The sequence below is a fragment of the Oncorhynchus masou genome, chromosome 2 (genome assembly GCF_036934945.1).
Source record: "Oncorhynchus masou masou isolate Uvic2021 chromosome 2, UVic_Omas_1.1, whole genome shotgun sequence".
NCBI classification, from domain to species: Eukaryota; Metazoa; Chordata; class Actinopteri; order Salmoniformes; family Salmonidae; genus Oncorhynchus; species Oncorhynchus masou.
The window spans coordinates 12,500,407-12,644,585 of NC_088213.1; the positions used below are offsets into that span (position 1 = coordinate 12,500,407).

Here is a 144,179-nt window from a genome sequence, read left to right on the forward strand (position 1 = left end):
CAGTTAACCCACTGTTCATAGGCCGTCATTGAAAATAAGAATTTGTTCTTAACTGACTTGCCTAGTTTAAAAAAAAAAAAATATATATATATATATATATATATATATATGAAAACTGAAATGGTCTACTAATTCCTTTTCAGTGCTTACATTTTCATACTGGTCCTCCATCTGCGGGAATGAAACCCACACCCTAGCATCTCAAGCCCCATGCTCTACCAGCTGAGCCACATCATCACATCTCATCATCACAAACCACTTGATGTCTCAATGTACTCAATTACTGTATTGGTCATTGTTTTCCTTCATGGTAAAGGAAAGTCTACAGGTACAAACCTAGATGACCAGCCTATGTACAATGCAGTACTGTACATTAAGTGGTTTGTAAGGATGGTAAATTAATACTGCACAAAAAGTGGTTTGTTTTACATGTTATTTGATATAGAAAAATATTTAATTTGATGGGGAGGTTTTGTGTCTTTGTCCATAACTTTGCACCTTTAAAATTGTACATCTGCATCAATGTTGTTGTTTTTTTACCCCTTTTTTTGTGATATCCAAATTGGTAGTTACAGTCTTGTCCCATTGCTGCAACTCCCGTACGGACTCGGGATTAACAAAGGTCAAGAGCCATGCGTCCTCCGAAACATGACCCTGCCTAGCCGCACTGCTTCTTGACACACAGTGTGTCAGAGGAAGCACAGTACAGTCGTGGCCAAAAGTTTTGAGAATGACACAAATATTCATTTTCACAAAGTCTGCTGCCTCAGTTTGTATGACGGCAATTTGCATATACTCCAGAATGTTATGAAGAGTGACCAGATTAATTGCAAAGTACCTCTTTGCCATGCAAATGAACTGAATCCCCCAAAAACATTTCCACTGCATTTCAGCCCTGCCACAAAAGGACCAGCTGACATCATGTCAGTGATTCTCTCGTTAACACAGGTGTGAGTGTTGACGAGGACAAGGCTGGAGATCACTCTGTCATGCTGATTGAGTTCGAATAACAGACTGGAAGCTTCAAAAAGAGGGTGGTGCTTGGAATCATTGTTCTTCCTCTGTCAATCATGGTTACCTGCAAGGAAACACGTGCCGTCATCATTGCTTTGCACAAAAAGGGCTTCACAGTTAAGGATATTGCTGTCACTAAGATTGCACCTAAATCAACCATTTATCGGATCATTAAGAACTTTAAGGAGAGCAGTTCAATTGTTGTGAAGAAGGCTTCAGGGCTCCCAAGAAAGTCCAGCAAGCGCCAGGAACATCTCCCAAAGTTGATTCAGCTGTGGGATCAGGGCACCACCAGTACAGAGCTTTCTCAGGAATGGCAGCAGGCAGGTGTGAGTGCATCTACATGCACAGTGAGGCGAAGAAGGGCAGCAAAGAAGACACTTCTCTCCAGGAAAAACATCAGGGACAGACTGATATTCTGCAAAAGGTACAGGGATTGGACTGCTGAGGACTGGGGTAAAGTAATTTTCTCTGATGAATCCCCTTTCCGATTGTTTGGGGCATCCGGGAAAAAAGCTTGTTCGGAGAAGACAAGGTGAGAGCTACCCTCAGTCCTGTGTCATGCCAACAGTAAAGCATCCTGAGACCATTCATGTGTGGGGTTGCTTCTCAGCCAAGGGAGTGGGCTCACTTACAATTTTGCCTAAGAACACAACCATGAATAAAGAATGGTACCAACACATCCTCCGAGAGCAACTTCTCCCAACCATGCATGAACAGTTGGTGACGAACAATGCCTTTTCCAGCATGATGGAGTGGCTTGGGGAACAAAACATCGATATTTTGGGTCCATGGCCAGGAAATTCCCCAGACCTTAATCCCATTGAGAGCTTGTGGTCAATCCTCAAGAGGCGGGTGGACAAATAAAACCCCCACAAATTCAAACAAACTCCAAGCATTGATTATGCAGGAATGGGCTGCCATCAGTCAGGATGTGGCCCAGAAGTTAATTGACAGCATGCCAGGGCGGATTGCATAGGTCTTCAAAAAGAAGGGTCAACACTGCAAGTATTGACACTGCATCAACTTCATGTAATTGTCAATAAAAGCCTTTGACATTTATGAAATGCTTGTAATTATACTTCAGTATAGTAACATCTGACAAAAATATCTAAAGACACTGAAGCAGCAAACTTTGTGAAAATTAATATTTGTGTCATTCTCAAAACTTTTGGCCACGACTGTACAACTGGTGACGAAGTCAGCATGCATGTGCCCGGCCCGCCACAAGGAGTCGCTACAGAGCGATGGGACAAGGACATCCCAGCCGGACAAACGCTGGTCCAATTGTGCGCCGCCTCATGGATCTCCCGGGTCGTCCCCAGCTGCGACACAGTCTGGGATCAAACCCGGGTCTGTAGTGACACCTCAAGCCTTAGACCGCTGGGCCACACGCCTTTATTTTGCTGGACACCAGGAAGAGTACAGAGATCCATAATAAATAAAAAATACATTTTGATGTAAATGTTTGAGGACAAGGTTATGTTCTTTCTGGATTCCATTAGAATGACAATTGCAGAGAAAGAGGCAAGTCTACAACTCTTACAATTCCAACTAATAAATCATGCAAGATAATGTTCTTAATTTTACCTCTAAAGTGGAGATGCTTAAAAATGTTGTTTTTTTTGCCCACTCTACAGACGTCTATATAGGTCTGTTAATACTAGTAATGGCCCAGTGCACAAATATCATATTTTTTCATTCATATTTTCTTTACATTCTGATATTTCAGCACCCTTATCTCCCGCGGCTATGTCCCTCGACTGATTTATATGCATTTATGTGCCAGACCACACCCATGTGAATGTTTATTGGTCAATAACGGCCATATTTTTGTAGGTACTTGTCTGAAAAATATTGGGTTAAGAGACTTTTATCCATAGATGCCACATATCCAGTTTTGTGCAGATTGGTCATTCGTTGCCAGGAGAGTAGCGTTTTAAGTGTTTTTCACAAAATTCTAAATGGCGGAAATCTATAATGGCGGACCTTATGGGTCCCTGAGACAAATGTGTTCCTTGTGAAGAGAGGGAACTAAGTACCGAATTTCATGACTTTAGGTTTAAAGGGGTGAGACATTTCAAAGTTTTAATTTTCAATCTCTTGTTATAGCGCCACCATCTGGCCAATCAGTGTAATTGTGTAAATAATTTTGTAAAACCTTTCACTAACATATGAACGAATAAATGGAGACAGATTCACAGTCCCCTCCCCGATTTCATCATGTGGGACAATAATTATCTGAACGATTGTAGTCTACAGCGCCATAGAAATGTATGGCTCCAACTACAACCATAGAGTCAAAGACTGTGATAGAGTATTCCAGCCAGAGTAAAGACTGGCTCCTAAATCTATATCCGGTTGGAAATACGAAAACTTCCGGTGAACTTCCTGGTTTTGTTTGCATAGTGGCTAACTTTGCTAGCTATGTCATTTCCAACTATTTAAAACGCTCTTTGTATGTCCGTGAGTCAAACTGTGTTGGAAACGTTAAAACGCACTCTCTCGTCGACAAGACCTGCAATGGCCTGCTCTTAGTCATGCAAGTAACGTTAGTTGAAATGTAGTATCTGTTAGCTGACGGCTAACTTGACAGCTAATGTAGCTTGGATAGGAATAGGATGTGCTGTTAGGAAGTTAGCCAGCCAACACTGATTATGTTTCTGCTTATTCGTCTGTTATGCTTCTACTTGTTTTAAATAACTTTTGCGCTATGGACACCGAGGGAATAGAGATCCGTATAAAGACTCCCGTCGGGGATATGGACTCATCCGTGGACTGCCCATCACTTTTGAGCTTCAATGACTTGATGGTGAGCACTAGCTACAGTTGCAAAGTTTACAGTTATCTAGGCTAAGGACCTAGCTAGTTAGCAACTGTTTTGCTTTACCGTTCATATCTTTCTAAATCTATTTTGCAGGTCGCTATAAGGGATGTCATGCCCGAAACCACAATCACTGCGTTTGAATGTAAGTTACCTCATGAAAAGATTGACATTCTGAGATTTCATCAGCCTGGTTTCCTGTTGTGGAGACAGTTTTTCATTACGCCAACCAAATATTTAAGTCCGTTTGGCAGACTTCTACCCAACTATGTTTAGTTACAAATTAAAGGCTCAGTCTACTACTAGTACTCAGTTGCTACTTAACTTGCCTGTTTGGCTGTATTGTCCTTAATACCCAATAAGATTGATTGTCTTCAGTTTTTGCACACCAAAAGGATCATGTAGGCTATGTTCCTGGGTGCAAGTTGCCTCGAGACACTGATCTTGGGTCAGTAGCATTTTCCCCAGCTGTTGATAACACAGCCCAGTAACTACAGCTGTTAATGACACAGCCCAGTAACTATAGCTGTTAATGATAACACAGCCCACTAACTATAGCTGTTAAAGATGACATAGCCCAGTAACTACAGCTGTTAATGATGACACAGCCCAGTAACTACAGCTGTTAATGATGACACAGCCCAGTAACTACAGCTGTTAATGACACAGCCCAGTAACTATAGCTGTTAATGATAACACAGCCCCGTAACTATAGCTGTTAAAGATGACATAGCCCAGTAACTACAGCTGTTAATGATGACACAGCCCAGTAACTACAGCTGTTAATGATGACACAGCCCAGTAACTACAGCTGTTAATGATAACACAGCCCCGTAACTACAGCTGTTAATGATAACACAGCCCCGTAACTACAGCTGTTAATGATAACACAGCCCCGTAACTACAGCTGTTAATTACACAGCCCAGTAACTACAGCTGTTAATGATGACACAGCCCACTAACTATAGCTGTTAATGATAACACAGCCCCGTAACTATAGCTGTTAAAGATGACATAGCCCAGTAACTACAGCTGTTAATGATGACACAGCCCAGTAACTACAGCTGTTAATGATGACACAGCCCAGTAACTACAGCTGTTAATGATGACACAGCCCAGTAACTACAGCTGTTAATGACACAGCCCAGTAACTACAGCTGTTAATGACGCAGCCCCGTAACTACAGCTGTTAATGACACAGCCCAGTAACTACAGCTGTTAATGACACAGCCCAGTAACTATAGCTGTTAATGACACAGCCCAGTAACTACAGCTGTTAATGACACAGCCCAGTAACTACAGCTGTTAATGACACAGCCCAGTAACTATAGCTGTTAATGATGACACAGCCCAGTAACTACAGCTGTTAATGATGACACATCCCAGTAACTACAGCTGTTAATGATAACACAGCCCCAGTAACTACAGCTGTTAATGATGACACATCCCAGTAACTACAGCTGTTAATGATGACACATCCCAGTAACTACAGCTGTTAATGACACATCCCAGTAACTACAGCTGTTAATGACATAGCCCAGTAACTACAGCTGTTAATGATGACATAGCCCAGTAACTATAGCTGTTAATGATGACACATCCCAGTAACTACAGCTGTTAATGATGACACATCCCAGTAACTACAGCTGTTAATGACACAGCCCAGTAACTACAGCTGTTAATGATGACATAGCCCAGTAACTATAGCTGTTAATGACACAGCCCAGTAACTACAGCTGTTAATGATGACACAGCCCAGTAACTATAGCTGTTAATGATAACACAGCCCCGTAACTACAGCTGTTAATGATGACACAGCCCAGTAACTACAGCTGTTAATGATAACACAGCCCAGTAACTACAGCTGTTAATGATGACATAGCCCAGTAACTATAGCTGTTAATGATAACACAGCCCAGTAACTACAGCTGTTAATGACACAGCCCAGTAACTACAGCTGTTAATTATAACACAGCCCCGTAACTACAGCTGTTAATGACACAGCCCAGTAACTACAGCTGTTAATGACACAGCCCAGTAACTACAGCTGTTAATGATGACACAGCCCAGTAACTACAGCTGTTAATGATAACACAGCCCCGTAACTACAGCTGTTAATGATAACACAGCCCCGTAACTACAGCTGTTAATGATAACACAGCCCCGTAACTACAGCTGTTAATTACACAGCCCAGTAACTACAGCTGTTAATGATGACACAGCCCAGTAACTACAGCTGTTAATGATAACACAGCCCCGTAACTACAGCTGTTAATGACACAGCCCAGTAACTACAGCTGTTAATGATGACATAGCCCAGTAACTACAGCTGTTAATGATGACATAGCCCAGTAACTATAGCTGTTAATGATGACACATCCCAGTAACTACAGCTGTTAATGACACATCCCAGTAACTACAGCTGTTAATGACACAGCCCAGTAACTACAGCTGTTAATGATGACACAGCCCAGTAACTACAGCTGTTAATGATGACACAGCCCAGTAACTATAGCTGTTAATGATACCACAGCCCCGTAACTACAGCTGTTAATGATGACATAGCCCAGTAACTATAGCTGTTAATGACACAGCCCAGTAACTACAGCTGTTAATGATGACATAGCCCAGTAACTATAGCTGTTAATGATAACACAGCCCCGTAACTACAGCTGTTAATGATGACACAGCTCAGTAACTACAGCTGTTAATGATAACACAGCCCCGTAACTACAGCTGTTAATGACACAGCCCAGTAACTACAGCTGTTAATGATGACATAGCCCAGTAACTATAGCTGTTAATGATAACACAGCCCAGTAACTACAGCTGTTAATGACACAGCCCAGTAGCTACAGCTGTTAATTATAACACAGCCCCGTAACTACAGCTGTTAATGACACAGCCCAGTAACTACAGCTGTTAATGATAACACAGCCCCGTAACTACAGCTGTTAATGATAACACAGCCCCGTAACTACAGCTGTTAATGATGACACAGCCCAGTAACTACAGCTGTTAATGACACAGCCCCGTAACTACAGCTGTTAATGACACAGCCCAGTAACTACAGCTGTTAATGATGACACAGCCCAGTAACTACAGCTGTTAATGACACAGCCCCGTAACTACAGCTGTTAATGACACAGCCCAGTAACTATAGCTGTTAATGATGACACATCCCAGTAACTACAGCTGTTAATGATAACACAGCCCCGTAACTACAGCTGTTAATGACAGCCCAGTAACTACAGCTGTTAATGATAACACAGCCCAGTAACTATAGCTGTTAATGACACAGCCCCGTAACTATAGCTGTTAATGATAACACAGTCCAGTAACTATAGCTGTTAATCTGTGTTTCAGATGAGGATGAGGTGGGCGATAGAATCACTGTGAGGAGTGATGAAGAACTCAAAGCCATGTTGTCATATGTGAGTATTGTTCTCTTCAACATGACACTTTGTTGGACTCCCATATCCCCAGTTTACCTGACTAGACTCCCATGACAACAGTTTACCTGACTAGACTCCCATGACAACAGTTTACCTGACTAGACTCCCATGACAACAGTTTACATGACTAGACTTCCATGACAACAGTTTACATGACTCGACTTCCATGACAACAGTTTACCTGACTGCACTCCTATACCCCCAGTTTACCTGACTAGATTCCCATACCCCCAGTTTACCTGACTAGACTCCCATACCCCCAGTTTACCTGACTAGACTCCCATACCCCCAGTTTACCTGACTAGACTCCCATACCCCCAGTTTACCTGACTAGACTCCCATACCCCCAGTTTACCTGACTAGACTCCCATACCCCCAGTTTACCTGACTAGACTCCCATACTCCCAGTTTACCTGACTAGACTCCCATACCCCCAGTTTACCTGACTAGACTCCCATACCCCCAGTTTATCTGACTAGACTCCCATACCCCCAGTTTACCTGACTAGACTCCCATACCCCCAGTTTACCTGACTAGACTCCCATACTCCCAGTTTATCTGACTAGACTCCCATACCCCCAGTTTACCTGACTAGACTCCCATACCCCCAGTTTACCTGACTAGACTCCCATACCCCCAGTTTACCTGACTAGACTCCCATACCCCCAGTTTACCTGACTAGACTCCCATACCCCCAGTTTACCTGACTACTCTGCCATAGCAACAGTTTACCTGACTACTCTGCCATAGCAACAGTTTACCTGACTACTCTGCCATAGCAACAGTTTACCTGACTACTCTGCCATAGCAACAGTTTACCTGACTACTCTGCCATAGCAACAGTTTACCTGACTACTCTGCCATAGCAACAGTTTACCTGACTACTCTGCCATAGCAACAGTTTACCTGACTACTCTGCCATAACAACAGTTTACCTGACTACTCGACTACTCTGCCATAACAACAGTTTACCTGACTACTCTGCCATAGCAACAGTTTACCTGACTAAGGGGATGTTTAGTCTCGGTGTGGGTTTTCCTTGTGCCAAGTGTTATAATCAAGAAGGACAAATCATTGAAGTGTTTTCTCCTGCATTTTCGTTTTTGGTCCAGTACACAAGTCACGTTCACAAGTCACGTACGCAAGTCAGGTTCGCAAGTCAGGTTCGCAAGTCAGGTTCGCAAGTAGCGTTCATGAGTAACACAGTAATTGTTTATTGCACATCAACATTTATAACAACAGTTGGTGGAACCGTTTACATTTTAGGGATGAACCTTGTGGACGTTGCAGAGGTGAGCTGAGTTCTTCTGGTATTTACAGAGGTCCCAACTTGTAAATACGTTTCCTTTCACATCCTTTAAAAAAAAATACAAATTAACAGTGACAGGATATAGGCTAATTAAAGTTACATTGACAAATAAAAATGCAAATGAAACCCCCCCCCAAAAAAAAATGTATTTTCTGATGTGGGTCTTTTTGATTGAGACGACAGCCTTTGTGTTGAATGAGTGTTGCTATGGCCAAAGATTGAAAATAACACTGCATTTGGAAAATAAATTATCTCCTGTTGAAGAATTTTTAAAAATGGAATAAAGTAAATATAATTACTGACCCCGGTATACCGTTGAGGCAGCAATTATAACCTTCTTTTTCACTCCGCTATTGAGTGTTTTTTTTTTTGTTGAAGGGGGGGGGAAGCTATTAAAAATCTATTACAACAGATCTTTTCACCCAGGGCCACAGTGTGCTCATTGCTAAACAGACTGGTAAAGATGACAAGTAACTCTACATATTTCTGTCTCCTACAACAAAGCACTGTATGTGGGTGATTCCACGCCAGCGGGAGCAGAACATATTTTTGCTATCTCGGATTGTTGTAGCAATTCTCACATAGAAACTTCATTTGGGAGGAAGGATGTCTGACGTGTTTTTTAAATATATTTTTTTACATTTGTGCCACGTTTGAGAGAATCCTGATGAATGTGTCCGTTGTAGACCCTTTTTAAACCTTTACAATCCTCCTGTAAGACTTTATGCTCCGTGAACCAGACATGCTATACTCCTTATAGTCTGCTTTATCATATGGATTACATCTAGATTCTTATGTACATTTTCACATTCATTTATTCAACAGAAAATAATATAAATGTTTCTGCAAAATCAAAAAGGACACTTTTGAGATTATAAAAAAAAAAAATTTGAATAAATTAATGTGGACATTTTTATTTTAGAACCGGGACATATGTTAGAGCACACTATATGAAGTATAATGCCACCAACCCGTGCGGTTCATAGATCGTAAGGTCTTACAGGAAGCATGTATAGGTCTATACAATGGCCACTTTCATCATGCTTTTCTTTTTAAATAAAACATGTAAAAGCACATGTCAAACATCCTTCCTCCCAGTGAAGTTCCTATGTGAGAATTGCCAGAACACAACAAAAATATTTTCCACTCCTGCTAACGTGGAATCGCCCCTGTGTCTGATGTGCCAATCGGCGTCGTCATGGTAACACGTGATCTTTTCTGCAAGTGCCGCCAACCTTCAGTCCTCTGCATTGGACCGGGTTCAGGCAAAAGAGTGACAGCAATAAAATAAGGATGTGTTATTGACTTCACCAAGGCTGCGAAGGGAATTAGACACATCCACACGTTTCATTTCAGCCTCTGAGCTCAAATGGAGAGAGAAGTGAGGCTTTGTATACCCATTTAAAATGCCTCATGGACGTATGTACCCTATAGGTCTATGCCTTCATGTTGAGGAAGTAACAGGGCACTCAAATGGGTTATGTTTCTATAGAAACCTATCTGTTGTATAGAGGCTGTACTTGTGTTTGGAACACATCTCTCCTGTTTTTTTTTTTTGTCTTGTTGATTTACTTTTCAAGTCCCCCCCCCCCCCCCGCGTGATGTTACCATCTTCCTTCATAGTTACTGTTCACATCACGGACATTAAGAGTAATGACTTGTAATGGGCTTCTTCACGAGGTACACTGAAAAGCTAAATGAACTATCCATTTTTATTATTTATTATTCAGTACTTAAAGTTTCGCCTCATTAAAAAGCAGGCCCCCCTGGGCGGAGAATATTTGTCAAAATCTACTCTTCATCTGGGGATGTCTTTTACCCCCCATCAGTTTACAATGATGGCGCTGTAGCCACAGGCTGAATCTCCTCTGTTTCAGGGACTTTATTACTCCTTCGTCTTGGATGCTTTGTTGTCATTGGGTAACATCGGGTATCCCAGGGTTTGCTGGTGCTCGTGTGAAGCTGATTGAACGGGCAGAGTGGCCTAGACAGCTGTAGTGGTGTCGAGCTGTAGTGAGAGGGAGGACGGGAAACATATTGACCTTGCCTTGATTGATTTACAAGTCCCTCACCCTCAGGGGATACTTTTTGACTATTTTCCCCCACAATCAAATCAAATTAAGTTGTATTGGTCAAATGCGCCGAATACAACAGGTGTAGACTTTTTACAGTGAAATGCTTCCTTATGAGACCATTCTCAACCGTGCAGAGTTAAAAAGGACGACAAATAAAGGAAGCAGAATCAAAACAATAACGAGGCTATATTCAATGAGTACCAGTACTGAGTCAATGTGGAGGAGTACCAGTACTGAGTCAATGTGGAGGAGTACCAGTACTGAGTCAATGTGGAGGGGTACCAGTACTGAGTCAATGTGGAGGGGTACCAGTACTGAGTCAATGTGGAGGAGTACCAGTACTGAGTCAATGTGGAGGGGTATGAGGTAATAATGAGACTATATTCAATGAGTACCAGTACTGAGTCAATGTGGAGGAGTACCAGTACTGAGTCAATGTGGAGGAGTACCAGTACTGAGTCAATGTGGAGGGGTACCAGTACTGAGTCAATGTGGAGGGGTACCAGTACTGAGTCAATGTGGAGGGGTACCAGTACTGAGTCAGTGGAGGAGTACCAGTACTGAGTCAATGTGGAGGAGTACCAGTACTGAGTCAATGTGGAGGAGTACCAGTACTGAGTCAATGTGGAGGAGTACCAGTACTGAGTCAATGTGGAGGGGTACCAGTACTGAGTCAATGTGGAGGAGTACCAGTACTGAGTCAATGTGGAGGAGTACCAGTACTGAGTCAATGTGGAGGGGTATGAGGTAATAATGAGACTATATTCAATGAGTACCAGTACTGAGTCAATGTGGAGGAGTACCAGTACTGAGTCAATGTGGAGGAGTACCAGTACTGAGTCAATGTGGAGGGGTACCAGTACTGAGTCAATGTGGAGGGGTACCAGTACTGAGTCAATGTGGAGGGGTACCAGTACTGAGTCAATGTGGAGGAGTACCAGTACTGAGTCAATGTGGAGGAGTACCAGTACTGAGTCAATGTGGAGGAGTACCAGTACTGAGTCAATGTGGAGGAGTACCAGTACTGAGTCAATGTGGAGGGGTACCAGTACTGAGTCAATGTGGAGGAGTACCAGTACTGAGTCAATGTGGAGGAGTACCAGTACTGAGTCAATGTGGAGGAGTACCAGTACTGAGTCAATGTGGAGGAGTACCAGTACTGAGTCAATGTGGAGGGGTACCAGTACTGAGTCAATGTGGAGGAGTACCAGTACTGAGTCAATGTGGAGGGGTATGAGGTAATAATGAGACTATATTCAATGAGTACCAGTACTGAGTCAATGTGGAGGAGTACCAGTACTGAGTCAATGTGGAGGAGTACCAGTACTGAGTCAATGTGGAGGAGTACCAGTACTGAGTCAATGTGGAGGGGTACCAGTACTGAGTCAATGTGGAGGGGTACCAGTACTGAGTCAATGTGGAGGGGTACCAGTACTGAGTCAATGTGGAGGGGTACCAGTACTGAGTCAATGTGGAGGGGTACCAGTACTGAGTCAATGTGGAGGAGTACCAGTACTGAGTCAATGTGGAGGAGTACCAGTACTGAGTCAATGTGGAGGAGTACCAGTACTGAGTCAATGTGGAGGGGTACCAGTACTGAGTCAATGTGGAGGGGTACCAGTACTGAGTCAATGTGGAGGGGTACCAGTACTGAGTCAATGTGGAGGGGTACCAGTACTGAGTCAATGTGGAGGGGTACCAGTACTGAGTCAATGTGGAGGGGTACCAGTACTGAGTCAATGTGGAGGGGTACCAGTACTGAGTCAATGTGGAGGGGTACCAGTACTGAGTCAATGTGGAGGAGTACCAGTACTGAGTCAATGTGGAGGGGTACCAGTACTGAGTCAATGTGGAGGGGTACCAGTACTGAGTCAATGTGGAGGGGTACCAGTACTGAGTCAATGTGGAGGAGTACCAGTACTGAGTCAATGTGGAGGGGTACCAGTACTGAGTCAATGTGGAGGGGTACCAGTACTGAGTCAATGTGGAGGGGTACCAGTACTGAGTCAATGTGGAGTGGTACCAGTACTGAGTCAATGTGGAGGGGTATGAGGTAGTTGAGGTAATAATGAGACTATATACAATGAGCCAGTACCAGTACTGAGTTAATGTGCAGGGGTACCAGTACTGAGTTAATGTGCAGGGGTACGAGTTAGCTGAGGTAATAACGAGGCTATATACAAGGAGTACCAGTACTGAGTCAATGTGGAGGGGTATGAGGTAGTTGAGGTCATAACGAGACTATATACAATGAGTACCAGTACTGAGTCAATGTGGAGGGGTACGAGGTAGTTGAGGTAATAACGAGGCTATATACAAGGAGTACCAGTACTGAGTCAATGTGGAGGGGTACGAGGTAGCTGAGGTAATAACGAGGCTATATACAAGGAGTACCAGTACTGAGTCAATGTGGAGGGGTACGAGGTAGTTGAGGTAATAACGAGGCTATATACAAGGAGTACCAGTACTGAGTCAATGTGGAGGGGTACGAGGTAGCTGAGGTAATAACGAGGCTATATACAAGGAGTACCAGTACTGAGTCAATGTGCAGGGCAGTAGTCAGTAGTCTCCAAGGCTCGTGTGTGTGTGTGTGTGTGTGTGTATGTGTGTATGTATGTATATAGAGTCTGGCGAGTGTGCATAGAGCCGGTGCAAGGTACTTTGTGTTTTAGGAAGAAGTTGAGCAGAAATATTGATGTGGCAGGATGAGCTATTTGGACCGTTTGGGCACTTAAACCTCTCCAAGTGAACACTTGGTTTAAGATGGACGCTGGGAGAGGCGGGAAGTTAATGGAGTTTTATTGGAGATGTTTGACCGTGTCTGATTCAGCCATTATGGATGGCATTATGAATTCACCTTCAGTCTGGCCCTTGACTTTGAGCTCTACGATGACACGAGCACACAGACTGCGAAGATGGGGCTCACCACTGAGGGAAGTGAATGAGATATATCATGACCAAATCAAGTGGTTTTGCTTATTTTGTCACGTTATGTGATACATTTACTCTTGAGATGCAGTGAATCTTTGTGAAATGCGATGAATTGGTGTTTTCGCCCTTAAAACAAGTGGCTTTCAATAGTTCTCTATCATAGTGGCTCTTCATCAATGAAAGAGCTCATTTCATCTCAGCAGGAACATAATCACACAGAGTAGCTCTATCGCCTGGTTGGTGTGTGTTATTGGCTGAATCCCACGTTACCTGCTCCAGATCTATGTTTCACATCTCCAAACTGACTGAAATATTTGCTTTCCATACGACACAACATTCCCCACCGACACAAAAACACATTGCTTCGTCCACATATTTTCGGATGCTGCACAACAAATCTCCAATCTCTCGGTAAAGGAATTCGGGGCCCCCTGTAATGGCTTTCTGCTCCTCTCGGGACGAGCGTGTCTGGCGAAAAGCTGCTGATTGCCAGGGAAAATTGTAATACAGGTATATAATATACGCGAGGCAGGCTTCCCGGGCGTCTTATGCAAAGGGTTATGCATTTCAGCAATCCATTTGTATTCATATTCAAACATATGGGCTTCTTTGGTTCGCTGCTGTGGCCGTTTGGCCTCCGTAGAGACTCAGGTGCATTCTGCTTGGCTGTCGTTAATTCCAGATGACTGGATGGCCATTGTGCAAAATGAATATGAATTAAGAGAGGCCAATGTATTAGGTGCGAAAGAGGGGGAAATTCATTAGGTACCACTCCTCAACACTGTTTCAGAGTAGGAGTGATGAACTACCATTTCATCCATTTCATCTCATATAATTGCCATTTAAAAGGCCAAACAAATCATGTAAAACACTTTAACAGGGCTGTGACGGTCATGGAACCCTAGATGACTGTAATTAGTCTCATAGCAAAAAACACACATTTTCTCCTTTCCTCAGCTCTTTACTGTGTGCTGTCATAGATATATCATTAATAGAACAGGCATCAAGTCAATGATGGCATAATGGGTGGCCAGGTGGTCATTGCGAGGAGCAAAGCAGGAAGGTTGCCCATCAATATGTGCTGTGATTTGTTGATTCAACTTTACTGAAATAATACCTTCTATTGTATGAGCCACATGAGTTAACATCATATGAATTAACATTCTACATTACCATAGCAATTAATGCATCATAATACCAGCCATCGCCAGTGTACTGAGTTTACCAGTCAAATTGCCAGAGTTAGAGGTTCCAAGCCTGTTCTATTCATTGCATTTCTATGTGTGCTGCTGCTGCAGGGAGGGGAGTGTTGTCTAGGCAACCCAAGACTTGTTCGCTACAAAACCAAGGAGCAACAAAGTTCCATCCCATTGTTAAAAGTCCATGTTACCGTAAGAACGGACTGAACCGGCACCAAAGCCCGGCCATCCCGTCTTCAGTCAACTGTTCTTTAAATGGTTTTGACGGTCTTCACCCGTAACCGTCGGTTACACAATTTATACGGTAATTGTGCCAGCCCTACCCTTGAATTTAATATGCACCTATCGATTAATTATCATCATGTCAATCTTTAACCATCTTCTGTGTATGACTCTCTAAGGACTTTTATTTTGAAAGCCAGACAAAAAATAAATAAAAGGACCATCCTTCGGCATGCGAGTCCTGTGAGACATGCCAGTCTTCCAGGCAACTCTAATCATTGCTCGGCACCTTGAATGGCTTGGAGCCGCCGTTGTGAAAGTTAAAGACTGACCCGTGTCAGCTCGTCTACCACGTGACCCCATTCCCCTCCTCCTCCTATCATATGCCCCCGGAGGTAGCAGCCCTAATTGCATCCCGTGCTCTCCTGTTCCCCCTCCTTGTCTGCTAATGATGATGAGCTTCCTGCAGGCTGGGCCTGCGCTCTCTCCCCTCTCTCTCTCTCTCTCTCTCTTCTCTCTCTCTCTCTCTCCCCTCTCTCTCTCTCTCTCTCCCCTCTCGCTTCTCTCTCTCTCCTCTCTCTCTCCTCTCTCTCTTCTCTCTCTCCCCTCTCTCTTCTCTCTCCTGTCCCCCTAGGCTGAGCGATGGTATTTGTGATCCGACACTGTTTAGTTATTGGCCAACAAAGGGGAATGTCTTTTAATACACCTTTTAAAAGATTAGGTGGTAATTGTTGCGGTCTTAATCAATAGGGTAGCCGAGTGGAAAATGAAAGGTGTGTGAGAGAGAGAGAGAGCATGTTGCTGTGTTAGGCCCATTGTTCCTGTTCAGCCTAGTGACGACACCGGAGGGCAAGTGGAGGGATGGGACCTGAGGAGAGGCTGACAGTGATAAATAGGCCTTTTAATAACAGCTGTGCCTCTTGGGGAGCCGTTCAGATCCATTCTGATTCCAAGATGGCCCTGCCCATCTACATTTCAATATCTAGAGTCATATGCACATCTATATTAATAACAGCTGTGCCTCTTGGGGAGCCGTTCAGATCCATTCTGATTCCAAGATGGCCCTGCCCATCTACATTTCAATATCTAGAGTCATATGCACATCTATATTAATAACAGCTGTGCCTCTTGGGGAGCCGTTCAGATCCATTCTGATTCCAAGATGGCCCTGCCCATCTACATTTCAATATCTAGAGTCATATGCACATCTATATTAATAACAGCTGTGCCTCTTGGGGAGCCGTTCAGATCCATTCTGATTCCAAGATGGCCCTGCCCATCTACATTTCAATATCTAGAGTCATATGCACATCTATATTAATAACAGCTGTGCCTCTTGGGGAGCCGTTCAGATCCATTCTGATTCCAAGATGGCCCTGCCCATCTACATTTCAATATCTAGAGTCATATGCACATCTATATTAATAACAGCTGTGCCTCTTGGGGAGCCGATCCATTCTGATTCCAAGATCAGATCCATTCTGATTCCAAGATGGCCCTGCCCATCTACATTTCAATATCTAGAGTCATATGCACATCTATATTAATAACAGCTGTGCCTCTTGGGGAGCCGTTCAGATCCATTCTGATTCCAAGATGGCCCTGCCCATCTACATTTCAATATCTAGAGTCATATGCACATCTATATTAATAACAGCTGTGCCTCTTGGGGAGCCGTTCAGATCCATTCTGATTCCAAGATGGCCCTGCCCATCTACATTTCAATATCTAGAGTCATATGCACATCTATATTAATAACAGCTGTGCCTCTTGGGGAGCCGTTCAGATCCATTCTGATTCCAAGATGGCCCTGCCCATCTACATTTCAATATCTAGAGTCATATGCACATCTATATTAATAACAGCTGTGCCTCTTGGGGAGCCGTTCAGATCCATTCTGATTCCAAGATGGCCCTGCCCATCTACATTTCAATATCTAGAGTCATATGCACATCTATACTAGATTGGAAATGTATAAACATCAGTGTTTTGTTAGGTTTTTATACACTGACTGACGCATGGTAAACACTGAGCCACAATCTGCCACACACATTTCCAGCCACCCCCTGCCAGTATCCATCTGCGTCTGTGCTTGTGGGTCTGATCGTCAGGGACAAGGTCTCTACGTTCATTTCCAAAGGTCTCAACCCTCCAACGAAGGAGGTGGGGTTAAACACACACTCACATGCACATTTTTTAACAGATGGTTTAGTTAACTGAAACATGAATTGCAATGTTGCTTTGGCAGTTGTCTAGTGTGTGTGTGTGTGTGTGAGATCCCAACAGGGTCTAACCGACTGTTCGGTGAGCTGATGACCTGGAGAGGAGGTGGTTGATGCTACAGCCGTTCCTGAACTAGCCCACAGGGCACTAGACTCTACCTGCAGCAGCTTTCACCACAGCATGTTGTAGACTAGGCTATACTCACCACCCTGGTGTTGAGAAAACATTTGGTTAAAAGGGATTTACGTTCGCTATCCTCCTCTTCCTCACTGATGATTATTGGGTATCTCTTCCTCTCTCTCCTCAGTACTGCAATAATGTGAAGGAGCAGCGGATGAATGGCCTACTGCCTGAGCCTCTCCAGATATTTCCTCGAGGTATGTTGTGTGTGTGTGTGTGTTCTGAGCACTACAAACTTGGTTTTCTAAGCTCTGTGATGAGATCACAGTTCATTGATGGGGAGGGATGTTGGCTGTGTAGAGGGACTGGGTGCTGGGGTGAGAGTAGAGACTGGGTGCTGGGGTGAGAGAGGGAAGCTGGGTGCTGGGGCGAGAGAGAGAGGCTGGGTGCTGGGGCGAGAGAGAGAGAGGCTGGGGCGAGAGGGAGACTGGGTGCTGGGGCGAGAGAGGGAAGCTGGGTGCTGGGGCGAGAGAGAGAGGCTGGGTGCTGGGGCGAGAGAGAGACTGGAGAGATGGAGGCTGGGTGCTGGGGTGAGAGAGAGAGACTGGGTGCTGGGGCGAGAGAGAGACTGGAGAGATGGAGGCTGGGTGCTGGGGTGAGAGAGGGAGGGGTGCTGGGGTGAGACTGGGTGCTGGGGCGAGAGAGAGAGGCTGGGTGCTGGGGCGAGAGAGAGACTGGGTGCTGGGGCTGAGAGATGGAGGCTGGGTGCTGGGGCTGAGAGAGGAGGGAGACTGGGTGCTGGGGCGAGAGAGAGAGACTGGGTGCTGGGGCGAGAGAGAGACTGGAGAGATGGAGGCTGGGTGCTGGGGTGAGAGAGAGAGGGAGACTGGGTGCTGGGGCGAGAGAGAGAGGCTGGGTGCTGGGGCGAGAGAGAGACTGGAGAGATGGAGGCTGGGTGCTGGGGTGAGAGAGGGAGGGAGACTGGGTGCTGGGGCGAGAGATGGAGACTGGGTGCTGGGGCGAGAGAGAGAGACTGGGTGCTGGGGCGAGAGAGAGACTGGAGAGATGGAGGCTGGGTGCTGGGGTGAGAGAGGGAGGGAGACTGGGTGCTGGGGCGAGAGAGAGAGACTGGGTGCTGGGGCGAGAGAGAGAGACTGGGTGCTGGGGCGAGAGAGAGACTGGAGAGATGGGTGCTGGGGTGAGAGAGGGAGGGAGACTGGGTGCTGGGGCGAGAGAGAGAGACTGGGTGCTGGGGCGAGAGAGAGAGACTGGGTGCTGGGGCGAGAGAGAGACTGGGTGCTGGGGCGAGAGAGAGACTGGAGAGATGGAGGCTGGGTGCTGGGGCGAGAGAGGGAGAGCTGGGTGCTGGGGCGAGAGAAGAAAGCTGGGTGCTGGGGCGAGAGAGAGAGGCTGGGTGCTGGGGCGAGAGAGGGAAGCTGGGTGCTGGGGCGAGAGAGAGAGGCTGGGTGCTGGGGCGAGAGAGGGAGAGAGACTGGGTGCTGGGGCGAGAGAGGGAGAGAGACTGGGTGCTGGGGCGAGAGAGGGAGAGAGACTGGGTGCTGGGGCGAGAGAGGGAGGGAGACTGGGTGCTGGGGCGAGAGATGGAAGCTGGGTGCTGGGGCGAGAGAGAGAGGCTGGGTGCTGGGGCGAGAGAGAGAGGCTGGGTGCTGGGGCGAGAGAGGGAAGCTGGGTGCTGGGGCGAGAGAGAGAGGCTGGGTGCTGGGGCGAGAGAGGGAAGCTGGGGCGAGAGAGAGAGGCTGGGTGCTGGGGGCGAGAGAGGGAGACTGGGTGCTGGGGCGAGAGAGGGAGGCTGGGTGCTGGGGCGAGAGAGAGAGACTGGGTGCTGGGGCGAGAGAGGGAGAGAGACTGGGTGCTGGGGCGAGAGAGGGAGAGAGACTGGGTGCTGGGGCGAGAGAGGGAGAAAGACTGGGTGCTGGGGCGAGAGAGGGAGGGAGACTGGGTGCTGGGGCGAGAGAGGGAGGGAGACTGGGTGCTGGGGCGAGAGAGGAGGGAGACTGGGTGCTGGGGCGAGAGAGGGAGGGAGGGTGCTGGGGTGAGAGAGTGGGTGCTGGGGCGAGAGAGGGAGGGAGACTGGGTGCTGGGGCGAGAGAGGGAGGGAGACTGGGTGCTGGGGCGAGAGAGGGAGGGAGACTGGGTGCTGGGGCGAGAGAGGGAGGGAGACTGGGTGCTGGGGCGACTGGGTGCTGGGGCGAGAGAGACTGGAGGGAGACTGGGTGCTGGGGCGAGAGAGAGAGACTGGGTGCTGGGGTGAGAGAGGGAGAGAGACTGGGTGCTGGGTCGAGAGAGGGAGGGAGACTGGGTGCTGGGGCGAGAGAGAGAGACTGGGTGCTGGGGTGAGAGAGGGAGAGAGACTGGGTGCTGGGTCGAGAGAGGGAGAGAGACTGGGTGCTGGGGCGAGAGAGGGAGGGACTGGGTGCTGGGTGCTGGGTGCTGGGGCGAGAGAGAGAGACTGGGTGCTGGGGTGAGAGAGGGAGGGAGACTGGGTGCTGGGGCGAGAGAGGGAGGGAGACTGGGTGCTGGGGCGAGAGAGGGAGGGAGACTGGGTGCTGGGGTGAGAGAGGGAGGGAGACTGGGTGCTGGGGTGAGAGAGAGTCTGGAGAGAGAGAGGCTGGGTGCTGGGGAGAGAGTGGTGGGTTCTGGGTAGAGGACGAGAGAACTGTGGGTGCCCATGAGTGGAAAGAATCAACACAGCCACTGCAAAGTAATCAATCAAAATTGACAGAGCCTTTAACATAGACTTTAATGGTATTGTGTTGAGCAAAATGTGCAGTGTGGCTTTGTTTCCCTCTAAAACTCACTAAAGCTCTAATTCTTTTGATGTTCCATTTGTGTTTTAATACCTTTTCTAAATGTTTCCACGACTAAGAAAGAAAGTGTTGTTGACGTGTGTTCCGTTTCACCAATGAAACAATGAGTTGTCCCTTGCCTGTCACTGGGGTCTTGTTCACAGTTGATAAGAGTTAGGATATTACACAATGCGCTATTGTCCTCAAACTCCACTCTGGACCTCAACGCCAGTTCCACTGTATGTTTTCATTGTTCCCCTCCAATCAGGGACTGATGTTGACTTGGGACACCAGGTGGGTGTAATTAATTATCAGGTAGGACAGAAACCCAGCAGGATCCGGACCTCATAGGGTCAGAGTTGAATACTGCTCTATTGAATACTTTGAGTATGTTAATGTACAGTGTATAAATAGAAGCTGTTTGTCTTGGAAAAGAGTGTTTGGACATAGTTCCCCACAGCCCATGTCTTCATCCAGTACAGGTGTCACTTCGCCACCATCTAGCTGCGTATGTGTCACTGAAATGGAGCATAACTACAACTGTCTGCCACAAGTCCTCCACACCTCCAGCCAAGCAGCAACCCATTTATAAACAGAGCCTGAAAAAAACCCATATTTTCCTAATTCCCCTCTCTCTCTCCCGGTCTCCAGAGCCACATCTCAATCATTTTTCTGCACAGCTAATTTCAGATTCACCCTCATTTCGCCTTTTTAAACGATTCCTTTTCAGCACCATTTGTAAATGGCCCTGTGATGTGTTCTAAAATTTAGTCAATTACTGTTTCAGCCGGCAAGACTCCAGGGATCCGGAACATACACGGCCTGAAGGTACCATCTCAATAATTGTTTCAGGAGAAAAGTTGGGGCGAAATGGATTGGTAACGCTGTGTTCCACTTATTGAAATGTCAATTGAAGTCAAGGTTCTCTTTCACACACACACACACACACACACACACACACACACACACACACACACACACACACACACCCCCTCTCTCCGCTTTGTATTTATATATGTAGATGTGTGACTGTATTCCTTTCTTTTTTTTCTCTCTCTCTTCTCTCTCTCTTCTCTCTCTCTCTCTCTCTCTCTTCTCTCTCTCTCTCTCTCTCTCTCTCTCTCTCTCTCTCTCATTCTCTCTCTCTTCTCTCTCTCATTCTCTCTCTCTCTCTCATTCTCTCTCTCTCTCTCATTCTCTCTCTCTCTCTCTCATTCTCTCTCTCTCTCTCTCTCTCATTCTCTCTCTCTCTTCTCTCTCATTCTCTCTCTCTCTCTCTCTCTCTCTCTTCTCTCTCTCTCTCCTCTCTCATTTATCCTCTCTCTCATCCTCTCTCTTTCTCTCTGCTCTCTCTCTTTCTCTCATTCTCTCTCATTCTCCTCTCATTCTCTCTCTCTCTCTCTCTCTCTCTCTCTCTCTCTCTCTCTCTCTCATCCTCTCTCTCTCCTCTCTCATTTATCCTCTCTCTCATCCTCTCTTCTTTCTCTCATTCTCTCTCATTCTCCTCTCATTCTCTCTCTCCTCTCATCCTTTCTCTCTTCTCTCTCTCTCTCTCTCTCTCTCTCTCTCTCTCTCTCTCTCTCTCTCTCTCTCTCTCTCTCTCCTTATTCAGCTCCCAGTACTCATTTGGTTACTCTGTGATGGGCGGCTAAGAGCAGGGTATTATATTCTAAGCTGCCCCCCAATGCATCATGGTCCCCTCAATTTTCACACATCTGATTGGATGTTGAAGATGAGCAGGGTTAGACCTAGTAAGTCAAGCAGCACCACAGAGGAAAGACTTTTTCACCCACCATGAAATGGTCATTACCCAGAAGCCCCATTCAGAAACACCCCGGACTCTCCATCTTCATGTTCTGCTTATATGTTAGCTATTGAAACCCTTCTGCTAATTACAATGTCTTAAATGGGTTAACCAAGCTGACAACCGTGTCTCTAGGTCATTCTTAAATCTGTGTTCCATTCTATTAAGACTACATTGCGTTGTGTTTTAATCGTGGGGCCGGGCTTCCCTTGAAATGCTGACATCGCTGTAGCTGTATTTTATTTAACGTGTACGTCAAGGCTTCCTGTTGACAATGTTTTGATGGGGAATCTCTTTAAAGGTGGAATCTTTGTTTCGCCATAGATGATGTTGAAACCCTTCGATAATGTTTCATCTCAAATTAATTGGCTCTAGAAAATGAGGAACAAGATACTGTACATTTAAATGAGGTCTTCTCTGGGCACTAATTAAAGGGAGAATCCCTGCCTTAGTGGACCAAACAAGGTGACCTGTGGACCCCAATTAAACAAGTTATTTTTAGGACGACCACCCCGTTTCCCTCTGGTTTGTGTTTTGTTGAACCTTGGTTGAATCCGGGTGTGCTGGGTCTTCGGTGTGAAAACCCCAACATACCCATGCAGAGCTGGACAGAAGTACATTTCTTAGAGAGATGGTACTTTTCCTCCTAATGTGAGTCTTTCAGTCTGTTTTTTCATCGATGCTCCTCCCTTACGCCCATAGTCTATCTCTCTCTCCCTGTCTCCCTCGCTCTCTCTCCTCTCTCTCTCTCCCTGTCTCCCTTGTTCTCTCTCCTCTATCTCTCTCCCTGTCTCCCTCGTTCTCTCTCCCTGTCTCCCTCGTTCTCTCTCCTGTCTCCCTCGTTCTCTCTCCTCTATCTCTCTCCCTGTCTCCCTCGTTCTCTCTCCTGTCTCCCTCTTTCTCTCTCCTGTCTCCCTCGTTCTCTCTCCTGTCTCCCTCGTTCTCTCTCCTGTCTCCCTCGTTCTCTCTCCTGTCTCCCTCGTTCTCTCTCCTGTCTCCCTCGTTCTCTCTCCTGTCCCCCTCGTTCTCTCTCCTGTCCCCCTCGTTCTCTCTCCTGCCTCCCTCGTTCTCTCTCCTGCCTCCCTCGTTCTCTCTCCCTGCCTCCCTCGTTCTCTCTCCTGTCCCCCTCGTTCTCTCTCCTGTCCCCCTCGTTCTCTCTCCTCTATCTCTCTCTCTCCGCCTCCCTTGTTCTCTCTCCTCTCTCTGTCTCTCTCTGTCTCCCTCATTCTCTATTTTTCTGTCTTCCTCGTTCTCTATCTTTCTCTCTTATACTCTCTCTCTCCTGCTCTCTCCCTCTCTCTCAAGCTACTCCTCCCCTCTCTCTCTTTCTCTCTAACAAAAGTCAATTAACCCTCAGTTTGAACTGAGAGAAAAAGAGAGCAAGAGAGAGAGAGATTGTGTTGTGTTGAGTCAGTCAATGGGTTCATTAGAAGGCCTGTGTGCTTGCTGCCTGCCTGGCTGGCTGTTGGCCTTGCCAACTTATTGTCTCTGTCTCTTTTTGGCTGCAGGTGAACACAAGGCCCAATGACTGCTCCCCCGCCGCCATCGGCTCTATACCCAACAATAGGTGAGGATTCTGGAGGGTTAAGGCCCAACTGACTGGGGGTGGATGGAGGAGGGATGGATGGGGGAATGTATTGGAATGCCGGTGGATGGATAGATGGGTGAATGAGTGCTTTGGTAGATGGATAGATGGGTGAATGAGTAGTGCGTTGGTGGATGGATAGATGGGTGAATGAGTGCTTTGGTAGATGGATAGATGGGTGAATGAGTGCGTTGGTAGATGGATAGATGGGTGAATGAGTGCTTTGGTAGATGGATCGATGGGTGAATGAGTAGTGCGTTGGTGGATGGATAGATGGGTGAATGAGTGCTTTGGTAGATGGATAGATGGGTGAATGAGTAGTGCGTTGGTGGATGGATAGATGGGTGAATGAGTGCTTTGGTAGATGGATAGATGGGTGAATGAGTGCCTTGGTAGATGGGTGAATGAGTGCTTTGGTAGATGGATAGATGGGTGAATGAGTACGTTGGTGGATGGATAGATGGGTGAATGAGTGCGTTGGTAGATGGATAGATGGGTGAATGAGTGCTTTGGCAGATGGATGGATGGGTGAATGAGTGCTTTGGTGGATGGATAGATGGGTGAATGAGTGCCTTGGTAGATGGATAGATGGGTGAATGAGTGCTTTGGTAGATGGATAGATGGGTGAATGAGTAGTGCGTTGGTGGATGGATAGATGGGTGAATGAGTGCTTTGGTAGATGGATAGATGGGTGAATGAGTAGTGCGTTGGTGGATGGATAGATGGGTGAATGAGTGCTTTGGTAGATGGATAGATGGGTGAATGAGTGCGTTGGTAGATGGGTGAATGAGTGCTTTGGTAGATGGATAGATGGGTGATTGAGTGCCTTGGATAGATGGGTGAATGAGTGCGTTGGTAGATGGATCGATGGGTGAATGAGTGCGTTGGTGGATGGATAGATGGGTGAATGAGTGCTTTGGTAGATGGATAGATGGGTGAATGAGTGCGTTGGTAGATGGATCGATGGGTGAATGAGTGCGTTGGTGGATGGATAGATGGGTGAATGAGTGCTTTGGTAGATGGATAGATGGGTGAATGAGTGCGTTGGTGGATGGATAGATGGGTGAATGAGTGCTTTGGTAGATGGATCGATGGGTGAATGAGTGCGTTGGTGGATGGATAGATGGGTGAATGAGTGCTTTGGTAGATGGATAGATGGGTGAATGAGTGCGTTGGTAGATGGGTGAATGAGTGTGTTGGTAGATGGATAGATGGGTGAATGAGTGCTTTGGTAGATGGATAGATGGGTAAATGAGTACGTTGGTGGATGGATAGATGGGTGAATGAGTGCATTGGTAGATGGATAGATGGGTGAATGAGTGCGTTGATGGATGGGTGAATGAGTGCGTTGGTAGATGGATAGATGGGTGAATGAGTGCGTTGGTGGATGGGTGAATGAGTGCGTTGGTGGATGGATAGATGGGTGAATGAGTATGTTGGTAGATGGATAGATGGGTGAATGAGTACGTTGGTGGATGGATAGATGGGTGAATGAGTGCGTTGGTGGATGGGTGAATGAGTGCGTTGGTGGATGGATAGATGGGTGAATGAGTGCGTTGGTAGATGGGTGAATGAGTACGTTGGTGGATGGATAGATGGGTGAATGAGTGCATTGGTGGATGGGTAAATGAGTGCGTTGGTGGATGGATAGATGGGTGATTGAGTGCGTTGGTAGATGGATAGATGTGTGAATGAGTGCATTGGTAGATGGATAGATGGGGGAATGAGTGCATTGGTAGATGGATAGTTGGGTGAATGAGTGCGTTGGTGGATGGATAGATGGGTGAATGAGTAGTGCGTTGGTGGATGGATAGATGGGTGAATGAGTAGTGCGTTGGTGGATGGGTAGATGGGTGAATGAGTTCGTTGGTGGATGGATAGATGGGTGATTGAGTGCGTTGGTAGATGGATAGATGGGTGATTGAGTGCGTTGGTAGATGGATAGATGGGTGAATGAGTAGTGCGTTGGTGGATGGATAGATGGGTGAATGAGTGCGTTGGTGGATGGATAGATGGGTGAATGAGTAGTGCGTTGGTGGATGGATAGATGGGTGAATGAGGGCGTTGGTAGATGGATAGATGGGTGAATGAGTAGTGCGTTGGTGGATGGATAGATGGGGGAATGAGTGCGTTGGTAGATGGATAGATGTGTGAATGAGTGCATTGGTAGATGGATAGATGGGGGAATGAGTGCATTGGTAGATGGATAGTTGGGTGAATGAGTGCGTTGGTGGATGGATAGATGGGTGAATGAGTAGTGCGTTGGTGGATGGATAGATGGGTGAATGAGTGCGTTGGTAGATGGATAGATGGGTGAATGAGTGCGTTGGTGGATGGATAGATGGGTGAATGAGTGCATTGGTAGATGGATAGATGGGTGAATGAGTACGTTGGTGGATGGATAGATGGGTGAATGAGTAGTGCGTTGGTGGATGGATAGATGGGTGAATGAGTAGTGCGTTGGTGGATGGATAGATGGGTGAATGAGTGCGTTGGTAGATGGATAGATGGGTGATTGAGTGCGTTGGTAGATGGATAGATGGGTGAATGAGTAGTGCGTTGGTGGATGGATAGATGGGTGAATGAGTAGTGCGTTGGTGGATGGATAGATGGGTGAATGAGTGCGTTGGTGGATGGATAGATGGGTGAATGAGTAGTGCGTTGGTGGATGGATAGATGGGTGAATGAGTGCGTTGGTAGATGGATAGATGGGTGAATGAGTACGTTGGTGGATGGATAGATGGGTGAATGAGTGCGTTGGTAGATGGATAGATGGGTGAATGAGTGCGTTGGTGGATGGATAGATGGGTGATTGAGTGCGTTGGTGGATGGATAGATGGGTGAATGAGTGCGTTGGTGGATGGATAGATGGGTGAATGAGTGCGTTGGTGGATGGATAGATGGGGGAATGAGTGCGTTGGTGGATGGATAGATGGGTGAATGAGTAGTGCGTTGGTGGATGGATAGATGGGTGAATGAGTACGTTGGTGGATGGATAGATGGGTGAATGAGTGCGTTGGTAGATGGATAGATGGGTGAATGAGTGTGTTGGTGGATGGATAGATGGGTGATTGAGTGCGTTGGTGGATGGATAGATGGGTGAATGAGTGCGTTGGTGGATGGATAGATGGGTGAATGAGTGCGTTGGTGGATGGATAGATGGGGGAATGAGTGCGTTGGTAGATGGATAGATGGGTGATTGAGTGTGTTGGTAGATGGGTGAATGAGTGCGTTGGTAGATGGATAGTTGGGTGAATGAGTAGTGCGTTGGTGGATGGATAGATGGGTGAATGAGTAGTGCGTTGGTGGATAGATGGGTGAATGAGTAGTGCGTTGGTGGATGGATAGATGGGTGAATGAGTGCGTTGGTAGATGGATAGATGGGTGAATGAGTACGTTGGTGGATGGATAGATGGGTGAATGAGTGCGTTGGTAGATGGATAGATGGGTGAATGAGTGTGTTGGTGGATGGATAGATGGGTGATTGAGTGCGTTGGTGGATGGATAGATGGGTGAATGAGTGCGTTGGTGGATGGATAGATGGGGGAATGAGTGCGTTGGTAGATGGATAGATGGGTGATTGAGTGCGTTGGTAGATGGGTGAATGAGTGCGTTGGTAGATGGATAGTTGGGTGAATGAGTAGTGCGTTGGTGGATGGATAGATGGGTGAATGAGTGCGTTGGTAGATGGATAGATGGGTGAATGAGTATGTTGGTGGATGGATAGATGGGTGAATGGGTACGTTGGTAGATGGGTGAATGAGTGCGTTGGTAGATGGATAGATGGGTGAATGAGTGCGTTGGTGGATGGATAGATGGGGGAATGAGTGCGTTGGTGGATAGATGGGTGAATGAGTGCGTTGGTAGATGGATAGATGGGTGAATGAGTGCATTGGTAGATGGATAGATGGGTGATTGAGTGCATTGGTAGATGGATAGATGGGTGATTGAGTGGATAGATGGGTGATTGAGTGCGTTGGTGGATGGATAGATGGGTGAATGAGTAGTGCGTTGGTGGATGGATAGATGGGTGAATGAGTAGTGCGTTGGTGGATGGATAGATGGGTGAATGAGTGCGTTGGTAGATGGATAGATGGGTGAATGAGTAGTGCGTTGGTGGATAGATGGGTGAATGAGTAGTGCGTTGGTGGATGGATAGATGGGTGAATGAGTGCGTTGGTAGATGGATAGATGGGTGAATGAGTACGTTGGTGGATGGATAGATGGGTGAATGAGTGCGTTGGTAGATGGATAGATGGGTGAATGAGTGTGTTGGTGGATGGATAGATGGGTGATTGAGTGCGTTGGTGGATGGATAGATGGGTGAATGAGTGCGTTGGTGGATGGATAGATGGGTGAATGAGTGCGTTGGTGGATGAATAGATGGGGGAATGAGTGCGTTGGTAGATGGATAGATGGGTGATTGAGTGCGTTGGTAGATGGGTGAATGAGTGCGTTGGTAGATGGATAGTTGGGTGAATGAGTAGTGCGTTGGTGGATGGATAGATGGGTGAATGAGTAGTGCGTTGGTGGATGGATAGATGGGTGAATGAGTGCGTTGGTAGATGGATAGATGGGTGAATGAGTGCGTTGGTAGATGGATAGATGGGTGATTGAGTGCATTGGTAGATGGATAGATGGGTGATTGAGTGCATTGGTAGATGGATAGATGGGTGATTGAGTGCATTGGTAGATGGATAGATGGGTGATTGAGTGCATTGGTAGATGGATAGATGGGTGAATGAGTGCATTGGTAGATGGATAGATGGGTGAATGAGTGCGTTGGTAGATGGATAGATGGGTGATTGAGTGCGTTGGTGGATGGATAGATGGGTGAATGAGTGCATTGGTAGATGGATAGATGGGTGATTGAGTGCATTGGTAGATGGATAGATGGGTGATTGAGTGCATTGGTGGATGGATAGATGGGTGATTGAGTGCGTTGGTGGATGGATAGATGGGTGAATGAGTGCGTTGGTGGATGGATAGATGGGTGATTGAGTGCGTTGGTAGATGGGTGAATGAGTGCGTTGGTAGATGGATAGATGGGTGAATGAGTACGTTGGTGGATGGATAGATGGGTGAATGGGTGCATTGGTAGATGGATAGATGGGTGAATGAGTGCGTTGGTAGATGGATAGTTGGGTGAATGAGTAGTGCGTTGGTGGATGGATAGATGGGTGAATGAGTAGTGCGTTGGTGGATGGATAGATGGGTGAATGAGTGCGTTGGTAGATGGATAGATGGGTGAATGAGTGCGTTGGTAGATGGATAGATGTGTGATTGAGTGCATTGGTAGATGGATAGATGGGTGATTGAGTGCATTGGTAGATGGATAGATGGGTGATTGAGTGCATTGGTAGATGGATAGATGGGTGAATGAGTGCATTGGTAGATGGATAGATGGGTGAATGAGTGCGTTGGTAGATGGATAGATGGGTGATTGAGTGCGTTGGTGGATGGATAGATGGGTGAATGAGTGCATTGGTAGATGGATAGATGGGTGATTGAGTGCATTGGTAGATGGATAGATGGGTGATTGAGTGCATTGGTGGATGGATAGATGGGTGATTGAGTGCGTTGGTGAATGGATAGATGGGTGAATGAGTGCGTTGGTGGATGGATAGATAGGGGAATGAGTGCGTTGGTAGATGGATAGATGGGTGATTGAGTGCGTTGGTAGATGGGTGAATGAGTGCGTTGGTAGATGGATAGATGGGTGAATGAGTACGTTGGTGGATGGATAGATGGGTGAATGGGTGCATTGGTAGATGGATAGATGGGTGAATGAGTGCGTTGGTAGATGGATAGATGGGTGATTGAGTGCATTGGTAGATGGATAGATGGGTGATTGAGTGCGTTGGTGGATGGATAGATGGGTGATTGAGTGCGTTGGTGGATGGATAGATGGGTGATTGAGTGCGTTGGTAGATGGATAGATGGGTGAATGAGTGCGTTGGTAGATGGATATATGATTGTGCTTCTCAAATATACAGTGTTTTTGAATATCTTGGTATCTATGTACAATACCAGTCAAGTTTGGACAAAACTATTCATTCAAAGGTTTTTCTTTATTTTTTACTATTTTCTACATTGTATAATAATAGTGAAGACATCAACACTATGAAATAACACATATGGAATCATATGTTAAACATTCTTCAAAGTAGCCTCCCTTTGCCTTTCTCTTTGCTTATTTGAGCTGTTCTTGCCATACTATGGACTTGGTCTTTTACCAAATAGGGCGATCTTCTGTACAACACCGCTAACTTGTCACAACACAACTGATTGGCTCAAATGCATTAAGAAGGAAAGAAATTCCACAAATGAACTTAACAAGGCACACCTGTTAATTGAAATGCATTCCAGGTGACTACCTCATGAAGATGGTTGAGAGAATGCCAAAAATGTGCAAAGCTGTAATTCTTGCACATTTTTGGCATTCTCTCAACCAGCTTCATGAGGTAGTCACCTGGAATGCATTTCAATTAACAGGTGTGCCTTGTTAAAAGTTAATTTGTGGAATTTCTTTCCTCCTTAATGCATTTGAGCCAATCAGTTATGTTGTGACAAGGTAAGGGTGGTGTACAGAAGGTAGTCAAGTCCATATTAGCAAGAACAGCTCAAATAGGGAAAGAGAAACGAGAGTCCGTCATTACTTTAAGACATGAAGGTCAGTCAATCTGGAACATTTCAAGAACTTTGAAAGTTTCTTCAAGTGCAGTCACAAAAAACTATCAAGCGCTATGATGAAACTGACTCTGATGAGGACCGCCACAGGAAAGGAAGACCCAATGTTACCTCTGCTGTAGAGTATAAGTTCATTAGAGTTACCAGCCTCAGAAATTGCAGCCCAAATAAATGCTTCACAGAGTTTAAGTAACAGACACATCTCAACATCAACTGTTCAGAGACTTCAAATTACTCCAAAGAAACCACTACTAAAGGACGCCAATAAGAAGAGACTTGCTTGGGCCAAGAAAAACATCTTTGTGAGATGCAGAGTAGGTTAACGGATGATCTCCGCATGTGTGGTTCCCACCGTGAAGCATGGAGGAGGAGGTGTGATGGTGTGGATGTTCTTTTGCTGGTGGCACTGTCAGTGATTCATTTAGATTTCAAGTCGCACTTAACCAGCATGGCGACCACAGCATTCTGCAGCGATATGCCATCCCATCTGGTTTGCGCTTAGTGGGACTATCATTTGTTTTTTAACAGGACAATGACCCAACACACCTCCATGCTGTGTAAGGGCTATTCTATCAAGAAGAAGAGTGATGGAGTGCTCAATCAGATGACCAGTTCTCCACAATCACTCGACCTCAACCCAATTGAGATGGTTTGGGATGAGTTGGACTGCAGAGTGAAGGAAAAGGAAAAGCAGCCAACAAGTGCTCAGCATATGTGGGAACTCCTTCAAGACTGTTGGAAAAGCATTCCTCATGAAGCTGGTTGAGAGAATGCCAAGAGTGTGCAAAGCTGTCGTCAAGGCAAAGGGTGGCTACTTTGACGAACACTTTTTTTTTTGTTTACTACATGATTCCATATGTGATATTTAATAGTTTGGACGTCTTCACTGTTATTCTACAATGTAGAAAAAATAAAGCCAAAGCTGAAAAGGAGCAGGTGTCCAGACTTTTGACTGGTACTGTAGACTATAGTGTAGACATCACACCTTTGCTCTGAAGCCTGTGTCTTTTGACTGAACCCAGATGTTGTCATTTTCAGTCCCAGTCTAAAGAAGTCCTCCGCAGAGCTGAAGAAGATTTTGACTAATGGACAGGTATTGTATTTCTCCCCCTTCTGAACTAACACACACGTGTCCCCAATGGCTGTCCTCAGGGCCTTGGCCGGCACCCTGTTACATCCTGTTATAGAAGACACATCATGTCCCTGTCCTCAGGGCCTTGGCCGGCACCCTGTTAGTCCCTGTCCTCAGGGCCTTGGCCGGCACCCTGTTACATCCTGTTATAGAAGACACATCATGTCCCTGTCCTCAGGGCCTTGGCCGGCACCCTGTTACATCCTGTTATAGAAGACACATCATGTCCCTGTCCTCAGGGCCTTGGCCGGCACCCTGTTAGTCCCTGTCCTCAGGGCCTTGGCCGGCACCCTGTTACATCCTGTTATAGAAGACACATCATGTCCCTGTCCTCAGGGCCTTGGCCGGCACCCTGTTACATCCTGTTATAGAAGACACATCATGTCCCTGTCCTCAGGGCCTTGGCCGGCACCCTGTTAGTCCCTGTCCTCGGGGCCTTGGCCGGCACCCTGTTACATCCTGTTATAGAAGACACATCATGTCCCTGTCCTCAGGGCCTTGGCCGGCACCCTGTTACATCCTGTTATAGAAGACACATCATGTCCCTGTCCTCAGGGCCTTGGCCTGCACCCTGTTAGTCCCTGTTATAGAAGACACATCATGTCCCTGTCCTCAGGGCCTTGGCCTGCACCCTGTTAGTCCCTGTTATAGAAGACACATCATGTCCCTGTCCTCAGGGCCTTGGCCTGCACCCTGTTAGTCCCTGTTATAGAAGACACATCATGTCCCTGTCCTCATGGCCTTGGCCTGCACCCTGTTAGTCCCTGTCCTCAGGGCCTTGGCCGGCACCCTGTTACATCCTGTTATAGAAGACACATCATGTCCCTGTCCTCAGGGCCTTGGCCTGCACCCTGTTAGTCCCTGTTATAGAAGACAAATCATGTCCCTGTCCTCAGGGCCTTGGTCTGCACCCTGTTAGTCCCTGTTATAGAAGACACATCATGTCCCTGTCCTCAGGGCCTTGGCCTGCACCCTGTTAGTCCCTGTTATAGAAGACACATCATGTCCCTGTCCTCAGGGCCTTGGCCTGCACCCTGTTAGTCCCTGTCCTCAGGGCCTTGGCCGGCACCCTGTTAGTCCCTGTCCTTAGGGCCTTGGCCTGCACCCTGTTAGTCCCTGTCCTCAGGGCCTTGGCCTGCACCCTGTTAGTCCCTGTCCTCAGGGCCTTGGCCGGCACCCTGTTAGTCCCTGTCCTCAGGGCCTTGGCCTGCACCCTGTTAGTCCCTGTCCTCAGGGCCTTGGCCGGCACCCTGTTAGTCCCTGTCCTCAGGGCCTTGGCCGGCACCCTGTTAGTCCCTGTCCTCAGGGCCTTGGCCTGCACCCTTTTAGTCCCTGTTATAGAAGACACATCATGTCCCTGTCCTCATGGCCTTGGCCTGCACCCTGTTAGTCCCTGTCCTCAGGGCCTTGGCCTGCACCCTGTTAGTCCCTGTTATAGAAGACACATCATGTCCCTGTCCTCATGGCCTTGGCCTGCACCCTGTTAGTCCCTGTTATAGAAGACACATCATGTCCCTGTCCTCATGCCCTTGGCCTGCACCCTGTTAGTCCCTGTTATAGAAGACACATCATGTCCCTGTCCTCAGGGCCTTGGTCTGCACCCTGTTAGTCCCTGTTATAGAAGACACATCATGTCCCTGTCCTCAGGGCCTTGGCCTGCACCCTGTTAGTCCCTGTTATAGAAGACACATCATGTCCCTGTCCTCAGGGCCTTGGCCTGCACCCTGTTAGTCCCTGTTATAGAAGACACATCATGTCCCTGTTAGTGAGTGTTGTCCTGTTATAGAAGACACATCATGTCCCTGTCCTCAGGGCCTTGGTCTGCACCCTGTTAGTCCCTGTTATAGAAGACACATCATGTCCCTGTCCTCAGGGCCTTGGCCTGCACCCTGTTAGTCCCTGTTATAGAAGACACATCATGTCCCTGTTATAGAAGACACATCATGTCCCTGTTAGTGAGTGTTGTCCTGTTATAGAAGACACATCATGTCCCTGTTATAGAAGACACATCATGTCCCTGTTAGTGAGTGTTGTCCTGTTATAGAAGACACTTCATGTCCCTGTTATAGAAGACACATCATGTCCCTGTTAGTGAGTGTTGTCCTGTTATAGAAGACACATCATGTCCCTGTTATAGAAGACACATCATGTCCCTGTTAGTGAGTGTTGTCCTGTTATAGAAGACACTTCATGTCCCTGTTATAGAAGACACATCATGTCCCTGTTATAGAAGACACATCATGTCCCTGTTAGTGAGTGTTGTCCTGTTATAGAAGACACATCATGTCCCTGTTATAGAAGACACTTCATGTCCCTGTTATAGAAGACACTTCATGTCCCTGTTAGTGAGTGTTGTCCTGTTATAGAAGACACATCATGTCCCTGTTATAGAAGACACATCATGTCCCTGTTATAGAAGACACTTCATGTCCCTGTTAGTGACTGTTGTCCTGTTATAGAAGACACATCATGTCCCTGTTAGTGAGTGTTGTCCTGTTATAGAAGACACATCATGTCCTGTTATAGAAGACACATCATGTCCCTGTTAGTGAGTGTTGTCCTGTTATAGAAGACACATCATGTCCCTGTTATAGAAGACACATCATGTCCCTGTTATAGAAGACACTTCATGTCCCTGTTAGTGACTGTTGTCCTGTTATAGAAGACACATCATGTCCCTGTTAGTGACTGTTGTCCTGTTATAGAAGACACATCATGTCCCTGTTAGTGAGTGTTGTCCTGTTATAGAAGACACATCATGTCCCTGTTAGTGAGTGTTGTCCTGTTATAGAAGACACATCATGTCCCTGTTAGTGAGTGTTGTCCTGTTATAGAAGACACATCATGTCCCTGTTAGTGAGTGTTGTCCTGTTATAGAAGACACATCATGTCCCTGTTATAGAAGACACATCATGTCCCTGTTATAGAAGACACTTCATGTCCCTGTTAGTGAGTGTTGTCCTGTTATAGAAGACACATCATGTCCCTGTTATAGAAGACACATCATGTCCCTGTTAGTGACTGTTGTCCTGTTATAGAAGACACATCATGTCCCTGTTAGTGAGTGTTGTCCTGTTATAGAAGACACATCATGTCCTGTTATAGAAGACACATCATGTCCCTGTTATAGAAGACACATCATGTCCCTGTTAGTGAGTGTTGTCCTGTTATAGAAGACACATCATGTCCCTGTTATAGAAGACACATCATGTCCCTGTTATAGAAGACACTTCATGTCCCTGTTAGTGACTGTTGTCCTGTTATAGAAGACACATCATGTCCCTGTTATAGAAGACACATCATGTCCCTGTTATAGAAGACACATCATGTCCCTGTTAGTGAGTGTTGTCCTGTTATAGAAGACACATCATGTCCCTGTTAGTGAGTGTTGTCCTGTTATAGAAGACACATCATGTCCCTGTTAGTGAGTGTTGTCCTGTTATAGAAGACACTTCATGTCCCTGCTACTGAGTGGCCGGTCATTGATTTCCTCTGAAAGCTGCTGCCCACTTCCTGTTTCACCGCCTGCCCCGGTCGACATCTTTATCCTGACCTACTGGATAGATATTCATTGTCTTAGCTGAGCGCTGTTGCCTAGGACACACTCACACACGTAAGGCCAGGCAAAGTGTGTCAAGCAGACAATTAAGCCCAGCCACTTCCCCGATGTCGCCTGTAACACATTGGTCTAATGGAGCCATACCCCCTCTCTCCTTCTCTCCCTCTCTCCCTCTCTCTGTCACCTGACAAGTATCCCCCCCTCCTGCTCTCTCTCTCTCTGTCTCTCTCTCTGACACCTGACAAGTATCCCCGCTCCTGCTCTCCCTCTCTCTGTCTCTGTCACCTGACAAGTATCCCCCCTCCTGCTCTCTCCCTCTCTCTCTCTCTCTGACACCTGACAAGTATCCCCGCTCCTGCTCTCCCTCTCTCTGTCTCTGTCACCTGACAAGTATCCCCCCTCCTGCTCTCTCCCTCTCTCTCTCTGTCTGTCACCTGACAAGTATGCCCCCTCCTGCTTTCTCCCTCTCTCTCTCTGTCTGTCACCTGACAAGTATCCCCCCTCCTGCTCTCTCTCTCTGACACCTGACAAGTATCCCCCTCCTGCTCTCTCTCTCCCTCTGTCTCTGACACCTGACAAGTATCCCCCCTCCTGCTCTCTCTCTCTTGACACCTGACAAGTATCTCCCCCTCCTGCTCTCCCTCTCTCTGTCTCTGACACCTGACAAGTATCCCCCCTCCTGCTCTCTCTCTCTTGACACCTGACAAGTATCTCCCCCTCCTGCTCTCCCTCTCTCTGTCTCTGTCACCTGACAAGTATCCCCCTCCTGCTCTCTCTCTCTCTGTCTCTGACACCTGACAAGTATCCCCCCTCCTGCTCTCTCTCTCTTGACACCTGACAAGTATCTCCCCCTCCTGCTCTCCCTCTCTCTGTCTCTGACACCTGACAAGTATCCCCACCTGACAAGTATCCCCCCTCCTGCTCTCTCTCTCTTGACACCTGACAAGTATCTCCCCCTCCTGCTCTCCCTCTCTCTCTCTCTGACACCTGACAAGTATGCCCCCTCCTGCTCTCTCCATCTCTCTCTCTGTCTGTCACCTGACAAGTATCCCCCCTCCTTCTCTCTCTCTCTCTCTCTCTCTCTGTCTCTGTCTCTGACACCTGACAAGTATCCCCCCTCCTGCTCTCTCTATCTCTGACACCTGACAAGTATCCCCCCTCCTGCTCTCTCTATCTCTGACACCTGACAAGTATCCCCCTCCTGCTCTCAGGCTCTCTGTCTCTGACACCTGACAAGTATCTCCCCCCTCCTTCTCTCTCTCTCTCTCTCTGTCTCTGTCTCTGACACCTGACAAGTATCCCCCCTCCTGCTCTCTCTATCTCTGACACCTGACAAGTATCCCCCCTCCTGCTCTCTCTATCTCTGACACCTGACAAGTATCCCCCCTCCTGCTCTCTCTATCTCTGACACCTGACAAGTATCCCCCTCCTGCTCTCTCTATCTCTGACACCTGACAAGTATCCCCCCTCCTGCTCTCTCTGTCTCTGACACCTGACAAGTATCCCCCCTCCTGCTCTCTCTATCTCTGACACCTGACAAGTATCCCCCCTCCTGCTCTCTCTCTCTGTCTCTGACACCTGACAAGTATCCCCCCTCCTGCTGTCTCTGTCTCTGACACCTGACAAGTATCTCCCCCTCCTGCTCTCTCTGTCTCTGACACCTGACAAGTATCCCCCCTCCTGCTCTCTCTCTCTCTGTCTCTGACACCTGACAAGTATCTCCCCCTCCTGCTCCCTCTCTCTGTCTCTGACACCTGACAAGTATCCCCCCTCCTGCTCTCTCTATCTCTGACACCTGACAAGTATCCCCCCTCCTGCTCTCTCTCTCTCTGACACCTGACAAGTATCCCCCTCCTGCTCTCTATCTCTCTGACACCTGACAAGTATCCCCCCTCCTGCTCTCTCTATCTCTGACACCTGACAAGTATCCCCCTCCTGCTCTCTCTCTCTCTGTCTCTGACACCTGACAAGTATCCCCCTCCTGCTCCCTTGTCTCTGTCTCTGACACCTGACAAGTATCCCCCCTCCTGCTCTCTCTCTCTCTGACACCTGACAAGTATCCCCCCTCCTGCTCTCTATCTCTCTGACACCTGACAAGTATCCCCCCTCCTGCTGTCTCTGTCTCTGACACCTGACAAGTATCTCCCCCCTCCTGCTCTCTCTCTGTCTCTGACACCTGACAAGTATCCCCCCCTCCTGCTGTCTCTGTCTCTGACACCTGACAAGTATCCCCCCTCCTGCTCTCTATCTCTCTGACACCTGACAAGTGTCTCACCCCCTCCCATGTAACCCAATCAATGGGGCTGAATTGGAGTAGGTGGTGGTGGTGCTGGGTCATTTTTAACCCCCAGTCTAGCCCCTTTCCCCCTGGCCAAAATGAACCTTGACAGCAGGCCATTGACTTGATATCATGCTGGTCTCAGCAGCACAAACAAGCATCTGCCCACACAATCAGGCTATTGACAAGCCTGCTAGCCAAGACCAGCCCCTACCCCATCCACCCAAACAGATGTCTCTATCTAATACAGGTTATGAGATATAAATATTTATCTGATAGCTGTCATGGGGTTTAAATGGGAAGGGTGTTGGAGATCGGGGGGTTGTTGTAGGTATTGATGAAGTGACAAGGGTCACGCCAGCCGAGGACGTGTCTTTATTAGGCTATAGACTTTATAAAAAAATCTGGAACTGAGCCCGTGTCCTCACTCACAACAGAGCTGGTAAACTGGGATGTCTCGGGTTGTTTCAGTGTGTTTTGTCCTGAAGCAGAGCAGATTGTGTGTATAAGGTTGATAAATAATACGCTGATGGAAACGGACCCTTTTATGCGTATGAATTACCAAGCTCTTAATTAAAACATTCACGACAGGTGTGATGGAGAAAGCTAATTGTCCGTAATAATTTCAGAAATGTCGATAAAACTAAATGCGTTCGACAAGAGCGGATCATTTTAGTGGGTGAAATAGATTCTGCTTCATATTTTGGTGGAGATGCTCCTGTGTTGCTAGAACAACATCATGTTGTGGTGCTGTGTGGTCCTTTCCCGCTACGACCTGGAAAAGCAGGAAGTGTTTATTTGACTACAGGTGAAATAAGTTATGATGAACTTCTCAAGGTGGTGAATGTGCGGTGATGAGCTTGATGCTAATTTCCAGGAAATAGGCCTGTCTGGGATATTCATTTCCAGGAAATAGGCCTATCTGGGATATTCATTTCCAGGAAATAGGCCTATCTGGGATATTCATTTCCAGGAAATAGGCCTATCTGGGATATTCATTTCCAGGAAATAGGCCTATCTGGGATATTCATTTCCAGGACATAGGCCTATCTGGGATATTCATTTCCAGGAAATAGGCCTATCTGGGATATTCATTTCCAGGAAATAGGCCTATCTGGGATATTCATTTCCAGGACATAGGCCTATCTGGGATATTCATTTCCAGGACATAGGCCTGTCTGGGATATTATTTGTAGGCTATGCTGGTGACATCATGGTGCTTGGCTGTCATTTGAAAAATATAAATGATATTTTGTCTGATCATGAAGCTGTGCCAAGACCAGATCACTTTATCTGCCAAGTGAGAATGTGCCAAGACCAGATCCGACAAGTTTGCTCTTTATCTAAAAATGTTTGTAGCAAAACCATCGGTAGAGTTTAAGAGGAGATGGAAGCACATTGAACTGCTGTGTTTTATTTGAAAACGTTTGTAGCAAAACCATCGGTAGAGTTTAAGAGGAGATGGAAGCACATTGAACTGCTGTGTTTAATTTGAAGATGTGCTTTTTATAAGCACTACGTCATTACACACGTTTTTATTCACAACAAGTCAGTTTGATGGAAACACCTCTGTCAGTGAAATGTCTTTTTGTGTGAATATTAGAATAGTGGCTGGATGGACACCTGACTGTGATAGATTTATTCCCTGCAGTATACTCTTATTTTGGCCAGTAAATGCAGTGTGTGTGTGTGTGTGTGTGTGTGTGTGTGTGTGTGTGTGTGTGTGTGAGAGAGAGAAATTGTAACACACACACACCCTCTACCCTCCTCCCATCAGTCTGACAGGAGGAAACTTTTCCCCAGCCTCCCCTTCATGTCACACGGGGCCATGTTGTATCACCCCGTTCTGACACCTTTTATCAACACAGGACTGGAACGACGACAGCAAACAAATCATCATTAAAGTCTCCATCACTCCTCCCCCACCGCCCCCCGACACGCCGTTGTCCTTTTAGAAATTGGACAGCAAATGTTGTATTGATCTCGCTCTCTCTTTCCCTCTCTCTCTCTTTCCCTTTACATCTCTCTCTCCCCTCTCCTCTCCCCTCTCTCTCTCCCCCATCTCTCTCTCCCCCTCTCTCTCTCTCCCCTCTCTCTCCCCTCCCTCCCCCATCTCTCTCCCCCTCTCTCCCCTCTCTCTCCCTCTCTCTCTCCCATCTCCTCTCTCTCTCTCCCCTCTCTCTCTCTCCCCCCTCTCTCTCTCTCCCCTCTCTCTCTCCCCCTCTCTCTCCCTCTGAACTTGGGATGACCTGAATGCCTGTTTCCTTGTTTATGGCCTCCAGTAACATTTCTCTCTCTTTTCTCTCTCTCTCTCTTTTCGCTCTCTCTCTCGCTCTCCCCCCTCTCTCTCTCTCTCTCTCCTCCCCCTCCCCTCCCTCCCTTTCTAAATCTCCATTGACATCTCTATCTTCTATCTCCTATCCTATTAGTATTGATCTCTGTTTGTGCCTCTATAGATCAATGGCCAAGACATACAATACCAGGAGCAGCTTGGCCATGGAAACGGAGGGACCGTGTACAAGTAGGTGCCTGTCTGTACTTTACTGTCAGCCTTCGTGTCAACACTGGTAGGCATAACAATAAGAATGGTGTTGAGAGAAGAGACGTGGTGGAGTACGGGCTTCTCAGTGAAGGGTAGAGAGAAGAGACGTGGTGGGAGTACGGGCTTCTCAGTGAAGGGTAGAGAGAAGAGACGTGGTGGGAGTATGGGCTTCTCAGTGAAGGGTAGAGAGAGACTGGTGGAGAGGCTTCTCAGTGAAGGGTAGAGAGAAGAGACGTGGTGGGAGTATGGGCTTCTCAGTGAAGGGTAGAGAGAAGAGACGTGGTGGGAGTACGGGCTTCTCAGTGAAGGGTAGAGGAAGAGACATGGTGGAGTACGGGCTTCTCAGTGAAGGGTAGAGGGAAGAGACATGGTGGGAGTATGGGCTTCTCTGTGAAGGGTAGAGAGAAGAGACGTGGTGGGAGTACGGGCTTCTCAGTGAAGGGTAGAGAGAAGAGACGTGGTGGGAGTATGGGCTTCTCAGTGAAGGGTAGAGAGAAGAGACGTGGTGGGAGTACGGGCTTCTCAGTGAAGGGTAGAGAGAAGAGACGTGGTGGGAGTACGGGCTTCTCAGTGAAGGGTAGAGAGAAGAGACATGGGAGTTTGGGCTTCTCAGTGAAGGGTAGAGAGAAGAGACGTGGTGGGAGTATGGGCTTCTCAGTGAAGGGTAGAGAGAAGAGACCTGGTGGGAGCACGGGCTTCTCAGTGAAGGATAGAGAGAAGAGACATGGGAGTTTGGGCTTCTCAGTGAAGGGTAGAGAGAAGAGACGTGGTGGGAGTATGGGCTTCTCAGTGAAGGGTAGAGAGAAGAGACCTGGTGGGAGCACGGGCTTCTCAGTGAAGGGTAGAGAGAAGAGACATGGGAGTTTGGGCTTCTCAGTGAAGGGTAGAGAGAAGAGACGTGGTGGGAGTATGGGCTTCTCAGTGAAGGATAGAGAGAAGAGACATGGGAGTTTGGGCTTCTCAGTGAAGGGTAGAGAGAAGAGACGTGGTGGGAGTATGGGCTTCTCAGTGAAGGGTAGAGAGAAGAGACCTGGTGGGAGCACGGGCTTCTCAGTGAAGGGTAGAGAGAAGAGACGTGGTGGGAGTACGGGCTTCTCAGTGAAGGGTAGAGAGAAGAGACGTGGTGGGAGTACGGGCTTCTCAGTGAAGGGTAGAGACAAGAGACGTGGTGGAGTACGGGCTTCTCAGTGAAGGGTAGAGAGAAGAGACGTGGCTGGAGTATGGGCTTCTCAGTGAAGGGTAGAACCTGGCCTTTAACAACATGATTTGGGTTACCACTTGACCTCATTAAAGTGCCACTCACCCCCTCACATATACAACCATGTTACAATCCAGACTTTTACAACTACTAACTTTCTCTTTCTTTTTCTCTCTCTCGTTCACCCTATTTCTCTGTTCTCCTTTTCTCACCATATCTATCGATCTCTCTTTTTCTGTCTCTCTGTCTCTCTGTCTGTCTGTCTCTCTGTCTGTTAATCTCTGGTGTCCCTCTGAAATCCATCAGGCTGGTTAGTGTCTGGGGCGCGAGTGGCGATTCAATTTATTTATGTATTTTCTTTACGATGTGAAGGTTGCCAAACGTATGTGGTATTGATCTGGTATGAGAGTGATTGTCTCACTGGACCATACAGCATGTTACCTGGAGAGAAGACTCTCCTCCCAATTCACCTGACTGATGTGTTGTCAACACACACACACACACACACACACACACACACACACACACACACACACACAGTCACTGGGGCATTTGGTTCGTCACACTCAAATCTTTCCCCCCTTTATAACTCTCCTTCTCTTCTCTGTCCTCCTCCTCCTCCCTTCATATCCTCCTCCCTTCATCTCCTCCTCCCTTCATCTCCTCCTTCTCCTCTCTGTCCTCCTCCTCCCTTCATCTCCTCCTCCTCCTCCTCCCTTCATCTCCTCCTCCTCCTCCCTTCATCTCCTCCTCCTCTTCTCTGTCCTCCTCCCTTCATCTCATCCTCCTCTTCTCTGTCCTCCTCCCTTCATCTCATCCTCCTCTTCTCTGTCCTCCTCCTCCCTTCATCTCATCCTCCTCTTCTCTGTCCTCCTCCCTTCATCTCATCCTCCTCTTCTCTGTCCTCCTCCTCCCTTCATCTCATCCTCCTCTTCTCTGTCCTCCTCCTCCCTTCATCTCATCCTCCTCTTCTCTGTCCTCCTCCTCCCTTCATCTCATCCTCCTCTTCTCTGTCCTCCTCCTCCCTTCATCTCATCCTCCTCTTCTCTGTCCTCCTCCCTTCATCTCATCCTCCTCTTCTCTGTCCTCCTCCCTTCATCTCATCCTCCTCTTCTCTGTCCTCCTCCCTTCATCTCATCCTCCTCTTCTCTGTCCTCCTCCTCCCTTCATCTCATCCTCCTCTTCTCTGTCCTCCTCCCTTCATCTCATCCTCCTCTTCTCTGTCCTCCTCCTCCCTTCATCTCATCCTCCTCTTCTCTGTCCTCCTCCTCCCTTCATCTCATCCTCCTCTTCTCTGTCCTCCTCCTCCCTTCATCTCATCCTCCTCTTCTCTGTCCTCCTCCTCCCTTCATCTCATCCTCCTCTTCTCTGTCCTCCTCCTCCCTTCATCTCATCCTCCTCTTCTCTGTCCTCCTCCCTTCATCTCATCCTCCTCTTCTCTGTCCTCCTCTCCTCCCTTCATCTGTCCTCCTCTTCTCTGTCCTCCTCCTCCCTTCATCTCATCCTCCTCTTCTCTGTCCTCCTCCTCCCTTCATCTCATCCTCCTCTTCTCTGTCCTCCTCCCTTCATCTCATCCTCCTCTTCTCTGTCCTCCTCCTCCCTTCATCTCCTCCTCCTCTTCTCTGTCCTCCTCCCTCCCTTCATCTCATCCTCCTCTTCTCTGTCCTCCTCCCTTCATCTCATCCTCCTCTTCTCTGTCCTCCTCTCCTCCTTCTCTTCTCTGTCCTCCTTCTCTGTCCTCCTCTCCTCCCTTCATCTCATCCTCCTCTTCTCTGTCCTCCTCTCCTCCTCCTTCTCTTGTCCTCCAGGGTTGGTTCCCATCAGGCTGTACATGTCTAATATATGCCTCCCTCTTCTCTGTCCTCTTCATCTCCTGTTATTGAACTGTTTTATTGCGATAGTGATATTGATCACTTCTCTAACCTTGACTTGACGGAGAGAGAGGCTGTGCTTCTGTCGTCTCTGTCAGAGCTCCTCGTAAATTTCATCCGGATCAAATCCTGTTTATTTCTTTTAACAGTCTTGTTCAGGCTTTTTTCCTGCTGTTTTCTTCACGTTTCTTTGGTAGTTTTATTGTGGTGAGGTTGTTTCATTAACTATCTCTTATAGTTGAGGGAGAAAGCGACTGGCTATTCGCTCGGCTTGGGAAATTGTTCCGCTGGGCTGAGGAAAGCCAATATTGCAAACCTCCGACAACTTCTCAGTCAATTGAGCTCAGCAGAAAATCCATCCGGTTCTGTGGCAGATTGTTTTTCTGGTCGGGAGAAAAACTGCTGATCTCGTTTTTTTCTCCGCCTGTCCAATTGTTCATGTTAGTTTTGGTTTTGTTATGTTTTCTGTTTGTATTTTTGTCAACATGCAAACAAGGCAGCACCTCAAATATTGTACACGGGCTGTACATTTTACCTGACTGTTTACATAGATGGAGTTGGTTCCTATCAGGCTGTACATTAAACCTGACTGTTTACATAGATGGAGTTGGTTCCTATCAGGCTGTACATTAAACCTGACTGTTTACATAGATGGAGTTGGTTCCCATCAGGCTGTACATGTCTAATATATGCAGGAGCCTTACACCAAACAGTGATGTACGGTCGCTCAGCCATGAACCTGACTGTTTACATAGACAGGGTTGGTTCCCATCAGGCTGTACATGTCTAATATATGCAGGAGCCTTACACCAAACAGTGATGTACGGTCGCTCAGCCACAGATGAACCTGACTGTTTACATAGACAGGGTTGGTTCCTATCAGGCTGTACATGTCTAATATATGCAGGAGCCTTACACCAAACAGTGATGTACGGTCGCTCAGCCACAGATGAACCTGGTCGAAGGCTCACACATCCTCAGCAACAGTTACAGGTTGTCTGCCAACTTTAACCCACACTGTGTAATGATCACCTCAAACACTACATTTTCCACCTGACCTCCAGGGTATTACTCGGCATCTAAATCACTTGATTGGCTGAAGTACAGTAGGCTTAGTTCCTGACTTGTTGTTGTTCAGGATCCTGTTGTCCTCCTGCTGTTTCTTGAAAGACAAGGACAGTGTGTCTGAGTTCATCCAATCAGCTGCTTAATGAGGTTCAGTGGGGAGGTCCGAGGACCTCCAGGTGGAGTCTGGGGAGCGGATGGCGAGCCTATAGGAATCACTCTGGCATCTCTCTCTCTGCCCTCTGGTGTCATTGTCACATTATCACCACTGACCAAGACACACATATGCACACACACACACACACACACACACACACACACACACACACACGTACGTACACACTTGGTGTCTCTCCTCTTCTCACAGGGTTTAGGGTTTAGTAACCTGTCTGTCAGTCAGACATTGTGTTTTGGTGCACGACCAGACTTACTGACTGCTACAGATGAAGGATCTTAATTTGAGCCAGCTTGCTACAGCAGGGAAATAATCAGCAACAGCAAATATGAACTATTATGTAGATTATAATGTATCAACATTGTTCCAGGGGTACATTTTTTTCAAAAGGAAAAAAATCAAATCTGAAATTTCAAAGTGAAAATGACAAACTTCAGAAGCCTTTTTAAACCTCAAAATACAATACAAGTTTTTAAATATGCTGCACTGCAGGAAATGTGTCCTGAAACAGGCTGATCAAATGAAGAGCCTACATCTGTAGATGCTGAGGTTTCATTATCTTGTCTGTCAGTGTGTTTGTTTTCCTCCGTTCACACTGTGTCTGTTGATCCTGCATCTCCTCTGTCTGTCCATCTGTCTGTCTGTTGATCCTGCATCTCCTCTGTCTGTCCATCTGTCTGTCTGTTGATCCTGCATCTCCTCTGTCTGTCCATCTGTCTGTCTGTTGATCCTGCATCTCCTCTGTCTGTCCATCTGTCTGTCTGTCTGATCCTGCATCTCCTCTGTCTGTCCATCTGTCTGTCTGTTGATCCTGCATCTCCTCTGTCTGTCCATCTGTCTGTCTGTTGATCCTGCATCTCCTCTGTCTGTCCATCTGTCTTCTGTTGATCTGTCTGCATCCTCATCTCCTCTGTCCATCTGTCTGTCTGTTGATCCTGCATCTCCTCTGGTCTGTCCATATGTCTGTCTGTTGATCCTGCATCTCCTCTGGTCTGTCTGTCCATCTGTCTGTCTGTTGATCCTGCATCTCCTCTGGTCTGTCCATCTGTCTGAATCCCAGACCAGTCTGCCTCTGTCTGTCTGTTGATCCTGATGTTATCTGTCTTGTTGATCCTGCAGCTGTCCATGTCTGATCCTGCAGTCCATCTGTCTGTCTGTTGATCCTGCACTCCTATCTGTCTGTCTGTTGATCCTGCATCTCCTCTGTCTGTCTGTCATCTGACTGGGGACAGCAAGTTGGGACCCAGCAGTGTGTGGATATCTGTCCCAGACTGAACACAGGTCTGTGGATATCTGCATCTGCCCTAAGGGGAAATAGGGCCTGTAATATCTGTTGTGTCCTATGTCACCTCTACCCTAAACACTTGTCCCATCTAAAACCAGGTCTGTCCATATGTCTGGTTCATGTAAAACACAAACCACTTTGACCGTCAAACATGCACAGAGGCTTTTCTCCCCACAGAGTCAGGCACCTGGAGTATTACTGTAAATTGCTTTCTTTAAAAATAATTTGGTGGGCTTCTCTGTTGGGCTTTGTGTTTTGTACTGCTGCTATTATATGTCAGAGTATGAAGTGTTGATAACCCAATGACATACATATTATACACACACACACACACACACACACACACACACACACACACACACACACACACACACACACACACACACACACACACACACAGCCTTATACATACTTACTGCCTCCAGACTGTGGAGGCTAAATTGGCCACCTAATAATCCCCAGCTTCCAATTGGCTCATTCATCCCCCCTCCTCTCCCCTGTAACTATTCCCCAGGTTGTTGCTGTAGATGAGACCGTGTTCTCAGTCAACTTAGCTGGTAAAATAAGGGTGAAATAAATGAAAGGCCCCACCCAGTCTTCTCATTTGAAAGTAAATGTTGTAATGTGATCATGGTCTCCTCTGAAGAAGGTCATTACCTCTCCTCCGTCTCCCTATTGGCCTGTTTTATATTAAGCTTATCTAGTGTGAATAGATCCACTTAAGGCTCTGCACCTTTTAACCCTTAACCCTGTTTATGACCCACGGCCATTTACACTCAATTGGATGTTGCTGACACCTTGGCTCTCCTCTGTGTCTCTGACCCGGTGATCCATCAATGTTGTCCCTTGTTGTTGTATTACTTTCTACGCTCCCTCTCTGAGGTTCAGCCTGTCCTACGAGGTTATAAATAACTAGTGTAGGGACAGGTGGCCATTCCGTGCCTGATGGACCTGCGCAATTAGAACAAGCACATTTACATGCAGTTACATCCACTTAAACACTGGCGTGGCCCTTCCCAAAGTCCCCCAGCCTAGTTGTTTTCTTATTGATCCCATTGATTTCAACGTGGGGAGCAGGAACATTTCTGCCTGTTCATTTGTTAGTTGGTTACTGTATCTTAAGCTGCAGGCCATAAAGTAGGGTTGAAGTGCCTGGTCTGTTTAGCACCTGAACACATCTGACACGGGAAACTGACACCACTGATAACCATGGGAGTTTAACCTCTGTTTATATTCATAGTTGTGGGTCTGTGTAATGTCCTCATCTTGTGAGTTTGTAGTGTTGCGGTCGTACCGGCTAGCCTCTTCATCTGCAGAGCAATGTGCTCTCTTAACTTAGGTAGGTCGGTCTCTGTTTGGCAGTCGTTGTGGTCGTTCTGGTCGTCTCAGGTGAGGGTGTCTGGCTGGAAGAGAGGTCTCCTTGCCTGCCACCCCTGTGGCACTGTAAACCAACCATTCCAGCCCTGACCGACCGCCCACCCGGGGGCATGTGAATCCGCTTTCAGAGAGCCAGCCAGGCCCATGAATACTGCATGGTGGAGCTTTTATTACACCAGGGGCTGGAGTGTAAATAAGATCCAGGCAATGGGGCACGTTTACTAGGGTCAGGACGGGGGAAGAGGGGGTGGACAGGGATTTGTGCCCATTACATGTACTGGACGGGCGGCTGGGTAACCTTGCTCCCAGGTCCTCTAGTCACCAGGCCTGTCACTGTAACTCACCGGTGGAGGGTTGGCCCTGAGGGGGGTCAAGGACAGTGGATCTACTGGGCCCATTACATTACAGGCTGCATGGAGGATAGAGACCTGAGTTAGACTTCTCACCCGCTCTAACAGTGAGGTTGTACTGTCGTCGTGTCATCACTCTGTTGGGGAGTAGAGGAAGGGGGGTCAAGGACAGTGGATCTACTAGGCCCATTACATTACAGGCTGCATGGAGGATAGAGACCTGAGTTAGACTTCTCACCCGCTCTAACAGTGAGGTTGTACTGTCGTCGTGTCATCACTCTGTTGGGGAGTAGAGGAAGAACATTAGGCTACTAAAATGCCTGGTATAAGTGACACACTCATCCTGAGGGGTCTGTTAGCTCACCTGTTAGGTTTAAATGTGACTGTTGTTATGGTTCATCTGCTTGTCCCCTAGTTTCCCGGTTCATTAGTGACAGAATGGTGCAGACGTGAGAAAAGAGGTTATCCTCCAAAACACTTAATCATCACGTCATCGTAAAGAAACATCTTCCTGAGTGAGTCAGCAGGTTTTTTTCTGTGAACCTGAACATGTTCAGCAGGATAAAATAACGATTATTTGCTCTGTTCGTTTGCTACACACAGAATCAGTCCAATCACTATTTAACATCTGTGGCTCTCCGCTCCGGCCTCCATTAACGTCTTCCTCTTGTCTTAATTAAGAACCAGTAGTCGTGCTTAATTGATATTGATTGTCGCTTAAAGGAGGAGTAACACATCAAAACGAAAAGGTGAAAGTTTGTCTGAAATACACGAGGCCTTTTACACACCTAAAGGAGAGTTCACTAGATGACACCCAGGGGTGGGAGGAGTGGTAGCCGTTCCTACCAATCACCTGTGTTCCAGGCGTTATCATGCCTTCATGCATTTAAGACTCAGCTGTAATTAGGACCCCAGTACCTGACATGAATGCTTATTGTAAACCTTATGATACAAAGTTGTTACATGTAAAGCTAAAACCAAGTTTAAAAAGTCCATTGTCATGAAGTGTCTCAGTAGAAACAGTGTGTTGGTGTGTCCAGCGCAGAGCTGGACATCCTACGAGGGATGGTTTGTTTGTCCTGACTGGAGGGTCAGACGACCCAGACCAGACACTAAGAGGTGTTATTAATTAAAGGGCCAGTTTAGAGGTGCAACACGATCCTCCTATCTACCACGCATTAATCACACACCCTGGTCTGAGCTCATACACGCCGGCCGACCCTGTTGACAGGTGAAACCTCGGGAGGTATCCAGTATACCTGGCTGTCGTAAACAAACTGGTGAACTGGGCTGGTGACGTACGCCCTCCCTGTGGCCCTCACCCCCGGCAGCTGTTCTACGGGGACAAGAGGATTGGATGTTGAGACATTGGCGCTTTTGGTAAACCGACCCTCTTGGCCGGTAACTAAACCCGCCGGTGGGCATTTTTCCTGGGCATTAAGGAGTTTCATAATTAAATCATCAAGGCCGTCTAGGCCAGCCGGCGCTCCTCGGCTGTTTGGTTTACCTGCCACCTGAAACCTGTCTGGAGAACTGTGACGATACAGGACTGACTGCACTCAATGGACATGTGTCATGAAGGCTATTGTTTTGACCTCTGACCTTTTTAATGATGGAAATGCTGTTAGACTAAGAGACATGTTGTCATGCTCATTTGGATTCTACGGTTTCCTTTAGGACAACACCCCTTTCGTCATGTTATAACTCACCAACTAGGAAAACAGTGGATGGCTGATTTGAATAAGCATGTTTAGTCTGGACCTCTACTGGACGTCCATTCTGAATGTAGTGATGTTCACCCAAGTCCTTTTCCATTCAACATATTTTCATTCACATGACTTTAGAGGCCCTGATGAATGAACAGTAACATGGATGTTTTTAATGTGTGAAATAGTTTAGTAGGGACTTTTCTGAAGCTCTGGCTTACTCTTTGTTGGGCTATGTTAATGTTTCCTCTCTTTCTCTCCCACAGAGCGTACCATCTTCTCGGCAACAGAGTGTTGGCGGTGAAGGTGAGATCAACAGCTGTACTGCTGTAGCCTTTTCCTGGGCACCTCTCCTTTTACCAAATCACGTTCAACAACACTAGTCTTCTTCTGTATCTCAACCTCTGTCCTCTTCCCCTCCCTCCCCTCCCTCTTCATTTTCTATGCTTCTCAACCTCTGTGATCCCCCCCCCCTCTCTCATTGGTTCATTCATCCACTTTGTTCTCATGCTCTGTAATTCTACCAGTAATCTAATCTATTGGAGTGGAATGGAAGGTAGATGTAATGTGTACCTCCTTGACCCTCGTAACATGTATCTCCTCCCTTCTCTCTCTCTCTAACCTGTAATCAATGATGTTAACATGTAGCTACTCCCTTCTCTCTCTCTCTAACCTGTAATCAATGATGTTAACATGTAGCTACTCCCTTCTCTCTCTCTAACCTGTAATCAATGATGTTAACATGTAGCTACTCCCTTCTCTCTCTCTAACCTGTAATCAATGATGTTAACATGTATCTACTCCCTTCTCTCTCTAACCTGTAATCAATGATGTTAACATGTATCTCCTCCCTTCTCTCTCTCTGTCTAACCTGTAATCAATGATGTTAACATGTAGCTACTCCCTTCTCTCTCTCTTTAACCTGTAATCAATGATGTTAACATGTAGCTACTCCCTTCTCTCTCTAACCTGTAATCAATGATGTTAACATGTAGCTACTCCCTTCTCTCTCTAACCTGTAATCAATGATGTTAACATGTAGCTACTCCCTTCTGTCTCTCTCTAACCTGTAATCAATGATGTTAACATGTAGCTACTCCCTTCTCTCTCTCTCTAACCTGTAATCAATGATGTTAACATGTATCTACTCCCTTCTCTCTCTCTAACCTGTAATCAATGATGTTAACATGTATCTACTCCCTTCTCTCTCTCTAACCTGTAATCAATGATGTTAACATGTAGCTACTCCCTTCTCTCTCTAACCTGTAATCAATGATGTTAACATGTAGCTACTCCCTTCTCTCTCTAACCTGTAATCAATGATGTTAACATGTATCTACTCCCTTCTCTCTCTAACCTGTAATCAATGATGTTAACATGTATCTCTCCCTTCTCTCTCTCTGTCTAACCTGTAATCAATGATGTTAACATGTAGCTACTCCCTTCTCTCTCTTTAACCTGTAATCAATGATGTTAACATGTAGCTACTCCCTTCTCTCTCTCTAACCTGTAATCAATGATGTTAACATGTAGCTACTCCCTTCTCTCTCTAACCTGTAATCAATGATGTTAACATGTAGCTACTCCCTTCTCTCTCTAACCTGTAATCAATGATGTTAACATGTAGCTACTCCTCTTCTCTCTCTAACCTGTAATCAATGATGTTAACATGTATCTACTCCCTTCTCTCTCTCTCTAACCTGTAATCAATGATGTTAACATGTATCTCTCCCTTCTCTCTCTCTCTGTCTAACCTGTAATCAATGATGTTAACATGTAGCTACTCCCTTCTCTCTCTCTTTAACCTGTAATCAATGATGTTAACATGTAGCTACTCCCTTCTCTCTCTAACCTGTAATCAATGATGTTAACATGTAGCTACTCCCTTCTCTCTCTAACCTGTAATCAATGATGTTAACATGTAGCTACTCCCTTCTCTCTCTAACCTGTAATCAATGATGTTAACATGTAGCTACTCCCTTCTGTCTCTCTCTAACCTGTAATCAATGATGTTAACATGTAGCTACTCCCTTCTCTCTCTCTCTAACCTGTAATCAATGATGTTAACATGTATCTACTCCCTCTCTCTCTCTAACCTGTAATCAATGATGTTAACATGTATCTACTCCCTTCTCTCTCTCTAACCTGTAATCAATGATGTTAACATGTATCTCCTTCCTTCTCTCTCTCCCTTCTGTCTAACCTGTAATCAATGATGTTAACATGTAGCTACTCCCTTCTCTCTCTCTCTAACCTGTAATCAATGATGTTAACATGTAGCTACTCCCTTCTCTCTCTAACCTGTAATCAATGATGTTAACATGTAGCTACTCCCTTCTCTCTCTAACCTGTAATCAATGATGTTAACATGTAGCTACTCCCTTCTCTCTCTAACCTGTAATCAATGATGTTAACATGTAGCTACTCCCTTCTCTCTCTCTCTAACCTGTAATCAATGATGTTAACATGTAGCTACTCCCTTCTCTCTCTCTAACCTGTAATCAATGATGTTAACATGTATCTACTCCCTTCTCTCTCTCTAACCTGTAATCAATGATGTTAACATGTATCTACTCCCTTCTTCTCTCTAACCTGTAATCAATGATGTTAACATGTAGCTACTCCCTTCTCTCTCTAACCTGTAATCAATGATGTTAACATGTAGCTACTCCCTTCTCTCTCTAACCTGTAATCAATGATGTTAACATGTAGCTACTCCCTTCTCTCTCTAACCTGTAATCAATGATAAGCTGCAAGTTTAGCTAATCTTTGCTAGTGCTAGCGTGCCACTGTTGTAGCTAATAGCTAAGCTCAGCGCAGCCAGATCAGAATTCACACCCCTGTAGTGCCCATTTACCGTGTGGTATCCACACTATCCAGATAGGTTGGCATGAAAGAATCATGAGTTTCTCTACAAGGTTTCTAGGTCATGTGTTACCACCAGTGCCAGCAGTATTTTGACCCATAGTTCCATTGTAATAATAAAGTACATTGCTTTAAATGTTTCTGTGTGTGTTTGAAGGGCTTCAGCAGTGTGTGTGTGCTTGCATATTAACCTGTGCACGTGTATGTTACTCTGGTCTCTCATTTGGGCTGTGCTTGTGACTTTACAGGTCATTCCTCTGGATATCACAGTGGAGCTACAGAAACAGATCATGTCCGAGTTGGAGATCCTCTACAAGGTCAGCTTCTATTCTCTAGAGCCCCAAACTGGTCAAATCTCTCCCCCAGCTGGCCCAAATCATGTAGTCAAATCTCTCCCCCAGCTGGCCCAATTCATGTAGTCAGATCTCTCCCCCAGCTGGCCCAAATCATGTAGTCAGATCTCTCCCCCAACTGGCCCAAATCATGTAGTCAGATCTCTCCCCCAGCTGGCCCAAATCATGTAGTCAGATCTCTCCCCCAGCTGGCCCAAATCATGTAGTCAGATCTCTCCCCCAACTGGCCCAAATCATGTAGTCAGATCTCTCCCCCAACTGGCCCAAATCATGTAGTCAGATCTCTCCCCCAGCTGGCCCAAATCATGTAGTCAAATCTCTCCCCCAGCTGGCCCAAATCATGTAGTCAAATCTCTCCCCCAGCTGGCCCAAATCATGTAGTCAAATCTCTCCCCCAGCTGGCCCAAATCATGTAGTCAGATCTCTCCCCCAACTGGCCCAAATCACGTAGTCAGATCTCTCCCCCAACTGGCCCAAATCACGTAGTCAGATCTCTCCCCCAACTGGCCCAAATCACGTAGTCAGATCTCTCCCCCAACTGGCCCAAATCACGTAGTCAGATCTCTCCCCCAACTGGCCCAAGTCAGATCTCTCCCCCAACTGGCCCAAATCACGTAGTCAGATCTCTCCCCCAACTGGCCCAAATCACGTAGTCAGATCTCTCCCCCAACTGGCCCAAATCACGTAGTCAGATCTCTCCCCCAACTGGCCCAAATCACGTAGTCAGATCTCTCCCCCAACTGGCCCAAATCACGTAGTCAGATCTCTCCCCCAACTGGCCCAAATCACGTAGTCAGATCTCTCCCCAACTGGCCCAAATCACGTAGTCAGATCTCTCCCCCAACTGGCCCAAATCACGTAGTCAGATCTCTCCCCCAACTGGCCCAAATCACGTAGTCAGATCTCTCCCCCAACTGGCCCAAATCACGTAGTCAGATCTCTCCCCCAACTGGCCCAAATCACTGTAGTCAGATCTCTCCCCCAACTGGCCCAAATCACGTAGTCAGATCTCTCCCCCAACTGGCCCAAATCACGTAGTCAGATCTCTCCCCCAACTGGCCCAAATCACGTAGTCAGATCTCTCCCCCACCTGGCCCAAATCAGGCGTAGTCAGATCTCTCCCCCACCTGGCCCAAATCACGTAGTCAGATCTCTCCCCCACCTGGCCCAAATCACGTAGTCAGATCTCTCCCCCACCTGGCCCAAATCACGTAGTCAGATCTCTCCCCCACCTGGCCCAAATCACGTAGTCAGATCTCTCCCCACCTGGCCCAAATCACGTAGTCAGATCTCTCCCCCAGCTGGCCCAAATCACGTAGTCAGATCTCTCCCCCAGCTGGCCCAAATCACGTAGTCAGATCTCTCCCCCAGCTGGCCCAAATCACGTAGTCAGATCTCTCCCCAGCTGGCCCAAATCACGTAGTCAGATCTCTCCCCCAGCTGGCCCAAATCACGTAGTCAGATCTCTCCCCCAGCTGGCCCAAATCACGTAGTCAGATCTCTCCCCCAGCTGGCCCAAATCACGTAGTCAGATCTCTCCCCCAGCTGAAGCCTCTCTTATCAGAGCTGCAGTGTTTAGTCTACTCTGTTACATTAGACTAGTTCATGGAGCACCTTTATTCTGAGTGGGTCTCCTCTCCTCCTGCATGGCAAGCAAGGGATTGGTGAAATACGCACGAGGCAGGAACACGTGATTGCTGATAAGCCCTCTCAATAATTTACCCCAGATCTCTCCTTTTCTTCTGAGGTAGACTGTGAAATGGGCTAACTAAACAGTTCAACAATAAATACTGCAACATGCATCAATGTTAATTAATGAGTGGATGAACTGTGTTGCAGTGTGATTCCTCCTACATCATAACCTTCTACAGTGCCTTCTTTGTGGAGAACAGGATCTCCATATGCACAGAGTATATGGACGGTGAGTGTTGAGGCTGGGGTTGGTGTTGAGGCTGGGGTTGGTGTTGAGGCTGGGGTTGGTGTTGAGGCTGGGGTTGGTGTTGAGGCTGGGGTTGGTGTTGAGGCTGGGGTTGGTGTTGAGGCTGGGGTTGGTGTTGAGGCTGGGGTTAGGTGTTGAGGCTGGGGTGTTGAGGCTGGGGTTGGTGTTGAGGCTGGGGTTGGTTAGTGCTGGGGTTGGGTTAGTTGGGGCGAGGCTGGGGTTGGTGCCGGGGCTGGGGTTGGGGCTGGGGTTAGGGTTAGTGCTGGGGGGTTAGTGCTGGGGTTGGTTAGTGCGGGGTTTAGGGTTAGTGCGGGGTTGGTTAGTGCGGGGCCCGGGGTTGGTGCCGGGGTTGGTGCCGGGGCCGGGGTTGGGGCCGGGGTTGGGGCGGGGTTGGGTGTGCGGGGCCGGTGCCGGGTTAGGGTTAGGGCCGGGGTTAGTGCCGGGGTTAGGGCCGGGGTTTAGGGTTAGTGCCGGGGTTAGGGCCGGGGTTAGGGTTAGGGCCGGGGTTAGGGTTAGTGCCGGGGTTAGGGTTAGTGCCGGGGTTGGGGTTAGTGCCGGGGATGGGGTTAGGGTTAGTGCCGGGGTTAGGGTTAGTGCCGGGGCTGGGGTTAGGGTTAGTGCTGGAGGTTAGGGTTAGTGCTGGGGTTTAGGGTTAGTGCTGGGGTTAGGGTTAGTGCTGGGGTTAGGGTTAGTGCCGGGGTTAGGGTTAGTGCCGGGGTTAGGGTTAGTGCCGGGGTTAGGGTTAGTGCCGGGGTTAGGGTTAGTGCCGGGGTTAGGGTTAGTGCCGGGGTTAGGGTTAGGGTTAGTGCCGGGGTTAGGGTTAGTGCCGGGGTTGGGGTTAGTGCCGGGGTTGGGGTTAGTGCCGGGGTTAGGGTTAGTGCATGGGTTGGGGTTAGTGCCGGGGTTGGGGTTAGTGCCGGGGTTGGGGTTAGTGCCGGGGTTGGGGTTAGTGCCGGGGTTGGGGTTAGTGCTGGGGTTGGGGTTAGTGCCGGGGTTGGGGTTAGTGCCGGGGTTGGGGTTAGTGCCGGGGTTAGGGTTAGGGTTAGTGCCGGGGTTAGGGTTAGGGTTAGTGCCGGGGTTAGGGTTAGGGTTAGTGCCGGGGTTAGGGTTAGGGTTAGTGCCGGGGTTGGGGTTAGTGCCGGGGTTGGGGTTAGTGCCGGGGTTGGGGTTAGTGCCGGGGTTGGGGTTAGTGCCGGGGTTGGGGTTAGTGCCGGGGTTGAGGTTAGTGCCGGGGGTTAGGGCTGGGGTTAGTGCTAGGGCTGGGGTTAGGGTTAGGACCGGGGTTAGGGTTAGTGCCGGGGTTAGGGTTAGTGCCGGGGTTAGGGTTAGTGCCGGGGTTGGGGTTAGTGCCGGGGTTGGGGTTAGTGCCGGGGTTGGGGTTAGTGCCGGGGTTGGGGTTAGTGCCGGGGTTGGGGTTAGTGCCGGGGTTGGGGTTAGTGCCGGGGTTAGTGCCGGGGTTAGGGCTAGGGCTGGGGTTAGGGCTGGGGTTAGGGTTAGGGCTGGGGTTAGGGTTAGTGCTGGGGTTAGGGTTAGTGCTGGGGTTAGGGTTAGTGCTGGGGTTAGGGTTAGTGCTGGGGTTAGGGTTAGTGTTGGGGTTAGTGCTGGGGCTGGGGTTAGGGTTAGTGCTGGAGGTTAGGGTTAGTGCTGGGGTTAGGGTTAGTGCTGGGGTTAGGGTTAGTGCTGGGGTTAGGGTTAGTGCTGGAGGTTAGGGTTAGTGCTGGGGTTAGGGTTAGTGCTGGGGTTTAGGGTTAGTGCTGGGGTTAGGGCCGGGGTTAGGGTTAGGGCCGGGGTTTAGGGTTAGTGCCGGGGTTAGGGTTAGTGCCGGGGTTAGTGCCGGGGTTATGGTTAGGGCTGTGGTTAGGGTTAGGGCTGGGGTTAGGCTTAGTGCTGGGGTTAGGGTTAGTGCTGGGGTTAGGGTTAGTGCTGGGGCTGGGGTTAGGGTTAGTGCTGGGGTTAGGGTTAGTGCTGGGGTTAGGGTTAGGGCTGGGGTTAGGTTTAGTGCTGGAGGTTAGGGTTAGTGCTGGGGTTAGGGTTAGTGCTGGGGTTAGGGTTAGTGCTGGGGTTTAGGGTTAGTGCTGGGGTTAGGGTTAGGGCTGGGGTTAGGGTTAGTGCTGGGGTTAGGGTTAGTGCTGGGGTTAGGGTTAGTGCTGGGGTTAGGGTTAGTGCTGGGTTAGGGTTAGTGCTGGGGTTAGGGTTAGTGCTGGGGTTAGGGTTAGGGTTAGGGTTAGTGCCGGGGTTAGGGTTAGGTTAGTGCTGGGGTTAGGGTTAGTGCCGGGGTTAGGGTTAGTGCTGGGGTTAGGGTTAGTGCCGGGGTTAGGGTTAGTGCTGGTTAGGGTTAGTGCCGGGGTTAGGGTTAGGGGGTTAGTGCTGGGGTTAGGGTTAGTGCCGGGGTTAGGGTTAGTGCCGGGGTTAGGGTTAGTGCCGGGGTTAGGGTTAGTGCCGGGGTTAGGGTTAGTGCTGGGGTTAGGGGGTTAGTGCCGGGGTTGGGGTTGGGGTTAGTGCTGGGGTTAGGGTTAGGGTTAGGGCTGGGGTTAGGGTTAGGGCTGGGGTTAGGCTTAGTGCTGGGGTTAGGGTTAGTGCTGGGGCTGGGGTTAGGGTTAGTGCTGGGGCTGGGGTTAGGGTTTAGTGCTGGGGTTAGGGTTAGTGCTGGGGTTGGGGTTAGTGCTGGGGCTGGGGTTAGGTTTAGTGCTGGAGGTTAGGGTTAGTGCTGGGGTTAGGGTTAGTGCTGGGGTTAGGGTTAGTGCTGGGGTTTAGGGTTAGTGCTGGGGTTAGGGTTAGTGCTGGGGTTAGGGTTAGTGCTGGGGTTAGGGTTAGTGCTAGGGTTAGTGCTGGGGTTAGGGTTAGTGCCGGGGTTAGGGTTAGTGCTGGGGTTAGGGTTAGTGCTGGGGTTAGGGTTAGTGCTGGGGTTAGGGTTAGTTAGCTGGGGTTAGGGTTAGTGCTGGGGTTAGGGTTAGTGCCGGGGTTAGGGTTAGTGCTGGGGTTAGGGTTAGTGCCGGGGTTAGGGTTAGTGCTAAAATCACTCTTAGGTTAGGGTTAGTGCCGGGGTTAGGGTTAGGGCCGGGGTTAGGGTTAGTGCCGGGGTTAGGGTTAGGGCCGGGGTTAGGGTTAGTGCCGGGGTTAGGGTTAGTGCCGGGGCTCGGGTTAGGGTTAGTGCGGGGTTAGGGTTAGTGCTGGGGTTAGGGTTAGGGTTAGGGTTAGTGCTGGGGTTAGGGGTTAGTGCTGGGGTTAGGGTTAGTGCCGGGGTTAGGGTTAGTGCCGTGGTTAGGGTTAGTGCTGGGGTTAGGGTTAGTGCTGGGGTTTTGGTTAGTAGGGTTAGGGTTAGTGCCTGGGGTTAGGGTTAGTGCTGGGGTTGGGGTTAGTGCCGGGGTTGGGGTTAGTGGGGGTTGGGGTTAGTGCCGGGGTTAGGGTTAGTGCTGGGGTTAGGGTTAGTGCTGGGGTTAGGGTTAGTGCTGGGGTTAGGGTTAGTGCCGGGGTTAGGGTTAGTGCCGGGGTTAGGGTTAGTGCCGGGGTTAGGGTTAGGGTTAGTGCCGGGGTTGGGGTTAGTGCCGGGGTTGGGGTTAGTGCCGGGGTTGGGGTTAGTGCCGGGGTTGGGGTTAGTGCCGGGGTTGGGGTTTGTGCTGGGGTTAGGGTTATGGTTAGTGCTGGGGTTAGGGTTAGTGCTGGGGTTAGGGTTAGGGTTAGTGCTGGGGTTAGGGTTAGTGCTGGGGTTAGGGTTAGTGCTGGGCTTAGGGTTAGTGCTGGGGTTATTGTTAGGGTTAGTGCTGGGGTTAGGGTTAGGGTTAGTGCTGGGGTTAGGGTTAGTGCTGGGGTTAGGGTTAGTGCCGGGGTTAGGGTTAGTGCCGGGGTTTGGGTTAGTGCCGGGGTTAGGGTTAGTGGTTAGGGTTAGTGCTGGGTTAGGGTTAGTGCTGGGGTTAGGGGGTTAGGGTTAGTGCTGGGGTTAGGGTTAGTGCTGGGGTGGGTTAGTGCTGGGGTTAGGGTTAGTTAACTTCTGGGGTTAGGGTTAGTGCTTAGGGGTTAGGGTTAGTGCTGGGGTTAGGGTTAGGGGGGTTAGGGTTAGCTGGGGTTAGGGTTAGTGCTGGGGTTAGGTTTGGGTTAGTGCTGGGGTTAGGGTTAGTGCTGGGTTAGGGTTAGTGCTTAGGGTTAGGGTTAGTGCTGGGGTTAGGGTTAGTGCTGGGGTTAGGGTTAGTGCTGGGGTTAGGGTTAGTGCTGGGGTTAGGGTTAGTGCTGGGGTTAGGGTTAGTGCTGGGGTTAGGGTTAGTGCTGGGGTTAGGGTTAGGGTTAGTTAGCTGGGGTTAGGGGGTTAGTGCTGGGGGTTAGGGTTAGGGTTAGTGCTGGGGTTAGGGTTAGTGCTGGGGTTTGGGTTAGTGCTGGGGTTTGGGTTAGTGCGACCACAGCTATTTAAAATGGGTTTGGGTTTGTGCTGGGGTTTGGGTTAGTGCTGGGGTTAGGGTTAGTGCTGGGGTTAGGGTTAGGGCTGGGGTTAGGGTTAGTGCTGGGGTTAGGGTTAGTGCTGGGGTTAGGGTTAGGGTTAGTGCTGGGGTTAGGGTTAGTGCTGGGGTTAGGGTTAGTGCTGGAGGTTAGGGTTAGTGCTGGGGTTAGGGTTAGTGCTGGGGTTAGGGTTAGTGCTGGGGTTAGGGTTAGGGTTAGTGCTGGGGTTAGGGTTAGGGTTAGTGCTGGGGTTAGGGTTAGGGTTAGTGCTGGGGTTAGGGTTAGTGCTGGGGTTTGGGTTAGTGCTGGGGTTTGGGTTAGTGCTGGGGTTTGGGTTAGTGCTGGGGTTTGGGTTAGTGCTGGGGTTTGGGTTAGTGCTGGGGTTAGGGTTAGTGCTGGGGTTAGGGTTAGTGCTGGGGTTAGGGTTAGTGCTGGGGTTAGGGTTAGGGTTAGTGGGGTTAGGGTTAGTGCTGGGGTTAGGGTTAGTGCTGGGGTTAGGGTTAGTGCTGGGGTTAGGGTTAGTGCTGGGGTTTAGGGTTAGTGCAGAGGCTGTGGCTAGCAACTCCACTCCCATCCAGAGCTCTATGAAAGCTGGAATGTCAAACCTCTTACCACCCTGTATCCATTTACACTTCTACTTAGAGGAAGACTGTCATCTTCAGTGGCTGGGGGCTAGCATGCATCTTTGCTAAAAGCTACAAGGGTGGGAGTGTGTGTGCGTGAATTTAACACAGTGATTTCTCAGTTATAACACATTGTCTCCCTCGATGGACGACCTGTCAGCATGCGTCCATCAACACTCAACTGTGTGTGTGTGCGCAGGTGGCTCTCTGGACGTATACAGGAGGATCCCAGAGCATGTGTTGGGTAGGATCTCTGTGGCGGTGAGTGAACAGCCTTTCAGCTCTCAAACCAACTGACCACAGCTATTTATAATGACTCTCATATTCTATAACTGACCACAGCTATTTAAAATGAGACTCTCATATTCTATAACTGACCACAGCTATTTATAATGACTCTCATATTCTATAACTGACCACAGCTATTTAAAATGAGACTCTCATATTCTATAACTGACCACAGCTATTTAAAATGAGACTCTCATATTCTATAACTGACCACAGCTATTTAAAATGAGACTCTCTGACCACAACTATTCTATAACTGACCACAGCTATTTAAAATGAGACTCTCATATTCTATAACTGACCACAGCTATTTAAAATGAGACTCTCATATTCTATAACTGACCACAGCTTTTTAAAATTACTCTCATATTCTATAACTGACCACAGCTATTTAAAATGAGACTCTCATATTCTATAACTGACCACAACTATTTAAAATCACTCTCATATTCTATAACTGACCACAGCTATTTAAAATGAGACTCTCATATTCTATAACTCACCACAACTATTTAAAATGAGACTCTCATATTCTATAACTGACCACAGCTATTTAAAATCACTCTCATATTCTATAACTGACCACAGCTATTTAAAATTAGACTCTCATATTCTATAACTGACCACAACTATTTAAAATGAGACTCTCATATTCTATAACTGACCACAGCTATTTAAAATGAGACTCTCATATTCTATAACTGACCACAGCTATTTATAATGAGACTATCATATTCTATAACTGACCACAACTATTTAAAATGAGACTCTCATATTCTATAACTGACCACAGCTATTTAAAATGAGACTCTCATATTCTATAACTGACCACAACTATTTAAAATGACTCTCGTATTCTATAACTGACCACAGCTATTTAAAATGAGACTCTCATATTCTATAACTGACCACAGCTATTTATAATGAGACTCTCATATTCTATAACTGACCACAGCTATTTATAATGAGACTCTCATATTCTATAACTGACCACAACTATTTAAAATGACTCTCATATTCTATAACTGACCACAGCTATTTAAAATGAGACTCTCATATTCTATAACTGACCACAACTATTTAAAATGAGACTATCATATTCTATAACTGACCACAACTATTTAAAATCACTCTCATATTCTATAACTGACCACAGCTATTTAAAATGAGACTATCATATTCTATAACTGACCACAGCTATTTATAATGAGACTCTCATATTCTATAACTGACCACAGCTATTTATAATGAGACTCTCATATTCTATAACTGACCACAGCTATTTAAAATGAGACTCTCATATTCTATAACTGACCACAGCTATTTATAATGAGACTCTTATATTCTATAACTGACCACAGCTTTTTAAAATGAGACTCTCATATTCTATAACTGACCACAGCTATTTAAAATGAGACTCTCATATTCTATAACTGACCACAGCTATTTATAATGAGACTCTCATATTCTATAACTGACCACAGCTATTTAAAATGAGACTCTCATATTCTATAACTGACCACAGCTATTTAAAATGAGACTCTCATATTCTATAACTGACCACAGCTATTTATAATGAGACTCTCATATTCTATAACTGACCACAGCTATTTAAAATGAGACTCTCATATTCTATAACTGACCACAGCTATTTAAAATGAGACTCTCATATTCTATAACTGACCACAGCTATTTAAAATGAGACTCTCATATTCTATAACTGACCACAGCTATTTATAATGAGACTCTCATATTCTATAACTGACCACAGCTATTTAAAATGAGACTCTCATATTCTATAACTGACCACAGCTATTTAAAATGAGACTCTCATATTCTATAACTGACCACAGCTATTTAAAATGAGACTCTCATATTCTATAACTGACCACAGCTATTTAAAATGAGACTCTCATATTCTATAACTGACCACAACTATTTAAAATGAGACTCTCATATTCTATAACTGACCACAACTATTTAAAATGAGACTCTCATATTCTATAACTGACCACAGCTATTTAAAATGAGACTCTCATATTCTATAACTGACCACAGCTATTTATAATGAGACTCTCATATTCTATAACTGACCACAGCTATTTAAAATGAGACTCTCATATTCTATAACTGACCACAGCTATTTAAAATGAGACTCTCATATTCTATAACTCACCACAACTATTTAAAATGAGACTCTCATATTCTATAACTGACCACAACTATTTAAAATGAGACTCTCATATTCTATAACTGACCACAGCTATTTAAAATGAGACTCTCATATTCTATAACTGACCACAACTATTTAAAATGAGACTCTCATATTCTATAACTGACCACAGCTATTTATAATGAGACTATCATATTCTATAACTGACCACAACTATTTAAAATGAGACTATCATATTCTATAACTGACCACAACTATTTATAATGAGACTCTCATATTCTATAACTGACCACAACTATTTATAATGAGACTATCATATTCTATAACTGACCACAACTATTTAAAATGAGACTATCATTCTGTAAAGCATCACCTATGAAGACAATGGATCAGGTAGCTTTGTATGGGAGTTGCAGGTTTGACAAATTGGCTACAATTCATCATTCTATCCTATTCAGTAAATAATAACTCAATGAATAACTTTGAGACTTTTGCTGGTAAAGTTTACCCATTTTGGCAAGTGTGGCCAACAGGTGTGAATCTCCCAAGTAGCCTTCATCAGTGAGAAAGGGATGAAATGGACAGACTCTCTCTCACACACACACACACACACACACACACACACACACACACACACACACACACACACACACACACTCAAGCATCACAGCACAGAGGAGCGTTTGATTCAGCCTAACGTGGGTGTTTCCACCTCTATTAGCCACTCTCCCTCTGATTCAGCCTGTAATCAAACATTGACAGCTATTTAGTCAGCGTTAATTCTAATTCACAGCTCTCCTCCCTCTCTTCCCCAACTATTTATAATGAGACTATCTCACTGTCAGAGCTGTTAATTATCGCTGGGAAAAGCACCCGGGAGGGCGAGATGGATGATGCATACGCACACCAGTTGTTTTGGCACCAGAGCCACAGCTATTTATAATGAGACTATATTCTATAACTGACAGTCCAATCACATCTTTTTATTCTGTCTGAATTGAGAAGTAGATTTGGCACGTTGTTTTGTGGTCAAATCTACTTTGTCAATAATAAACCAAAATATGTGAATCCTTAAAGTCTTTGCTGCTCGCTCTTGTCATTTAAAAGCAAATGGTTTTTGATATCAAGAACGTAACTTTGAGATGCAAAGTAGCTATGCAACTCTGTGGCTCTGGACTTATAGTCATGTTGTGTACAGCCCATGTTCAGTGAGCAGATACACTGGCCTTCACAGAGTATTCACACCCCTGGACTTATAGGCATGTTGTGTACAGCCCATGTTCAAACATGAGCAGATACCTGGCCTTCACAGAGTATTCACACCCCTGGACTTATAGGCATGTTGTGTACAGTCCATGATCAATGAGCAGATACCTGGCCTTCACAGAGTATTCACACCCCTGGACTTATAGGCATGTTGTGTACAGTCCATGATCAATGAGCAGATACCTGGCCTTCACAGAGTATTCACAAAGACCCAAAGTAGCTTGACTTATTCCACATGTTGTGTACAGTCCATGATCAGTGAGCAGATACCTGGCCTTCACAGAGTATTCACACCCCTTGACTTATTCCAGGCATGTTGTGTACAGTCCATGATCAATGAGCAGATACATGGCCTTCACAGAGTATTCACACCCCTTGACTTATAGGCATGTTGTGTACAGTCCATGATCAGTGAGCAGATACCTGGCCTTCACAGAGTATTCACACCCCTTGACTTATTCCAGGCATGTTGTGTACAGTCCATGATCAATGAGCAGATACATGGCCTTCACAGAGTATTCACACCCCTTGACTTATTCCAGGCATGTTGTGTACAGTCCATGATCAATGAGCAGATACATGGCCTTCACAAAGTATTCACAACCCCTTGACTTATAGGCATGTTGTGTACAGTCCATGATCAATGAGCAGATACCTGGCCTTCACAGAGTATTCACACCCCTGGACTTATAGGCATGTTGTGTACAGTCCATGATCAATGAGCAGATACCTGGCCTTCACAGAGTATTCACACCCCTTGACTTATAGGCATGTTGTTGTGTTCTAGACTGAATTTCAAAATAGATAAAATATATATATATATTTTTTTTTACACTGGCCTACACACAATAACCCCATCATGTCAGTGGAATTATGATTTTAGACATTTTATTACATATTAAAGCTGAAATGTCTTGAGTCAATAAGTATTCAACCCCTCTGTTATGACAAGCCTAAATGTGTTTAGAAGTAAAATGTTGCTTAACAAGTCACACTAAGTTGCATGGACTCACTCTGTGTGCAATAATAGTGTTTAACATTATTTTTGAATTAATACCTCATCTCTGTACCCCACACATACAATTCTCTGTAAAGTCCCTCAGGGTTCAACCACAAAGACCAGGGAGATTTTCCAATCCTCACAAAGAAGGGAGCCTATTGGTAGACATTGAATATCCCTTTGAGCTTGGTGAAGTTATTTATTTCACTGTTAGATGGTGTATCAAAACACCCAGTCACTACACAAATACAGGCGTCCTTCCTAAGCCAGAGGAAGGAAACCGTTCAGGGATTTCACCATGAGGCCAATGATGACTTTAAAACAGTTAGAGTTTAATGGCTGTGCTAGGAGAAAACTGAGGATGGATCAACAACATTGTAGTTACTCCACAATAATAACTTAATTGACAGTGAAAAGAAGGAAGCCTGTAAATAGTAAAAATATTCCAAAACATGCATCCTGTTTGCAACAAGGCAATAAAGTAATAGTGCCCAAATAATTGCCAAATCAATTCACTTTTTGTCCTCAATACAAAGTGTTATGTTTCGGGCAAATCCAATACAACACCTTACTGAGTACCACTCTTGTCAACGGGTGTATAGAGGCGAAGTCAGGTGCAGGAGAGTAGAGTGATGTAAACAGCCACACTTTTATTTAGTTCCAAAAAATGAGAGCACTATATAAATCAAATGCGCTCAAAACACGGAACATACAAGAATAAAGCGCGTAATAAAATACCAAAATAACATGAAACAATTACACACAAAACATGATGGGAAACAGAGGGTTAAATACAAGTAGATTGTTTGGGAAAATGAAAACCAGGTGTGTATGGAAACAAGACAAGACAAATGGAGATATGAAAACCAGGTGTGTATGGAAACAAGACAAGACAAATGGAGATATGAAAACCAGGTGTGTATGGAAACAAGACAAGACAAATGGAGATATGAAAACCAGGTGTGTATGGAAACAAGACAAGACAAATGGAGATATGAAAACCAGGTGTGTATGGAAACAAGACAAGACAAATGGAGATATGAAAACCAGGTGTGTATGGAAACAAGACAAGACAAATGGAGATATGAAAACCAGGTGTGTATGGAAACAAGACAAGACAAATGGAGATATGAAAACCAGGTGTGTATGGAAACAAGACAAGACAAATGGAGTACTTCCGTCGCCGACAGAGATGGCCGCCTCGCTTCGCGTTCCTAGGAAACTATGCAGTTTTTTGTTTTTTTTTACGTGTTATTTCTTACATTAGTACCCCAGGTCATCTTAAGTTTCATTACATACAGTCGAGAAGAACTACTGAATATAAGATCAGCGTCAACTCACCATCAGTACGACCAAGAATATGACTTTCGCGAAGCGGATCCTGTGTTCTGCCTTTCAACCAGGACAACGGAATGGATCCCAGAATGGATCCCAAAAAAACGACTTCGTAAAAGAGGGAAACGAGGCGGTCTTCTGGTCAGACTACGTAGACGGGCACATCGTGCCCCACTTCCTAGCATTCTTCTCGCCAATGTCCAGTCTCTTGACAACAAGGTTGATGAAATCCGAGCAAGGGTAGCATTCCAGAGGAACATCAGAGACTGTAATGTTCTTTGCTTCACGGAAACATGGCTCACTAGAGAGATGCTCTCGGTGGCGGTGCAGCCAGCGGGTTTCTCCACGCATCGCGCCGACAGAAACAAACACCTTTCTGGTAAGAAGAGGGGCGGCGGCGTATGCCTTATGGCTAACGCGACGTGTGTGATCACAGAAACATACAGGAACTCAAATCCTTCTGTTCACCTGATTTAGAATTCCTCACTATCAAATGCAGACCGCATTATCTACCAAGAGAATTCTCTTCGATTATAATCACAGCCGTATATATTCCCCCCCAAGCAGACACATCGATGGCTCTGAACGAACTTTATTTGACTCTTTGCAAACTGGAATCCATACATCCTGAGGCTGCATTCATTGTAGCTGGGGATTTTAACAAGGCTAATCTGGAAACAAGACTCCCTAAAATGTATCAGCATATCGATTGCGCCACCAGGGCTGGCAAAACCTTGGATCACTGTTATTCTAACTTCCGCAACGCATATAAGGCCCTGCCCCGCCCCCCTTTCGGAAAAGCTGACCACGACTCCATTTTGCTGATCCCTGCCTACAGACAGAAACTGAAACAAGAAGCTCCCACGCTGAGGTCTGTCCAACGCTGGTCCGACCAAGCTGATTCCACACTCCAAGACTGCTTCCATCACGTGGACTGGGAAATGTTTCGTATTGCGTCAGGCAACAACATTGACAAATACGCTGATTCGGTGTGCGAGTTCATTAGAGCGTACGTTGAAGATGTCGTTCCCATAGCAACGATTAAAACATTCCCTAACCAGAAACCGTGGATTGATGGCAGCATTCGCGTGAAACTGAAAGCGCGAACCACTGCTTTTAATCAGGGCAAGGTGACTGGTAATATGACTGAATACAAACAGTGCAGCTATTCCCTCCGTAAGGCTATCAAACAAGCTAAGCGTCAGTACAGAGACAAAGTAGAATCTCAATTCAACGGCTCAGACACAAGAGGTATGTGGCAGGGTCTACAGTCAATCACGGACTATAAGAATAAATCCAGCTCAGTCACGGACCAGGATGTCTTGCTCCCAGGCAGACAAAATAACTTTTTTGCCCGCTTTGAGGACAATATAGTGCCACTGACACGGCCTGCAACGGAAACATACGGTCTCTCCTTCACTGCAGCCGAGGTGAGTAAAACATTTAAACGTGTTAACCCTCGCAAGGCTGCAGGCCCAGACGGCATCCCCAGCCGCGCCCTCAGAGCATGCGCAGACCAGCTGGCTGGTGTGTTTACGGACATATTCAATCAATCCCTATACCAGTCTGCTGTTCCCACATGCTTCAAGAGGGCCACCATTGTTCCTGTTCCCAAGAAAGCTAAGGTAACTGAGCTAAACGACTACCGCCCCGTAGCACTCACTTCCGTCATCATGAAGTGCTTTGAGAGACTAGTCAAGGACCATATCACCTCCACCCTACCTGACACCCTAGACCCACTTCAATTTGCTTACCGCCCAAATAGGTCCACAGACAACGCAATCTCAACCACACTGCACACTGCCCTAACCCATCTGGACAAGAGGAATACCTATGTGAGAATGCTGTTCATCGACTACAGCTTGGCATTTAACACCATAGTACCCTCCAAGCTCGTCATCAAGCTCGAGACCCTGCGTCTCGACCCCGCCCTGTGCAACTGGGTACTGGACTTCCTGACGGGCCGCCCCCAGGTGGTGAGGGTAGGCAACATCTCCACCCCGCTGATCCTCAACACTGGGGCCCCACAAGGGTGCAAACTGAGCCCTCTCCTGTACTCCCTGTTCACCCAGACTGCGCGGCAACGCACGCCTCCAACTCAATCATCAAGTTTGCAGACGACACAACAGTGGTAGGCTTGATTACCAACAAAGACGAGACGGCCTGCAGGGAGGAGGTGAGGGCCCTCGGAGTGTGGTGTCAGGACAATAACCTCACACTCAACGTCAACAAAACTAAGGAGATGATTGTGGACTTCAGGAAACAGCAGAGGGAACACCCCCTATCCACATCGATGGAACAGTAGTGGAGAGGGTAGTAAGTTTTAAGTTCTGGCATACACATCACAGACAAACTGAATTGGTCCACTCACACAGACAGCATCGTGAAGAAGGCGCAGCAGCGTCTCTTCAACCTCAGGAGACTGAAGAAATTCGGCTTGTCACCAAAAGCACTCACAAACTTCTACAGATGCACAATCGAGAGCATCCTGGCGGGCTGTATCACCGCCTGGTACGGCAACTGCTCCGCCCACAACCGTAAGGCTCTCCAGAGGGTAGTGAGGTCTGCACAACATATCACCGGGGGCAAACTACCTGCCCTCCAGGACACCTACACCACCCGATGTTACAGGAAGGCCATAAAGATCATCAAGGACAACACCCACCCGAGCCACTGCCTGTTCACCCCGCTATCATCCAGAAGGCAGGTCAGTACAGATGCATCAAAGCTGGGACCGAGAGACTGAAAAACAGCTTCTATCTCAAGGCCATCAGACTGTTAAACAACAACCACTAACATTGAGTGGCTCCCCTTAATATAATGTTTACATACCCTACATTATTCATCTCATATGTATACGTATATACTGTACTTTATCATCTACTGCATCCTTATGTAATACATGTATCACTAGCCACTTTAACTATGCCACTTTGTTTACATACTCATCTCATATGTATATACTGTACTCGATACCATCTACTGTATCTTGCCTATGCTGCTCTGCACCATCACTCATTCATATCTTTATGTACATATTCTTTATCCCCTTACACTGTGAATAAGAAATTAGTTTTGGAATTGTTAGTTAGATTACTTGTTGGTTATTACTGCATTGTCGGAACTGGAAGCACAAGCAAATCGAGACTCGCAAACATCTGCTAACCATGTGTATGTGACAAATAAAATTTGATTTTATATGAAAACCAGGTGTGTATGGAAACAAGACAAGACTAATGGAGATATGAAAACCAGGTGTGTATGGAAACAAGACAAGACTAATGGAGATATGAAAACCAGGTGTGTATGGAAACAAACAAGACAAATGGAGAAAACCAGGTATGAAAACAAGACAAATGGACATATGAAAACCAGGTGTATGGAAACAAGACAAGACTAATGGAGATATGAAAACCAGGTGTGTATGGAAACAAGACAAGACAAATGGACATATGAAAACCAGGTGTGTAGGAAACAAGACAAGACAAATGGACATATGAAAACCAGGTGTGTATGAAACAAGACAAGACAAATCGACACATGAAAACCAGGTGTGTATGAAACAAGACAAGACAAATTGAGATATGAAAGATGGAGCGGCGATGGCTAGAAAGCCGGTGACGTCGACCGCCGCCCGAACAAGGAGAGGAGCCGACTTCGGCGGAAGTCGTGACAACTCCTCATATTATCAAGCATAGTGGTGGCTGCATCATGTAATGGGTATGCTTGTAATCATTAATTAAGGATTGGGGAGTTTTTCAGGATAACATAAATAAATGGAATGCACAGGCAACATCCTAGAGGAAAACCTGGTTCAGTCTGTTTTCCACCAGACACTGGGAGATGAATTCACCTTCCAGCAGGACAATAACCTGAAACACAAGGCCAAATCTACACTGGAGTTGCTTACCAAGAAGACAGTGAATGTTCCTGAGTGGGCAAGTTACAGTTTTGACTTAAATCTACTTGAAAATCTGAAAATGGTTGTCTAACAATGATCAAAAACCAATTTTACAGAGCTTGAAGAATTTAGAAAATAAAAATGGGCAAGTGTTGTACAGTCCAGGTGTGGAAAGAGACTTGCACAGAAAGACTCACAGGCAAAGTGCTACTACAAAGTATTGACTCTGTGGTGTGAATATTTAAGTAAATTAGATATTTCTGTATTTGATTTTCAATCAATTTGCTAAAGTTTCTAAAAACATTTTTTGTTTTTGACATGGTGGGGTATTGTGTGTAGATGGCTGAGAGAGAGAAAAATATATTTAATGGATTTTGAATTCAGACTGTAACAACAAAAAGGGGAATAAGTCAAGGCCGGGGTGTGAATTATTTCTGAAGGTCCTTTATATAAATGGTTTACCAAATGAGTTAGCCCATCTGTGTCTGAAAGCAGTGGTTTTGGGTATTGTTGAATTCTGAACTCCATATCTCCCATCTGTCTTCAGGTTGTGAAAGGCCTAACCTATCTATGGACCCTGAAGATTCTTCACAGAGGTCAGTGGTGGGAAAGGTAGTAGATTCTACAGAGGTCAGTGATGTGGATTCTACAGAGGTCAGTGAGGTGGAAGGTAGTAGATTCTACAGAGGTCAGTGAGGTGGAAGGTAGTAGATTCTACAGAGGTCAGTGAGGTGGAAGGTAGTAGATTCTACAGAGGTCAGTGAGGTGGAAGGTAGTAGATTCTAGAATATCATGGAAGGAGATACTGTCATGATGCTGGATTCCTGTACAGATATGCGGTCTTAAATTGATCACTTTTGTCACAGGGTCAATCTTCCTGCACTCAGAAAATGTAATTTAGAGGTCAGTGTATTCAAGAGTTAAAATGTGGATTCTACAGAGGTCAGTGATGTGGATTTCCAGAGGTCAGTGATGAAAATGTCAGTGACTTGATTCTACAGAGGTCAAATGTGGACTCTACAGAGGTCAGTGATGTGGATTCTACAGAGGTCAGTGATGCTGGAAGGTAGTAGATTCTACAGAGGTCAGTGAGGTGAAACTGGTCAGTAGATTCTAAGATATCAGTGAGGTGGAAGGTACTAGATTCTACAGAGGTCATTGAGGTGGAAGGTTATGTAGAATATCATGGAAGGAGATACTGTCATGATGCTGTATACCTGTACAGATATGCTGGTCTTAAATTGATCACTTTTGTCACAGGGAATCTTCCTGTTCAGAAAATGTAACTTAGTAGTGTATGATTGGCGGAGGTAGCAGCTGTTACTGTATGTACTTGTCTCTGTGACGTGCCTTCCAACATGCTGGTCAACACTAGAGGTCAAGTGCTCTGTGACTTTGGAGTCAGCACGCAGTTTATACCCCTGTGTGTGTGTTTATACCTGTGTGTGTGTGTTTATACCTGTGTGTGTGTGTGTTTAGACCTGTGTGTGTGTGTGTGTGTTTATACCTGTGTGTGTGTGTGTTTATACCTGTGTGTGTGTGTGTGTTTATACCTGTGTGTGTGTGTGTTTATACCTCTGTGTGTGTGTTTATACCTCTGTGTGTGTGTTTATACCTCTGTGTGTTTGTGATCTGTTTCTCTCTCTGTATGTATTGAGACACCAGTGTGTGTCTCGCTCTCTGTGTGTGTGTGTGTGTGTGTGTTGATGGGGTGTGTGTGTGTGTGTGTGTGTGTGTGTGTTGATGGGTGTGGAGTGTGTGTGTAGTCGACCTGTCAATCTGGACCTATTCATTGTGTCCTCACGACAGTGGAAGCACCTTGAGGGACAGCCTCTCACATTAACTTCCTCACTACCATTGTTCCACAGGCACTCCAAAACATGCACTTGTTATAATTACTACTCACACACACACACACAACGCCAAAGCTTCATTGATATGCCTTTGATGGACGTGGCAAGAGCGTGGCTGGGCAGACAATAGCTGAGGTGTGTGTGTCTGTGTGTCATGTCATTACGTCACCCTGGGACAGCCCTTCCAACTCCCCCAAAGACCCCCGGGAATAACTCCCCCCTACTCTCTCTCACCCTGTCACCCCCACGCCCCAATTTTAATTAATTTTCATCCCTCTCTCCTTGGAGATGTGAAGCAGTGTTGACCCCTGCGCAGGCTTCTGAATACAAGCTTTACCTCAACACACACACACACTGCCCTGTAGGAAGGTCAGTGTCTCTGCCTTCCCTGAGCAGGACCTCCCCTCCAAACACAGGAGCCATCGGGGAACACAATCATTCACTCATTATCACAGCCCTGTCATCCATGGCATGTCCCATTGTGCTCACACACACACTCCGACGTCCCCCTGTCCTCATCCTGGTCCCCTGTGAGAGGGCTGGGAACAGACCACAGCAACACTGACGTTTCAATAGATTTGGGTATGTAAGTCACGGAGGGAAAGGAGATGGAGATGGGAGCTGTACTTAATGTAGGACAAACAGTCTCTGCCTTCAGTTATAGCCATCACTATGGCCATCATGTTTCAGTTATAGCCATCACTATGGCCATCATGTTTCAGTTATAGCCATCACTATGGCCATCATGTTTCAGTTATAGCCATCACTATGGCCATCATGTTTCAATTATAGCCATCACTATGGCCATTATGTTTCAATTATAGCCATCACTATGGCCATCATGTTTCAATTATAGCCATCACTATGGCCATCATGTTTCAATTATAGCCATCACTATGGCCATCATGTTTCAATTATAGCCATCACTATGGCCATCATGTTTCAATTATAGCCATCACTATGGCCATCATGTTTCAATTATAGCCATCACTATGGCCATCATGTTTCAATTATAGCCATCACTATGGCCATCATGTTTCAGTTATAGCCATCACTATGGCCATCATGTTTCAGTTATAGCCATCACTATGGCCATCATGTTTCAGTTATAGCCATCACTATGGCCATCATGTTTCAGTTATGGCCATCTTGTTTCAGTTATAGCCATCACTATGGCCATCTTGTTTCAGTTATAGCCATCTTGTTTCAGTTATAATCATCTTGTTTCAGTTATAGGACCTTTAAGAGTATGGTACAGTCTGTTCTCATGTGAAACAGTTGGACAGATCGACTGGAAGACAAAAGTAAATGCACCAGTATTTTGCTCAGTCAATTGTTACTGAGGGAAAGAAAGAAACCCATTCACCCATCTACAGTTGATCAATCTCACCTCTTTTGTTTGCAGTTGGTGAATTCCATCGCCAAGACGTATGTGGGAACGAACGCCTACATGGCAGTAAGTAGACCTAATATGAATGGATGTTGGTGGTGGTTGGACATCTTGGTGAAAGAGGCTCTGGATGTTGTTTTGGGGGGCCTTTGTGCCAGCCTTGAAAATGTGGTAGGAGAAACATAGACAGGACACATCTGATCATGCAGTAACCACAAATGGCTCAGTTGAACACAGTATAGCAAAACACAATCAAATTTCGTACATCTCAAGTCAACCACAGCTCATCTGACTCCCTTGTTTGTACCCTGCAGCCGGAGAGGATATCTGGGGAGCAGTATGGTATCCATTCAGACGTCTGGAGCGTGGGCATCTCCTTCATGGAGGTGAGTGCAGAGTGCAGGCATTTGTGTGTGTCTGTGATTGCAGAGTGCAGGTGTTTGTGTGTGTGTCTGTGTGTCTGTGATTGCAGAGTGCAGGCATTTGTGTGTGTCTGTGATTGCAGAGTGCAGGTGTTTGTGTGTGTGTCTGTGTCTGTGATTGCAGAGTGCAGGTGTTTGTCTGTGATTGCAGAGTGCAGGTGTTTGTCTGTGATTGCAGAGTGCAGGTGTTTGTCTGTGATTGCAGAGTGCAGGTGTTTGTCTGTGATTGCAGAGTGCAGGTGTTTGTCTGTGATTGCAGGTGTGTGTGATTGCAGAGTGCAGGTGTGTGTGTGTGTGTCTGTGATTGCAGAGTGCAGGTGTGTGTCTGATTGCAGAGTGCAGGTGTTTGTATGTGTGTCTCTGTGTCTGTGATTGCGGAGTGCAGGTGTTTGTGTGATTGCAGAGTGCAGGTGTGTGTGTGTGTGTGTGTGTGTGTGTGTGTGTGTGTGTCTGTGATTGCAGAGTGCAGGTGTGTGTGTGTGTCTGTGATTGCAGAGTGCAGGTGTGTGTGTGTGTCTGTGATTGCAGAGTGCAGGTGTGTGTGTGTGTCTGTGATTGCAGAGTGCAGGTGTGTGTGTGTGTCTGTGATTGCAGAGTGCAGGTGTGTGTGTGTGTGTGATTGCATGCAGGTGTGTGTGTGTGTCTGTGATTGCAGAGTGCAGGTGTGTCTGTGATTGCAGAGTGCAGGTGTGTGTGTGTGTCTGTGATTGCAGAGTGCAGGTGTGTGTGTGATTGCAGAGTGCAGGTGTGTGTGTGTGTCTGTGATTGCAGAGTGCAGGTGTGTGTGTGTGTGTCTGTGATTGCAGAGTGCAGGTGTGTGTCTGTGATTGTGATTGCAGAGTGCAGGTGTTTGTGTGATTGCAGAGTGCAGGTGTGTGTGTGTGTCTGTGATTGCAGAGTGCAGGTGTGTGTGTGTGTGCTCTGTGATTGCAGAGTGCAGGTGTGTGTGTGTGTCCAGAGGCCCTGTGTTGACGATTGCCAGAGTGCAGGTGTGTGTCTGTGATTGCAGAGTGTTGTTATATCAGTGTTTGTGTGATTGCAGAGTGCAGGTGTGTGTGTGTGTCTGTGATTGCAGAGTGCAGGTGTTTGTGTGATTGCAGAGTGCAGGTGTTGTGTCAGAGGGTCTCCATTTTAGAATTTTAGTGTTGTTATTTCAGTGCTCCATTCGTCCAGAGGCCCTGTCGTCCCCATTGACACCTATTGATTCTCCATTTTAGAATAGTGTTGTTATATCAGTGCTCCATTCGTCCAGAGGCCCTGTCGTCCCCATTGACACCTATTGATTCTCCATTTTAGAATAGTGTTGTTATATCAGTGCTCCATTCGTCCAGAGGCCCTGTCGTCCCCATTGACACCTATTGATTCTCCATTTTAGAATAGTGTTGTTATATCAGTGCTCCATTCGTCCAGAGGCCCTGTCGTCCCCATTGACACCTATTGATTCTCCATTTTAGAATAGTGTTGTTATATCAGTGCTCCATTCGTCCAGAGGCCCTGTCGTCCCCATTGACACCTATTGATTCTCCATTTTAGAATAGTGTTGTTATATCAGTGCTCCATTCGTCCAGAGGCCCTGTCGTCCCCATTGACACCTATTGATTCTCCATTTTAGAATAGTGTTGTTATATCAGTGCTCCATTCGTCCAGAGGCCCTGTCGTCCCCATTGACACCTATTGATTCTCCATTTTAGAATAGTGTTGTTATATCAGTGCTCCATTCGTCCAGAGGCCCTGTCGTCCCCATTGACACCTATTGATTCTCCATTTTAGAATAGTGTTGTTATATCAGTGCTCCATTCGTCCAGAGGCCCTGTCGTCCCCATTGACACCTATTGATTCTCCATTTTAGAATAGTGTTGTTATATCAGTGCTCCATTCGTCCAGAGGCCCTGTCGTCCCCATTGACACCTATTGATTCTCCATTTTAGAATAGTGTTGTTATATCAGTGCTCCATTCGTCCAGAGGCCCTGTCGTCCCCATTGACACCTATTGATTCTCCATTTTAGAATAGTGTTGTTATATCAGTGCTCCATTCGTCCAGAGGCCCTGTCGTCCCCATTGACACCTATTGATTCTCCATTTTAGAATAGTGTTGTTATATCAGTGCTCCATTCGTCCAGAGGCCCTGTCGTCCCCATTGACACCTATTGATTCTCCATTTTAGAATAGTGTTGTTATATCAGTGCTCCATTCGTCCAGAGGCCCTGTCGTCCCCATTGACACCTATTGATTCTCCATTTTAGAATAGTGTTGTTATATCAGTGCTCCATTCGTCCAGAGGCCCTGTCGTCCCCATTGACACCTATTGATTCTCCATTTTAGAATAGTGTTGTTATATCAGTGCTCCATTCGTCCAGAGGCCCTGTTCCCCATTGACACCTATTGATTCTCCATTTTAGAATAGTGTTGTTATATCAGTGCTCCATTCGTCCAGAGGCCCTGTCGTCCCCATTGACACCTATTGATTCTCCATTTTAGAATAGTGTTGTTATATCAGTGCTCCATTCGTCCAGAGGCCCTGTCGTCCCCATTGACACCTATTGATTCTCCATTTTAGAATAGTGTTGTTATATCAGTGCTCCATTCGTCCAGAGGCCCTGTCGTCCCCATTGACACCTATTGATTCTCCATTTTAGAATAGTGTTGTTATATCAGTGCTCCATTCGTCCAGAGGCCCTGTCGTCCCCATTGACACCTATTGATTCTCCATTTTAGAATAGTGTTGTTATATCAGTGCTCCATTCGTCCAGAGGCCCTGTCGTCCCCATTGACACCTATTGATTCTCCATTTTAGAATAGTGTTGTTATATCAGTGCTCCATTCGTCCAGAGGCCCTGTCGTCCCCATTGACACCTATTGATTCTCCATCTATTCCTGTCAAGGACTCCTATTTGCACAGCTCTGACAAACGCTTTCCCCTCTCTGGCCTCTACACTGTGTGTCAATACTGTTGAATATTATCTCCGTTGGAAACCGTAACTGATGGGGCTGCGGAAAATACAAGTCTGTCTGAATTATCGACACAATCTCAGTTTGATCAAGATAGAGTTTTCTCGCCACAGGATCAAAGCCCTTTCCTCTTTGTGAATCGTTAGTGAGAGAGAGAGAACCATACAGGTAAGTGTGCATTAGTCTAAATGAAAAGGCTTTTAAACTCTCCTCTTCATTTGGATTAATCTGCCGTGGCTAACAGTCGGTCCACGTTCAAGGCCAGCATGGGTTTTCTCGTGTATTGACATCGTCGTAATAACGTGATGGCGCCGACATCATCAGAGATAAAAAACCAAGATTAAAGACGCCAGGCGCAACGCAAAGTGAATTGCCAAATGTCACGAGCGGGGTTGGATATTTTCCGGTGTAGTCGTACATCACATGAATCTATCCCTCGATCGTTCCAACCTCTCTGTTTCTCTCTCTGTGCTGTTCTCGGCGGGGGGGTGTTATTAACTAATAGCCGATGTTCTTTGAGGAAGGGGGTTATTCGACGGGGGCGCACTGAGCCCCTCTCAAAGACTGGCCTCTCTAATCTGGAACACGCTTCAGCTCGTCTCCCTCAGTGAGGAGATTAAACCACCTATGAACTCCTATTTCCACGCATTTCCACCGCCGTCCTAAAACAAATCCAGTCAACCCTGGTCTTGTGTGGTTCAACCACATTTAACCTGAGGGACTTCATATTCCTGATAGTTCCACATGTTTATTCAACTTCCTTTCTAATACTCTTCCAATAATCACTTATGTCTTTATATATATATATATTTCTTGCATTTTTGTTTATATATGTATGTGTATATATTTGTATATATAAATATACACACACACATAAAAATACAAACATATATATATATATATATATATATATATATATATATATATATATATATATATATATATATATATATATATATATATATATATATGTATATATATATGTATATATATATGTATATATATATATGTATATATATGTGTGTTTGTATTTTTTGTGTGTATGTGTATATATATGTGTATATATACAAATGATGAGACAAGACTAACTATCAATTGGATACCACAAAATTGGGGGAAAAAGGGGTAAGCATACATATACATACACACACATGTATTTACCCCTTTCTTTCCCCAATTTCGCGGTGTCCAACTGATAGTTAGTCTTGTCTCATCGCTGCAACTCCCGTATGGACTCTGGAGAGGCGAAGGTCGGGAGCCGTGCTTCCTCCGAAACACAACCCAACCAAGCCGCACTGCTTCTTGACACAATACCCACTTAACCCGGAAGCCAGCCGCACCAATGTGTCGGAGGAAACACCTGGCGACCGTGTCAGCGTGCACTGCGCCCAGCCTGCCACAGGAGTCGCTAGAGCGCGATGGGACAAGGACAAACCCTCCCCTAAACCCGGACGACGCTGGGCCAAATGTGCGCCGCCCCATGTGTCTCCCGACCGCGGCCGGCTGCGACAGAGCCTGGACTCGAACCCACAGCTAGCACTGAGATGCATAGCCTTAGACCACAGCTAGCACTGAGATGCAGAGCCTTAGACCACAGCTAGCACTGAGATGCAGAGCCTTAGACCACAGCTAGCACTGAGATGCAGAGCCTTAGACCACAGCTAGCACTGAGATGCAGAGCCTTAGACCACAGCTGGCACTGAGATGCATAGCCTTAGACCACAGCTAGCACTGAGATGCAGAGCCTTAGACCACAGCTAGCACTGAGATGCATAGCCTTAGACCACAGCTAGCACTGAGATGCAGAGCCACAGACCACAGCTAGCACTGAGATGCATAGCCTTAGACCACAGCTAGCACTGAGATGCAGAGCCTTAGACCACAGCTAGCACTGAGATGCAGAGCCTTAGACCACAGCTAGCACTGAGATGCAGAGCCTTAGACCACAGCTAGCACTGAGATGCAGAGCCTTAGACCACAGCTAGCACTGAGATGCAGAGCCTTAGACCACAGCTAGCACTGAGACGCAGAGCCTTAGACCACAGCTAGCACTGAGACGCAGAGCCTTAGACCACAGCTAGCACTGAGATGCAGAGCCTTAGACCACAGCTAGCACTGAGATGCAGAGCCTTAGACCACAGCTAGCACTGAGATGCAGAGCCTTAGACCACAGCTAGCACTGAGATGCAGAGCCTTAGACCACAGCTAGCACTGAGATGCAGAGCCTTAGACCACAGCTAGCACTGAGATGCAGAGCCTTAGACCACAGCTAGCACTGAGATGCAGAGCCTTAGCTAGCACTGAGATGAGATGCAGAGCCTTAGACCACAGCTAGCACTGAGATGCAGAGCCTTAGACCACAGCTAGCACTGAGATGCAGAGCCTTAGACCACAGCTAGCACTGAGATGCAGAGCCTTAGACCACAGCTAGCACTGAGATGCAGAGCCTTAGACCACAGCTAGCACTGAGATGCAGAGCCTTAGACCACAGCTAGCACTGAGATGCAGAGCCTTAGACCACAGCTAGCACTGAGATGCAGAGCCTCAGACCACAGCTAGCACTGAGACGCAGAGCCTTAGACCACAGCTAGCACTGAGACGCAGAGCCTTAGACCACAGCTAGCACTGAGATGCAGAGCCTTAGACCACAGCTAGCACTGAGATGCATAGCCTTAGACCACAGCTAGCACTGAGATGCAGAGCCTTAGACCACAGCTAGCACTGAGATGCAGAGCCTTAGACCACAGCTAGCACTGAGATGCAGAGCCTTAGACCACTGCACCAGTCAGGAGGCCCCTGTAACTGAGCCTGTTTATTATTTTCGCAGCCTTTGCCGTCACCCTTATTGTAGTGTTTTTCTCTTTCTACAGTTGGCACTGGGCGCTTTCCCCTATCCACAGGTGAGTCCCTTCCTCACTACATTCCATTCACATGGCTTCATGTTTAGCTATATAGAAACCCTACTGTAGGGTGTCATGACAACATATGGTCATATATGGTCATAGGGTCTTTCTCACTCCCTTAATTCTATTTGTGATGTCACTGGTGGTCCCGTAGTGACTCTTATCCATTCTCCATGTTGACCCTACTCCTACAATCCTGCTCATCTTCAAATGTAATTGCTGAGCCACAGAAGAGGTCTGCTGAATCCCATCAGCTCTTTAATTAGGCCCAAATGAGGGCTTAGTGCCATAATCCTCCTCTGAGCATGCTGACCTTGGTTACCTCGCCTGACTGGCTGCACGGCGGCCATCTTGGAAAGCCATGTGGATGGTGGCTGTAATGGTGGTTATTGAGTGGATTCTTTGAGTGTTGTTTATGATGTGTCACTGGACCAAAAGGTCTTCTCACTTGATCAAGTGTGACCTTTCTGAAAGGTCACCTGGCTTTGTGACATCTACTTTATCCATTGTGTGCTTCATCTACTCCGACTTACTTTCCATTATTCATTCTTCTGAGAGGAAAATGGAATGACAAGACAAAATGGCTACTGAGTATGTAGAACTTTCTATAAACCTCCAAGCAACCATAAAATAATGACATGTAGGTTTTAAAGAGCATTGTTTTGTGAAAGGAATGGGCTGGAGTCGGGTACCTCAATTATTGTCCCAAATACCTAAAAATAATACATGTGTGTCCTTTCTACATGAAGGGTCCCGTGTTTCTCAGTTGGCAGAGCAAGGCGCTTATAACGCCAGGTTGTGGGTTCGATTCCCACGGGGGACCAGTACAACAACAAAAGGATGAAAATGTCCGAACTCACTAATGTAAGTCGCTCTGGATAAGAGCATCTGCTAAATGACCAACATGTCAAATGTAAAGAAAGCATCAATCAGCAGTTGAAACAATAACGACGCGTTTACCCTGCACATCTTTCTGTAAATAGCTGAGGAATTGGGGCTCGAGAAATCTAACCACTGTTACATCCATAACTCTTGTCTATGAATTTAAGGACTGACCTATCGAAATGATAGTTTTAATGATGAGGTTTTATAGTGTTTATTTACAAACATTGGAGCAAAACAAGCTTATGTTGGGATCAGATGTGGAACGAGAGTTGAACTAAGCTCATGAGACATTTATAGGTTATATTCTCCAACAATCAGTCAGTACATATCATTCATTTAAAGTCCAAAAATGGATGAAGCAACTGCATATTGGCATTTTTTAAAAGGGACATTAAGTTCTACAATGCACTTTTCAGGTCCATGTCTCGATGTCCCAATCCATCAACCGCTGCTAAGGCAATACGTTGTGACATTTTAATCGTCAACACCACTTCCTCTTACATTTCTCATGCTCAAGAACAAGATATGTATATATTTTTAAGTCAAATGTCGATGCACTGCCCCTTTTTAATATGTGACTCATAAGGTACACAGTTTCCAAGCTGTGAAATCTAAAACTCCGTAGAGGCTGATTTTAAAGGAGCCCAGTGGGCTAGAGCAGAGCGCTAGTACCATTAGTCCAAGCTCTGCGCTAGTGACCGCTTTGTTTCCCAATGCTAATTAACCCAACAGGCATGCTGCGAACCAATCTAATGAACATTACTCACGGCTACCATGACCGTCGGCCTGTGGAGGGCCTGGAACACCCAAATAAGACTGGAGGGAGACCATAGCACTGACGGACTGAAACTGGGATATGATGCCAAGTGTATCATGGTTGTGAATCTATTCAGTAGCTATAAGATACCGTAGCTGCATGTCCAAAAGAGGAATTGTCTCGGGTCTGTGGCATTGTTTATGATGTTTAGTACGCAGAGTGTAAGACCTGTGAATTAGGGTAGTTGTGATAGTTATCCCTAGATGTGTTTCTGTAGGGGCTTTGCAGTAAATGGATATCTTCAAGAGAATAATGAAGAGGATATAAGCCCTCTACACAGTGATTAAGCTGCATAGTGAATCAGTTTTGTTAATACTAGTCCTGGAGACATGGGAAATACTAAACTTGTTTTGAGGCGACCAGTCAAACGTGTGTTTGTGCCCCCTGTGTTCATCCTGCTGTGATGACGTACATGAGGTCTCCATGGTTATTGTGTGTGTGGCCTCGGGCAGGTCTCATTTCGGAGTGCTGCCACTCTTCTCTTCAGCAGTGTCTATTAACGTGGCCATTATCATGTTAATCGCCAATGTATGATTACATACAATAATGAATGCCTCACAGTCTCTCACACACACACACACACACACGGTTTTTGAATAAGAAGCAGAGAGATGTGGGCTTGTCTGTTCTTCTCTGGTATTTACATATCCACCATTTTGTATGGAAGGGAGCGTCATTCACAGCATCGTCATGTTTCTTTTTAATAGGCATGAAACCTCTGGTAACACTTTAATATCTCCAATGTATTGAATCCAATCTATAACAGTCTGTCTGTCTGCCAGTATACTTCCACCAGAACCTGATTCATAAATTAGCCTAAATAACCAGAGGAAGAAAAAAGACAAACTTGTTCTTTACAAATGGAGCCATAGGCGTTGTGGTGGAGCGTTGAATGTTTTCACACCCTATTAATTTATTTATTCTTCCTCTCTCTCACCGTCTTTCACTGTTTCCCCCTCTCACTGTCTCTCTCTCTCACTGTCTCTCTCTCTCACTGTCTCTCACTGTCTCTCTCTCTCACTGTCTCTCTCTCTCACTGTCTCTCGCTCTCTCTCTCTCACTGTCTCTCTCGCTCTCTCTCTCTCACTGTCTCTCTCGCGCTCGCTCTCGCTCTCTCTCGCTCGCTCTCTCTCGCTCTCTCTCTCGCTCTCTCTCTCGCTCTCTCTCTCTCTCGCTCGCTCTCTCTCGCTCTCTCTCTTGCTCTCTCTCTCGCTCTCTCTCTCGCTCTCTCTCTCCCGCGCTCTCTCTCTCTCGTGCTCTCTCTCTCGCGCTCTCTCTCGCGCTCTCGCGCTCTCTCGCGCTCTCTCTCTCTCTCTCTCTCCCTCGCTCTCTCTCGCTGTCTCTCTCTCTCTGTGTGTCTCTCTCTCTCTGTCTCTCTCTCGCTCTCTCTCTCTCTCTCTCTCTCTCTGTGTTTCTCTCTCTCTCTGTGTTTCTCTCTCTCTCGCTGTCTCTCTCTCTCTGTGTTTCTCTCTCTCTCTGTGTCTCTCTCTCTCGCGCTCTCTCGCTCTCTCGCGCTCTCTCTCTCTCTCTCTCTCGCTCTCTCGCGCTCTCTCTCTCTCTCTCCCTCGGTCTCTCTCGCTTTCTCTCTCTCTCTGTGTCTCTCTCTCACACTGTTTCCCCCACTCTTGCTTTCCCATCCTCTCTCTCTTCCCTTCTATCTTCCCTACATATGGAATTTAAAGCTACACCAAGAGACAGTGTGTGCGCCAGGGAGATCTCCCGCTGCCAGTGCTCTCCTCATCTCTCTGTTAATTTTCCCTGCTCCATATGGCGTTACAGACAGTTCACCTGCAGGCTGTAGCAGAGCCCTGGTAGAACGGGTAGAGTGGCGGCTTCATCTCGCCAGGCGCAGCCGGCGAACGTCCTCGGGCCCAGGCTGTCAGCTGTCTGCGCAGAAGCCCCCTGTGCTATCACCCTCCACGGTCCACCCGACTGTGGCAGCAACACAAATAGAGAGAATGGAATCAATTGTAAGCACCTGAGATTTGCTCAGGATAGGTGTTTTTGGGAGAATGGGGTCAGTGTTTTGGGTGGGATGTGGGTGGATTTGAAGGGCAGAGGGGTGCTTTTTGTTTTTGGAAAGAGCTGTTGTAACGCTGTAAGGGGGCCTCTGTACTCACCCTTTCCTGTGTGTGTGTGTGTGTTGCCTGGAGTATGGGTTAACAGTAACAGTGGGGGCGGAGGTGGCGATAACAGAACACACGCCATGGCGTTTTCATCCTGTGTTTGTCATTGATTAGAGACGGCCTCTTTAATTCCTCCTCACCCCATGTTGTGATCCATTTGCATTCGTTGTGAGAGTTAATGGAGTTTTCTCACGGCTCTGAAAGTCTTTGAAGACAGCAGACTGGATGTGATGTGTATACAGCCGCCGGGGCAGCGCCCCCCTGATTGATTTGGGCCCTTTTTGCTTTTCCTCATCTCCATGTTTTAAATTGTTCTGCAGAAGAAGAAGAAGAAGAAGAACAGGAAGTAGTTCAAATATGTTTGATGGTGTTGTTATGAAGGGATCACATAAAAATGTCAAACTGTAGAGGGATTTAACAGATCAGTGATTGCACTCCCAAGTATTGAGTAATGTAGACTCTTTTGACACTGTCCCCATACTGCGTTGTGACGCAGAGACTTTCATATGATGAAGTATCACATTTTCCAAACATGTTGAATGCTTTGTTCAGAGGACGCATTCACCCCTGTCTGTGAACGTTTTGTACTTTTTGATGCTCTAGCTATTGGTCCCCTCAACCCTGGAACATCTGCCTTTCAGATCAACACAGCTGTTAACATCTACAGAAATGGGAGACCGATGGAAGTATTGAGTGTTTCAATACCGTACTGTCTCCCTGTCTGTAGACTGTGCTGCAGCTCTGAGAGAACAGCTTCTACATGGTGACTGAGTAGGAATACCATCGTCTCCCTTTCTGTAGACTGAGAACAGCTTCTACATGATGACTGAGTAGGAATACCATCGTCTCCCTTTCTGTAGACTGAGAACAGCTTCTACATGATGACTGAGTAGGAATACCATCGTCTCCCTTTCTGTAGACTGAGAACAGCTTCTACCTGATGACTGAGTAGGAATACCATCGTCTCCCTTTCTGTAGACTGAGAACAGCTTCTACATGGTGACTGAGTAGGAATACCATCGTCTCCCTTTCTGTAGACTGTGAGAACAGCTTCTACCTGATGACTGAGTAGGAATACCATCGTCTCCCTTTCTGTAGACTGAGAACAGCTTCTACATGATGACTGAGTAGGAATACCATCGTCTCCCTTTCTGTAGACTGTGAGAACAGCTTCTACATGGTGACTGAGTAGGAATACCATCGTCTCCCTTTCTGTAGACTGAGAACAGCTTCTACCTGATGACTGAGTAGGAATACCATCGTCTCCCTTTCTGTAGACTGAGAACAGCTTCTACATGGTGACTGAGTAGGAATACCATCGTCTCCCTTTCTGTAGACTGAGAACAGCTTCTACATGATGACTGAGTAGGAATACCATCGTCTCCCTTTCTGTAGACTGTGAGAACAGCTTCTACATGGTGACTGAGTAGGAATACCATCGTCTCCCTTTCTGTAGACTGAGAACAGCTTCTACATGATGACTGAGTAGGAATACCATCGTCTCCCTTTCTGTAGACTGTGAGAACAGCTTCTACATGGTGACTGAGTAGGAATACCATCGTCTCCCTTTCTGTAGACTGAGAACAGCTTCTACATGATGACTGAGTAGGAATACCATCGTCTCCCTTTCTGTAGACTGAGAACAGCTTCTACATGATGACTGAGTAGGAATACCATCGTCTCCCTTTCTGTAGACTGAGAACAGCTTCTACATGATGACTGAGTAGGAATACCATCGTCTCCCTTTCTGGAATACCATGACTGAGATGACTGAGGAATACCATCGTCTCCCTTTCTGTAGACTGAGAACAGCTTCTACATGATGACTGAGTAGGAATACCATCGTCTCCCTTTCTGTAGACTGAGAACAGCTTCTACATGATGACTGAGTAGGAATACCATCGTCTCCCTTTCTGTAGACTGAGAACAGCTTCTACCTGATGACTGAGTAGGAATACCATCGTCTCCCTTTCTGTAGACTGTGAGAACAGCTTCTACCTGATGACTGAGTAGGAATACCATCGTCTCCCTTTCTGTAGACTGAGAACAGCTTCTACATGATGACTGAGTAGGAATACCATCGTCTCCCTTTCTGTATACCATCGTCTCCCTTTCTGTAGACTGAGAACAGCTTCTACCTGATGACTGAGTAGGAATACCATCGTCTCCCTTTCTGTAGACTGAGAACAGCTTCTACATGATGACTGAGTAGGAATACAATCGTCTCCCTTTCTGTAGACTGAGAACAGCTTCTACATGGTGACTGAGTAGGAATACCATCGTCTCCCTTTCTGTAGACTGTGAGAACAGCTTCTACCTGATGACTGAGTAGGAATACCATCGTCTCCCTTTCTGTAGACTGTGAGAACAGCTTCTACATGATGACTGAGTAGGAATACCATCGTCTCCCTTTCTGTAGACTGTGAGAACAGCTTCTACATGATGACTGAGTAGGAATACCATCGTCTCCCTTTCTGTAGACTGAGAACAGCTTCTACATGATGACTGAGATGACTGAGTAGGAATACCATCGTCTCCCTTTCTGTAGACTGAGAACAGCTTCTACCTGATGACTGAGATGACTGAGTAGGAATACCATTGCTTATAACCAAGTCTGTCTATTCTGTTGTGATTGATGACTGTGATGAAACGAGGGAGTTTCATTGGGTTGACCTCGAGTGTCCATCCATTGCCTCTGAAATGTTGTTCCCTCAGAAGTATTGGAGTCCATTTTGAAACCAAGACTTAAAAAATCCATATTTTTGCCTCTACTCTAACTTGGGGTTATTGTTCGTGATTAGAGTTGTTTTAACCTGAATGTGAAACAAAGAACACTGTTGTTTTCCTCTGCAGGATTCAATCTCCAGTTTGTTGTCCACAGTAGTCATTTTCAAACCAACTCTGTATCAGAAACAACAAGGGACTCATTGAAAGGTTAATGTATTGTTAGACCGTAATCATCATATGAAGCGCTGATTTACCCCCAGGACAAATATATACTACGTTGTGATGTGTAAATTAGATCATCAAGTTATATCGTTCAATGACTATGTTAAATGGAAAGATGGGACGGCATTGTTACGGCTCACTTTGTTAACGCCAGATCAAATTACCTTGTACGAAAAGGACAAACTCTTGACAAAATAGAACGCAAATAAGTTTGCCTTCCACAATCCAATTTCAACCCCTGAGCAGCTTGCAATTTTGTTTAGTAATTATTTCTGAATGAATTTGTTTTCTGTAGTCGCCCATAACGTATGTCTGAATCAGTCAAAATAGGTGTAGAGGCCATGAAGGGCCTCTTGAGATTTACCACGAGTGCAAAGCTGTCAGTTAATTCCGAGAATGAATCAATAAGAGTTCTAACGCATTATCAAAAGAGCCTACGAAACAAGCAATTAATTGACTAAACATAATGGGCCATCTAGCTCAAAGCAGAAGACCTTGGGTCTCTTGTTATCTATGCATTAAAAACGTTCTCCCTGTCTGACTACAACTCCGTTTCTTGTGTTGTGTGGTGAGCTTTTCAGCCATGAAAGAAACTTCAAAGCCTGTTTAAAAAAATATATATATATATTTATCTGAAGTCAAATAATTCAAACTGTTGATGAACAAAGCCGGCATTTCAGGTCATTGGACGTTCACGTACTTTGTGTTGGAAGCTGTTTGTTTTCTGTGGACTGGTGATGGATGAAGATAAAATAGTCTATACTGAGCCCTTGTCATTTGGTCGTGTCTCACCAGAGATGACTGGATAATTGTTAGTTTTCGTGGTCCACCATACCCCCATGTTAGCCTCTTAACTTTTTATTTATTTATTTTTGAACAACATTTAATTATTTTTATCTGTTTGAGTGGAAATGTTTGCCCAGCCTGCAGATTCCTATTTGAAATCTACATTATGCACAATTAATTCTACAACCCTGCATCTTTCGACAACCTGGAGGGGGTAGCAGGGAAGATGAAATGAACATGGCTGAATCTCTTCCACCTCCCCAAATGAGAGCAGACTATTAACGTTTGGGTATTTTGTGTATTATTATGTAAATGGTGTTAACACATGCCCACCGGGGATACCATCATATTCTCCCAGTGATCATAATGTGTCCAAGTGTGTGCTTTTGATTATGACATGCTAATTACATATTGCCTCTCTCTCTCTTCTTCTTCTTGTCTTTGTCTGCCTTTACAGATTCAGAAAAACCAAGGATCTTTAATGGTGAGATTTGATGTATTTTTTCGTGGGGGAAGACAGTGTTTCACTCCCGGCAGTGTTTCACTCTCCAGTAAATCCCTCATTTGAAACGTCCCACAAATTGCGTTTTTTATTTATTTATTTTTTTGCATTGAAATGATACAGCGGGCCTTAACTGCCTGTATTAGATTAGATGCTATTATAGAATAATAGAAACATTCAGGAGGCGATGGTTGTGCCGGAGCTTGGTGCATTTGATTAATGTAAATACCTTTTTATTACATTAGTGATTTCATCTGCCACCTCTCTGTCGTAACGTCACATGCAGACTAATACATAGTTTTCTTCTTCTACCCGTCTCCTCTCTCTCTGTCTCCCCATTCAAGCCTCTCCAGTTACTGCAATGCATCGTTGATGAGGTGAGTCGGCGTCTTATGTGCTTTCTCTCCTAAAGTCATTCCTAATGGTGTGGAAAGCTTATATTTTGTTTCCTAATGAAGCACAGTGCTCAGACGGCTTCGCTCGCGCTCGCTCACCCCCCTCCGCCCCGCACACACAACCGCCTTGGGCCATTCCACACACACACACACACTCTCTCTCAGGCTGCACCCACCCTGAGCGGCTCTGTAGACACACAGACACACACACACAGGCAGATCACAGATGCACGTATACACACACAGATAGACATACACGTACTACTGCCTTGGACCATTCTATACACACACATTAATAGACACACACACACTGATAGACACACTTACACAGGCAGATCACAGGCAGATCACACACACACATTGATAGACACACACACACACACACATTGATAGTCACACACACACACACACACACACACACACACACACACACACATTGATAGACACACACACACACATTGATAGACACACACACACACACACACACACGTTGATAGACACACCACACACACACACACACACATTGATAGACACACACACACATTGATAGACACACACACACACACACACACATTGATAGACACACCCATACATTGATACACACACACACACAAATTGATAGACACACCCATACATTGATACACACACACACATTGATACTCACACACACACATTGATAGACACACACACATTGATACACACACACTGCTGCCTCAAGTCGTTCTCAAAGGTTATTATAGTTTTGTTTTTATTTCTATTCGTTTTTCTGATTTTTATTTTATTTGAAGTTTAGTTTCAGTTGGTTTTCAGACCTGAATTTATTGTTTTTTTTAATTTAGTTTTAGTTGTTTTAAAATGATTTCTATTTGTAGTTTCTCACACAAAGGCCAGGGATAGAAGATACTGGGAGGAAGCTTACTACATTGTATCAGCCCAAACAGCTGTTACTTCTTCAGCCAGATCTCTTCTACAAGCTTTTTTATTACTTTGTTTCTGATGGTGGTCTATTGTGCATTTTCTCTAGTACTCTTAAAATAGCAGGTTTTACAGAATATATTATTGACATTTGCAACATCCCAGCGGAGTGTTTGGCACACTTTTATTTCAGTCAATACTTTGATCTTGAATTCCCTGTTATTTTCTTTATACGTTCATGCTTGGGTTCCTTTCCTGCCATTTAACTGCCCCTAATGGACCCGTCGTACAACTTCCGATGACCCCCGTTAGAGAACATCAGCATGAAGCAAAGAGCGCTTTTTGAATCACGACAAAATAGTATTCCCTCAAAACACACACGCGTGGCAAAACAGACACGATTGATTGGATTGGAGACATTGGGTCAATTACAGAACATTTCCTAGGATTTTCTACCTGCAGCAACACTAGTGGATAATGCTGGAAGGAGCAGTTGAAACACAGGGCCTCCAGAACTGGACCAAAAGGCAGGACTCTGCACATAGCTAACTTGCTAACCCATCATGTTAAGTCTATAGGAATGCTAACAAGCCAACTTTAGCTTCGTAGTGCTTATACTATGTGAAAACACACTATATTTTTATTAAACCTTTATTTATACAGGTATCCCATTTCAGCCAGGCATCTTTTTCAATGGTGCCCTGTTGAATTGGTTTCTATATGTAATAGTTTGACAATTGTAATTCATATTTAACCACATCTCCTCCCTGGGTTTGCATGTGTGTCAATGTGCCGAATGTTGATCGCAGCAAATATGGCCGCGCCCTTGTTACCAGGCTACATAAGGTGAATATAGAGGCACACTCAGATGTTCTCACTCAACTGCTTTAATTTCCACACACACACACCTGGCAGAGGTAATGTAGCATGACCAGTCTACGGAGCACAGAGAGTCAGGCCATCCAATATGTTGCATTAACCTTGACCTCTGACTCTTAGCAACACATGTTCCCAGAACCTTGACACACTTCCCTGTCCCTGTTAGTGAACATTTCTCCTTTATCCAAGATAATCCATCCACCTGACAGGTGTGGAATATCAAGAAGCATGATCATTACACAGGTGCACCTTCTGCTGGGAACAATAAAAGACAATTCGAAAATGTGCAGTTTTGTCACATAACACAATGCCACAGATGTCTCGAGCATTGAGGAATGTCCACCAGAGCTGTTGCCATTGAATGTAATGTTCATTTCTCTACCATAAGCCGCCTTCAACATCATTTTAGATCATTTGGCAGTACGTCCATCAGGCCACACACACACACACACACACACACACACACACACACACACCAGGGTCAAGGGCAGTGTACCCCTCAGTCTACATGTAGCGCTGTGTATCAATCCTTTCTAGAATGATATATTTCAACAGTGAGGATATTTTGTGAAATAGGTTACGACGTGGTACTGCAGTCAGGTTAAGATCCTGGTGAGGTCGATGAAGTACGCAGATGAGCTTCCCTGTTTCTGGCAGTTTGGATGTGGAGGGTTGGCGTGGTTACATGTTACAGGTTACATGGTGTGTGTGTGTGTGTGTGTGTGTGTGTGTGTGTGAGGCCTGATGGACGTACTGCCAAATGATCTAAAATGACGTTGAAGGCGGCTTATGGTAGAGAAATGAACATTACATTCTATGGCAACAGCTCTGGTGGACATTCCTGCAGTCAGCATGCTAATTGCGTACTCCCTCAATGCTCGAGACATCTGTGGCATTGTGTTATGTGACAAAACTGCACATTTTCGAATTGTCTTTTATTGTTCCCAGCAGAAGTGTAATGATGTAATGTGTAATGATCATGCTTCTTGATATTCCACGCCTGTCAGGTGGATGGATTATCTTGGATAAAGGAGAAATGTTCACTAACAGGGATATACACATTTGTACACAAAATTAAGAGAAATAAGCTTTTTCGTGCGTATGGAAAATGTCTGATCTTTTATTTCAACTCATGAAACATGGGACCAACACTTTACGTGTTGTGGTTTATATTTTTGTTCAGTATAGTTTGTCTTCAGTGTGGGTGTGCATGTGCACGCAGCACCCCATTTCACCCCCTAAAACAAGGGACCTTTCTCTGTCTCCATTCTCCTCTTCAGCTCCTCACTGACACGCGCTCATAACACAATGCCAGGAGAGAGCCCAACCCCACACACCCCAACCACACATTAAACATACCAAGCTTGTCCTTTACAGAGTATAGATTGGGTGTAATTAATAATTAAACGCTTGCAGTTGTAATGGGTTGACCCGGGCTGAACTGTTCATTAGTCACCAAGGCGAAGGCATCACTCAAACTATTTTCTCCCTCGTCCTTCGCCGCTCTCCCCTGGCAGCGAGAGAGAGGTAGCGGGAGCTCTCGGGCTAGCGGCTAGCACCACCCTCCATTCTAGCAGACCAAGGACTTGGTGATGAGGACAGAGGAGAGGAGAGGTGATGAGGAGAGGAGAGGTGATGAGGGGAGAGGAGAGGAGAGGTGATGAGGGGAGAGGAGAGGAGAGGAGAGGTGATGAGGGGAGAGGAGAGGAGAGGTGATGAGGGGAGAGGAGAGGTGATGAGGGAAGAGGAGAGGTGATGAGGGAAGAGGAGAGGTGATGATGGAAGAGGAGAGGTGATGAGGAGAGGTGATGAGGGAAGAGGAGAGGTGATGAGGGAAGAGGAGAGGTGATGAGGGAAGAGGAGAGGTGATGAGGGAAGAGGAGAGGTGATGAGGGAAGAGGAGAGGTGATGAGGGAAGAGGAGAGGTGATGAGGGAAGAGGAGAGGTGATGAGGGAAGAGGAGAGGTGATGAGGGAAGAGGAGAGGTGATGAGGGAAGAGGAGAGGTGATGAGGGAAGAGGAGAGGTGATGAGGAGAGGTGCGGAGAGGTGATGAGGAGAGGAGAGGTGATGAGGGGAGAGGAGCGGAGAGGCCCGGCTGGGATTGGGAGAGTGGGACGGTTGGGGGCCCGTGTAGGAGGTGGTGGAGCCAGAAGTATTCAATTGCCACTGTCGCTCCTGCTGGGTTAGGATTGGTTAGAAATGGGACGGTATGGACTGGGTTGGATTGGGCCAGGGTGGGGTGGGCTGGGCTGGACTGGATCTATGTGACCTGGGCTCGACAGAGGAGTCTTTGCTGTCCTTCATATGAAGAGCAAATGTGGTCCTGTAGAACTAGGGATGAGTAGGTATATGGAGGAAGTAGAAGAAAATCTAGTGAGTTTTGTCTGAGTGCCAACCAAATACTGTAGCTGGACCTACAGTAGCAATTATGACTAGCTAGGCCTACAGTAGTAGTTATGACTAGCCAGGTCTACAGTAGTAGTTATGACTAGCCAGGCCTACAGTAGTAGTTATGACTAGCCAGGCCTACAGTAGTAGTTATGACTAGCCAGGCGTACAGTAGTAGTTATGACTAGCCTGGCCTACAGTAGTAGTTATGACTAGCCAGGTCTACAGTAGTAGTTATGACTAGCCAGGCCTACAGTAGTAGTTATGGTTTAAATATTTTTGTATTAATTTGCATGAGATCAAAGGTCCCCGGTTATCATCATCTGTATCCCTCTTCATTTGAAAATGTCTCTGTATGATTTAGACACACACACACATACACACAAACGGGACTCTTTTAAGTGGATCATTGATATTGCGGTGGCTGGAGGTGTGTTCGGGGGAGAGCAGGAGTGCTGCAACTCACACACACGCCGCGCCACGTTGCCATGGGACTGCTGGGAGTCTGGGGCTCAGGTGAGAGGGTGAAATTAGCTGGAAATGATTGTGTGTTACTGAACCAGTTTACTGGACTACCTTTTGTTCATGTATCCCCTCCTCTCTCTCTCTCTTTCTCTCTCTTCAAACACACATAACTCACCGCTGTTTGGGAGGACAGACGAGGACATTTGGCCTCGATTCTCCTAAACCAAATCTAGAACGAGACAATCTCCCAGTTCCATGAATACACACATCGCTGCTGCTGTCCCTCTCTTTCATTAATCTCTTTGTCTCTTCTACTTGTTGAGCAGCAAAGCAAAGCGTTGCACTAACAAGAACTCTGCTTTAATTTCCCTAGCCCTGTAATTACGGATCTCATTTTGCCTGATAATTGCGCTGGGCCAATGACATGTATATTTACTGCTCTGTGTGTGTGTTACAGGGGGTTGAGGTGTGTGTGTGTGCGTGTGTGTGTGTGTGTGTGTGGTGAGGGGGGTGTCACGGCGGTCAGAGAGAAGACACACGGACCGTGGCTTTCATCATCATGCTCATCTCAGAACGCTATACATCAAAGTCTACCGCTGTCCTCCTCAGCTGGGACCATGAATACATGCATGAGTGTGCGTGTTGTGCATGTGTGTGTCTGCATTTTCAGGTGTGTCTGTGTGTGTACTGTACAACACATTCATGTTTGTTTCGTGTGTGTGTGTCAGCGTTTGCGACACAGTACAACTCTGCAGGGGAAATTGTTTGGTGCTCGCTCTCTCTCTCTAAACGGCGTGACCACTGAAGCATTTGGCCTGTAGTGTGTGTGTGTGTGTGTATGAGAGACATATTACTCATCCAAGCAGCAGCAGCACTAGGAAGTAGAGTGATATTAGAATAAGCCATTCCTTTGTTAGTTCAAATAGGTGCATGTATCATCATTTTCTGGGTTCTGTGATCAATATGTCAGGAATAGGGACAGCTGCCCAGAGGTATTTTAACGGCAAAGCAGCTATTTATTATGGATCCCCATTAGCAGCAGCCTAGGCAGCAGCTATTCTTCCCTTCATAATGTCATTAAGGCAGTTATACAATTTCAAAAACATTAAAATACATTTATTACAGAATTCGCAACACACTAAGTGTTTTTCCCTCAGGCCCATACTCCACTACCACATATCTACAACTCTAAATCCATGTGTACGTGTGTGTATAGTGCCTATGTTTGTTGCCTCACAGTCCCCACTGTGTATTTTTATCTGATTCTAATGATTGTATCAGTTACCTGATGTGGAATAGAGTTCCATGTCGCCATGGCTCTATGTAGTACTGTGCACCTCCCATAGTCTGTTCTGGACTTGGGGACTGTGAAGTGACCTCTGGTGGCATGTCTTCGCTGGGTATGGATGGGTGTTTGAGCTGTGTGCTAGTAGTTTAGACAGACAGCTCGGTACATTCAGCTTGTCAACACCTCCTTACAAAAACAAGTAGTGATGAAGTCAACCTCTCCTCCACTTGAGCCAGGAGAGATCGACATGCATATTGTTAATGTTAGCTCTCTGTGTACATCTGAAGGCCAGCCGTGTTGTTCTGTTCTGAGCCAATTGCAAGTTTCCTAAGTCCCTCTTTGTGGCACCTGTCCACACGACTGAACATTAGACCATGTGTGACAACTAGGGCCTGTAGGACCTGCCTTGTTCATATTGTTGTTAAGAATGTAGAGTAGTGCTTTACTATGGACAGATTTCTCCCCATCTTAGCATCTGTTGTATCAATATGTTTTGACCATGACAGTTTACAATCCAGGGTTACTCCAAGCAGTTTAGTCACCTCAACTTGCTCAATTTCCACATTAATTATTACAAGATTTAGTTGAGGTTTAGGGTTTAGTGAATGATTTGTCCCAAATACAATGCTTTTGTTTTTTAAATATTTAGTACTAACTTATTCCTTGCCACCCATTCTAAAACTAACTGCAGCTCTTTGTTATGTGTTGCAGTCATTTCAATCACTAGTAGCTGACGTGTATAGTGTTGAGTCATCCGCATACATAGACACACAGGCTTTACTCAAAGCCATGTTGTTAGTAAAGATTGAAAAAAGTAATGGGCCTAGACAGCTGCCCTGGGGAATTCCTGATTCTACCTGGATTATGTTTGAGAGGCTTCCATTAAAGAACACCCTCTGTGTTCTGTTAGACAGGTAACTCTTTATCCACAATATAGCAGGGGGTGTAAAGCCATAACACATACGTTTCTCCAGCAGCAGATAATGATCGATAATGTCAAAAGCTGCACTGAAGTTTATCAAAACAGCCCCCACGATCTTTTTATCATCAATTTCTCTCAGCCAATCATCAGTTCTTTGTGTAAGTGCAGTGCTTGTTGAATAGCCTTCCCTATAAGCGTGCTGAAAGTCTGTTGTCAATTTGTTTACTGTAAAATAGCATTGTATCTGGTCAAACATTAATTTTCTCCAAAAGTTTACTAAGGGTTGGTCACAGGCTGATTGGTTGGCTCATTGAGCCAGTAAAGGGGGCTTTACTATTCTTAGGTAGTGGAATAACTTTTGCTTCCATCCAAGCACACACTTTCTAGTAGGCTTACATTTAAGATGTGGCAAAATCACTCACTATTATCCTCAGTAATTTTCCATCTAAGTTGTGAGAACCCGGGAGCTTGTAATTGTTGATAGAGAACAATTATTTTTTTCACCTCTTCCACATTTGCTTTACGGAATAAAAAATTGCAATTCTTGTCTTTCGTAATTTGGTCAGATATACTTGGATGTGTAGCGTCAGCATTTGTTATTGGCATGTTATGCCTACGTTTGCTAATCTTGCCAATAAAAAAGTAGTTTGAAATATCTGTTGGTTTTGTGATGAATGAGCCATCTGATTCAAGGAATGATGGAGTTGAGTTTGCCTTTTTTCCCAACATTTTATTGAAGGTGCTTCAAAGCTTTTTACTATAATTCTTTGTCATTTATCTTTGTTTCATAGTTTAGTTTCATGTTATTTTTATTCAGTTTCGTCACATGATTTCTCAATTTACAGTTTGTTTGCCAATCGGTTGTGCAGCCAGACTTATTTGCCATTCCTTTTGCCTCATCCCTCTCAACCATACAATTTTTCAGTTCCTCATCAATCCACGGGGGATTTAACAGTTTTTACAGTCATTTTCTTAATGGGTGCATGCTTATTAGTAACTAGGATAAGCAATTTCATATATATGTCTGTTTGCTCCTCATTACACACCATGGACCAACAAATATTCTTTACATCAACAACATAGGAATCACTACAAAACGTATTGTATGACTTCTTATACCCTATATTGGGCCCAGCCTTTGTAATTTTGGTTTTCCTAGATATGGCTACTATATTGATATCACTACATCCCATGGATCTGGATACTGCTTTCAAGCACATTTCTGCAGCATTAGTAATACATGTTGATGATTTCATTCCTGTGCTGTTTGTCACTACCCTGGTAGGTTGACTGATAACCTGAACCAGGTTGCAGGCACTGGTTACAGTTTGAAGTGGGCAGCTTGATGAAAGCCAGTCAATATAAATCATCCAGAAAATATACCTCTCACATACATTATCAAGCATTTCACACGTTATCCAGATGACTGACTGTTAGCACTTGGTCTTATAGCAGCTTCCCACCAGAATGGGCTTTAGGTGAGGCAGATGAACCTGTAGCCATATTACTTCAACAGTATTTCACATGAGATCCTCTCTAATCTTTACAGGAATGTGGTTCTGAATATTAACAGCAGCACCTCCACCACTGGCATCTCTGTCTTTTCTGTAGATGTTATAACCGTGTATTGTTACCACTGTATCATCAAAGGTATTGTCTAAGTGAGTTTCAGAGATAGTCAGAATATGAATCATACGTTACTAGCAAGTTATTCATTTCATTAACCTTGTTTCTTAAGCTACATATATTAACATGGGTTATTTTGAGCACTTTTCTGGGATGCTTGCTTGTTTTCATTGCTTTACTTAGCTTAGCAGAAGTAGATATTCTCATGTTATTTATGTTAGTGCAGGGTGAGCTGCACACATTGGACTTCCTATTAGGGAACACCACCTCAGTGCTAACATTATAAATCTGGTTCATAGACACATGATTGCTGCATACAATAGCAGTAGGATCAGCAGAGGCATTCAGGGCAGTTAGAGGCACATAAATTAGGTTACTTACATTGTGTCTACCAACGCCCCTGGGGTAATGTACATTTGCTGAAGCATTATGACAACTCTGCGTCACAATGGTAGGGATGAACTGAGCTGGGCTTGGGTCATTGATGAGTCATTGTCTCAACGCAGCCGTATAATGCTGTGAAAGGATCCAGGACCACAAATGATACCATCCTCCTTATAAAATGTGTTTTGTTTACAAAAGCTATTGAAATTGTCAACAAAAGTTACACCCATTGAGGTGCAATAATCACGTAGCCAGTTGTAAAGAGAGAGAATCCTGCTAAAGTGTTCAATGCCACGATTCAGGGAGGGCACAAGGCCAGATATGATGGGTGTTTTGTTAGTGTTTAGCAGAGAGTTAATCAGCTCTTTAAAATCCAGTTTCAACTGTTCAGCGCTGCCCTTCATAATGTCACTAAAACACACATGGACTAGGATATAATCAATTTAAACAGTTCACTCCTCCTTTTTGACTGAACATCCTTTTTTAGGGCTGTGTGTGCCAGTGGGCTGTACAGCCAAAAGAAGCTAGCTGCTCAAGCACTGTTACACATTTATTTGGTCACTAGGCCATTTATAGGCTTCTTTTTCTCTCTCTCACGCAAACACACATTACAGATATTATTTTGACATTCAAGTTTCAAGTTTTATTGTCACTTGTACAAGTACAGTGAAAAGGCTTTCTTGCGAGTTCCTTCCCAACAATGCAGTAATCAATATCAGTAGTGCTATAAAGTAAACCAAAAACACACACGAGAAACAGTTCCAGGATCAGTAGCTATATACAGGGACAGTTCCAGGGTCAGTAGCTATATACAGGGACAGTTCCAGGGTCAGTAGCTATATACAGGGACAGTTCCAGGGTCAGTAGCTACAGTTGAAGTCGGAAGTTTACATACACTTAGGTTGGAGTCAATAAAACTAGTTTTTCAACCACTCCACAAATTTATTTTTAACAAACTATAATTTTGGCAAATTGGTTAGAATATCTACTATGTGCATGACACAAGTAATTTTTCAATCAATTGTTTACAGACAGATTATTTCACTTTCATAATTTACTGTATCACAATTCTAGTGGGTCAGAAGTTTACATACACTAAGTTGACTGTGCCTTTTAAACAGCTTGGAAAATTCCATAAAATTATGTCATGGCTTTAGAAGCTTCTGATAGGCTAATTGACATCATTTGAGTCAATTGGAGGTGTATTTGTTGATATATTTCAAGGCCTACCTTCAAACTCTGTGCCTCTTTGCTTGACATCATGGGAAAATCAAAAGAAATCAGCCAAGACCTCATAAAAAAATTGTAGACCACAAGTCTGGTTCATCCTTGGGAGCAATTTCCAAATGCCTGAAGGTACCACGTTCATCTGTACAAACAATAGTACGCAAGTATAAACACCATGGGACCGAGTAGCCGTCATACGACTCAGGAAGAACGTACTTGAACGTACTTTGGTGTGAATAGTGCAAATCAATCCCAGAACAACAGCAAAGGACCTTGTGAAGATGCTGGAGGAAACAGGTAGAAAAGTATCTATATCCACAGTAAATCGAGTCCTATATCGACATAACCTGAAAGGCTGCTCAGCAAGGAAGCAGCCACTGCTCCAAAACCACCATAAAAAAGCCAGACTACGGTTTGCAACTGCACATGGGGACAAAGATTGTACTTTTTGGAGAAATGTCCTCTGGTCTGATGAAACTAAAATAGAACTGTTTGGCCATAATGACTATCGTTATGATTGGAGGAAAAAGGAGGAGGCTTGCAAGCCGAAGACCACCATCCCAACCGTGAAGCACGGAGGTGGGGGTGCTTTGCTGCAGGAGGGACTGGTTCACTTCACAAAATGGATGGCATCATGAGGGAGGATAATTATGTGGATATATTGAAGCAACATCTCAAGACATCAGTCAGGAAGTTAAAGCTTGGTTGCAAATGGGTTTTCCTAATGGATAATGACCCCAAGCTTACTTCCACAGTTGTGGCAAAATGACTTAAGGACAACAAAGTCAAGTTATTGGAGTGACCGTCACAAAGCCCTGACCTCAATCCCATAGAAAATTTGTGTGCAGAACTAAAAAAGCATGTGCTGGCAAGGAGGCCTACAAACCTGATTCAGTTACACCCGCTCTGTCAGGAGGAATGGGCCAAAATTCACCCAACTTATTGTGGAAGCTTGTAGAAGGTTACCCGAAACGTTTGACCCAAGTTAAACAATATAAAGGCAATGCTACCAAATACTAATTGAGTGTATGTAAACTTCTGACCCACTGGAAATGTGATGAAAGAAATAAAAGCTGAAATAAATCATTCTCTCTACTATTATTCTGACATTTCACATTCTTAAAATAAAGTGGTGATCCTAACTGACCTAAGACAGGGAAATTGTACTGAGATTGAATGTCAGGAATTGGGAAATACTTAGTTTAAATTTATTTGGCTAAAGTCTATGCAAACTTTAACTGTATATGCAGGGTCAGTTCCAGGTTCAGTAGCTATATACAGGGACAGTTCCAGGGTCAGTAGCTATATGCAGGTACAGTTCCAGGGTCAGTAGCTATATGCAGGGACAGTTCCAGGATCAGTAGCTATATACAGGGACAGTTCCAGGGTCAGTAGCTATATACAGGGACAGTTCCAGGGTCAGTAGCTATATACAGGGACAGTTCCAGGGTCAGTAGCTATATACAGGGACAGTTCCAGGGTCAGTAGCTATATACAGGGACAGTTCCAGGGTCAGTAGCTATATACAGGGACAGTTCCAGGGTCAGTAGCTATATACAGGGACAGTTCCTGTGTCAGTGTTTACCATATTTACAATGTGCAGGGATACTGGAGTGATAGAGGTAGATATGTATAGGGGTAAGGTGATGATATGATGATTGTGTGGAAGTGTGTGTAAAGTCAGTATGAATGTGTGTGAGAAAATTACGTGTGTGCGTGTTGGAATGTGAGTGAGTTTGTAGACTCCTGTGTGTGTGCAGAGTTAGAAAGTCTGTATAGCCATTTTGTTAGCTATTTAGCAGTCTTATGGCTTGGGGATTGAAGCTGTTTAGGAGCCTGTTGGTGTCAGACTTGATGCTTTGGTTCCGCTGCTTTGCGGAAGCAGAGAGAACAGTCTATGGCTTAGGTGGCTGGAGTCTTTAACAATTTTCCAGGCCTTCCTTTCACACCATCTGGTATAGAGGTCCTGGATGTCAGGGAGCTCGGCCCCAGTGATGTACTTGGCTGTCGGCCCCACACTCTGCAGAACCATGCGATCGAGGGCGGTGCAGTTGCAATACCAAGCAGTGATGCAGCCAGTCAAGATGCTCTCAGTGGTGCAGCTCTAGAATTTGAGGGCCCATGCCAAATCTGTTCAGCCTCCTGAAGGGGAAGAGGCTCTGCTGTGTGGGTGGGTGGACCATTTTAACTCCTTAGTGATCTGGAAACCAAGGAACTTAAAGCTCTCGACCTGCTCCACTACAGCCCTGTGAATATGCCTACCGTCGATATGGATGGGGCCATGCTCACCCCCCACCCACCGCCTTCTGGAGTCCACAATCAGCTCCTCGTCCCTACTGACGTTGAGGGAGAGGTTGTTGTCCTGGTAACACAATGCCAGGTCACCGACCTCTTCCCTGTAGGCTGTCTCATTGTTGCCAGTGGTCAGGCCTACCACCATTGTGTTGTCAGCTAACTTGATTATAGTGTTGGAGTCGAACTAAGCACACACCCCTGTGGGGCCCCCGTGTTGAAGGTCAGTTTGGCGGAGGTGATGTTGCCTACCCTCACCACCTGGGGTCGGCCCATCAGGGAGTCCAGGATCCAGTTGCAGAGGGAGGTGTTCAGGTCCCGAGCTTGGAGGGGACTATGGTGTTGATCTCTGTGAGCTGTAGGCAATGAATAGCGATCTCACATAGGTGTTCCTCTTATCTAGGTGGGTGAGGGCAGTGTGGAGTGCAATTGAGATTGTGTCGTGTATGGATCTGTTTGGGGCCGTATGTAAATTGGAGTGGGTCTAGGGTGTCTGGGATGATGGAGTTGATATGTGCCATAACCGTCCTTTCAAAGTACTTCCTGATTACAGATGTGAGTGCTACAGGGCTGTAGTCATTGTGGCAGGCAGCCTTAGAGTACTTGAGAACAGGAATGATGGTGGTTAGTATGAGATGTGACGATTACAGACCGGGGCAAGGAGAGGTTGAATAGAACTGTGAATGTGCCTGACAGCTGCTCTGAGCTCTGAGAACTTGCCCTGGAATACCGTCTGGCCCCGCAGCCTTGAGTGTTGACCTGATTTAAAGACCTTACTCACATCGGCCTCGGAGAGCGAGACCACCCAGTCCTCTGGGCCGGCGGGGGCCCTCATGCACGGCTCGCTGTTGTTTTTGTCGATGCGTGCATAAAATCCGTTGAGTTGATCTGGTAGAGGCATCGTTGGGCAGATCACGTCTGGGTCTTCCTTTGTAATCCGTAATGGACTGTAGCCCCTACCACATGCAGAGGGCATCAGAGCTTGTATAATAGGATTCCAGCTTGTTCCTACAGTGTATTGTTCTTTTGATTGTTCGATGGCTCTGCAGACTTCGTAGCAGGACTTCTGGTACTTGTTTGTGTCCTCAGCCATAGTCTCGGGTGGCTGCGATGGCCCTGTGTGCAGTAGCCCTATCTTTAAACTCTGTGTTAATCCAGGCTTTTGATTGGGGAAGCAGAGAACCTTCAGTGTGGGGACAACGTCCACAATGCATTTCCTAATGAAGCCGGTAGTGGAGGTCATTAGCTCGTTGATGCTATCGGCGTCCCGGAACATATTCCAGTCAGCGCTAGCAAATACATGGCAACTTCCTGTCAACAGATAGATTCCCTCTCCAATTCCCGTTTCACCCTGTTTTCTCCATAAAGACTTTTGGCACACTAGAAAGCATAGAGAACAACAGGATGTTGTTGTGTGAAAAATCATATCGTAATAAATTCTCATAGATGGGTCATTTGAATTTCAATTCACCTCCTGAATTCATCTGTCCACCACTCTAGAAAACCACAGTCTTCCATTCCACCCTCTCCATCAACCCTTAGCATGGTGTGTGCAGTCTGATGTGGATAGGAGAGAGATACAGTGTTGATTGAGTCAGAACTCTCCCGAGAGAGTGATGAAGGGGGGGGGTGAGGGAGGAGCTAAGGATGGAGGAACTATGGAGGAGGGAGGAGTTAGGGAGGGAGGAGCTATGTAGAGGGAGGGTGGAGTTAGGGAGGAAGGAGCTATGGAGGGAGGGATGAAGGGATGAGGGAGGAGCTAGGGATGAAGGGAGGAGAGGGATGAAGGGGGCAGGGAGGATCTATAGAGGGAGGGATGGGGAGAGGGAAGAGCTGAGGAGGGAGGGGAGAGGGAGGAGCTATAGAGGGAGGGGAGAGGGAGGAGCTATAGAGAGAGGGAGGCAAGTGGGCAGGAGGCCAACATCTACTGGACAACATCAACTGGGCCTGGCCTGTGCTCTCCACACACATTCACATGAAATACACACACACACACACGTTCAGACAGCATGGTGAAGAAGGCGCAACAGCGCCTCTTCAGCATCAGGAGACTGAAGAAGTTGGGCTTGGCCCTTAAGAAAGGAAATGTTCCTCATTATATTCTGATTCAGACAATACTGGGATCGTAATAAAACCACATTCTGATTTCTGGCTCTTAGAAATGTTTGTTTTGCAGCTCACATGTAGGAGTGCTGCTGAAAACCAGTTGACTTGACAGTTTAAATGTCTTCATTCTGTTGGCTGAAGAGGTTTGGGTTGCTGCCCTTCGGCCTCAATTCTCCTCTACCATGCTTTTTTTTGTCTCTCTCTCCATCCCCCTCGGTCTCTCCATCCCCCGCGGTCTCTCCATCCCCCTCAGTCTCTCCATCCCCCTCGGTCTCTCCATCCCCCGCGGTCTCTCCATCCCCCTCGGTCTCTCCATCCCCCTCGGTCTCTCCATCCCCCTCGGTCTCTCCATCCCCCTCGGTCTCTCCATCCCCCTCGGTCTCTCCATCCCCCGCGGTCTCTCCATCCCCCTCGGTCTCTCCATCCCCCTCGGTCTCTCCATCCCCCGCGGTCTCTCCATCCCCCGCGGTCTCTCCATCCCCCGCGGTCTCTCCATCCCCGCGGTCTCTCCATCCCCCGCGGTCTCTCCATCCCCCTCGGTCTCTCCATCCCCCTCGGTCTCTCCATCTCCCGCGGTCTCTCCATCCCCCTCGGTCTCTCCATCCCCCGCGGTCTCTCCATCCCCCGCGGTCTCTCCATCCCCCGCGGTCTCTCCATCTCCTTCGGTCTCCATCTCCAGTCCTCTGTGACTGTCTCACTACAATGTTCATTATGGTTGTTGACTGTGGTAGCTGACTGGAGTAGCTGACTGGGCTAGTTGACTGGGCTAGCTGACTGGGCTAGCTGACTGGGGTAGCTGACTGGGGTAGCTGACTGGGGGAGTTGACTGGGGGAGCTGACTGGGGGAGCTGACTGGGGGAGCTGACTGGGGTAGCTGACTGGGCTAGCTGACTGGGGTAGCTGACTGGGGTAGCTGACTGGGGGAGCTGACTGGGGTAGCTGACTGGGGTAGCTGACTGGGGGAGCTGACTGGGGTAGCTGACTGGGGTAGCTGACTGGGCTAGTTGACTGGGCTAGTTGACTGGGCTAGCTGACTGGGGTAGCTGACTGGGGTAGCTGACTGGGGGAGCTGACTGGGGTAGCTGACTGGGGTAGCTGACTGGGGTAGCTGACTGGGGTAGCTGACTTGGGTAGCTGACTGGGGTAGCTGACTGGGGGAGCTGACTGGGGTAGCTGACTGGGGGAGCTGACTGGGGTAGCTGACTGGGGGAGCTGACTGGGGGAGCTGACTTGGGTAGCTGACTGGGCTAGTTGACTGGGGTAGCTGACTGGGGGAGCTGACTGGGGTAGCTGACTGGGCTAGTTGACTGGGGTAGCTGACTTGGGTTGTTGAGTGTGGTAGCTGACTGGGCTAGTTGACTGGGCTAGTTGACTGGGCTAGTTGACTGGGCTAGTTGACTGGGCTAGTTGACTGGGGTAGTTGACTGGGGTAGTTGACTGGGGTAGTTGACTGTGGTTGTTGAGTGCACAGCGGGTGAAAAAGTTCTCAAATTGATTCTTATAGTGTTTGACTATCAAACTGTAACACACTACCTTTTATAATATGATTATAATAAAGTTTTCATTTGTATTCATGCCTCAAACACATTTTATAGCGTGCCATTGCCAAGTAAAATATACTTTCAAATATAGACTTTAGAGGACATTCACGTAAAATAAATGACAGTTGCAATCTGACAGTAAAATGTTTCTCCTTTCATGGCGAAATCTCCTTTAATATTTTTATCGGAACGAAGATGACCAGTGCCGCTCACACTTGTGCTCCCCCCCCCCCCCACTGATTCCTAAAGGAGGTTCTTTTCCTTGCCTCCATTGTGCTCGTCCAACAATAGGTGGGGTTCAGGTGCAGCTACCTCTTTTTACTAAGAAGACGGGACAATGTATCGCAGCGTTTAGAAATAGCCTCTTTATCAAGGTCGGCTTTTCTCAGCAAAAGGTGTTTTAATAACTAGAAGTCTATGGAGTTCAGGGTTTGGGGTTTCTCCAAATTGTGCTTTTGTCTTCTTCACCAGTGGATACAGATCTAGACACAGTGATTGTGAAGAATTGGGATTTTTAGATTCGTGTAATTAAATCTCTCATTTAGGTTCAAGTTATTCCTATGTTGATTAGTAGTGTTTATCAAAGTGGATCTCTTCAACACAATGAAGAAATGGGGGTTTAGCTTTCAGTGACAGATTTGATATCACATAACAACCTTATAGAAGCGTCCCTGTTACACTGTGTGGTCTAAGTTGTTCAGTTGTGTCCTTGTGTTTCTCCCAGGAGCCTCCTGTTCTTCCTGTGGGTCAGTTCAGCCAGACGTTTGTCCACTTCATCACACAGTGGTGAGTCACATTGTTTTACATTTGTCATTTAACAGATGATCTTCTCCACGGCGACTTAGTTGGTGCATTCATCTTTAAAATAGCTGGGTGAGAAAACCCTTGTCGCTGTCTCTCAAATCGCAGCCTTTTGATTGGTTGCGTTCAGCCTAACAGAAATAAACCTACAAACAGAAACCTAATACATCAACAGATTCAATATGTTTCAAAATTAAGTTCAACAATTGGATAGAATGCATTTAATTTTGCCAAAGACCAGACCTCAACCATGTTAATTTATTTTAAATCCATCGTCTTTAGTACACTAAATTGCAATCGTTCATATGAATTTAGTAGGCTGTATTATTTAACTTGATGACTCATGTAGGACATGCATTATCACTGTAGTGCCCTCCACTCTCCTACGTCTGATAATGGTGTTGGGTGGTAATGGGGCAGCTAGCAGAGACAGGATAACAAGGACAGGCCGTATCCCAGTATACCAGGCTCTCCTGAAGGACAAATTATCTCTCTGATTTGTTTCTTTACTGCAGCAACACAGCACAATATTTACACTGACCATGTCTCCCATGGTCTGTTGGCCCCCTGTTAGCCAAATGCTCTCACAAATAAACACACAGCAGGGGGAACACACCCAATGGACTGACCTACCGGCCAAAAGCAGGACCATAACAGTGTGTGCATGTTTCTGCATGTGTATGTCCTTGTAAGTGTGTCTACATACCGCCAGCTGTTGTTTACCTATCTCTATGCCTTATTTACTCAAACAGGCCAGGTCTCTGTTTCTCTTCTCCGTGCCCGCCCCAGCCCTGGCACCAGGTTGGCACTGCCACCTCCCAGGCTATTCTTAGAGGTCCCTGTCCTGTCCCTGGTCCCTGCCTGCTGTGATTCATCACACAGTAACTCGGTTAGCTCCAGACGGGCCTCTCTAGAACCACACACTAATCCTTCACAGTCCCCTATGTAGGTCGCACTGACGAATCTCCCCTCCTCATTCTCAGGACTGGCAGGGTCCTCACACAGGGTCAATGACTGTTTGGGTACTTGGTGTGTGTGTGAGCTGGCGCTGGTGGTTAGAGTGGTGCTGATGCAGATGGTTTTGATCAGCTTTATTGTTCAAATGATAGTAGGCCAACACACACACACACACACACACACACACACACACACACACACACACACACACAACATCGAGGAGACCTCGTCTGAGGAATATGGACTGATTTTCCACATTTTATTGTCAGACTGTACGAGCCATAGCATTTCCACTGCGTGGGGCTCATAGTGTAACAAAAGCACCATTGGGACAATCTGGCAATTAGGCTTGTCAGGTTCGTCAGTAATGTCCTTGGATGCTCATTAGGAAATGACTTACAGAAAAATGTAAGTAATGAACCACAAAATGAAATAGTCTTACCTTCAAAAATGTCTCTGTATGCTTAAACAACATTGTGATAAAACTGCTGTTTTCTCTGTTCAGCATGAAGAGACTCCCCAAAGAGAGGCCTGCTCCTACCAACCTTATGGTGAGTTACCATGTTACAGACTATAGAAACCTAACAACCTTATGGTGAGTTACCATGTTACAGACTATAGAAACCTCCTCTAACAACCTTATGGTGAGTTACCATGTTACAGACTATAGAAACCTCCTCTAACAACCTTATGGTGAGTTACCATGTTACAGACTATAGAAACCTCCTCTAACAACCTTATGGTGAGTTACCATGTTACAGACTATAGAAACCTAACAACCTTATGGTGAGTTACCATGTTACAGACTATAGAAACCTAACAACCTTATGGTGAGTTACCATGTTACAGACTATAGAAACCTACCAACCTTATGGTGAGTTACCATGTTACAGACTATAGAAACCTACCAACCTTATGGTGAGTTACCATGTTACAGACTATAGAAACCTCCTCTAACAACCTTATGGTGAGTTACCATGTTACAGACTATAGAAACCTCCTAACAACCTTATGGTGAGTTACCATGTTACAGACTATAGAAACCTCCTAACAACCTTATGGTGAGTTACCATGTTACAGACTATAGAAACCTAACAACCTTATGGTGAGTTACCATGTTACAGACTATAGAAACCTACCAACCTTATGGTGAGTTACCATGTTACAGACTATAGAAACCTCCTAACAACCTTACGGTGAGTTACCATGTTAGAGACTATAGAAACCTCCTAACAACCTTATGGTGAGTTACCATGTTACAGACTATAGAAACCTCCTCTAACAACCTTATGGTGAGTTACCATGTTACAGACTATAGAAACCTACCAACCTTATGGTGAGTTACCATGTTACAGACTCCAAGGTTATGGAAGTGAACCAAAACATGACTATAGGAAGATATCACACAGACATATCTGTCTGGACGTGAGTTCCATGTCCCCTCTACCCCCAGTGAGTCTGACTGAGTCTGTCTCACTCCGAGTGTTGGCTTGATGGGTTTCTCTGATCTGGTGTTAGTGCACAAGGCCACAGCAATTTACACCAGCTACCTTTTAAGAGCTGTGACAGGGAAGGGAGAGACTGTGGTTCTGTGTGTATAGATAGTGTGTGTGTGTGTGTGTGTGTGTGTGTGTGTGTGTGTGTGTGTGTGTGTGTAAATGCGGAAGTGCTAACTGAGTGTGTGTTCTCACACAAGGAAGAGGAGTTGAGGGGAGAGAAGGCTAACTGAACACTCAGACCCATTTCTCTCTGTCTCTCTCTGTATCTCTCTGAGTCTCTCCTAACAACCTATATATATATATATATATATATATATGAGTATAGGATATATATATATATGGATATATCTATATATATATCTGTCTCACTCCGAGTGTTGGCTCTCTCTCTCTCTGTATCGCTCTGTATATCTCTCTCTCTCTCTGTGTGTTCTCACACAAGTATATCTCTCTCTCTCTCTCTCTGTATCTCTCTCTCTCTCTCTGTGTATATCTCTCTCTCTCTCTGTATATCTCTCTCTGTATCTCTGTCAATTCAAGTGGCTTTATTGGCATGGGAAACATGTGTTAACATTGCCAAAGCAAGTGAGGTAGATAATATATAAAAGTGAAATAAACAATAACAATTAACAGTAAACATTACACATACAGGAGTTTCAAAACAATAAAGACATTACAAATGTCATATTACGTATATATACAGTGTTGCAACGATGTACAAATGGTTAAGGGTACACAAGGGAAAATAAATAAGCATAAATATGGGTTGTATTTACAATGGTGTTTGTTCTTCACTGTTTGCCCTTTTCTTGTGGCAACAGGTCACGCATCTTGCTGCTGTGACGGCACACTGTGGTATTACACCCAGTAGATATGGGAGTTCATCAAAATTGGATTTGTTTTTGAATTCTTTGTGGATCTGTGTAATCTGAGGGAAATGTGTGTCTCTAATATGGTCATACATTGGACAGGAGGTTAGGAAGTGCAGCTCAGTTTCCACCTCATTTTGTGGGCATTGAGCACATAGCTTGTCTTCTCTTGAGAGCCACGTCTGCCTACGGTGGCCTTTCTCAATGTCAAGGCTATGCTCACTGAGTCTGTACATAGTCAAAGCTTTCCTTAAGTTTGGGTCAGTCACAGTGGTCAGGTATTCTGCCACTGTGTACTCTCTGTTTAGGGCCAAGTAGCATTCTAGTTTGCTCTGTTTTTTTGTTAAATTCTTTCCAATGTGTCAAGTAATTATCTTTTTGTTTTCTCATGATTTGATTGGGTCTAATTGTGCTGATGTCCTGGGGCTCTGTAGGGTGTGTTTGTGTTTGTGAACAGAGCCCCAGGACCAGCTTGCTTAGTGGACTCTTCTCCAGGTTCATCTCTCTGTAGGTGATGGCTTTGTTATGGAAGGTTTGGGAATCGCTTCCTTTTAGGTGGTTGGAGAATTTAAATTTGAATTTGAAGTCTTGGTTGGTGAGCGGACCCCAGACCTCACAACCATAAAGGGCAATGGGCTCTATGACTGATTCAAGTATTTTTAGCCAAATCCTAATTGGTATGTTGAAATTTATATTCCTTTTGATGGCATAGAATGCCCTTCTTGCCTTGTCTCTCAGATCGTTCACAGCTTTGTGGAAGTTACCTGTGGCGCTGATGTTTAGGCCAAGGTATGTATAGTTTTTTGTGTGCTCTAGGGCAACAGTGTCTAGATGGAATTTGTATTTGTGGTCCTGGCGACTGGACCTTTTTTGGAACACCATTATTTTGGTCTTACTGAGATTGACTGTCAGGACCCAGGTCTGGCAGAATCTGTGCAGAAGATCTAGGTGCTGCTGTAGGCCCTCCTTGGTTGGTGACAGAAGCACCAGATCATCAGCAAACAGCAGACATTTGACTTCAGATTCTAGTAGGGTGAGGCCTGGTGCTGCAGACTTTTCTAGTGCCCGCGCCAATTCGTTGATATATATGTTGAAGAGGATGGGGCTCAAGCTGCATCCCTGTCTCACCCCACGTCCCTGTGGGAAGAAATGTGTTTTTTTGCCAATTTTAACCGCACACTTGTCGTTTGTGTACATGGATTTTATGATGTCGTATGTTTTACCCCCAACACCACTTTCCATCAGTTTGTATAGCAGACCCTCATGCCAAATTGAGTCAAAGGCTTTTTTGAAATCAACAAAGCATGAGAAGACTTTGCCTTTGTTTTGGTTTGTTTGGTTGTCAATTAGGGTGTACAGGGTGAATACATGGTCTGTTGTATGGTAATTTGGTAAAAAGACAATTTGCTCAGTGCATTGTTTTCATTGAGGAAATGTACGAGTCTGCTGTTAATGATAATGCAGAGGATTTTCCCAAGGTTACTGTTGACGCATATCCCACGGTAATTATTGGGGTCAAATTTGTCTCCACTTTTGTGGATTGGGGTGAACAGTCGTTGGTTGTCTGTCTGTCTGTCTGTCTGTCTCTGTCTGTGTCTGTGTCTCTGTCTCGCTCTCTTTCTCTGTCTCAGTATCTCTCTGTCTCTCTCGGTCTCTGTCTCTCTCGGTCTCTGTCTCTCTCGGTCTCTGTCTCTCTCGGTCTCTGTCTCTCTCGGTCTCGGTCTCTCTCGGTCTCTGTCTCTGTCTCTCTCTCTGTATCTCTCTGTATCTCTCTCTCTGCATCTCCTTCTCTTTTTATCTCTCTCGCTGTCTATCCTTCTCTCTGTCTCTCTCCCCCCCCTCCCTTTCTCTCCCCCTCTCTCCTTGTCTCTCTCCTCCTCTCTCCCTTTCTCTCCCCCCCCTCTCTCTCTCTCTCTCTCCCTCAGAGAATGCATTGATCTCTGCTTAGTTTAGGTCTATCAGTTAGTTAGTTAGTTAGTAGGACATCCCATAGTCACAGACAGTCAGACAGACTGTCAGACAATAACCAAACAGACTGTACATATCCCAGGACACCAGCATCACTAACAGCCACTAATGCTCATACCATAAAACCCCACAGCGGGAATGACGTCAATATAAGCCATATCAATAATCAGAGGGAGCCGCGTCCCATCCTCATCCACCATCCATGCCAAGCTGATGAGCGAGCCCACGGAGGCATAATCGTAAAGAGACACAATTTGCCGTGTCTTCCACCGGCTCTCCTGGAGGAATAAGGCCGTGAAGATAATAACTATTAGTGAACGACGGCACTTTGTACTGGGGATTCCAGCTGTGGCAAGCTGCATTAACATACAGATGGAATGTGTATATAGACTGTTAATATGTACACGGTGGTGGGGGGGGGGGTGCGTGAGACAATCAGACCCTCGCCACAGAGGCACGCGGCTGTGACCTCATCTCGTGCCTCATCACGGAGAACGGAAATGAAGGGCCTGAGGGGAGAGGGACGCAAAACAGAGAGAGGAGAGAAAGGAAGGGAGGAGAGAGAGAGAGAGAGAGAGAGAGAGGGGTAGGAAGGGAGGAGAGGGGTAGGAAGGGAGGAGAGGGGTAGGAAGGGAGGAGATGGGTAGGAAGGGAGGGAGGAGAGGGCTAGGAAGGGAGGGAGGAGAGGGGTAGGAAGGGAGGGAGGAGAGGGGTAGGAAGGGAGGGAGGAGAGGGGTAGGAAGGGAGGGAGGAAGGGAGGGAGGAGAGAGGCAGGAAGGGAAGAGAGGCAGGAAGGGAGGAGAGAGGCAGGAAGGGAAGAGAGAGAGGGGAAGGGAGGAGAGAGGGGATGGGAGGAGAGAGGTAGGAAGGGAGGAGAGGGGTAGGAAGGGAGGAGAGGGGTAGGAAGGGAGGAGAGGGGTAGGAAGGGAGGAGAGGGGTAGGAAGGGAGGAGAGAGAGGAAGGGAGACTTGTTGCCGTTTTCCTGGACAGAGATGAATGAAACAGTCAGGGAATAAGCAGCATTCTGGTAGAGTTTCTCCATATAAAGTGCTTTTTAGTCTGATCTAGTCTGGGAAACCGGCCTTCGTGTTATAACAAGTCGTAATAACGGCTTTCACTGACTTTAAGTCCAGGTAACCACAGCTGATATGTTTCATAGCTGAACTGAGCTAACTGGCCAACACAGAACTGGGAGACATAACACTTCTGAAAGAGAAAGAACCTGTTAAATAGACGATTCAACATTGTGTCTCTGTTGTCATCAGGGCAGAGGGTCTGTCAACCAGTAAAGTGTGAGCTGAAATCAGAATTGTGTGTGTGTGTGTGTGTGTGTGTGTGTGTGTGTGTGTGTGTCTGTGTCTGTCTCTCTTTGGAAATAATGTCTTCACAACTTGCATCACAACAGCTGTGTCTGTCAGGAAAGTGCCAGTGTGTTCTCCTTCCACTGATGCATCTTTCATTAGGAGGACATTACCTCATGATATCCTATCAAGGTGTTCATAATACGATGACACACTGAGGACTTTCCATTGGCTGGCTCCCAGGAAATGACCAGGGCTCCACCATGCTCTAGTCTAGTGTCGTCTGACCTGGTAGGAATACTTCTGAAATACATATTTCCTTCCTCCCTGCAATGAATGTCTGTCTCTCTGTGTGTCTCTCTCTCTCTCTCACCCTGTCTCACTCTCTCTCTCTCTCTGTGTGTCTCTCTCTCACTCCCTCTCTCTCTCTCTCTCTCTCTCTCTCTCTCTCTCTCTCTCTCTCTCTCTCTCGCTCTGTCTCTGTCTCTCTCTCTCTGTGTGTCTCTCTCTCTCTCTCTCTGTGTGTGTCTCTCTCTCGCTCTCTGTGTGTGTGTCTCTCTCTCTCTCTCTCTGTGTCTCTCTCTCTCTCTCTGTGTCTCTCTCTCTCTCTCTCTGTGTCTCTCTCTCTCTCTCTGTGTCTCTCTCTCTCTCTCTCTCTCTTTGTGTGTGTCTCTCTCTCTCTCAATTCAATTCAATTCAAGGGGCTTTATTGGCATGGGAAACGTGTTAACATTGCCAAAGCAAGTAAGGTAGATAATATATAAAGTGAAATAAACAATAAAAATTAACAGTAGACATCACACACATCTCTCTCTGTGTGTGTGTGTGTGTGTCTTTCTCTCTCTCTCTCTCTCTCTCCCTCTCGGTTTTGTAAAGAGCTGTTGTAACGCTGTAAGGGGCCTCTGTGCTCACCCTTTCCATTTTGAGGTGTGTGTGTCTGATCCACTCCCTCCCACCATCCCCTTGTCTCTGATTGTGACTTGATTGACATCTCTTCTCCTCCTCTATTCCCCACCGGAGGGCCCTCATTGTCAACGAGCCTTTTAGCACCTTTGTCCCTAACGCAGCCCCCCCCGGCCCCTTCAAACTCCCCCCCGCCCCCTTCAAACTCCCCTACCCAGAGGTGCCAGATGAGCCCCCTGGTCTGTGACAAAAGGGTCCGTGCGTGTGTGTTGTGTGTGTCGAGTCTTAGACAGTCCCCAACTCCATCAAGGACCCTGACCACCTCCACTTGCCCAAAACCCTGCAGAAACCCCCATGTAAAAATGACTGTTGAGTGTAGTAATCTGAGTGTGTGTTTGGGGGGGGGTTGAAAGGTGCAGCACGGGCTGTTAAGGGTGTAAAGAGGTGGAAGGGTTCAGCAGTCCTGCAGTGCCCCAGAAGAGAGAGAGAACTGAGATTTAAAGTCCCATCGCCACTGGGACCCGTGCGAGTGACAGGATTTAAAAAGGACTCCAATCTCCTCCACTTGTTTACACATTAGCAAGATGGAAGGTTTTCTCAGACATTTCTGTGTGGACACTTTAACACCGGGGCCGTTCTTATCACATTTGACCCCTAGGGCCTCACACTGAACATAGTAAGGCTTCTTACTCAGGAAGACTTCACAAAGTGAAATAGGAGAATGGAGACAATTCTGGATTTGGGGGAGTGGTCTGTGTTTACCAGTTGAACATAACCATGCAAACATCTTTTATATAATGCTAACTTCTTATTCATAATTCTAATTCATAAAAGCCTAATGGCAGCTGTTTTTACTCTCTCTGTCATAGAATTTAAACTATTCCAGGCTTGTCAACTCATCATACTGCTGCCCAGAGAATATTCCCTGAGTCTCATTTTCCTCATCATGATAAGAAAGTCGGTGTTGATTAACTACAAGGGTACCAGTTAGTGTAGCCAGCTCCCTTGCAGCACAGGCTCGAGGTAGATATGGTATTGAGCCGGATGCCGTTTGGCCGATGGAACGCATCCCTCTTTTAAGTTGATGTACTGGAGTAATGGATCATCTCATATAGAATCAGTCTCTCACACACCTACACACACACACACACACACACACACACACACACACACACACACACACACACACACACCTACACACACACACACACACAGTGGAAGTACTGGAGTAAAATGTCACCTCAAGGAGCCCTCGTCATATACACACACACCTGCCTTGTCTGCCAGTCAGCTTCCTTGTGGGAGCTGGAGATTAGCATGCAAATCTGCAAAGACCTAGTTACTCTTCTGACCTTTCAACCTTTCTCTCTGTCTCTTCCTCTCTCTCTCTCTTTCCCTCCCCACCCCTCTCTCTTACACACACACACACACACACACACACACACACACACACACACACACACACACACACACACACACACACACACACACACACACACACACACGGCTTCTCACACTCACACACACACACACACACGGCTTCTCACACACACACACGGCTTCTCACACACACACTCATCCACTGCGTCGCGTTCCTCCAACAACGTCTAATGAGGTGATGACCAGCCACTTGTTATAATTGCTTCCGACTCCGTTTAATTTTCCAAGCTTATTAATCATATGTAGAAGTTATTTAAAATTGCATAAATTAATCTTCGATTAAAAAGCCTATCAAAGAACTCCAAACAATTAAAGAGTACGGTAGAATTTCCCCGGGGATTTGTGGCAGTTTTATTTGAACGGCCCATTCAGGTGATTATCCCACTTTGATGCTCTGAGACTGTGATTAATGTAGTGGTACTTTTTAAATGAGTTTTCTCCCTCTATCCTCCACGCGGCTCGTTGGAAAGGTAAAGCTGTAGCACCTGAAATGACCTAACTAAAGAGTATTTATTCCATTTGACTCTTAATAACGTCCTCCTGGTTTTCGGCTTAATTCTGGTGGCAGGTGTTTTAATTAATGGCGGATCGCGTGGCCCTTGTGTGTGTGTGTGTGTGTGTGTGTGTGTGTGTGTGTGTGTGTGTGTGTGTGTGTGAACATTTATAAAAGCTTTATTGTCCATGCATTGTGGAGATTTGGCTGGCCTTGAAAAAACATGGTGTGCGTGTGTTAATTATAGCCTGAATTATGACACCATCTCAACTGGGATTCCAATAATAACTTTGTCCGAGTTAGTGGGTTTTCTCCATGTCTGTCTTTAAGCCCGGGGTGTGTGCGTACGTCTGTGTGTATCTGTCTATGAGGTATTAAAAAGGCAGAAGCCAAGCCCCTCCCCCTTCATTCAGGTCAGATTCCATCAGACGTGGCCAGTCTGTTAGGGTCGAGAGCAGAGAGCAGGAGCTGGATATTAAAGACATTACTCTGGACCCCATCTCTCCCTCCCTTTACTCCCTCCATCTCCCCCCTCTCTCTCTCTGTACAGGCACAGCAATGATTGATGAGATGGGTACCCAGAACATTGGGGCATCCAAGAGCATCCACTCCAGCTCGCTCTCTCTCTCTCACACACTGATATGAGAGTAATTAACCTCAGTCTATCTTAGCCCCAGCTGCCCATTAGAAGGACACCAGGATTGATGGGGCTCTCCTAGTCCCTCAGACTCATTGGACACAGGACTGGACCGGCCCCGTCTGGACTGGACTGGACCTGCCCCGTCTGGACTGGACCGGCCCCGTCTGGACTGGACTGGACCGGCCCCGTCTGGACTGGACCGGCCCCGTCTGGACTGGACCTGCCCCGTTTGGACTGGACCTGCCCCGTCCGTCTGGACTGGACCTGCCCCCTCTGGACTGGACCGGCCCCCTCTGGACTGGACCTGCCCCCTCTGGACTGGACCTGCCCCCTCTGGACTGGACCTGAGTGGAACAGACCCGTCAGACTGGACTGCCATTTATGTCCTTACGGGTCTTAAGGGTCTAACTTGAGATAAGGTTGCAGAACATTGCCTTTTAAACATAAAATATCTGACAGAATCCAAAAATATTGAAATATAGTATTTATACAAACTATACTTACATTACTGTATATTACACCTCAACACCATCAAGTCCTTGTTCCAATGTTACCTTCTGTAATCTATCCTCCATTAATTTTTTTATTTGGCTAAATTCATTGTCCCCCACACAAGGTCCCTGGTCCTTATATCCCCTGTTCTCGGCCAGATTGGACTCTTGTTAACACTGCTGTGTTTGTTAGTGCCTGTTAGTGAAGGTCCTGTGTCAGGGAAACCAGGGGTGACAAGTCCATTTAAAGAGCGATGGCTTTGGTCGTTTATCTAATTGTCCCTCTACTCGACACACCAAATAAATGTAGCGGTCAGTCACCGTTGGCCCGTCTCCGGTGACAACCCCCACCACTTTCACCCTTGACCCCTGTATGAACCGGCGGAGGTCATCACTGACACAAGGCTCTCCAGATGAGGTTGTATCAGTGCATGGTGCTCTTGTCACTGATGTGTCACACGTCATGTGACCTCTGTCACCATCTCCACAGTGCTAGTTGGACTCTATATGGCTAGGATTATATGCATTTGGTGGTTGTATGGTTTGAGCATTCGTTGATTGATTATGGGAAGCCTTGTGCTGGAGTCTTGGTGTAGCATTTATTGTCCTGACTGAATGTGTCTCTCTGGTGACACCATAGTGCCACCCTGAACCTCAACACGTTGGCCCATCAGGGGTGCGTGCTTAGTCCCCTCCTGTACTCCCTGTTCACCCACGAATGTATGGCCTCTCACGACTCCCAACATCATCGTTAAGTTTGCAAATGGACGACGGTGGGAGGCCTGATCGACGACAACGATGAGACAGCCTATAGGGAAGAGGTCAGACCCCTGGCAGTGTGATGCCAGGACAACAACCTCTCCCTCAACGTCAGAAAGACAAAGGAGCTGATTGTGGACTACAGGAAATGGAGGGCCGAGCACGCCCCCATCCACATCGACGGGGCTGCAGGGGTGCGGGTCGAGAGCTGCAAGTTCCTCGGTGTCCACATCGCTAAGGATCATGGTCCACACACACCAACAGTCATGAAGAGGACACAACAATGTCTCTTACCCCTCAGGAAGCTGAAATGTTTGGCATGGGCCCTCAGATCCTCAAAAGTTCTACAGCTGCACCATTGAGAGCATCTTGACTGGCTGCATCACCGCTTGGTATGGCATCTGGGGCGGCAGGGTAGCCTAGTGGTTAGAGCGTTGGACTAGTAACCGGAAGGTTGCAAGTTCAAACCCCTGAGCTGACAAGGTACAAATCTTTCGTTCTGCCCCTGAACAGGCAGTTAACCCACTGTTCCTAGGCCGTCATTGAAAATAAGAATTTGTTCTTAACTGACTTGCCTAGTTAAATAAAGGTTAAAAAAATAATTTTAAAAATCTGCTTGGCATCTGACCGCAAGGCACTACAGAGGGTAGTGTGTACGGCCCAGTACATCACTGCGATCGAGCTCCCTGCCATCGAGGACCTGTATACCTGGTGGTGTCAGAGGAAGGCCATAAAAATTGTCAAAGACTCCAGCCACCAAAAATGTAAACACAATTTCAATTTTTTTACTGAGTTACAGATCATAGAAGGAAATCAGTCAATTCAAATAAATTCATTAGTCCCTAATCTATGGATTTCACATGACTAGGAATACAGATATGCATCTGTTCATCACACCAGATACCTACTGGTTTTCTGATCCACGCCCCTAACTTTTTAAGTTATCAGTGAACACCTTTTGCCTCATGCAGCGTGACACATCTCCTTCACATAGTTGATCAGGCGGTTGGTTGTGGCCTGTGGAATGTTGTCCCACTCCTCTTCAATGGCTGTGCGAAGTTGCTGGATATTGGTGGGAACTGGAACACACTGTCATACACATCAATCCATCCCGAACATGCTCAATGGGTGTCACATCTGGTGAGTATGCAGGCCATGGAAGAACTGGGTCATTTTCAGCTTCCGGGAATTGTGTACAGTTCCTTGTGAATGGAGTCATGCATTATCACGCTGAAACATGAGGTGATGGCGGCAGATGAAATGGGCTTCAGGATCTCGTCACGGTATCTCTGTGCATTCAAATTGTTATCGATAAAATGCAATTGTGTTCGTTGTCCGTAGCTTATGCCTATCCCATACCATAACTCCACCCCCACCATGGGGCACTCTGTTCACAACGTTGACATCAGCAATCCTCTCGTCGACACGACGCCATAAATGTGGTCTGCGATTGAGGCCTGTAGGACGTACTGGCACATTTTCAAAAACGATTTTGGAGGTGGCTTATGGTAGAGAAATTAACATTCAATTCTCTGGGAACAGCTCTGGTGGACGCTCCTGCTCGTCAATTCTGAATGTCCTTGAAAATAATTTAAACAAAGATCTTAACTTCTTGCGTCGAGCAATCCCGGATCCGGGATCCTATTTATAGCCTCAAGCTCATTAGCATAACGCAACGTTAACTATTCATGAAAATCGCAAATGAAATGAAATAAATGTGCTAGCTCTCAAGCTTAGCCTTTTCTTAACAACACTGTCATCTCAGATTTTCAAAATATGCTTTTGAACCATAGCTAAACAAGCATTTGTGTAAGAGTATTGATAGCTAGCATAGCTATAAGCCTAGAATTCAGCCAGCAACATTTTCACAAAACAAGAAAATCATTCAAATAAAATCATTTACCTTTGAAGAACTTCAGATGTTTTCAATGAGGAGACTCTGTTAGATAGCAAATGTTCAGTTTTTCAAAAAATATTATTTGTGTAGGACAAATCGCTCCGTTTTGTTCACTTTTGGCTATGAAAAAAAACCTGTATCCAGTTATAGCCTCAAGCTCATTAGCATAACATAACGTTAACTATTTATGAAAATCGCAAATGAAATGAAATGAATGTGCTAGCTCTCAAGCTTAGCCTTTTCTTAACACTGTCATCTCAGATTTTCAAAATATGCTTTTGAACCATAGCAAAACAAGCATTTGTGTAAGAGTATTGATAGCTAGCGTAGCATTTAGCGTAGCATTTAGCATAGCATTTAGCGGGCAACATTTGCACAAAAAACAGAAAAGGATTCAAATAAAATCATTTACCTTTGAAGAACTTCGGATGTTTTCAATGAGGAGACTCTCAGTTACATAGCAAATGTTCAGTTTTTCCTGAAATATTCTTTGTGTAGGAGAAATCGCTCCGTTTTGTACATCACGTTTGGGTACCAAAAAAAACGAAAATTCAGTCATCAAAATGGCGAACTGTTTTCCAAATTAACTCCATAATATCGACTGAAACACGGCAAACGCTGTTTAGAATCAATCCTCAAGGTGTTTTTCACATATCTCTTCATTGATATATCGTTCGTGGATGTCTACTTTCTCCTCTGAATCGCTTGGAAAAAGACGTGCAGTTGAAGATGACGCACCAATTTCGACGGAGGACACCGGGCGGACACCTGGCAAATGTAGTCTCTTATGGTCAATATTCCAATGATATGCCTACAAATATTCCAATGATATGCCTTTCATCTTGGTTTCGCCTGTAGCATCAGTTCTGGGGCACTCACAGACAATATCTTTGCAGTTTTGGAAACGCAGAGTGTTCTCTTTCCAAAGCTGTCAATTATATGCATAGTCGAGCATCTTTTTTTTTACAAAATATTGCGCTTAATACGGGCACGTTTTTTTATCCAATAATGAAATAGCGCCCCCATAGATGTAAGAGGTTATTAAGGAGATCGGAACTGATCTTCCTAAGAGGAAAAGAAATAGGTTTATTTTTAGTTCAGTGTGTTTTTATTGACCAATGTGGTAATTTTTCCAGATGTTCTGAGAGATTGGCTGTTCCATTGGTCGTGGCCTATGTACAGTATACTCTAATCACTGGATCCATATCTGAGACACTATTAATCTCTCTCCATCTCTCTACCTTCTCTGTCTGCAGGACCATGCCTTCATCCTGCTCTACGACGATGGCAATGCGGAGGTGGTGTCCATGTGGGTGTGTCGCTGCCTAGAGGAGAGGAGAGCCCAGGCTCAGGGACAGATGTGACCCCGTAAACACAGGAGAGCACAGAGAAGTTAAGCGGTCAAGGGTATCATGTAGGGCCAGGATGATACCAGTATCTCTATACTCGTTAATATCGTGGCAAAGAAACAAAACACAAAGCGCTTTTAACTTTGTTAGGAAAACAGTCCTGATGTTGGAAACAAACATCATTATGATGTCATTCAGAGTCACATGTATTTATTTTCTATCTATAGCTCACAATATTTTACATACAGCAGGTGTTTAAAGGACTGAAAGAGTTTGGTATGCTTTGTGTTTACATTTTTCCCATAGAAACAATATTGCGATACTGGTATTGTGCCGGCCCTAATATCATGCCCCAATCTCTCTGGACTTTCACCATTCGTGAACCCCAGGAGTGGACAGTAGATATCAAAGACACGGTTTCTAAAACGTATTGAAGACGTCCATGGTGTAAAGAGGGCGTCTGTACGTCCAACGTCAGTAAGCCAAGAGGATACTGGATCTTTACAACTCAACGTTCGTTGCAAGTGGAACGTTGTTATCTGGGCCCTTGGCGTGTTGACTGATGTCTTGATGGTGTATCCTGGCGACTCTTACACTCCAAACCTGGCTGTGTGTTGACGCTGCTTTATCAATGAATTTACAAGTGACTGGGGCTTATTCCGTGACTGTTTGCCTACATAGTTATTTCTAACTCAGAGAGACTTTAGACAGAATGTCAGAGTAAGTGATCAACGATGAGATGGGCGTGAAAACCCAAATGGCTTTACAATAACAAAGAAGTGCTATTTTCCAGGATGACGCTCGGATAACCTGTTACGCTTTATTGTTGGCAGCTTTCTAGTGAATGTGGAGGTGTGCCGGTGTGTACGGCAGTAACCCATGTGTGTGTACGGCAGTAACCCATGTGTGTGTACGGCAGTAACCCATGTGTGTGTACGGCAGTAACCCATGTGTGTGTACAGCAGTAACCCATGTGTGTGTACGGCAGTAACCCATGTGTGTGTAACCCATGTGTGTGTACAGCAGTAACCCATGTGTGTGCCGGTGTGTACGGCAGTAACCCATGTGTGTGTACAGCAGTAACCCATGTGTGTGTACGGCAGTAACCCATGTGTGTGTACTGCAGTAACCCATGTGTGTGTACAGCAGTAACCCATGTGTGTGTACGGCAGTAACCCATGTGTGTGTGCAGCAGTAACCCATGTGTGTGTACAGCAGTAACCCATGTGTGTGTACGGCAGTAACCCATGTGTGTGTACAGCAGTAACCCATGTGTGTGTACAGCAGTAACCCATGTGTGTGTACAGCAGTAACCCATGTGTGTGTACGGCAGTAACCCATGTGTGTGTACAGCAGTAACCCATGTGTGTGTACGGCAGTAACCCATGTGTGTGTACGGCAGTAACCCATGTGTGTGTACAGCAGTAACCCATGTGTGTGTACGGCAGTAACCCATGTGTGTGTACGGCAGTAACCCATGTGTGTGTACGGCAGTAACCCATTTGTGTGTACGGCAGTAACCCATGTGTGTGCCGGTGTGTACGGCAGTAACCCATGTGTGTGTACGGCAGTAACCCATGTGTGTGTACGGCAGTAACCCATGTGTGTACGGCAGTAACCCATGTGTGTGTACGGCAGTAACCCATGTGTGTGTACGGCAGTAACCCATGTGTGTGTACAGCAGTAACCCATGTGTGTGTACAGCAGTAACCCATGTGTGTGTACGCAGTAACCCATGTGTGTGTACAGTGTGTGTACAGTAACCCATGTGTGTGTACGGCAGTAACCCATGTGTGTACGGCAGTAACCCATGTGTGTGTACGGCAGTAACCCATGTGTGTGTACGGCAGTAACCCATGTGTGTGTACAGCAGTAACCCATGTGTGTGTACAGCAGTAACACATGTGTGTGTACAGCAGTAACCCATGTGTGTGTACGGCAGTAACCCATGTGTGTGTACGGCAGTAACCCATGTGTGTGTACGGCAGTAACCCATGTGTGTGTACGGCAGTAACCCATGTGTGTGTACGGCAGTAACCCATGTGTGTGTACGGCAGTAACCCATGTGTGTGTACGGCAGTAACCCATGTGTGTGTACGGCAGTAACCCATGTGTGTGTACGGCAGTAACCCATGTGTGTGTACGGCAGTAACCCATGTGTGTGTACGGCAGTAACCCATGTGTGTGTACGGCAGTAACCCATGTGTGTGTACGGCAGTAACCCATGTGTGTGTACGGCAGTAACCCATGTGTGTGTACGGCAGTAACCCATGTGTGTGTAACCCATGTGTGTGTACGGCAGTAACCCATGTGTGTGTACGGCAGTAACCCATGTGTGTGTACGGCAGTAACCCATGTGTGTGCCTAATGTTTTTACAATGACGTTTCTGTGACATTACTTTACCTCATCGAGATTCACTATATATATATATATATACGAAAGTGTGTGGACACCACTTCAAATGAGTGGAATTGGCTATTTTAGCCACACTCGTTGCAGACGGGTGTAGAAAGTCGAGCACACAGCCGTGCAATCTCCATAGACAAACATTTTGCAATAGAATGGCCTTACAGAAGAGCTCAGTGAATTTCAACGTGCCACCTTTTCAACAAGTCAGTTCGTAAACTTTCTGCCCTGCTAGAGCTGCCCTGGTCAACTGTAAGTGCTGTTATTGTGGAGTGGAAAGGAGGAGGAGCAACAACGGCTCAGCAGCAAAGTGGTAGGCAACACAAGTTCACAAAATGGGACCGGCAAGTTCTAAACCGCGTAGTGTAAAGATCGTCTGTTCTCAGTTGCAACACTCCCTACCGAGTTCCAAACTGCCTGTGGAAGCAACGTCAGCACAATAACTGTTTGCCGTGAGCTTCATGAAATGGGTTTCCATGGCCAAGCAGCCATACACAAGCATTGGCTGGTGTAGTGTAAAGCTTGCCACCATTGGACTCTGGAGCAGTGGAAATGCGTTCTCTGGAGTGATGAATCACACTTCACCATCTGGCAGTCCGACAGACAAATCTGGGTTTGGCGGATGCCAGGAGAACGCTACCTGCCCCAATGCATAGTGTCAACTGTAAAGTTTGGTGGATGGTTAATGGTATGGGGCTGTTTTTCATGGTTCAGGCTATGCCCCTTAGTTCCAGTGAAGGGAAATCTTAACGCTACAGAATGCAATGACATTCTAGACGATTCTGTACTTCCAACTTTGTGGCAACAGTTTGGGGAAGGCCCTTTCCTGTTTCAACATGACAATGTCCTGTGCACAAAACGAGGTCCATACAGAAATGGTTAATTGAGATCGGTGTGGAAGAACTTGACTGGCCTGCACAAAGCCCTGACCTCAACCTCATCGAACACCTTTGGGATAATTTGGAACACCGACTGCGAGCCAGGTCTAAATCGCCCAATGTCATTGCCTGACCTCACTAATGCTCTTGTGGCTGAATGGAAGTAAGTCCCCACAGCAATGTTCCAACATCGAGTGGAAAGCCTTCCCAGAAGAGTGTAGGCTGTTATAGCAGCAAAAGGGGGACAAACTCCATATTAATGGCCTTGCTTTTGGAATGAGATGTTCGACAAGCAGGTGTCCACATCCTTTTGGTCGTGTCGTGTATAATGGCCTCAGTAGTAGTAGTAGTGATACAGGGCGACCATTTTGCTCACATATGCGTCTAAATATTTTGCTGTGTGAAAATCATCTAGATAATTGTTGCAATGATTGCTTCACTGTACCGCAGCCCCTAAGTGCCGTGGAGAATACACTGAGCGCAGATTCATGACAGTCATGCTTGCACCGTTACATCAAATATTTTTTATTATGCTCTTAAATTTCTTTGTGTGCTGCTACATTTTTCAATTTAGATGCACACGTGCTCCTTGTAAAAAGAAAAAGGTCAGCGAAGAGCCCTGTAGTAGTGGTAGTAGAAGCATTGCTTGGGGATCCTAACCTATACCGGGCCACATTGTGGGGACTCTTCAACCACTCAGTGCCATGGAGTTCTACTCTTCTATTCTTCCAAACCTGTTAATGATGCAACACAAACAAACTTCACAACAACCAACAACTTTGAGAAAAGTCTTATAATGTACTTTCCATTTGTTATTTATGTTAATTTGGAGACGAGCACCAGATTTATGGTTGATGATTCCATTAACTCACCACCTGTATAACCATATTTATATTATTATTCAAATATACTCCTTCACGTTGACTTCATTTGATTGTACTTGACGTGGAACTGACAGCATTTTAACTACTTTGCATATATGAAACAATCATATCAGTAAAAAATATACAATTCCCAGTTTATGCTACAAAACCAACTTGTCAGAGGTTTTAAAAAATAGGTTATGTTTGACAAGAACATCCATGACGTACAGTAAGGCATTGTTGTCAGAATAAATTGATAATTAATATAGTCCCAAAAAATTGCTATCAGGTTGTAAATCGCAGCTGGCCTGGTACACGGCTGCCTCCATCCAATTCGGGATGCTTGGTTTGTTTCAATGACTCAGTATTTTGGACAAAAACAGCTGGGAATGTCAATATATTCAAACTAGCAAGTGCAGTGATCACAAGTCAGTCATAATGTGGCTAATAGGCGAGCGTATCTATTTAGCAAGGTAAAACACTGAGCTAAACGTTAGCGAGCTCCTGGGAAGTATAGGGAGGACGTCGAGTCATTGGGTGAGTGGCTACAGCTAAGAGATCGTTTGGTTAGCAAGCAAGACATGTGAATCGCTTTGCTAGCTAGCTATGCTGACTGTTATTCAGTTAGCATATATCTTGCATTCGTAAATTCATTCTGGCTATCCACTCCGATTTCAGAGCACTCTCATCTGAGCGCCAGGGCGCAGAACCACTGATGAATTTACGACGCGCAACACCCGCTGAATATGACCGTGTCAGTAAAAAAATAAGAAAAAAACGTAATTCAATTGTTGCCAGCAGCACAGTTAGTCACTAACTCTCTAGATAAAAATGAAAACAGCCTAACCAGCTTTGCTAGGGTGCGTAAAATGGTCAGAGTGAGATGTTCTCTCATTTGTGTCGAAGTAGCTAGCCAACTTTAGGCAGAGATGGCTTGAGTGCTTGACTGCTGTTGAGGGACGCTGAGATCAACGCTCCTCCTCGGACAGAGCGCACACTGCACTTAACGCTCGGAGAGCGAAACGCGCGGAATTTACAGACAATCCGACAACGCTCCAAATGTATGAATACAGAGTGCACTAACACACGGGAAGCAATTTACAAACGCACACTTAGTTGTCAATCAAAAGTATTTGGCATCAATCAAATGGACAGGCAGGCAAATTCCCATTCAGTTGTCAAAAGCTGGGTTGGGACAAGCATGCATTGGCAGACAGGCTGCAGAACAGTGAGCAGGCTACTATTCCCTTTTGTTTATCAGTGCAATTATGACTGCCAACTAGCTGAAATAATTTGAGAGAGTTTATCTAATGTTCTCTCATTAGATTTTAGCTCATCTCGCTCTGGCTAGCATTGGTTGTTGATCTTGTTGTGCATAACTAAGGTAGAGAGAGCACCTTTTCATGGTTGTTTGATCAATGACTGTAAAGTTCCCAAATGTAAGAACACTACTGTGGTATTCACACACATTTATTTGCAGAAATAAGTTCAGGTGTATTTTGTGGCTTTTGGCGAATGCGTTCTAATGAGCTAAAGTCGCGCTGTTGCTAATGCCTGTAAACACACAGTCCAGTTCAAAGTAAATGATGGCAGGGCCCTGTGACAAATTCCTTATTTGCATAAAGTCCTACTGTAGCTCTGATTGGCGCACCCAGTCTGATTGGCGCACGGACTCCGGTCCTGGACAAGACAGATGTTTTTAATAGGTTTTATTTATTGCAGTGTCTACTCATTGTCCAAACACACAGACCCTTTCCCACTCTATATTGCTATAGAATTTTCACAAATGCCTTACTCTACGTCATTCCCAAACATTCTATACAAATGTGAAAAGGACCATATCTAAGTGCTGGCTTGTCAGAAAATGTAAAAAATATATATAAAAAATGTGTAATTGTTCCTGGGGGTGTATATAAACAGGACTTTAAGATTTCATGTTGCTAAAATGCTGTCAGTTCCACTTTAATGCCTAGGTTGCTTGGTGCAGACGGTATTGCATTCTCTTATTGAATATTTCAATAGAGAAACCTGGACCAGTTGTGTGTGTGTGTGTGGGGGGGGGGGGGGGGTTATATTTAAAGAGAAATCAGTTAAAGGAGTCATTCACAGTTCAGCACAATCAGCTTTTACTTCTGTTTTATTTTACATGGTGCACTGGAAACATTTCCTTCACTTTGTTCTCCAGATGATTCCCATCAATGAGAGGTTTGGCAGCACTCCCCAGTGCTTTAATGGATGGTTCTGTACTAAGCGTCTCAGAAAAGGAGTGCTGTTTTAGAACCCGTTTTGCCTTTTAAGATCCCAACGGTAAGATTACATGGACTGGGGGGGGGGGGCCTGATCCCAGATCAGCACTCCTACTCTGAGACGCTTGACACATACGGACCCAGATTGTTTTTAAAGCTATCTGGTATGCAGAGACTCTGTTCGACACTGTAGAGACAACCTTTCAGACAGTTGTCTCAGACTTTGCCGTAATGTGATTTAAGTGGCCTTCTGAGAACACACAGTCTGAGTTATGCCAGTTGAAATGGTTTAATGTGTTGTTGTGCAATGTGATATGTAAATCACCATTCATTCATTTGATCAGGGGAAAAAAAGTGCAATATTATAACCGCATCAACAATAACAAAAATCTTAATGTCCTTGTATTTCTATGACCAATAATGTATTCTCTCTTCACTGAAAGGTTGCCCAGTGTTGTTGCAATAACCATGAGCGTTTTAAAATATAACCTGTACCCAGTCACCCATGACCATGAACAGTATTCTGTGTCAAAACTAGCTGTAGCAAATTGGATGCCTTTTGAGTTGGAATTGGTTTGTGAACTGGATTAATTGATGAATGAGACATGGATTAAAGTGGTTCAATTTTGATAATAACAATTTAGTTGTGTTTTCTTTGTAAGATGACCTTATTATAGTCCTTTAAATGTTCAGTCTGTATTTCAGTTTGGGTTTTTATTTAGAAATGCTTGATTTTTTTTGTTCTTCTTTTTCTGTAAATCTAAACCACAGAAGGAGTTCACATCTCAGGGTGACTCCGGGATAAAACAAAAGTTGATGTTTTTTCCCCTCCAAGTCAGATTTTTAACCCTGGGCATTTCAAGACTACTAAGGGCCAGTTGTTTGTTGTTGCACCAGGTTGAGACAGATGCCCTTGGGTGAAAATGCCAATAAAAGAAATGTAAAACGGTTGAGCACAACCTGAAGTGAGGGTGTCTTTGCCTGCAAAGACAGAACGTTGGCAGAGTAGTTTTGCCATCCCTCTGCTGGTTTTGGGCTGTACCTGTTGTACCAAGAATATTAGTAGCACTGCCCTGCAAAGGGGTATTGTTCTTGAGACGTTAAACCACGTTCGACCAGGGAAACCAGGTGTGTGGAGACTCAAGCTAGCTGTTAGCTAGCCACTTATAAACTTCATCATCTTCATGCCCATTACAACATAAGTCCACAAGAAAGTGTTCGCATATTGTCAATAATTACAATCTAGCTCAGTGGTTCCCAAACTGTGGGTCAGGACCCACTTTGGGTCGAGGCAGGGGTCCAGGTGGGTTGCGAAATAACATTTTTTTGTGCATTCCACAAATACATTTTTGTGATAAAACATTCTTCTAAGTATACATTTAAACCACTAAAACCAACTAGAAGGTATGCAGAAAAGGTCATGGACTATTTATTTTAAATTATAGCCTATAGCCTTTGAGAACTTTACAATCAACAAAATAAAAGCTAGACAATCGCCATTGATTTTGTTATGTTTGAGCATAAGAACACAGCATTAGCCATGTCAAAATGTATAGAATTGCAGGATATTAGTGTAACTGCTAAATGTTCTCTCAGCTCCATGGCAAAATGTATAGAATTGCAAAAAAAATGTGGCTTTAAAACTGCAACATTTTATTTCAGCTCCATGACTAAATGGGTAGAATTGCAGGAAATGTGCAATTCTCTTTACTGCCAAAATTATATTTTTTAGGCTGTATATTTTTTCGCCTGGGTCACAAAAGACAATGTCATTGGTGGGTCAAGAAGCCAAAAAAAGTTTGAGAACCCATGGTCTAGTTAGTACAATGGTGGGATCATTAGAAAGAACCACATCCAACCAACCATCTTGTTACCAGGGCCCCCTCCTCACCCCCCAGGATAGCTCTCAGGGTCTTTAGGGAACTCAAGCCCCTCCACCACAAAGGCACAAGTAAGTAAGTAGACGATGTACTGTAAGTATCCAACCCAATCATGTATTTTTTTTTCGCAGCATAAAAGTGGGATGTCGGTGCAGTAATAGATTGTTAGTAGAGTTGGTCACAACTGATGAGGTCTCAAGTGACTCTATCCACTCCCTCTCTCTGCTCTAATGATTATCCATTTTGTGTGGATTCAAATGCACCCATGCAGATAATCAATTTGATAAACAGCCTACCTTTTTTTTAAGGCTTGTTTGGAAATTGATACAAAGTCTTCGAAATGAACATTTGATACCATGCAAATTATGTACTAAATAGAAAGAGTAAAACATGATGTATAGCGATGTTAAATGTGACCTATTGTCTGATGAAAACGTGGATGCTCAATCTCGTTTTACCATCAACATCCCCGTTGGGATATTGACCGGGTTTTGTTTGGAGATGCGTCTCCATTTTACTCAATCCCGGGCCTTAATATTCCCATTTGCCACCGAGGCACGCGCCCTTATTGTATCGCCTGGTGACCTTTTTACAGAGCAGTCCAAGTTGATTAGCACATCAGGTCAGACAATAGGCGTCGGCGCTGTGCTCCGCCATTACCCAGAACCCTTTATCAATGTCCAGTAATTAAAATGTCACCGTTTAATTTTCGAGTCAACGCGTTCCTCTTGGAGCAATCTTTTCCCAATAAAAAGTGTAATCGAAATGCTCTTTTCACTTGAAACCAAAAGGACTCGGGGAGCCCATTTAAGTGTAGCCTATAAGTGTAGCCAGCACAAGGAGATCAATATGTAAGAAGCGGATTGATTGGCTTCTAAAATGGAATGTATAGGGGTCACGGTTTTATAGGGTGCTGATACAACTGTTAATTATAGAACATTCGCTCTCGATCGGTTCTGTTATTAAACTTCTCCTGAATTAGGCACATTTGATTTATGTGACAATCTTTTCCACTTGGAACTTGCTTTAAGGCCATGAAGGCTTTTTACCTAAAGGACGGATTTACCTTGAATGAAATGTTTAATATAGCCTACTTTTATTTATTATTATTTTAAATGCCTCTAGAAGTAGATTTGATTGAAATAAGAGTTCGTTCAGTGTATGTTCATAGGCAATCAGAAAACATTTAACTAGTGTCAGTAAGAACTGTAGTATCAGTAAGTAAACTGGAACCTATGTGTGTTTTTATTCTGATTCACTCCAAGCTTAGCAGAGTGTAAATTGGACACCAGCATATGTTTGTCAAAATATAACATTGATCAACGCTTAGATTGCCATATGTTGCCTAGCGTAATTTCTCAATTTTACGAAGTGTAGGCCTATACCTATTTCGTAGGCTACATTGTGATCATGGTTTAGCAGCGACCTCTAATTCATCGGCATGTATATATATTGATCACTTTAAGGGAATTATAGTTTATTCGGATTAATTCATGTTACATTTCACCAAGTTGTTAAATATACGTGTGTGTGGTCCCTTTTCGGGTTAGCACCAAAAACATAAATGGAGTAGCACCACTCGGAAGATATCTCACCTCCAATTTGACTATCGGCACTCTCTGAACCGCCGTAGAGCGCGAGGAGAGATGATACTTGTTAATAATGCCTTCATTCATATACCGGTATAGGCGAAGCCTCCTTTACCCTACTCCTCTGTGTATTATCTGTTGTTTGCTACTTCAATATAGGATAGAGTGCAAATAGTAGCCTAGCTCTGGTCTAATAGTAGCCAAATAGTAGCCTACTCTGGTCTATATATGCATGTCACTCACATCCTAATTCATTATTTACTATAATTTTAGTGTAGGTTGTTACCATGTCTGCCATTTGCTGTGACAAAATTTGGGATTTAAGTTTATTTTGGTCACATTGGTTTATGAAGAAAAAAACTAAACTGGAATACAGGCTACTTGGTGTAGCCTACTCTTATGGTGTAACCAAAGTTCATGTTATTGAAGTGATAGAATACAGAATGTCACCTGTCAATATCCAATCTAACCATGTATTAAATATTACATTACGTTCACCTCTACAGAGATGGGAATTCTACTGACTTAAACACGGAACGCATTAATATTGTAGCGCAGGTTTGTTTAAACAATTGAATGCATATAAATGAGTCTCAAGGTAATTTACTCTTCGAAAAAAGATCTCATTGATGTGTATCCAACAGTAATAAAGGGCTCGCCTAAAATGACCGCTGAATCCGCTAATTAAAAGCGCTGCTCTCGTGCTGTATCCCGGCGCTGAACTCCCGCCTTTAATGAGCGTTGTGAGCCACGTGAGCTCACGTTTCTCCGGAATAAGCCGTGACAATGGCGTATTCAGTCGGTGGACTAAATAATTAAAAACATAGGAATAATTACAGTATAAAATTGTAATTATTGTTGGGCTGCAGGAAAACCTTTTGATTGTGAAAGACGACACGACGGGACCGGATCGGGTTTAGGTTTCCTTTTCTATCAATATTGCAGAGAGCCAAACTGACGGTCTTTCTCGCAGTCGGACTATGGTGCGTGTGCATTGCAGGGAAAACGAAGTCCAACATTCGTGATCATTTTCATATTCATCAGCATAATAATGATTGATAACATTTGAATAAGCCAAATTTATGAAGAGACGAATTATTGCCCATATGCTCAGTATAATGTTTTGCATGGCTATTTAATAGGCCTACATAGATATAGTTTCTTTTGACATTGTTTTTTAATAAAGAAACCATGGATGTTTAAGGTTGTGATATCTATTTTACGAGACAGAGGGTGTCAATCCCAAAACATCTGGTGCATAACTGTTTTGTCAGTTCATCTAGACCTAGGTAAACTATATATGCAGCTAGCTTATCCATAATGTAAATTCTAGGTGTCAATGGAAACATTTTGTATAGGCTAATTTATGCTAGGTTTAAAGGGCATAGATGTTCTACTTTAATGGTGTCTGCTTAGCAATAGTTGGCTGGAGGGCGTTTGTGGACGATATTAACTCCTATTTGATTGTGGTAATTGTTCACATTTTGGCCCGGACAGTTTGATTAATTACATTTTAATCAGTGTCCATTTAGGACAGACAGTGTTAGGAATATAGGCTATAGGCATTCAGGCTACATGTGCATTTTAAAATAACAAACAAATGGTAATTTTAGTAAGTCCTTATTACAATAAAAATCCAATTGGAAAAACGTATTTTTAAAATACAACAATTCAAACAAAACGTAAACCTCTGTCATTCAGACTGACCCAAATGTTGTTCAACCCGTGTATTTAGGCCTACGTGTGCAAATAGTTTAAATGTTGTTTTAAACTAAAAAGAAAAGTTTGCATGCCGTTCCTTGAACTTTATGCCCCGGCAAGCTATTGATACCTCAGCACAAGGCTTACTGGGGTTAACTGAGGGGCATTGATCAGGTTATGAATAGTTAATATGGTTTTACAGTATTGGGTTTCAACACTAACCTCAGCCTATTGCTCTAATATATCACTCTGTTTGTAGACGCAATCTGCTCGCACCGTGTCCTGTGTGCTCAACAAATTTCCTTCATTTACTGACAGTTTGGTTCGTGGGTGGTGGGTATTGAGAGAGGGGGAGGGGGGAGGGTGTGCAGCAGCATATGACAGTCCCGCCCGAGGCAAGTTATCCGCTCATCTAGGATTCGGTCCATTTTCAATGCAGAATCTAAGAATGCACAGTATGTGATTTAAAACGTGTCCAATTGTTTGACATTCGAACAAAAGCACACGAGCCTTAAAATTCATGGCGTCTTTACCAGAAGGGCTGGAATTGATTTGCGTGTCCACGAGAAGCAAAACAGATGGTCGTGTAACTTGATAAATGATACATTCAGCCATTTTGTTGCCTTCGATTTCATATTCAGTTTTGTCCGAAATGTGCTTGTTTGTTAATACCGGAAATAGTCTATAGGCCTTCATTGGCATTTGGTAGGGGCAGTTACTCTCCGATGAAGAGTTGTGATACGCAACAAAAATAAATCATAAAAACATTTCCAATTAGCATATGGGTATAATACACACTTGTACCTACATGTGTGAAATAGGACAAATAAATGCACCCATCAAATTATAATTATTTGTCTATTATTAAAATATCGTTGGTCATTAATTGTGTCAAAAGAGTGTTAATGCAATATATCTCCATCTATCTTTCTCTTAATTATTTTTTTCCCCACTTCTATGAAAGATCCACTGAGTAAAGTTTAAATGGATCAAGTAACAGCCTAGTGGCTGTTGTTCCTTCATTGTCCAGGAGATAATATAGTTAAAGAGAAGGAACGCTAAGTGGGTGTGCCTTGCCATCCATTAGTTTAGCGGTCACTTCTTCAGTGAGGAGCGTCGACTGCTGTCTTGAGGAGTGGCGAAGGCTCGAGGACTGCCATGCGGTCACTCTCTCGTGCGCCACTCAGCCGGTGAGAGTCGAAGAGGATGGAAGTCCGTTCACTGTACTGAGACAGAGACAGAAACACTACAGAGAGAGAGATAGATATTTGACTTGTCTGAACGCTTGGTCCAGCAACAGTATATTTAATCTCGGACTAGACCTCTGCTTGTGTCGGTGATTTTTGTTAAACTTTTTGATGAAAAGTTGTTTCCTAAGCCTAGGAGTACTGTGCTCTTTTCCAGAAAGAAAGGTAAGGATCTTACTATTTTCAATTCGTTGTCTTGTGTATTTTCTATTGAAATGTAATGTCTCATCACCAGTCACCACAGCTTCATATTTTACATGTTTTTCGTAAGTGTTACCTTTAATTTATATTCCAATTAATATATTATTTTCGGAAGACTTATAGAATATATATTTACAACCGTTGCGCAAAACAAAAAAAATGGGACGGATGTAAGATGTGAGGGAAATATTTGCCATTTGTAAAAGTCTATTTTAAGATTTTATTGTAGGTCTATAAGCCGTTGTACTAACGTTAATCTAGAGAGACAAGCATGCGATGTTTTAATTATATATATGTCTAGTCTTTTATTAACAGATCAAATACGTACAATTTAACCCGTGTAATTACCAAGAAAGCAGCTTAGCTGTTCTTTTCCTCTCTGGTAAGCGCATTGGCGCAGCTCAGAGTGTATTTTCCTTCTGCTCTTTTGCGTGTAAGGATCTTATGTAGTTCTTAAGTAATCACCCTCGCCTCTGAGCCGATTTAAAGACGACAGGAAAAGGTCCCGTCAATAAACAACTAACTGATCATGGATAGCCTTAGTTGGCATAGTCCTACAAAAAAATCCAATCCAATAGGTCATGTTAAAAAAAAATGCTTTCGGATGGTTTAGACACTTAATATTAATATACCTATACTAAACGTGCTCGTATAAAATTGAACGTTTATATTAAATTATTTATTAGGCTATTATTTATGTATTTATTTAGAACTGGGTCACCAAAAACGAATAACTAACTAATCCTTGACTTTTGTGAATAATGCTGGGTTGAAAATGTTTTTGATTGTTCTATAATAACACTAAGTATGTAATAATAATAATAATAATAATAATGCATAGTTATTAGTATATAATAACACTGATATTCTGCGTTACTTTTAAGACCTTGACCATGTTATTGTTAATATTGCACGAAATGTGCGTGCGTAGGCCTATTGGTAAGATTAATTACAAAGCTATTTCATGGACTTTATTTATTTATTTGTTGATTTGGAATGAATTGCAAACAATTTAGGGCTAGTGCATTTTTTTGACAGGCGTTATGCCAACTGTAGGCCTATATGGTAGTGCAATAGGCTACCCTAAAATTATTATTTTATTTTCAGACTTCCAGGAATGGAGTCGATACCCAATCAACAACCAGCGGGACGAGACTCCAGCTCTTCCCCCAGCTCCAAGCAGGACGTTCAGCCCTTCTCCAGCCCCATCTCCCTGAAGCCTAACCAAGTCAGCGAGACCGCGTTGTATGGAGTGCACATCGTGTCTTTGGTCATAGATGGCCAGGAAAGACTTTGCTTGGCGCAGATATCCAACACATTGCTAAAGAACTACAGTTACAACGAAATCCATAACCGACGCGTTGCTCTTGGAATCACCTGCGTCCAGTGCACGCCCGTCCAGCTCGAGATACTGAGGCGCGCTGGCGCCATGCCAATCTCCTCGCGGCGCTGCGGTATGATCACTAAGCGGGAGGCGGAGAGGCTATGTAAATCATTCCTCGGTGCTCACAACCCACCAAAGCTACCGGAAAATTTCGCTTTTGATGTCTCTCATGAATGCGCGTGGGGAAGCAGAGGTAGCTTCATACCTGCCAGGTATAACAGCTCGAGGGCCAAGTGCATTAAATGCACATATTGTAACATGTATTTTTCCCCGAATAAATTCATATTCCACTCCCATCGCACTCCCGAGTCCAAGTATACACAGCCAGACGCAGCAAACTTCAATTCGTGGAGGCGCCATCTCAAACTAACAGACAAAAGCTCGTCGGATGATGTTGCCCACGCGTGGGAGGATGTTAAAGCGATGTTCAACGGGGGAAGTCGTAAGAGGACGCTACCTATGAGTGGGTCATCCATGTCCTCTCCTTTGAAGTCACATTCCACCAGTAACCCAACCCAAAGAAGTTCCCCAGAGGTACCCCATAAAACGTTGCGCTGTGACGAAGACCGAGGTAGGCCTAACATCAGTCTGTCAAATGGCGTCCGGAACTACCCGGTTATCCCTGTGCCCAGTAAGAGCTTTGGGATGCTTCAAAAGATCCAGCCACCGCTCTTCCCCCACCCGTATGGATTCCCTGCGTTTGGACTGTGTCAAAAGAAGGACGACGGAGTGGGAGAGACAAATAAAACCAACGTGTCGGGTGTCTTTTGGCCAGGAGCAAAGGACAGTATCTATCCCTCTTTCCCGATGTTTTGGCCAACAGCAGGTGGCCTGCCGATGCCACCGTATCAACAGTCACCACCCAAACCACCCACAGAGCTCTTAAGTGTCAGACAGAGTGACCTCGAGTTATCGGATCAAAGTGACCGGTGCGCAAACACACCTAAGGATAGCTTTCAAGACAGCGAACGGTGCTCCAGCTCACAATCCACCCGGAACGACGAGGATAAATCCGGGGATGAGGCCCGGTCAACGGAAGGACTCCCCACAACTCCACGGAAGATAAATTACATCTCTGCGTTCAGACCTGTAGTGAAAGACGCCGAAAGCATTGCAAAGCTATACGGCAACAGGGACACGTACAGCGGTGTGCGCTCTGGTTACCTATCGCCAGATTTCGTGAGTGAAAGTTCTAGCTATAGGTCTATGTCCCCGGATGTGGATAGCGTGGACGACCCAGACGTTGACGTGGAGTCAAACAGGGCACACGAGGATGAAGAGTCAGTCCAACTGTCAGTGGAGGACCGTCAGAGTCCCCCGCCCCTCAACTCAGCCCATTCCGGGCCTGAAGATAGTCGAGAGCTGGGGACAAGTCCAGAACCACAACCGGAAGATCCCCACTCCGGGTCCTCTGATGACGAGAGGCAGGGTGGACAGGTGTCAGAGCGCCATGATACACCGGTGTACGAAGTAAGTGTGCCAAGGTCCATATGAGTGCTTTGATGTTCAATATATTTACGCACATGTTTGTAAATTAATTTAGGCATCAATCCACGGAGACTTATTTGGATCCCATATGAAAATGGGTGATGTTTGGTCTCGTAAGTGCATGGGCATAAAGTATGGTCATCATGCTATGTTTAATGTTCCAATGGCCATAGGCCTATGCCTTACAGGATGTTGATATGGCTGGCAGCTTTTAACAGTTTGAAGCCTAAACAGTAGGCTAATGTGATGTTTTTGCAAGGGATTTTTCATATTTTGGTCAAATGAAAAGAAAAAGAAGCCACTTATATGAACTATATCCAGGCCTTCTCGCATGGGGTTTTATTGTGCTGTTGAAAACCCGGACATTACAGAAGGCTGAGCCTAGACGTACACTGGCAGGTTGGAACAAATATGGAAATTATCTTTTGTTAAAATACATTTTGGCAATGACATTTACAAAAAAGACCATCGTCCCAATATTAAAGAGATTGAGAATGGAGTAGGCTTGTTTCAATAAGGTCGCTGAGTGGGAGCCTAGGTCTGTGTCTTGTCTTTTGTTCTAAAGATAATTGAAGTGGTTCTGTTTGGAGTGTTTACTGCGAGCCTTGTAGTGTGTTGGGAAAAGGTTAGGCCTGCGCCGGCCTCGTCCTAATGTCAGTCAAACTGCAATTTAGATAGGTGGACAACAATTTAATTACTTCCCTATAATTATAAATTGGAGATGTGTCACGTGGGTATATCCGTTCAAAGAATTGCTTGTGAAATTAAGAGAATTATAGATAATTGCAGTTGTATGGACTATAATGGCTTTGGTTAATTTTGCAGGTGTACACACATGAAAAGGATGGACACATGCCTCTGAACGGTCCATCTACGTTTGGATCAAAACATAGCAGCCCATTGCGATCGAACGGTAGGCCTATTATCTTGCATAGTACATATTCATGGTATAGTTTCTGTATGCAAATAGGCACGTCGCTTATTACTGTCTGTCTTTATCAGGTGTACTCCATGTTTCCGACCCACATAAACAACGTTCTCCTACAAGAGAGGACGTTCCACAGAGAGCCTATCAGGACCAAGCAAAGGAAAGCCCACCATGTGAGTCTCTCTCTTTCTCTGTGTGTGTGTGTGTGTGTAAAAGTTTAGTCGTCCTCCCATGGTAATATAGCCTATTGTATTATATTTTATGTAACGAAATTGTTAGCCAAAGGTTTCTCACTTCTTACTGCTCCAAATTTGATCATTTATAACAGAAAATTGAGTAAATTAGATTAATTAATGAGCTGATGCCATCTTTAATATTTCTCTTGCAGGCGATGGGGCATTACGTCAGCATGACGTCAGTAGGGTCCACGAAAAAGATATCGAAAACATGGCTAAAGGTAATCATTTGATTTTTATCAATGATCATTGACATTTGTTTATATTGATTAGTCTCGTGCAAAATGACCAACAAGTAGGCCTAGCCTAGCCTCGTTTCAAGTCATTAGATCTCATCTTAAATTGAACAAAGCAAGGTGGAAATCACTAAACATAATAGGCTAATTTTTTTCTGGGAATAATTATTTAAAAAAAAAATCATACTTAGCATTGAATTAACAGAGTTATATTTTAAACATAACGAACACGTGTGAACGCGGCTCTATTTGTATCTCTACTTCCTCAAAGCCTACTATTTCAACATTCGAAAAAAAACCTCGTGTTGTTAATTATAAGACTTTTTATGGACCATGAGAACCATGTTCCATGTTGGTCTTGTGTAGGCTACGACGTGTGGAATCACCAGTCTAATATGCTAGACTGGTGAGGTTTTCCCTTCCCTATCTAGGTCCTGCACTAACAACATAATACCTATTATGATCTGTCTAATAATCTTATTTTTTTAAATCGCTTTATAAAAAAAATGTTATGCCTACAGCTTAACACAAGTTTGCACGGTCACGTTTGAATTGTTTTCCATTCGTTAACCTCCTCTAATGTTAAATTATGAGAAACGGAATTGTTCTACTTATTGTAACACGAAATCGTTTTTACACTATTAATATTTTAACGAGCCCAGCCGTTAAGCTGCGGCGCTCGAGCCTCTAACCCCGAGGCGATGGAGCTAATTATTTAGCAATACCATGCTTGGAGACACAGTGAGGCTAAACGACTGTTAGCGTTCCAACCATAGGCCTTCTGATAATAGTTATTACGATACTATAGGGAAATAAACCACGGGAAACATTGTAGTTGTTTTTACCCACAGGCCTGTATTGTATTAGGCCTATAAAGGCCTGTAATCAAAATCAAATGCTTTAATTGTTGAACAGGCTAAGATAGGTCTGCAATATATAGGGTTAGTATGTTGAAAGCCACATTTGGAATTTACTGCTTTGTCTATTGCCTTTTTACAACGACGATTATGATAATGGTGATGACCACTTCGTTTTGCAGAGGAACTTCAGAAACAGCTTGTCGAACAAGTGGAGCTCAGAAAAAAGTTGGAACGCGAATTTCAAAGTTTAAAAGGTAGGACGCTTTATTGTCCTACTGCTTAAACATACACAGAGTCGAGGTGCAGCTGAAATATTTACACGAGGGGAAACAGGCGCAACTCGATCTCTTAAAGTAAAAAAAAAAAAAAATGTAACTTTATTTTTTAAGAGTTAAAGTCATTCACGTTTCCACCATCTTGGTCTGTTTCAGAATGAGTTTAAACATAAAGAGACATACAGCGAACATTGACTACAACGATGCAAACATTAGTGGACAGCGGCATGGTGCTGAAATGGAAGTAAATTATTGTTGAGCTTCAAAAGCGAGAGCTGCTCCTGTTTCCCACACATTGAGGTCTTTATTTTAATGTAGTCATATGTCATAATGCTGAGAACCCATTAGGCTTAAATTCTATTATTTGGACTTGCGCACTGTGTTAATAGTAGCCGTCTGCTTGCTCACTATGCAGATAATTTTCAGGACCAAATGAAGAGGGAACTGTCCTACAGAGAAGAGATGGTCCAACAACTTCATATTGTCCGAGGTGAGTCTCCAGGAAAAATGATCGGAATATGCTAAATGGTCAGTGTTTTAATAAATGAAATAATATGTCCCGACTTAAATTGAATGAAATGACCCATATCGTTATAGCATTTATGTTCTAAAGTATGAAAACGTGCATGTACAAGAACAGTCATATTGACTTTGTTGCTTCCTTGTACCACACAAGAATGAAGAGGGGAAAGTGACACTTGCATAAATTCGGTCATTATAGAATTAGGCTGCGTGTCCACAATCTACAAATAATAGCTTATCATTCCTGTCAAATAGTCAAAAAAAAATTCGCAATTTGACTGGAAATTGTCGAATGAACTGCAATAATATCAAACCATAGAGAGATTGATTTCGCTGTTTTGTTTGTAAATGTTATTTTCTCCTAAATCACGCACTGGAAAATGTAAAAGGCAGACCATTACGTATCGTCGTATCAGTTACATACAGTAGACGACAACAGCTGATGCCGCCCTTTCACGGATAGACTAGTTCTAGAGTTACTGGAACGCGGTAGTGTAAATACACACTTCAACTACACTAAGAGGTCACTCAAAATACCCGAGGGTGAACAACATAAATTACAGTCATCCATTTCAAAGTTTACAAACCACCGCTTTGTAGCTCAATTATTGCGTTTTATTTTCTTGTTATTAATGTGTTGTTTGCTTAGACACTTTGTGCAGCGAGTTGGATCAAGAAAGAAAGGCGCGTTATGCAATACAACAGAAGCTAAAAGGTAATTTATATGGTCCAAAAACAGAACATGTATCCTGTTTCAGTCCATTTGTGAATGAATTCAATGGCGAGCTGGGCAAGAGCATGGCCTTCTAATGGACTTTGATAATGACTAGTAGTAATTGTCAAATTACAACCGTACCTATGCAAGTGCTACTTTTTATTCTTCGCTAGCATGTGTGTCCTTGTGATATGCTAATTCCTAGCGCATTTGATATTGAGCAGAACTACTGTGACGTGTAGACTGAACTTAGAGGACAGAACGCCTAGAGAACACAGTGTGGATAGAAAAATAACAAAGACATTTCATCTGCCCAGTGTTTGAAGTGACACATCCCCTTTCTCCCTAGAAGCTCATGACGCCCTGCACCATTTCTCTTGCAAGATGCTGACCCCTCGCCACTGTACTGGAGCCTGTACTTTCAAACCCCCTCTGCTGCCTCCATAATAGACCACAAGACCCCCCCCCTGACTCCAGTACAGCTCACTGCAGCCAAAAAGAGAGACACCCACCTCAAGTAGTCACAGTCTCTCCGTAACTTCATGACCTTTGCCCTCCCCACCAGTCATCCAACGATTCACAACTTGTGTACACACTCCAGCGCTATTTATTTAACGCAGAAGAAGTGGCTATGGAGGTCAGGAGAACAAGACCTTCCATTGAAAAGAACTCTTGAAGATACACCAAACGACTGGTCCATTGTATGTGTTGTATTTATAGACAGTTATCAAGCTGTAAAGAGCTCTTGATATGGACTCACCAAGTCCCTTTGAATCATAATCCATTGCTCTTCATATATCCCATATATATATATATATATATGTGGAGATGTGCAATGAGTTGTATAATGTGATATTTCATAAGTAACACGAATCCTAGCATTCTTGGGTTGTTTTACCACATTATGTATGTGTTTTTACATATATTTATTTGTGTTTAAGTTTAGTCGTTAATCTGTTCTGTCCATCTGAAACATTAAACAATGTATATTATTGATGTAAAGCACTTTAAAAAAATGTCAACATTACTACTGATCTGGACCTCACTGTACTAAGAAATAAAGTAAACTCTGTTAGGCATCTAATGTATAGAATACACTTCCTTCTAATGCAGCGTTTCCCAGATGCTGGACCAGGGGGATCCAAAGATGATGCACCTTTCTAGGTTTTTGTCCTAGCCCTAACACACCTGATTCAAATCAAAGGCTTGGTGATGAATTGTTGATTAGTTGACTCAAGTGTGTGAGTGTTAGGACAAAAACACCGCGTTGGGTCACCGGAACCGGAAAGGGAAACGCTGTTCTAATGGCGCCAACATTTATTCTAGCACTTATTTCGAAGTAACCAATGACCTTTCAACCTTGAACTAATTAAAAAGGTTCCGTTTGCCTAAAATGTCACACAACATATTAGTCTTTTACAGTGTATAGAATGTTCATTCAGTCTCAACTATGATTGTTTTTAATCATACATAGATACCATGTACAGTATATTCATTATAAAAGGTATATTTCTTCCGTATGATTTGAGCATTCGGTTACAAGACACACCCAGCTTCTGTTGTACTTAAAGGGTTTGAAGGGTTTGTAAATAAAGGGTTTGAATCATCGTCAGAATCCTACCATACATTAAATAAACCACAGGCACAGAAACCAAACCTATTTGTTGTGTATTTAATTATGTCTTGTAGGCTTTATTTTCTCATGTCAATCCTTTGTGCATGGCAAGAGTTATGAGTGGGGATGAGAATAAAGGAAACCAAGACGCCACGTAAAGAGACTTGAAACGGCCATTTGTGACTGAATTCCATGTTGTGCAGTTGATTTCTGTAACCAATCTTTTTTTAAAATCAATTCCAAGCCAGTTGTTCATTTTTTTCCACGATATACGACCTTTAAAAAGTGTTGTTGTGACCCCATTAAGGGCCAATAAGACTCATGTATGTATTATATCAGAAATTAATGTAAAATACGATTAAAAAGTGAATCCTGTTTTTGCCTTGTCTCCCGAATGTCTCTTAATAGGAACGATACTGACACCTGCTGGAACCTTTAAGGAATAACAACCTGATTTAAAATAAATTTAGCATTTTTTTATTTTTTTTATTTCACCTTTATTTAACCAGGTAGGCTAGTTGAGAACAAGTTCTCATTTGCAACTGCGACCTGGCCAAGATAAAGCATAGCAGTGTGAACAGACAACACAGAGTTACACATTGAGTAAACAATAAACAAGTCAATAACACAGTAGAAAAAAAGGGTCTATATACATTGTGTGCAAAAGGCATGAGGAGGTAGGCAAATAATTAAAATTTTGCAGATTAACACTGAAGTGATAAATGATCAGATGGTCATGTACAGGTAGAGATATTGATGTGCAAAAGAGCAGAAAAGTAAATAAATAAAAACAGTATGGAGATGAGGTAGGTATAATTGGGTGGGCTATTTACCAATAAGACTATGTACAGCTGCAGCGATCGGTTAGCTGCTCAGATAGCAGATGTTTGAAGTTGGTGAGGGAGATAAAAGTCTCCAACTTCAGCGATTTCTGCAATTCGTTCCAGTCACAGGCAGCAGAAAACTGGAACGAAAGGCGGCCAAATGAGGTGTTGGCTTTAGGGATGATCAGTGAGATACACCTGCTGGAGCGCGTGCTACGGGTGGGTGTTGCCATCGTGACCAGTGAACTGAGATAAGGCGGAGCTTTACCTAGCATGGACTTGTAGATGACCTGGAACCAGTGGGTCTGGCGATGAATATGTAGCGAGGGCCAGCCGACTAGAGCATACAAGTCGCAGTGGTGGGTGGTATAAGGTGCTTTAGTGACAAAACGGATGGCACTGTGATAAACTGCATCCAGTTTGCTGAGTAGAGTGTTGGAAGCTATTTTGTAGATGATGTCGCCGAAGTCGAGGATCGGTAAGATAGTCAGTTTTACTAGGGTAAGTTTGGCGGCATGAGTGAAGGAGGCTTTGTTGCGGAATAGAAAGCCGATTCTGGATTTGATTTTTTCGATTGGAGATGTTTGATATGAGTCTGGAAGGAGAGTTTACAGTCAAGCCAGACACCTAGGTACTTATAGATGTCCACATATTCAAGGTCGGAACCATCCAGGGTGGTGATACTAGTCAGGCGTGCAGGTGCAGGCAGCGAACGGTTGAAAAGCATACATTTGGTTTTACTAGCGTTTAAGAGCAGTTGGAGGCCACGGAAGGAGTGTTGTATGGCATTGAAGCTCGTTTGGAGGTTAGATAGCACAGTGTCCAAGGACGGGCCGGAAGTATATAGAATGGTGTCGTCTGCGTAGAGGTGGATCAGGGAATCGCCTGCAGCAAGAGCAACATCATTGATATATACAGAGAAAAGAGTCGGCCCGAGAATTGAACCCTGTGGCACCCCCATAGAGACTGCCAGAGGACCGGACAGCATGCCCTCCGATTTGACACACTGCACTCTGTCTGCAAAGTAGTTGGTGAACCAGGCAAGGCAGTCATCAGAGAAACCAAGGCTACTGAGTCTGCCGATAAGAATATGGTGATTGACAGAGTTGAAAGCCTTGGCAAGGTCGATGAAGACTGCTGCACAGTACTGTCTTTTATCGATGGCCGTTATGATATCGTTTAGTACCTTGAGCGTGGCTGAGGTGCACCCGTGACCGGCTCGGAAACCAGATTGCAGAGCGGAGAAGGTACGGTGTGATTCGAGATGGTCAGTGACCTGTTTGTTGACTTGCCTTTCGAAGACCTTAGATAGGCAGGGCAGGATGGATATAGGTCTGTAACAGTTTGGGTCCAGGGTGTCACCCCTTTGAAGAGGGGGATGACAGCGGCAGCTTTCCAATCCTTGGGGATCTCAGACGATATGAAAGAGAGGTTGAACAGGCTGGTAATAGGGGTTGCGACAATGGCGGAGGATAGTTTCAGAAATAGAGGGTCCAGCTTGTCAAGCCCAGCTGATTTGTACGGGTCCAGGTTTTGCAGCTCTTTCAGAACATCTGCTATCTGGATTTGGGTAAAGGAGAACCTGGAGAGGCTTGAGCGAGTAGCTGCGAGGGGGGCGGATCTGTTGGCCGAGGTTGGAGAAGCCAGGCAGAAGGCATGGCCAGCCGTTGAGAAATGCTTGTTGAAGTTTTTGATAATCATGGATTTATCGGTGGTGACCGTGTTACCTAGCCTCAGTGCAGTGGGCAGCTGGGAGGAGGTGCTCTTGTTCTCCATGGACTTCACAGTGTCCCAGAACTTTTGGAGTTGGAGCAACAGAATGCAAATTTCTGCCTGAAGAAACTGGCCTTAGCTTTCCTGACTGACTGAGTGTATTGGTTCCTGACTTCCCTGAACAGTTGCATATCACGGGGACAATTCGATGCTATTGCAGTCCGCCACAGGATGTTTTTGTGCTGGTCGAGGGCAGTCAGGTCTGGAGTGAACCAAGGGCTATATCTGTTCTTAGTTCTGCATTTTTTTGAACAGAGCATGCTTATCTAAAATGGTGAGGAAGTTAGTTACTTTTAAAGAATGACCAGGCATCCTCAACTGACGGGATGAGGTCAATGTCCTTCCAGGATACCCGGGCCAGGTCGATTAGAAAGGCCTGCTTACAGAAGTGTTTTAGGGAGAGTTTGACAGTGATGAGGGGTGGTCGTTTGACTGCGGCTCCGTAGCGGATACAGCATCCAGGTTGTTTAATTTTTATTTTATTTTTTTCATATCAAACGACTCATTCCATACATGGGCTGTCTCAGAAGTCCAGTCAAGTTATGTTCGACATTCTGTCAGGGGAATAGCCCTGTTTAATAGTGAAATCTAATTATTCTGATGTGAAGCCTAATAGCTATTGATTAAATGCTCTTTAGATGGCCCTCTGTCCCTAGGCACAAGAGAGTAACAGAGATGCTCGCATAATGGCAGTGATGCATGTTGAATATTAATCTTTTTTGACAGTAATTGCTCCCCACGTGAAGGCACCTTTTCATTTGAATACTAACCACTCGTGTGTGTGTGTATTGTAACATGTTTACACAAGGTATACTGAAGAAGTTGTTTATGAACCGTAGTTTTCATTTTCCTGTTCCGTCCACATGAGAATGGCATTGAACACAAGTGATGTGATCATTTTTTGCTGTTGCACATGGTATAGATCAGCAACACAGTATTGATATAATAATTTATATATTTACTGGTTTGTTAAGCCTCATAATATCACAAACTACTAAACATTTGACTCGACACAACTTCACAAGTTCAACTGACATTTGAGTGAAGTACTGACATAACATCGATTACATTACAATGATTAACAGATACCGTTGAAGTATGATTATTTTTCCTTTTTTAAATCATGATATTTTTTAAGATATATTTTAGTGAGACTGTATACACGAGTATGATTGTGAGAAGCCACGAATAAAAGTCTTCTTAAATTATAAGAATGAACAGACCACATAACCCATTACACCCTTGGTAAACAGTGTCGGAGGGCTGCCCTCAATACCAAACAATACTCCTTTTGAAAGCCACTCAAACTGTTTGTCGTGGTACACCCAAACATATAAAAGCCCACTTAAATATCAGTTGTAATGAGTGAACCCATTTTCACAGTGAATGATTTCAGATTTATTTGCTTTTTTGTTACAATTGTTCAAAATGGCCCAGCCGAACATGAGAATGAAAGGGTATGGTTTGTACATCATAGAAGTTTATCAACCTATTAGAGGGGCCATGAAATAATGTTTGTTCCTGTTCATTATGCCAACATTGGTCATGGAATCTAACTCTAAATGACTCCTTTGACAAAGACAAATACAAAGTTAACCTGCACTTGTCCTGTCACTGTGGACATCACATTGAACAGGTGGGGAAAATGTGCAACCGCCGTCCCTGTTGAAATACCCCTCCACGTGAGCCTTCTATGGTTGACTAAAGTCATCCGTAATGGATTTGTGTCATCAATCATTACATTGAAGATGAATTGCATTGTTAGGGAGTAATGTACTCCACCCAGTGTTCTGTTCATGTCCCTCTTCAGGATAAGGAGTAGCCATGTATGGCATAACCAAATACGATACATAGATATCAGTACAACACTGGAAAGCTGGGGGGCATTATCTTATTCATGATTAGATATAACATAGTCATATTAACAATTTCATGAGGACTTTGGGGGCTCTATAAATGTCAGA

At 45.3% G+C, this 144,179-nt stretch overlaps 2 protein-coding genes across 4 annotated transcripts; both read left to right on the forward strand.

Annotated features, from left to right (window-relative positions):
* Positions 1-3,390: 3,390 nt before the first annotated feature.
* Positions 3,391-119,311, forward strand: map2k5 (mitogen-activated protein kinase kinase 5). Its single transcript, XM_064987727.1, has 22 exons — positions 3,391-3,826; positions 3,935-3,983; positions 7,205-7,272; positions 17,560-17,629; positions 20,967-21,007; positions 23,492-23,550; positions 31,297-31,351; positions 39,684-39,748; positions 49,063-49,102; positions 51,910-51,978; positions 53,854-53,935; positions 59,204-59,265; positions 69,515-69,563; positions 70,285-70,375; positions 72,222-72,276; positions 72,525-72,596; positions 78,453-78,482; positions 86,506-86,532; positions 86,895-86,927; positions 103,705-103,766; positions 105,244-105,289; positions 118,255-119,311. The coding sequence occupies exons 1-22, from the start codon at positions 3,695-3,697 to the stop codon at positions 118,360-118,362; spliced, it is 1,365 nt and encodes a 454-aa protein (XP_064843799.1). The 5' UTR covers positions 3,391-3,694; the 3' UTR covers positions 118,363-119,311.
* Positions 119,312-131,064: 11,753 nt separating this feature from the next.
* LOC135553490 (SKI family transcriptional corepressor 1 homolog-B-like) lies at positions 131,065-139,873 on the forward strand. 3 transcript variants are annotated; one of them, XM_064985593.1, is made up of 9 exons: positions 131,065-131,323; positions 132,467-134,213; positions 135,057-135,144; positions 135,234-135,332; positions 135,548-135,616; positions 136,671-136,745; positions 137,182-137,256; positions 137,938-138,003; positions 138,353-139,873. In XM_064985593.1, exons 2-9 carry the CDS (start codon positions 132,477-132,479, stop codon positions 138,448-138,450), a joined length of 2,307 nt encoding a protein of 768 aa, XP_064841665.1. In that variant the 5' UTR covers positions 131,065-131,323; positions 132,467-132,476; the 3' UTR covers positions 138,451-139,873. The 3 variants fall into 3 exon arrangements, with proteins under 3 accessions (XP_064841665.1, XP_064841669.1, XP_064841671.1); XM_064985597.1 differs by having other exon boundaries at positions 138,356-139,873; XM_064985599.1 differs by lacking the exon at positions 137,938-138,003.
* Positions 139,874-144,179: the final 4,306 nt, after the last annotated feature.

Coding starts and splice junctions, on each gene's coding strand:
- map2k5 (XM_064987727.1), top strand. CDS start 3,695: ATGCTTCTACTTGTTTTAAATAACTTTTGCGCTATGGACACCGAGGGA. Junction 23,551..31,296: donor GGCTCTATACCCAACAATAG/GTGAGGATTCTG, acceptor TGTCATTTTCAG/TCCCAGTCTAAAGAAGTCCT. Junction 78,483..86,505: donor GCGCTTTCCCCTATCCACAG/GTGAGTCCCTTC, acceptor CTGCCTTTACAG/ATTCAGAAAAACCAAGGATC.
- LOC135553490 (XM_064985593.1), top strand. CDS start 132,477: ATGGAGTCGATACCCAATCAACAACCAGCGGGACGAGACTCCAGCTCT. Junction 135,145..135,233: donor CAGCCCATTGCGATCGAACG/GTAGGCCTATTA, acceptor TGTCTTTATCAG/GTGTACTCCATGTTTCCGAC. Junction 138,004..138,352: donor AATACAACAGAAGCTAAAAG/GTAATTTATATG, acceptor CTTTCTCCCTAG/AAGCTCATGACGCCCTGCAC.